The sequence below is a fragment of the Mus caroli genome, unplaced genomic scaffold, assembly GCF_978045245.1.
Source record: "Mus caroli unplaced genomic scaffold, Mus_caroli_1 scaffold_3, whole genome shotgun sequence".
NCBI lineage: Eukaryota > Metazoa > Chordata > Mammalia > Rodentia > Muridae > Mus > Mus caroli.
In genome coordinates, this window is record NW_028227258.1 from 65,552,228 (window position 1) to 65,695,150 (window position 142,923).

General features: G+C 42.8%; 5 protein-coding genes and 1 pseudogene across 10 annotated transcripts in view; all 6 read right to left on the minus strand.

Annotated features, from left to right (window-relative positions):
* Window positions 1–9,557: 9,557 nt before the first annotated feature.
* Mcl1 (MCL1 apoptosis regulator, BCL2 family member) lies at window positions 9,558–14,037 on the minus strand. Of its 2 annotated transcripts, XM_021158406.3 has the most exons (4): window positions 13,257–14,037; window positions 12,736–12,983; window positions 12,457–12,514; window positions 11,912–12,047 (listed from the first exon to the last, which is right to left on the minus strand). In XM_021158406.3, the coding sequence occupies exons 1-3, from the start codon at window positions 13,888–13,890 to the stop codon at window positions 12,461–12,463; spliced, it is 936 nt and encodes a 311-aa protein (XP_021014065.1). In that variant the 5' UTR covers window positions 13,891–14,037; the 3' UTR covers window positions 11,912–12,047; window positions 12,457–12,460. The 2 variants fall into 2 exon arrangements, with proteins under 2 accessions (XP_021014064.1, XP_021014065.1); XM_021158405.3 differs by lacking the exon at window positions 12,457–12,514 and having other exon boundaries at window positions 9,558–12,047; window positions 13,257–14,033.
* Window positions 14,038–16,768: 2,731 nt separating this feature from the next.
* Window positions 16,769–17,090, minus strand: LOC110291984 (small ribosomal subunit protein eS28 pseudogene; annotated as a pseudogene).
* A 22,255-nt stretch (window positions 17,091–39,345) lies between these two features.
* On the minus strand, window positions 39,346–47,979 carry Ensa (endosulfine alpha). 2 transcript variants are annotated; one of them, XM_021158732.3, is made up of 4 exons: window positions 47,779–47,979; window positions 46,070–46,195; window positions 44,077–44,243; window positions 39,346–41,353 (listed from the first exon to the last, which is right to left on the minus strand). In XM_021158732.3, the coding sequence occupies exons 1-4, from the start codon at window positions 47,833–47,835 to the stop codon at window positions 41,338–41,340; spliced, it is 366 nt and encodes a 121-aa protein (XP_021014391.1). In that variant the 5' UTR covers window positions 47,836–47,979; the 3' UTR covers window positions 39,346–41,337. The 2 variants fall into 2 exon arrangements, with proteins under 2 accessions (XP_021014391.1, XP_085691791.1); XM_085835665.1 differs by lacking the exon at window positions 39,346–41,353 and having other exon boundaries at window positions 42,290–44,243.
* Window positions 47,980–51,085: 3,106 nt separating this feature from the next.
* Golph3l (golgi phosphoprotein 3 like) lies at window positions 51,086–80,876 on the minus strand. 2 transcript variants are annotated; one of them, XM_021158133.3, is made up of 5 exons: window positions 80,692–80,876; window positions 77,737–77,925; window positions 60,991–61,122; window positions 59,153–59,267; window positions 51,086–53,304 (listed from the first exon to the last, which is right to left on the minus strand). In XM_021158133.3, the coding sequence occupies exons 2-5, from the start codon at window positions 77,917–77,919 to the stop codon at window positions 52,877–52,879; spliced, it is 858 nt and encodes a 285-aa protein (XP_021013792.1). In that variant the 5' UTR covers window positions 77,920–77,925; window positions 80,692–80,876; the 3' UTR covers window positions 51,086–52,876. The 2 variants fall into 2 exon arrangements, with proteins under 2 accessions (XP_021013792.1, XP_085691792.1); XM_085835666.1 differs by lacking the exon at window positions 80,692–80,876 and adding an exon at window positions 62,021–62,126 and having other exon boundaries at window positions 77,737–77,874.
* A 952-nt stretch (window positions 80,877–81,828) lies between these two features.
* Window positions 81,829–111,226, minus strand: Hormad1 (HORMA domain containing 1). 3 transcript variants are annotated; one of them, XM_021158160.2, is made up of 15 exons: window positions 111,160–111,226; window positions 109,666–109,718; window positions 108,329–108,473; window positions 104,416–104,479; window positions 103,581–103,617; window positions 100,827–100,847; window positions 100,557–100,583; window positions 95,924–95,991; window positions 94,896–95,047; window positions 92,811–93,058; window positions 90,879–90,945; window positions 90,711–90,787; window positions 89,383–89,466; window positions 84,364–84,438; window positions 81,829–82,265 (listed from the first exon to the last, which is right to left on the minus strand). In XM_021158160.2, the coding sequence occupies exons 2-15, from the start codon at window positions 109,699–109,701 to the stop codon at window positions 82,188–82,190; spliced, it is 1,179 nt and encodes a 392-aa protein (XP_021013819.1). In that variant the 5' UTR covers window positions 109,702–109,718; window positions 111,160–111,226; the 3' UTR covers window positions 81,829–82,187. The 3 variants fall into 3 exon arrangements, with proteins under 3 accessions (XP_021013819.1, XP_021013821.1, XP_021013818.1); XM_021158162.2 differs by having other exon boundaries at window positions 109,666–109,714; window positions 111,151–111,223; XM_021158159.2 differs by having other exon boundaries at window positions 111,151–111,223.
* Window positions 111,227–114,228: 3,002 nt separating this feature from the next.
* The window catches only part of Ctss (cathepsin S), a 29,398-nt gene continuing 703 nt past the window's right edge, over window positions 114,229–142,923 (minus strand). The window contains exons 2-8 of the mRNA XM_021157901.2: window positions 140,730–140,853; window positions 131,273–131,395; window positions 126,953–127,102; window positions 124,575–124,805; window positions 123,158–123,323; window positions 120,367–120,469; window positions 114,229–114,546 (exon numbers count right to left, since the gene is read on the minus strand). Of these exons, the coding sequence (XP_021013560.1) occupies window positions 114,447–114,546; window positions 120,367–120,469; window positions 123,158–123,323; window positions 124,575–124,805; window positions 126,953–127,102; window positions 131,273–131,395; window positions 140,730–140,853 (997 nt within the window). The 3' untranslated portion in view covers window positions 114,229–114,446. The remainder of the gene's footprint in view (window positions 114,547–120,366; window positions 120,470–123,157; window positions 123,324–124,574; window positions 124,806–126,952; window positions 127,103–131,272; window positions 131,396–140,729; window positions 140,854–142,923) is intronic.

The window sequence follows — 142,923 nt, forward strand, 5'->3', positions numbered from 1 at the left end:
ATTAAAGAGTGCTCTACCATCTGGAGAGATGGTACAATGGTTAAGAGCATTGATTGCTCTTCCAGAGGTTCTAAGTTCAATTCCTGGCAAGCACGTGTCAGAACCATCTGAAATGAGATTTGATGCACTCTTCTGGTATGTCTGAGGACAGCTACAGTGTTCTCCCCATCATAAAGTAAATAAAATCTCGGGCAAGGAAGTAAAGGGTGTGCCACCAAGCCTAGCAGTTCCCCTGTTTTCTGTTGTTCTTAAATGGTTTTTATGTTATGTGCACTGGTGTCTCTGAGAGGTATTCCAGTTCCCTGGACTGAGCTGTACACAGTTGTGAGCTTCCACACGGGTGTTGGAATTGGACTCTGGAAGAGCAGTCAGAGCTTATAAGACCTGAGCCATTTCTCCAGCCCCTGTGGTTCTGTGTGTGTTGTAGAACAAGAGTGACAGAAGAGTGACAGGAACGAATGGGCAAAGCTGTGCTCCCACCAAGATTTATGACGCTGAAACCTTTAATTTCATATTTCAATACATCACAAAATACTTTTCAGATTTTTATTAACTATTTTAGAACACAAGCCAGGCTGTCAAGCTAGCTGAATTAAGGCACTGGGCACCAAGACTGAGTGCCCTGACATGGATCCTGGGACTAACACGTCCAAGTGATCTTCCGACCTCACACCTGTGCCTCTCCCATACTCCCCTGTTCCTGGCCAGGTGGTTCGATGAGTGAAGGTGCTAGTTGCCAGGCAACGACCACTGGCACTTGATTCCTGGACCTCACAGGGTAGGAGAGAGCAGTCTCCTGAAGGCTGACCTCTGCTGTGGCACACAGGTGTTCTCATAGATACAGACAAAGTAAATGGAATGATATTTTTAATGCAACAAAATTAAAAAATGGGGGCTGTTGAGATGGCTCAGTGGGTAAGAGCACCCGACTGCTCTTCCAAAGGTCCGGAGATCAAATCCCAGCAACCACATGGTGGCTCACAACCATCCGTAACGAGATCTGACTCCCTCTTCTGGTGTGTCTGAAGACAGCTACAGTGTACTTACATATAATCAATAAATAAATCTTTTTTAAAAAAAATTAAAGGGCTGGTGAGATGGCTCAGTGGGTAAGAGCACCCGACTGCTCTTCCGAAGGTCCGGAGATCAAATCCCAGCAACCACATGGTGGCTCACAGCCATCTGTAATGAGATCTGATGCCCTCTTCTGGTGCATCTGAAGACAGCTACAGTGTACTTAAATATAATAATAAATAAATCTTTAAAAAAAAAAATTAAAAAATGAAGCCAGGTGGTGCACGCCTTTAATCCCAGCACTAAGGAGGCAGAGGCAGGCAGATCTCTGAGAGTTCAAGAGCAGCCTGGTCTACAGAGTTCCAAGACAGTGAAAGCTACACAGAGAAACCCTGTCTCAAAAAAACAAAAAATAAAACTTAAATAAATAATGCAAGCCAGGTGTTTGCTTGTGGTACATGCCTGTGGTTCGAGGGCTTCGGAGATGGGGGCAGGCTAAATATCAGAATTCAAGGTTATTGTAAGAGTCAGGGAATCCACTCTTACTCTCTCTTACTCTCGCCTCCCTCTCTCCATGTGGTCATAACTGGCCTCTACTGCTCTGCCTCTACTACCCTCTTAACTCCCCTCCCAATGCCCTGAATAAACTCTATTCTATACAACAAAAAAATAAATTAGGGAGTCCAATTTTTCCCAGAATAAATTTGACTTTGTGAGTTATCTCAGTGTGCTCTTTTAAGAGCTATAAAATAGCTTTTTCCCCTCCCCAGGACAGGGGTTTCTGTGTAGCCCTGACACGCTCAAACTCAGAGCTGCGCCAGTGCTGGACTAAGGCATGGTGTGCGCAGCCACTGGTGGCTATTCTTGTCAAAGTCTTCTTTAAAAAAAAAAAAAAAAAATTAGCCGGGCGTGGTGGCGCACGTCTTTAATCCCAGAACTCGGGAGGCAGAGGCAGGTGGATTTCTGAGTTCAAGGCCAGCCTGGTCTACAAAGTGAGTTCCAGGACAGCCAGCGCTATACAGAGAAACCCTGTCTCGAAAAACCCCCAAAATAAATAAATAAATAAATAAAATTTAAAAATAAAAAAATAATTAATTTATTTATGTATATGAGTCACTGTAGCTGTTTTCAGACACACCAGCAGAGGGCATCCGATCCCATTACAGATGGCTGTGAGCCACCATGTGGTTGCAGAGAATTGAACTCAGGACCTGTGCAAGAACAGTCAGTGCCCTTAACCACTGAGTGACCCTTTTTGTCAAATTCTTATGCCATAAGTTTTTCTTTCCCTTGGCATCGATACATTCTCTTTTAACTCTCTAAGCAGTTTCTTTTTTTAAATTTATTTATGTTTATATGTATATGTTCATGCACATGTGTATACACAGGTGTCTGCAAAGGCCAGAAGAGAGCTTTGTGTCCCCGAAGCTGGAGCTACAGCCAGTTGTAAGCCACTCTGCATGGGTGCTCGGAACTGAACTATGCTCCTCTGCAAAAACATGCAACAATCTTTTTTTGTTGTTGTTTTTCCAAGGCAGGGTTTCTCTGTGCAGTCCTGGCTGTCCTGGAACTCACTCTGTAGACCAGGCTGTCCTCGAACTCAGAAATCTGCCTGCCTCTGCCTCCTAAGTGCTGGGATTAAAGGTGTGCGCCACCACTGCCTGGCAACATCTAACATTCTTAACTCTTAACCAACTCTCTAGCCTCTGCACCCCAATTCTTTAAGGTGCACTTGTGTTTTGTCTCTGTGTGTGTCTGTGTAAAGGTAATGGACCCATGGAGTTATAGACAATGTGGGCTGCCATGTAGTACTGGGAATTGAATCTGGGTCCTTTGGAAGAGCTCTTAACCACTGAGCCCACTCCAGCCCAAAATCTTTTCTTTTTTTAAGGCAGGGTCTCTCTGTAGACCAGGCTGGCCTCCAAGTCAGAGCTCCACTTGCCTCTGCCTCCCAAGCACCAGCACTTGTGGCTTATTTCTCTCACATAGGCTGACACCACCATAGCCAGCTTCTGCTCTGTATAGATCACAACAGAAAGGAAGAGCGAGAGCAGGTTTCAACCACCAAATGTGGAGGGAAGCTGACAAGCAAGAAGGGCTCCCTAAAATTCAGCATTACCAAGGTGTTCCTCAGAGTAGCTGTTGGGAGAGTTGGTCTTTAGCGTGCCCAAGGGCCCCAAGTGGATGCCCAGGACAAAACAAAATTCAAACCAATCCACATCACTCACACACACACACACACACACCCTCATTTCAACACAGTTGTTTCCCTGTTTCTGTTTCACTGCTTCATGAGGGATTTCTGAGAAATGAGAACACGTCACTTCCCACAGCCTCTGTGTGTTTGTTCGTTGTTTTAAATTTTGTTTTATCTTATTTTCTTTTCAGGCCCAGGCTGGCCTGAAACTGGAGGCAATCCTTTTGTGTCTGTCTCTCATGTGTTTAAATTACTAGCATAGTTTATGGTGATCTGTTTTTGGTTTGAATGAAGAGATGGGAGCGGAAAGGCAGGAGGAGGTCTCAAGCTCACACTAAGTAATCCAGAATGTTCCCCACTAGGAGAAACACCACTCTGTACAGCAGTCACCTGCAGGCTGCGTCTGGGCTCAGACCTGGGCTTCTCTGGGTCAAAAGGAAGTAAACAAGACTACGATCCTCAGGAAATGTGTACAAACCTAACAGCTGCTTCTCTGCAGCAGCCCAGCTGGCTCTCCCTCCCATCAAGGCTTCCAGGGCAGAGACTGCTCCAGGCACACTAGGGGATGGAGCTGGGAGATGAGCAGAGAAGACATATGCACAGGAGTACCAGGCACGCTGGCCCATGCTTATAATCCTAGCAAGCTAAGGCAGGAGACTGCTGCAAGTTTGAGGCCCACCTAGTACACACAGCAAATCATGTTCTTTTTTTTCAAGACAGGGTTTCTCTGTGTAGCCCTGGCTGTCCTGGAACTCCTGCCTCTGCCTCCCAAATTCTGGGATTAAAGGCGTGCACCACCACTGCCCGGCCACCATGTTCTTTAAAAAAAAAAAAAACTGCAGCCGGGCAGTGGTGGCACAGACCTTTAATCCCAGCACTTGGGAGGCAGAGGCAGGCAGATTTCTGAGTTCGAGGCCAACCTGATCTACAGAGTGAGTTCCAGGACAGTCAGGGCTACACAGAGAAACCCTGTCTGGAAAAACCAAACCAAACCAAACCAAAAAAAAAACAAAAAACAACAACAACAAAAAAACAAGCCACAGCTTCTCCAACCCAGTTAGCAGCTTTCTCCTGGACTGTTTTCTTGCTCTCTTGCCCAGCACACCTTGTCCCAGGCTAACTTGAATAAACAAACACACACATGTGACCACAGGAGGGCTGGGGTGAGATTCTGAATGGAATGCTGCCCCAGCCAGTTAGGGGACCAGGAGCAGAGATCTCCCCAACAGGCTTGGTGGATTAATACCAGCAAAGCAGCCAAAACAATGAGCTCATGGGCAAGAGAAATGCAGTCCGTGGGGGAAGTCTGGGCAGCCAGAGCAAACTGGTTTTCTGAATCGGGATGGGAAGAGCAGTAATTGAGTCTCCCACGGGAACAAAACGAAGACTAGAAGCCACCAGGAATTTAGTCGCTTTCGGGGGTTGTTCCTACTGAATTTTGTTTTGCAGAGTGGAGCTCTTGGTCCTATGCTCAAAACCCTGCTTGCTTTCCCTGGCTGTGAGAGTCTGGACAGCGAAGGACCAAGCAGCTGTGAGGATCCAGCTCTACTCTCACAGGCTATACATACAGAAACTTAGGTAAGGACATAGCAGTAATCCCAGCATTTACAAGACTCAGTCCATGGAACAAGAATGTCTCAAGTAAGACAAGGCACTCAATACAGCTAGTCAATGTTACTATCACAGCCCCACAGTACATTGTGGGGGCTGTGACACTGACTGTGGGGGTCATGTCAGTTGTTCCCCGTCTGACATATAGAGCTGACAGGGAGCTAGGTCGAAGCTGATGTGTAGCCAAATGCTGGAATATATAGCACTATTTGTCATGGTCCCAGGAGAAAAAGTAAAACTCCAGACTAGACTTTTGGGTAGGTGAGGACCCAGCAGTTAAGAAACATATGGTGCTCTTTACAGAAACCAGTTTGTGTCCCAGCATGTGTAGTACACAGCTCACAAATACCTGTGATTTCAGCTCCTCAGGATCAACCCACTCACACCCACATTCACTCTCTCTCACATCCTGGTAATTAAAAATAAATAAAGCCATGAACCTTTAATCTCAGCATTTGGGAGAGAGATCCTGGGAGTTCAAAACCAGCATGATCTACTGGTCTATATAGTGACTTTCTTCTTTTTGTTTTTTGTTTTTTTGAGACCTCTGTATAGCCCTGGCTGTCCTGGAACTCACTTTGTAGACGAGGCTGGCCTAGAACTCAGAAATGTGCCTGCCTCTGCCTCCCAAGTGCCAGGATTAGAGGCGTGCGCCACCACTGTCAGGCTATATATAGTAACTTTCAAGCAAACTAAGGCTATGTATTGAGACCCTGTCCCAAAAATAAAGACAGAAGGGTGTGGTGACACATGCCATAAATCCTAACACCTAGGAGGCAGGGCAGGTAGAACCCTTTGAGTCTGAGGCCAGCCTGGGTTACATAACAAGAGCTTCATAGTGAAGCCTGCCTCAAAAACTAAAATAAGAGGGACTCCAAGACATTTCCCAGCTGTTGGGAACTATTATTATTTTGTAGAAACTCACAGGAGTCAATGGTAGGAAAGAAAGACGGCTACAAGTCTGAGGCCAGTTTGGTCTATACACAGATTTGTAAGCCAGTCAATACGACTTTAAAGAAAGCCAGGACAACACAACTCCCTTACAAAGCCTTTCTCTCTTACCTCAGAACTATTAGTGTATAGCCTGGTGGAGTAGCAAAGGTCTTTAATTTCAGCATGTCAGAGGTGAAGGCAGAAAGGTCAGAAGTTCAAGAGTAACCTTGACCAGGCTATCCTGTGTCAAATCATTAGTAAAGAATTACTGGGGCTGGAGAGATGGCTCAGCGGTTAAGAGCACTGACTGCTCTTCCAGGGGTCCTGATTCCCAGCAATCACATAGTGGCTCACAACCATCTGTAATGGGATCCGATGCCCTCTTCTAGTGTGTGTCTGAAGACTGCTGTAGTGTACTCACATAAATAAAAAAAAGGCTGATCCAGAGCCAGCTCCTTCTCCCTTGACTCAGGTAAGAGTCAATGGAGTCCAGGTTTTGCCTGGGCAACCCAGTGACACTTGGAAACAAAACACTCAATTCTCAGCATCCTTTGACTCACCAGTCTCCCTGCGGATGCCCCTCCCCCTTTCAGATGCTTCGAATAACTGAGATAAGCTAAGCTAACACTGTAACTACTGTGAACTAAGAGAACTAAGTTTTCAAATCTCTAGAGAAGCCTTTGAAGAGGGGGTGGGGGAGGTTCATGAAGGCAGCATTCTGAAATCACTGAGCAAGTGAAGCCCTGAAACACTAGAATATTCTACAGATCCTTCAGCTCCAGCTTTGAGCATCTGGCTAAAGCTATGGGACTTCTTTTTTTTTTTTTTTTTGGTTTTTTTTCGAGACAGGGTTTCTCTGTGTAGCTCTGGCTGTCCTGGAACTCACTTTGTAGACCAGGCTGGCCTCAAACTCAGAAATCTGCCTGCCTCTGCCTCCCGAGTGCTGGGATTAAAGGCGTGCGCCACCACGCCCGGCGCTATGGGACTTCTTAAATGCTCATGTTTATAAAATTCTCCAGTTATCAAACCTTGTTCTAGAATTTTTAAGCTGGCTTTGTGGCTACCTCATGCTAGGATGTGAGGCAGAGGCAAGACTTCCATCCCATGTTTGATCTCAGCCTGGGCTGGAGTGCCTATGTATCTCAAGAAAAGGGGAAAAGGCTGGAGGTGGGGGGCAGGATGGTAGTGCGGATGCAGGAGACTGGACGCGGGACCTTGCAAAGGTTAAATATACACCCTTCATGGGTGACACTGTCACCTTGGAAAAGATTCTCCAGTAACAGCATGACCTAGAGTGAGTTACCTAGAGTGGACCAGACAAGCAGGTGTAGCTTAGCCGAACAATATTCGAGGCTGTGGTTTAAACTCCAGTACTTCCTATCAACAGCTCAGAAAAATATAAAAATCACAGGACAAGGACAAAGAAAACAAACCAGCTAGATGACTGGCTGCTTGCTATCATTCAGAAGGCTCTGGGTTGACCCCAGAACAAGCTGCCTGAACATTGGTTTATGTCAAGCACGGTGTGTGTGTGTCAGTCATTACTGAGGCCTCTAGTGACTCAGGCTACTCTTTGAGTAAAAGTCCTTGTTGGCTTTAAACTCCTCCCAAGCAGTGGTAAAATTAAGATATGCACCACCACACTCATTTCTTACTTTCCCCCAAAACCTTCAGGCAGCCTAAGCCAGTGTCAAAATCCCCAAGTGGCAAAGGCCTCCTCCAGTCCCTGGGATTCCCAGGCGTGCATCACCACTCGATGCCTCACATTTACTCCATGTCATGAAGGATCAATGGGGCCCATCAAGCAGGGCGTGGTGGTGCAAGCCTTTAATCCCAGCACTTGGGAGGCAGAGGCAGGTGGATTTCTGAGTTCGAGGCCAGCCTGGTCTACTAAGTGAGTTCCAGGACAGCCAGGCTATACAGAGAAACCCTGTCTCAAAAAACAAAAACAGAAACAATAAAATAAAGGGGGGGGGGGCATCATGGTGGCATACAAGGTTAAGGCGTTAAGGCAGAAGTGTCCAAAATTCAATGCAAGCCTAGCTCTGTATCAAAAGTACAACCCCTCTCCCCTTAACAACAGTACTGGGCAGAACTTAAGCTAGGTCAAGATTTGGGCATTTGTTGGGGTCTTGTCACATAGCACAGGCTTACCTTGAATCTGATGTAATCCTTTTGCTGGGAGTACAGGTATATGCCAAGCAAGACTTAAGAGTAAGTCTAACTTTTCCTTGGGTGCCACTGTCCCAACTTGCCTCTGCTAAGGGTATACACTTGTACACAGCTCTGCTTTTTCAATCCTATGAATCAAACTTGTGCTTGTGTCCAACCACTGAACCACCCTCCCAACATGTGAATCATTCCTTTCACTTTCATGTCTGTTGAGAATTTGTGAACAGAGATCAAGGTAGAAGAGGCCACCCCATTTCCTGCAGCTTTAATCAGGTCTTTTGGGTTGCCTTACACAGATGTTGCGAACTTAACTCAGAGCCGACTCTTGAGTGCTCCACTCCAACTCCGACTTTTAGAGCACAGCTCATGTTAGCCTTGAACTCCAGTAGCTACTTCTGACTCAGCCCAAGTGATGGGGTTACGATGAGCCAGTCAATATGCCTACCACAAAGCAGCTTTACAATCAAGTTACTGTCATCTAATAAAACCCACGGGGCTGGTGAGATGGCTCAGTGGGTAAGAGCACCTGACTGCTCCAAAGGTCCGGAGTTCAAATCCCAGCACATGGTGGCTCACAACCATCCGTAAGGAGATCTGACTCCCTCTTCTGGAGTGTCTGAAGAGAGCTACAGTGTACTTACATATAATAAATCAATCTTAAAAAAAACATGGAAGAAGGGACAGATGTTAAAGCAGACAGGATTAAGTACAAGGTGCAGATCCTGTTTGCATGATTAGTATTTGTGGCTGAAAACCAGTTATGCAAACCTCAAATTTGCACATTTCCATGGTGATTCACCCCTGCCCTTTCAAGGGATGTGACAAAGGCAGGATAGTTCTTCTAATCAGCGTATTCTTACCTCCTTGGAAGAAGGGGCACTGAAAACCAAGGTGTGTGTCATTGCTCTGCTAACCTTTTTAGATTATAAAAACAAAACAAAGCCAGGCAATGGTGGCACAGGCCTTTAATCCCAGCACTTGGAAGGCAGAGGCAGGTGGATTTCTAAATTCCAGGCCAGCCTGATTTATAGGGTGAGTTCCAGAATAGCTAGGGCTACATAGAGAAACCGTTTCTAAAAACCAAAACCACACACAAGATAGGGCTGTTGAGATGGCTGACTGGAGTCTTATCTCCTAGGTGCCACCACGGGAGAAGAGAACCTTGATTACAAGGTGAACCATTGTAATACAACTGCTATTGTTTTCATGCACACTGATACTTGGTTAACTCCCAAGGGGAGCCTGCACTTGGCTGGTGGGGAGCAAAGAATTTCTCCAGGTACACTGCCTGCAGAGGCAGGGATAACCCACCCAAGATCCCAGCTTTAGCACAGCAGGATCACCATAGATGTTCAAGGTCAACCTTGACTAATGAATTTAAGATACAAGAAACTTGTCAATGAGAAAGCCAGGTGTGGTGCTAAGCATTCTCCCCCCAACCCAAAAACCGTACAGAACTAGTTTAAAACAGGAATACATTAAACAAATTTAAATTACAGGTACTATATTCTTTACCATAAGGCAAATCAACATTCAATTTTGCTTTTATTTCACTTCTATTTGCTCAACCGACTTCCCTAAAAGGCTTGCACAAGAGAGGAAGGCGATAAGAAAAGACCCATACCACACCTTACTTTGGGGGGGAAAAAGGTTTATTTTCTCTTCAGAAGAAACAGAAGTTAGGGGAACATTTATAACCCACATTAACTTGCAGTTGGTCCTAACCCTTTCGGGAACAGCTGTTAAAAGTGTTAGGTGCTCTACCAGAATGAAGGTGTTCACCCAGACAGAATGTACATGGAAGATGCTTGAAGACTGCATGTTTTTTCCCTGAGAGACGTGTAAGACAAACAGATTTTGCTGAGAGCCATCTTTCCTAGCAGCCCCTCCCTCTTCTCTGAAGGATGTGCCTCAAGTATTCATCTAGTCAGCACTCAGACCACATGCTTCTTCCCTCCAAATCAACCCCTTTCCCAGCCACTGCGCTCTCCAAGTCTTCATGGCCCTGGACCTAAAATACCTACTAGGATCCTGTCTGTACTTCAGCTTTCATTTCACCCTTTGCGAGCTGGGGAGTCAGGCTCCTAGTAAAGAAAACTTCCATGGCTGGGTTATGAGAGGCTAACCTTTTAGTCACCTCAACCTATAGGGTTTATTCAACTACATAAAGTGCTCTGAAGTCCGAAGAGTTAAACATAAATAAGCAAACTATGATCAAGGATAAATACACAGGTACAAGTCACTCCCGCAAGCTGGCAGGCAGGGCACTTCTTCCCCATTACATTCTTAGTCATTTGATTCCTGCCTATTTTTATCTGCAGCCCTGACTAAAGGTCACATTCTGAGGCTGAAGCTTTCAAATGACCCTAGCTTAAATACCTTCAGTTACCAGTGGCTTTTGTTAACTGGGTTTAGCAAAACCCAGTGTTTCTCTAAACTTAAGTGAACAGTCATACATGGAGCAAACTAATAAAAGTATAAATGTAGAATTTCCAACTTTTGAAATTCCCAAGGGGACCTTTGATGTTTTTCTTACCAAAATAGGACAAAGTAACAATGGAAAGCATGCCAATCCAAGAATGCCAATCCTGGTCACTGTTGGTCACAGGGCTCAAAGAGGAAGCATTACTATCCTCTAACAGGAAAGCTGTGCTGACTCTGATTAGGATGGGGGAGGGATTACTTAGGTTCAAAGTTTGGGGGGGGGGGTTTGGGGTGAGAGTTCTAATGCAGATAACTAAAATGGCCAGTGAAGAGCACAGGGAGGAAGTGTAGTATCTATAGGGGAACCAGGAGCATAACACGCCAACAGTAAAGGAAGTAAAGGCTACACCTAGAGACCAATACAGAAATTCAAAACAAAGCTTGGCAATCCTTAGTAGACAAGAAATACATATTTGTTTTATTGACACTAGGTATAAACTTGTGTTAAACAAGTAAACCCAGTGAATAGCACCATGGTTAAGACTCTAACCTGCTTTACCTGTTACAATTTAGTAAATCAACAGGGGATCAAATGTCTTACATCTATCTACCTGTGATCCTTAAATACAAAAAAAAAAAAAGATTGGATAACCCTGCATAGTTATAAATCTGATTTGTTCTACTACAACCAGTCCACACACACAACAGGTTCTGCATATACACTAGAACGGATGACAAAGTCTTAAAAAGCTGTAAGAAATACATTTCTAACTAGAGAAGCTGCAAATTTCAAAAGGGTATGGAAAAAAACTAAATCCAAGACTTCCCTCTTATGTTCAAAGAAATAGACTTTCTGTAAAAATATATACAATTTTTACAGACAAATACATTTCATAAATTTTCTTAAAAATCGAGGCTGTTCAGTTTTGTAACTAATTAGTGAACCTTAAGTCAAGTACTTTTTGGCCATCACTAGGCTAATAAACTTAAGAATCATCCAAACCAAGCCAAAATAGACAGGGCTAAAAGCCCCGAGCACTTAGACTTTGTCAAGCACACCTGGACTGCTCAGAGGGCGCCCTTCACATTCCTGTACAGCACTGCAGCTTCTAGTCATCGTTTGCTGACTTGTAGATTACAAATCCATTTTACACAAGTCACTTATGTGGTTAATTAGGGCTTCTTTCTCTCAACACTCTGGGCAGAGTAATAGATATTTATTGAGCTGTGACTAGCCTGATGACTGGCCCCTCTTCCATCTCTAGATAGGAAATCAAACCTTTCCATCCACCCCTTTCATTCATTCTAGAAGTCCTTCTCCACGGCCTCTCAGTGTTTGCTGAGGGGGAACTTTGCTTCATTCAGACAGTGACTCTTCCAGAGGGAGCACTTTTCCCATGTATTTATTCTTGTTAGCCACAATCCTGTAGCCACTTTCTTTTTGCTATGTTGCTACAGTAGAACTGGACTGTTAAAATCCTGGGCAGCTTCAAGTCCACCTTCATAAATACACATGTTTTCACAGACGCATGTAGTTTGGTGGCTGGAGCTTTAAGAGTCCCCTATTGCACTCATAAGGCTATCTTATTAGATATGCCAGACCAGCCCCTACTCCAGCAACACCCGCAAAAGCCAGCAGCACATTTCTGATGCCGCCTTCTAGGTCCTGTACGTGGAAGAACTCCACAAACCCATCCTAGAAAACAAAAAAGAAAAGCACATTTTCAAGTATGGGTTTCTGCTGTTGTAACACTACATACAGAGAAAGGGTGAATTAAAATATCCCCCAAACAATGACGAACCAAATTACCTACTTCTGGGATGCAAGAGACACTTCTGGAGTTCTTTCCAGTGAGTAATCACACAACAGTTACATTACAGCAGTTGTATTGCACCTCAATTATTTTTGCACAGACTGAGCAGGGCCCATAACCAACCACTCTTTGGATCCATCCCCATGTAGTATTTCTCCCATGGGTATTTCCTAATGAGTGCACCTTACACCAGAGCTCTTTGGGCATTAACTTCTAAAATGCAGGCTCTACCCCTTATCCATTTGATTAAAATGAGGGGAATGTAATTTAGTCATCACAGGTGACTCTTACTTCTTCACGGTTTGAATCCACTGCTCTGAAGATTATCCAACTGAATTAGAAGTACAACCTACAGAATACAAGACCTTTTGGTACAATTCAAGACCGTCATATTCAGTTTTTCTCTGGACCTACCACCTACAACGACCAACATCATGCAACAAGAGATACATAAATTATACCTGAAGCCGGAGAGAAGCTTTGTAAAAACCCTCTAGGTGCCTTCTCCTTGACAAAATCCTGCACCCCATTTCCACTCCACGGTCCCTTTATATCACAAGTCGAACTTACCCAGCCTCTTTGTTTGACAAGCCAGTCCCGTTTCGTCCTTACAAGAACATCTGTGATAGTTTCTGCTAATGGTTCGATGCAGCTTTCTTGGTTTATGCTCTTTAAGTGTTTGGCCACAAAGGCCCCGAAAGAAAGAAGAGTCACAATCCTGCCCCAGTTTGTTACGCCATCTTTGAAAACATGGACCATTACTCGAGAAAAAGATTTAACATCGCCTTCCTTTTTAATGTCCAGTTTCCGGAGCATGCCTGAGAAGAAAAGCAAGAAACCTCATGGCCTCCTTTGTCTGCAGCCGGGCACTACCCTCCTGCCCACCCACGACGAGGGGACCGGGCTCTCCTGGCTCTAGAGCAGTCAGGCAGACCCCACGCCGACAGTGACATCCCACCCTTTCCGGCCTTTGAACCCAACAGCCAGATGGGCGGAAACAATGACTCACAGCCAGAAAATTCTGGTTGCAGAGCCAGGCTCCGGCTCTTCCCTCTTCCCGCACGGCCCGGCCCGCCCGGGGCGCCGCTTACCCTGGAAGGCCGTCTCGTGGTTGCGCTGCACGCCGTCGCCCACGCGCCGCAGGGTCTCCAGCGCCCTCCGGCCCACCGCGCCCGCCTCGCCCAGAGGCTTCGAGTCCTTGGAGCCGGTCGCCTGCTCCCGCAAGTAGCGCGAGATGATCTCCAGCGACTGGCGGTATAGCTCGTCCTCTTCCTCCTCGGGCGGCGGCGGCGTGGAGGGCAGCGAGCCGTCGGCCCCGGAGCTCTTGGCCGCCTCGCTCACGCGCTCCAGGAGGGGCAGCACGACCGGGCGCTTGCCGATCGCCTCCGGCTCGCAGCCGTCCAGCTCCTCCTCGGGAGACACGATGGCGGCGGCGGCGGTCGACGAGGCCATCTCCTCGGGCGGCACGGCGAGGAGGCCGGGCGACTTATGCAGCCGCCTTTCGGCCGACGCGGTGACGTCGGGGTCCTCGGCGCCCACGGGCGGCGGCCGGGCGACCACCCGCGCGCCGGGCAGCAGGGCGGCTTCCCCTCCCCCCTCGCGCCGCGCCTTGGCCTCCTCGGCCACCAGGCGCGCCCCTGCCGGAGAACCGCCGCCCGCGCCGAGGCTGGCGCCGCCGCAGTACAGGTTCAAGCCGATGACCGCGTTTCTCCGCAGGCCAAACATGGTCGGACGCCGCAGGCTGAGGGGAAGGAGCGGGGAAGGCCGCGACTCCAGACCGGAGGCAGGCGGAAGTCAGGAGTGAGGAAGGCCGTTCCCTGCCGCCGCCTTAGGGCCGTGCTGACGCAGGCGAGGACTTCCCGTAAAAGGGGAAAGGGGCGGGCGTTTCCGGAGGGCTGGCCGGCCACTCCGCGCCTCTTCCGGCCTGAGCGCTCTCGCGGCTTTCGCGGCTACCGTTGGCGGAGCGCGGTCCCTGGCCTTGGCTCGCGGACGGATTGTGCTTTTATGTCCGGTACAACTCTCAGCCCGCCTGGCCAAGTGCTTGGCTTCCCGGGGAATGGTCCCTGCTCCGGAACGCCTGGTGATCTGTGTCGGTTTTTGAATTTCAGGCTGCCCTGGAACTCTGCGTAGCCCAGGCTGGTCCTAACGTTAGGCAGTCCTGCCTTAGCCTTTCTCGTTACACTACCTGCTGCGTTTTTATAACATACCAGTCTTAAACACTTTTTTGTTTGTGTGTATTTCTGGTTGTGTGCCTGCCTCCACGTGGGCAGAGCAAACCAGGGAGGGCATCTCCAGTCTCATGCTCCATAGCACTCTTTTTTTTTTTTTTTTTTTTTTCGAGACAGGGTTTCTCTGTGTAGCCCTGGCTGTCCTGGGACTCACTTTGTAGACCAGGCTGGCCTCGAACTCAGAAATCTGCCTGCCTCTGCCTCCCAAGTGCTGGGATTAAAGGCATGCTCGACGCCCGGCCCCACACCATAGCACTCTTAACCTTAACCATTGATTTGCTTAGAAATTAGGGGGAGTCCTTCTCTGTCATTTTTCTACTGTGAGCCCCCACTCCCTGTGTTCCAAAATGACTTTCTGTTCCTTTTCTTTTTTTGGTTTTTCGAGACAGGGTTTCTCTGTGTAGCCCTGGCTGTCCTGGAACTCACTCTGTAGACCAGGCTGGCATCAAACTCAGAAATCCTCCTGCCTCTGCCTCCCAAGTGCTGGAATTAACGGCATGCCCCACCACTGCCTGGCCAAAATGACTTTTCATGGACAGCTATTAAGGGGTTATTTACGTGGAGCCTGTGAAAGATTCAACTGGTGAAAGGCTCCTGCCACTGAAACCCAGCCCTAAAGACCTGAGTTCAATACACAGAACCCACCTAACAGTGAAGGAGAGAGTTGACCTCTGGCTGCTAGAAGAGCCCAGCTACCTACCCTACCCCCAAACACAGTAAAAGTCTAAAATATGAGCCATTTATGGTGGCTAGGCCTATAGCTCAATTGGCAGAAGTGCTTGCTCAGGCCTGGGAAGGCCGAGGCAGGAGACTCAATTTAAAAATCATTTTTGAGCCGGGCAGTGGTGGTGCATGCCTTTAATCCCAGCACTTGGGAGGCAGAGGCAGGCGGATTTCTGAGTTCGAGGCCAGCCTGGGCTGGTCTACAGAGTGAGTTCCAGGACAGCCAGGGCTACACAGAGAAACCCTGTCTCGAAAAAAAACAACAACAACAAAAAAAAATAATAAAATAATAAAAATCATTTTTGGCTACATGATGAGCCTGCTGTCTAAAATGATCAAACGATGGTTATGGGCATAACTCAGTTGGTAGAGAATTTGCCTACCCTTGTGGAAGTCCTGGGTTGATCCCCAGCACCGTATAATACGGTGAAGATCTTTGGTGGACTGGTTAGACTTAATGTCAACTTGACACAAGCTGGAATTCCATGGGCTGGTGGTCCTGGGTTCTATAAGAAAACAGGCTGAGCAAGCCATGGGAAGCAAGCCAGTTAGCAGCTCCTGCCCATGGCCTCTGCCTCTAGGTTCCTGCCCTGTTTGAGTTCCTGTCCTGATGTCCTTCAGTGATGAACAGTAATGTGGAAGCAAGCATAAGCCTAGTGAACCCTCTTCTCCCATGCTGCTTCTGGTTGTGGTGCTTTGCCGTAGCAATAGAGACCCAGACTAAGACCCTTGGTCTACATAGGAAGCGCCCATCAGCCAGGGTTAAATGGTTGAGACCCTGTCTCAAACCAAATAAATAGATAGATAGATAGATGGATAGATCGATAGATGATAGATAGATAGATAGATAAGTAAATGGCAAGCTGGAAATGTGGCTTACTTGGTAGAATGCTTGCCTAACATAAAACCTTGGGTTTAAAACCCTGTAAATTGGCTGCACACCTTCAGTTCCAGAACTTGGGAGGCTCAAGACAAAAGGCATGGGGAGATAGATGATGGTCCAGCGAGTAAAGACAATCGCTGCCAAACCCTGGAACCTATGTGCTGGAAGGGAAACAAACGGACTCCTAACCACTGTTTTTGACATCTACATACACTTTAAATCTATACATTTTTGTTTCAGTTTTTAGAGACAGGGTTACTCTGTGTAGCCCCAGCTGCTCTGTAGATCAGGCTGGCTCTGTAGATCAGGCTGGCCTTGAACTCACAGAGATCTGCCTGTTTCTGCCTCCCAAGTGTTAGGATTAAAGGCACGCACCACCACTGCCTGATATAAATAGATAAACATTAAATTATAGTAAGTAAGGAGACAAGGAACCATATGATTATTTGTAGGAGAAGACCTAAAATCCTAGTTTTATAGGATGTGGCAGGGAGTATGGAGAGAAGCATTTTGCAGTTGTAGTGATTAAAATATTTCTGTAAGGAACTTTTAATCCCAAACAACAAGTAACCATAATCTGAGATGGGAGATGTATATATATATATATATATATATATATATATATATATGAATGACATGTTGTAACCGAGCAGCGGAATTCATTTGTGTTCATTGACCTATAGGAAAGCTTTATGGAAGAGAAAGGTTTGCCCAAGTTGGTCCCCAATTGGAAGCCATCTTCCTGCCTCGGCCTGCTGCATTCTTTTTTTTTTTAATATAAATGCTTTATTTAACAGTTGCAGATCATTCCGTGGGCTAAGTAGTGGATATCCAGAACCCCACCAGCTGCAAGATCAACGCAACCTTCGAGCTTCTCTTTCTGACTCCAATAGGGTGAGCACGTCACCTTCTAGAACAGGGCCTTTGACATTGCGGATGATAGAGTGGCTGGTGTCATCCATAAATTCCACTCGCACCTGCGTGCACTGTCCCTGCGAACCGGTCCTGCCCAGCACTTTGGTTACCCTAGCCAGCTTGATGGGCTGCACGCGACTCGTGTCCATGATGGTGGGGATCTGGCGGAGGCCTGCTGTATTCTTATAGTCAGGATACCAGCTGGCAGATTCAGCATAGACTTAAAAAAAAAATCACTTTAAATTATGTGCATGTGTACAGATGCATGTGGAAGTCAGAGTCCTGTGAGGCAGCCAACTTAGGTGCTGGAAAGTGAACTTGGCTTCTCTGGAAAAGCAGCCTGCTAGCTTGACCCCTGAACCATCTGGCCACCCCTTCTAATGCTTTGAGAGACAGGATCACATGTAGCCTTGGCTGGTCTTGAACTTGCTGTGTAGCTGAGCTAATTAATTCTCCTGCTTCTTCCAAGGTTGCCCCACAGACCTCGTATGGCTTTGGACTCACGTAAGCAGTTGGGAAACAGGACACTGAGCACCATGATGTACGTTCTAATTCAGTTTCATTACTAATTGTGGGGTTAGGATGACTCAACAGAGGGGACTAGAGACAAAGGAATAGCTGAGTCTCCTGCAGTATGGTAGTCAAGTCATGTTCTTGATGGCTGAGTGTGCATAGCTGTAAGCACAGCATACGGAAGACCCGAGATTCAACATCCAAAGCTAGCCTACGCCACGGTGAGAGTCTCTGTCTCTCAGAAACAAAAACAAAACAAAAACAAATGCTGGTGCTAGGAGGGGTGACTTATCCCTGGACTCCGCCAGTGCTTGTTAGGAAGCAGGGCAGGAGTCCAAGGTCATGTTCCCTCACTATTACATAATGACTCTGAGGCCAGCCTGGGCTACCATGAGTTTCTGTCTCAAAAAAACAAAATAGCCAAACACATTAAAACCAAACCAAACTCAGAAAGAGAGAGACCTCTCATGAGCAGCGGGAGTGGAAAGAAACCTTTAGAGACATGGGCTTAGGGGAGGCTTAGGGGAAAAGTGCCTGCCTGCCAACTGGCTTGACAATCTCAATCAGATCCCAGGACCCAGGGGACAGGGAGAGAATGGAGTGCCTCAGGGTCCCATGGCATATACCTCCCAGACTTTGAGGGTACATTTTACAGGCCAAGCCATCAAATTGAAGAAGAGAGTCTTATGTACTTTTAGGGTGGAGGTGTGTGACCTTTAAGATTGTAAGGGTTGGGCTGGGAGCAGTTGATGGGGTGGTGGCTGCTCACCTAGCATCCCGAGAGCGAGCCCTGGGGTTGGCCTGTGGCACCCCATAGTTGATGTGGAGGTAAGTGTATGTTTGTAATCCCAGACTGTTGAGATGAAGACATCAAGCTTAGAGGCTGGAACTCACCCACTTCCTGGCCAGCTTAGCCTATAACAGGACCCCGTTAATCAAAAGCAGACATCTCCACTCACCACCCAAGAAAGAGAATACAAAAAAAAGTTTTTTTTGTTTGTTTTTTCTAAAAACTTCCATGAATGTCACAAGAATCCTGCAGTGGTAACTGTAACAGCCTGCTAGGCCAGGCAGCCAGCCTCTCCAGTAGGGTTTGCACAGTATAAAAGCCCGAACCTAGAAGAATGTCTGTTGCTCCCTTCATCCCTTACATAGATTAAGCAAGTATTTTTGTTTGTTTATTTGTTTTGGTTTTTTGAGATAGGGTTTCTCTGTGTAGCCCTGGCTGTCCTGGAACTCTCTTTATAGAACAGGCTGGCCTTGAACTCAGAAATCTGCCTGCCTCTGCCTCCCGAGTGCTGGGATTATAATGGGTCACTACTCCCAGCTTTCAAGTGTTGTTTTTAAATTAGCATGTAAAGTAATGGACCTCATATTTCCATATATTTATGTCATTATACTTTGCTGTTATTCCTCTCCCTCCCCTAAACCCCCAGTAATTCCGGTTGGTTAACTGATCTCGCATGGGTAAAGAGGTAGCTCAGATCCAGCCCGGGGAGGCAGGAGTGAAAGTACAAACAGGAGAAAAGCAGGCACAGAAATGTAGCGAATTCAGAGGTAAAGTAAGTCCAAGCTAAGAGCAACACTGCTATGCAGCCCAGTCCGGGCTCCAGTGTGTATGTAGACCATCTCCATAGCAACCGTCTGCTTCCTGTCTTCCTATGACTTCATAGCTTGAATTGCTTAAGTGTGGCTAAGGACTCCAGTAAGTGCAGGCCAAGGGAAGTAAGTGGTCTGCCAAATAAGGAAGACAGTACAGGAAAAAAAACAACAGTGTTTTCTTTCTCCTCCGGGCTAGGTCTCCTGGCACCTCTCCTCCACTCCTAACCCCTAAACTTGGACCTTTATTAACATACCCTGCAGGGGCCCTCCAGGGTGCCGCTCACCCTTAATCCTAATACTCCGGAGATGGGCAAGTAGGTGTGGCAACCCATCATCTCAAAAAGAAAAAAAAAACTATGTCTCCTTGTAAGCTCCCATCAAAGGCACTCTTCCTAATTTACCCTGTCCTTACTTCCTCTCACGGTAAGAAAAGGGATTTTGGGGGGCTTGAAAGACACTGCTCTTCCAGAGATCCTGAGTTCAGTTCCCAGCAACCACATGGTGCCTCACAACCATCCGTAACGGGATCCGATGCCCTCTTCTGGTGTGTCTGAAGACAGCTACCGTGTATTCATATACATAAAATAAATCTTAAAGAAAAAAAGAAACGGGGTTTTGTTTGTTTTTTGTTGAGACAGGGTTTCTCTGTTTAACACAACCCTGGCAGTCCTAGAACTTGTTCTGTAGACCATGCTGGCCTCTGACTCGCAGAGCTCACCTGCCCCTCCTCCTCCTGTGCTGGAATTTAAGGCATGCACCACTACTGCTAGGCAAGAAAAGGCTTTGTTAATTTGCTGGTTCTGAGGATCAAACTCAGGACGTGAAGCCGACACTCTTCCATTTTGTATTTTTTAGGGAGTGGGGGAGGAGAGACGGCACGTAGTATACTTGAACTCTTGACCCTTCTTTGTTAGTGTCCTCAAAGCTGGGACCATAGGGCGGCTCTAGATTTAGGCAAGCTCTGTTTGCTGACCTATAACCTCTGTGCATCAGCCTAGAAGGGGCTCAAGGTCCCGACCTTACTCACAGGTAAAGCTAAGTTTGCAAATATTTTGTGATATTTTTACCAATTATGTAAACTTTTATCCAATTGGGGGATCCCCTTCGTGAGCAAGAGGAAGGGCAGAGGCTGTGGCTTCCCATTTTCACCCCAGGTGGCACTTTCGAGGCCACCCACTGAGGTGAAAAGAGGGGAGACTCCCATCTTTTTTGTGTGTGCATGTGTGTGAGTGCTTGCTTGCTTGTGTGTGTGTGTGTGTGTGTGTGTGTGTGTGTGTGTGTGTGTGTGTAAGGGTGTTTTGTCTGGATGCATATCTGGAAGTGTGTGCTTCAGCAGCTAGAAAAGGAGATTGGGTCCCCTGGGACTGGAGTCACAGACCTGAGCAGTCACGTGGGTGCTAGGGATTGAATCCTGACCCTCTAGCAGGACATTTAGTCTTTTAACCAGGAAGCCATTTCCTAAGCCCTAGGAGTCCCACCTGATGCTGTGGTAGGCCCTGAGGAACCCAGGAGGAGAGGCACAGAGGTGAGGCCAGGCTCTCCCTCTACCAGCAGCTCCAGAATTCTCACTAGGAAACTCCAGGGGGCATTTGGCAATGGTAGTGTTTGTGGGTCTCTCTTCTTGATACAGGCTCTTGTCCTGTAGCCCTGGCTGGCTTGGTACTATGTAGTCCAAGCTAACCTCAAACTGAGTGGTCCTCCTGCCTCTGCCTCTTGGGTTCTGGGGTTACAGGTGTGAGCCGTCATGCTTGGCTAGCGATGTTAGTAAACACCTTGAAAGGCAGAAGGCAGCCCTCAGAGCAAAAGTTATGTTGCTCAAAACTCTGCCGAACCTCACCTCAGCTGGGCTAAGGAAGCTGCTGGCTTAGGTGGTTTCTTTCTTTCCTCTTTTTTTTTTTTTTTTTGAGATAGAGCTTCATGACATAGCCCAGGTTGACCTCAAACTTGTGATCCTCCTGCCTCAGCACTTTGAGAGTGTATAGTTTGGTTCTAACAAAAGTAGTCAACATTGGAGCCTGGGGTACAGCTTGTGATCCAGTGAGGACCCCCTGGAATCAATTCCCAGCACAGAATAATCTATCCAGAGTTCACCCTTGCCTTGAATCAGTTCGTCAGAGCAGGTGCTATGGTGAACACTTGTGATTCCAGAGCCCAGAGGCTGAGTGAGGCTGAGGCAGGAACCCAGTTTCGAGGCCAGGGCAGTATAGCAAGACCGTGTCTCAAAAAACAAAACCAAACTAGCTACATCAGTCAGTCTCGGGTTAGAGAGAGCACTCAGTGGTTGAGAACTTCCCACTCTTTCCAGGGGACTTGAGTTTGATTTCCAGCACCAAGGTTGCCTGTTTCCCTACCGCCTGCAACTCAAGGTCACGGGGGTTAGCGTCGTCCTCTGGCCTTCAAGGGCACCCGGACTCAAGTGTGTCTGCCTCAGTCCAGTCACAAATACAAAAAGTCACCTGTCCTGGTGAGAGACTCAGGATTTAGGAGAAGCTACGTGACAGAGGCCATGAAGCCACGAAAATGGGTTTCTCAACCTTGTTTACATCACTTGTCTTGACTGAACAGAGCCCAGGAGCTCTGAGGACCCACTAGTTCCCATATTCTCAAAAACCTGCACTTGTATTCTTTTTTTCTCTTGTTTTATTTTATCTGAGCTAGCGTCTCCATAGTTCAGGGTGGCCTAGAACTCACTATATAGCTAAACTTCAGCCACCTCCACCTTCTGAGAGATGAAACTATAGTCATGTGACAGCACCTCCAGTGTGGTGCAGGAACCTAAACCTAGGGCTTTCTGTGCGACTGGCAGAGCTGTGTCCCCAGCACACCCTGTGGTCTTGGGGATCAAGCCTAAGGATTCTCGGATGTCAGACAAGCACTGTTACCAAGCTATGGTATTTCCACCTCTCCTGTCTTCTCTGCTCTCCTCTCCTTCCCTTCCCTGGCCTCTTCCCAGATCGCACTGTGCTTCCCCGGGGAAAACTTAGACGCCTGGGCTCAAATCATTCCCCTGCCTCCAGCTTCTAAGTAACTGGGCTTGCAGGCATGTTCTGCCACACCCATCCTGGGTATTTCTTGTACTTTAGGGCCAATAGAAGAGGAAGTGATGCAGAAATCCAATAGAGGAAGCTGGGGAATGACTCAGACTTTCCTAAGCATAAAAAGCATTTTGAAATGACCTTCAATGTCAAAGCAAGACTCATGACAACTGAATGATGCCAGGACTTTCCTTTGTAAGGGGGAGTTAGGATTCACATGGGGTAGCTTTAGTCACAGTACATTGTCCCTGCCAAAAAAAAAAAACCAAAAAACAAAAAACAACACCCTCCCTCATAGGTCTGTTGATTGTTTGAGTCTCAGACTCTCCCCCTCCCTCTCTCTCTCCAGGGTTTCACGCAGCCCCACTTGCTTCAGACTCCCCAGAGCTGTAGCCAAAGACAGCTGTGAACCCTTGAGCTTCCGGCTTACACCTCCACAGTGCAGGACCACAGCCCACTCTGGTGTTTGAAATCCTGTTAGTTGAATTTTGGTTCTAGTTAAAAACAAGCATAGGTTAAAACAGCTCAGGGTAAGTCACTTCCCTCCAAGCTTGAAGATCTGAGTTCCATCTCTGGGACTCCCATGGTGGAAGGAGAGAACTGACTTCCCAAAGCTGTCCTCTGTTCATGTACACACAACTGTGCTTGCTTGCCCCATGCACACACCCCACAAATGTAATACATTTTTCTTATTTTCTTTCCAGCCCAAAGATTTATTTATTATTATACATAAGTACACTGTAGCTGACTCCAGACGCACCAGAAGAGGGCGTCAGATCTCATTACGGATGGTTGTGAGCCACCATGTGGTTGCTGGGATTTGAACTCAGGACCTTCAGAAGAGCAGTCCTCTCGCCAACTCGCCAGCCCTATTTTATTATTATTATTTTGGGACTGGAGAGGTGGCTCAGCAGAGGGCACAATTCCAGTCCCTAGCACCTCTCTCAGGTTAACTTAGATCAGCCTGTACCTGGCCCTCTTCCAGCTTCTGCACGCACTTCCCTGTCCCTATCCCCACCCCCACCTCTGGCCCCCCAGACAAATACTTGAAGATGAACAATAATTTTAATGTAGTTTTGAAAAGACTACTGCATGCTGTCTAGCGATGCACTGATGTGACCCTCCCAGCACTTAGGGGGCTGAGGTGGGAGGACAGGTAAGTTCCAGGCCAGCCTGAGCTGATGTTGAGATTGTTTCTAACACAGGAAAGGACTGAGTGTGTGATCCAAGGAGGAAATCCAGGGATGATCTGAGAAAACTTGATGTTATGGAAATTCTATTCAGTCTTTCCTATCTGAACCTTCTGACAGATTTAATAAGGCGTCACAGAGACTGTGGATCTAGCTTGGGCAGAGTGCTTGCCTAGCAGGCACAGACCCTGCGTTTGTGCCCACCCGCCACCCCTCAGTACCATTCACACGGGATATGGTGGTATACACCGTAATCCTAGCCCTTGGGAAGTAGAGGCAGGTGGACCAGGAGTTTAAGGTCATCCTTGGCTACAAAGTGAGTTCTAGGCCAGACTAGGATACATGAGTTCCTGCCTCAAAAGAAAAAAAACAAAACAAAACAGTCCATTTTTTCTTTCTAATATACGATTAATGTATTCATTGCTCAAACAAGAGGCTCATTATGGGATTTCCATATATGTACATTGTTTTTGTTGTTTTGTTTTCTTTTTTTTTTTTTTTGAGATAGGGTTTCTCTGTGTAGCCCTGGCTGTGCTGGAACTCACTCTGTAGTCCAGGCTGACCTCGAACTCAGAAACCCATCTGCCTCTGCCTCATACATATATGCTGGGCATATATGTATATTACACATGTATTTTGCACATATTCCCTCCCCTACTGACCCTTTTCCTCTTCTAAAATAGTCCCCTTCTACTTTCAAGTCGAATATGTATGTGCAGTCTAGATTTTTCTAACAAGAGAAAACATTTGTCTTTCTGGCATGATTTCTTTCATTCTTGTTTATGGCTGAGTCAACTGCACTCTATGTATACATCCTTCATTTTCTATATGTATTCATCTGTCTCTCCGACCCCTGGCTGCCATAACTAGAGCCACGGTAGTGGCTAAGCAGGTGTCTGTGGACAGCAGCTTGGGTTCCTTGGAGTGGACGGACACTCAGAGCTTGCAGCTGGACCACACAAGCATTCATTCCTATGGACAGTCAAGCATCATCCCCTTTCACGCTCCCAGAAGAAACTCTGGCATCTGGTCTTTGCTTGAAGGCAGCACAGAGCCACCACAGTGTGGTTCCAGCATCTTCTCAAAAGCTCACACTGGTCACTGGAGGACTTCAAAGGCAAGGGAGCCACAAGGTGCATTTCTACAACTAATGGCCTTAGCTTAGACCCGGAGACCTTGTGGAAGGCTGCTGTTTCCGGCTAGAAACAGTTATTCATTGGCCTTCAGGTTTTTTTTTTTTTTTTTAGATTTATTTATTTATTATACATAAGTACACTGTAGCTGTCTTCAGACACACCAGAAGAGGGAGTCAGATCTCAAAACGGATGGTTGTGAGCCACCATGTGGTTGCTGGGATTTGAACTCAAGTCCTTTAGAAGAGCAGTCGGAGCTCTTAACCACTGAGCCATCTCTCCAGTCCCCTTCAGGTCTTTTTAAAAATACATTTTTATTAGCATTAGCATATGCCAGCTTCTGGGGGAAAAAATCAACAGCCTGAAACTGCTCTGTAGATTCACGTCTCTGAACCCATAGATACACATGCTGCTCTCAGACCTCACCAGAGACCTGTATGTAGCAGGCAGCAGGTAATGCGATCAAGAGGGTGGGTGACTCTTTGAGTCAGTGACTACAGTTCTCAGCCACAGATGGGCCATCCACATCACCCCTCCCCAAGGCATAGGGAAAGACTGGATGAGCCACAGGTCAGGCAGGCAGGACCAGAGGAAAAGGTTGTATTGCGGACGTGACAAGAACACTGCACTCATGAATGTACAATAGCTTGTGGATGCCAGGCATGGTGGCGCATGCCTTCAATCCCAATTCTTGGGAGGTAGAGGTAGGAGGATTTCTGAGTTCGAGGCCAGCCTGGTCTACAAAGTGAGTTCTAGGACAGCCAGGGCTATACAGAGAAACCCTGTCTCGAAAAAACAAACAAACAAACAAACAAACAAACAAGTAGCTTGTGGTTACTCCTAAGATCAAGCCAGTATGTCCTCCAGCGGTGGTGCACACCTTTGATTCCAGCACTTGGAGAACATGTCAGCCAGCCCAAAACAAATGGAAGAGAATCTTTATTCACCTAACTAACAAATATTAAATTCCTTTTTAAATTTAATTTTTCAATTATATTTACTGATTTTATGTGTATGAGTGTTGCCTGCAGGTGCCTATGTGCACTACATTTGTGTGTGCCTAGAGGTCAGAAGAATCAGGTTGTGATATACCATATGGATGCTGGGCATCAAACCTGTGTCCTCTCTCAATAGCAAGACATGCTTTTAACAACCAAGCCATCTCTCAAGTCCCAAACACTAAATCCTTTTTTGTTTGTTTTAATGACTTATTTATTCTTTTTTTTAAAAAAGATTATATATATATATGAGTACACTGTAGCTGTCTTCAGATACCAGAAGAGGGCATCGGATCCCATTATAGACGGTTGCAAGCTACCATGTAGGTGCTGGGAATTGAACCTGGGTCCTCTGGAAGAGCAGTCTGTGCTCTTAACTGCTGAGCCATCTCTCCAGCCCCCAAACACTAAATTCTTAATACCAATCATTAAACTATTTTGTGTGGCTTTGAGAGTCCTTATAATTATATTTTCTTCTTTCCTTAGGCGTCTGTCTGAATACTAACATGCAATTTTGTTGTCTCAAATGATTGTTTTATATTTTTGGTGGCTTTTGGGTTTTGAGATAGGTTCTCATATAGCTACACTGGCCTACATTTTCTAGGTAGCTAACTATGACCTTGAACTCCTGAAGTTAAAACAGGAGCCTGCCAGTCAGTGGTGGTGCACACCTTTAATCCCAGCACTTTGGAGGCAGAGGCAGGCAGATAGTTCTGAGTTCGAGGCCAGCCTCATCTACAAAGTGAGTTCCAGGATAGCCAGGGATACCCAGAGAAACCCTGTCTCCAAAAAAAAAAAAAAAACAAAAAACAAAAAACAAAACAAAAAAAATAAAATAGGAGCCTGCTCCTTGAGGCCATCCCACAGTCTGAATCATGCCATGTTTCCCTACAGCTTTCCGGGGTGCAGGGAACAGAGAATTAAGAAAGCAGTCTGTCAAAGGATATGGAAGAGCCAGGTAGCATAAATCAAGAGCTGGCCCTTTGACATATTTGCTACACTGAACTAATTCACATGAAGTAGAACGTCTTACCCAACCATACAAGGTTTAAACACTCAGGTCTTTACCTTGTCCTGGGGATTTTGGTCTGGAGATTCTTCCAGGGGAATTTTGCTTAGGAACCTAGGCCTGGAACTTGCTATGTAGAGCAGGCTGGCCTATGTAGATCTACTGACCTCTGCTTCCCTAGTGCTTGGCTTAAAATCACAGACCACCTTTCTAAGTCTCCATTCTCACTTTCCTTAATCAATTCTTTGAGAATTTCACATAGTGTATTTCAGTCATGTTTACCCTAGCTCCTCCCAAGTCCATCTCCCCTGACTTTGTGTCCTGGTGGGTTATTTTGTGTTTATGTGTTTTGTTTGTATGTATGTCTGTGCACATGTGGGTACCTAGTGCCCACAGAAGCCAGATCCCCTAGTACTGGAGTTACATGTGGGCACTGGGAATCAAACCCAGATCCTCTGGAAGAGCGGCCAGAGCTCTTAGCACTGAGCCATCTCTCCAGCCTCTTATCACTGTTAGAAACCTGTGAGCTCTGCTTTGTGCTCTACCCAAAGGAGCACAGCCAGCCTTAAAACTGGAGCGCCCTCCCCAGAAGCCATCAAATGTCCATATAGCTCTTTATTTAGGGGTGAGGCCTATAAACCCCTCCCACTTCTCATTAGATTAATAAGTGGCTTTTACTTTTATTTTTTTGGAAACAAGGTTTCTTTGTGTAGCCCTGGCTGTCCTGGAACTCACTCTGTAGGACAGGCTGGCCTCGAACTCAGAAATCCACCTGCCTCTGCCTCCCAAGTGCTGGGTTTAGAGGTGTGCGCCACCACTGCCCAGCTCAGAAGTAGGACTTAACACTCAGCACTTTGAGAAGCAAGCACCATGGACTCCTTGGCTAGTACTAAAATGACTTTTATGGAGCAGTGGTCAGGTGTCCACCCCCAATCCTCATCTCAACCTTTGTAGTAGCTGGGATTAGTCACATGTTCCACAGCACCCAACTGAGAGCTTATCACATGTACAATACGTGCCAATGCTAAGGGTGGCAAACGCTGGGAGGTCTAGACATTTCCATGTGGGCGTGGCCGAGGTCACCAGCGCCTCGGGCAGGAGGAAGTTGCCCCTTCCCTCCCTGGGGTTTCTCACTTCCTCCCAGGGCCAGCTATTTTGCTACTCTTTCTGAGTAAAAGCAGACTTACGAATTTGGGAAATTTTAGACTAAATTTGTTCTGCTCAATTTGTTCCCATCCTGTAAGTAGATATAGTTTCCTAGTCACTTGATTTCCATCTGTTTTTGTTTGTTTGTTTGTGTTTTTGTTTAGATTTTTTTTATTAGATATTTTATTTACATTTCAAATGTTATCCCCTTTCCTGGTTTCCCCTCTGAAAACCACCTATCCCCTCCCCTCCCCCTGCTCCCCAACCCACCCACTCCCACTTCCTGGCCCTGGCATTCCCCTACACTGGGGCATAGAACCTTCACAGGACCAAGGGCCTCTCCTCCCATTGATAGCCGACTAGGCCATCCTCTGCTACAGATGCAGCTATGTTTGTTTTTTTTTTTTTTTTTTTTTTTTTGGTTTTTCGAGACAGGGTTTCTCTGTGTAGCCCCGGCTGTCCTGGAACTCACTTTGTAGACCAGGCTGGCCTCGAACTCAGAAATCCACCTGCCTCTGCCTCCCGAGTGCTGGGATTAAAGGCGTGCGCCACCACGCCCGGCTCTATGTTTGTTTTTAAGATGGGCTCTCATAGCCCAGGCTGACCCAAACCTGCCTTAAGGCTAAAGATGACCTTGAACGGCTACCTCTTCTATCCCCATGCCCTGGTTTAAGTGCCTCTGGGGTTAAGAAGCTGCCACAGGGTAGCTCATCCATCAGACTTTTATTTATTGAAGCCCTGGAGCTTGAACCAGGGCCTTCCGAGGTAAAGGTTCTGCTGAGGTGGCTCTCAGCATCTGGCCCTTCCTGCTGCAGATTCGATTCCATCAGCCTAAACGCTTGCTTCTTCCTGTTCTTTTTCCTACACTAGGACAGACCCTAATGTCTTCCGTATCTCTCCAGCAATTCTGCATCCATTTAAATATTTCACCAACTCAATTCTCCAAGTTTCTTAGTTCTTTTCTGAATTAGATAATTTAATTTTTCTTTTGCAACAAGTACATTTGGGTTGGGGTAGACTTAGCATGCAGCCCAGGTTCAAGGTTATGACACTTGACAGGTAGAGAGAGACAGCAGACCAGGATCGTCCTCAGCCACACAGTGAGTTCAAGACCAGCCTGAAGAGCCAGGCGTGGGGGCGCACGCCTTTAGTCCCAGCACTCGGGAGGCAGAGGCAGGCGGATTTCTGAGTTCGAGGCCAGCCTGGTCTACAGAGTGAGTTCCAGGACAGCCAGGGCTACACAGAGAAACCCTGTCTTGAAAAACAAAAACAAGAAAGGCATTTCTAATTAAAATTCGCTGGGATCAGTGGGAGGGATGGGAGGCGACGGGTGGGAATATAATACAAATGCAAATGTACATATGTATAAAGTATCATAACAAGTGTATCTTCAGTAAACGCTAACAGAAGCGTTCCGATCCAGTGACAAGGTGAGTTTCCTCCGGAGGTCAGCCATTACCAGGCATATGTTCTCTTTTTTCTTTTTTAAACGTATCTGGACATTTAAGTTTAAAACAATATTTTATGTGTATGAGTATTTGCACGCACCTCAAGTGTGCCTGGTGCCTGTAGAGGCTGGAGTTTATACATGGGTTATCCTAGAACTGGAGTTTATACGTGGTTGTAAGCTGCCGCATGAGTGCTGGGAATTGAACCTGGGTTCTCTGCATGAGCCATCTCTCAGGCCATTAACTCTTCTTTTTAAAATTGTGTGTTAATAAGCTTGGGGAGCTACCACCATCAAAACTGCTGTGGCTGGAAGCCTGTCTCAGCAGTGTAGGGAGGAGAGGGCAGGGGCTCAAGGTTAAATACCTATTTAAGGAGGTGCAGGCCAGCCTGGGCTTCAGGCAGGACACCCCTTTTCAAAACAAACAAAATCCCAACTTCCAAAAATAACAGAGCAAACCTCAGATATATGAGTCCTCAACTTCATAGCCTAACGTGCTAAGTCCCTTAGTAACTGAACCACCCCGACTCTCACATCTTACACCCTACGCACCCAACTCAGTCTGACTCCCAAGTTTCAAATTCCAACAGCATCCCAGTGACACTGTCAGGAGAGGAGCTTCCCAGTTAGTCACTTCTGCCACAGCTGAATCATCCACTTTTTCACTCTGTAACGATTTTTGTTGAACTGTTTCCCGTGACTTCCTAGGCTTATCTAACTAGAACAGGTGGAGTCTTCAGATTGTCTGTCACCAGGACCTTTGCCCCTTTGCTCTCTTGCTTGTGTCTATAAACCATGACCCAGAACAACACAGTTGTGTCTTTGCTCACATACCCACGCAGCTGAGTACTAAAGAGTTCCTGGTCCTCGTTTTTTTTCCTTAACCTTTGGTTTATTTGAGATGCTCTCCACACGTGGTCTTGGCTGCCTCTGGAATACCGATTGATTCCACGGTTGTATACCATCCATCCTGGCTTCCTTTTTGCCTATTATTTTTGGGCTGGATTTCTTCTGTTCCCTTCTTTTTTAGTCCTCGACCTCACCTCTTTTTCCCTGAGACAGGGTTTCTCGGTGTAGCCCTGGCTGTCTTTGAACTTGTAGATCCATTTGCCTCTCTGCATCCCAAGTGCTGAGATTAAAGTTGTGCTTCACTGCTCCGCTCATCTTCTCTTCTGCATCCTTTCCTGGCTGCTCTTTTAAAGATTCATTTACTTATTTATTTTATGTATGTGAGTACATTGTAGCTGTACAGATGGTTGTGAGCCTTCATGTGGTTGCTGGGAATTGAATTTTTAGGACCTCTGCTCACTCCAGTGGGTTTGGCCCGATTGCTCCGGCCCAAAGATTTATTGATTTATTATACATAAGTACACTGTAGCTGACTTCAGACGCACCAGAAGAGGGTGTCAGATCTCATTAGGGGTGGTTGTGAGCCACCATGTTGGGATTTGAACTCAGGACCTTGGAAAGAGCAGTCAGTGCCCTTATCCACTGAGCCATCTTGCCAGCCCCTGGTGGTTCTTTTAAAACTCCCAACCCAACTTCCACCTCAATTCAACAAGTAACTTTGACATTTGAGTTCACAGGGCTGGGAGAGTAGTTCAGTGGTGAAGCACTTGCCCAGATAGACATGTGAGACTCTGGGCTCAGTCTACAGCCTTCTCAATAAAGAACAAGGTAGTGGCCAGAGAAGGCAGCCACCGGTTGCCTAGCCCCAACCATAAACTGCTGTGAGTCCAGACAGGACAAGGAAAACGCCCTTATAACTAATTTCTTACTCAGATTCCCACCCAGAAGAAATAGAGCATCCAGGATAGGCTGGCACATAGTGGGAGCTCAATAAATGTGCACTGACTGAGGCTGTTATATAACGGATCCACCTGCACCTGGGCTTGCCTGCCCATATTCGCTCTTCCTCCGAGAGCCCGGGTTTAGTTACTACCATTGTGGAATGAGCTTCAAGGTCTACTTAGCCTTTCTACTCAGTCCTTCAAATGTGTCTACTGCCCCCTCACCTTTCCTAGGCTGCAAATTTCCTAAGTAGGTTCAGATTGGCTTAGAGTTTGTGATCTTTCTGCTTCAGGCTCCTGGGATTGAGAGTAACACCCACCAGGTCTAGCTGCTTAAACGATTCTTCTTTTAACTACCGAACAGTCCCAGAGCATCCCATTCTACATGCAGGACTTCACCTCTACTGATCTATTGAAACCCGTTTTAGAAAGGCTAGAAGTTACAAATCAAGTAGATATTCAGTCCTCTTTTTCTTAAAGACACTTTATGATTTTATTTTCAGAATTAAAATCTCCTATTAGTACATCCCCACTGTCAAAATCTTGAAAATTATACAAGTTATAACCCTGCAGTTGTCCATGATGTGAGAACATTTTTGTGCCCTGTAGTTTTAAATTTTAAAAAATTACATCAACTAGAAAGGTGACTCTGGTTAAAAGCAGCAGATGTCCTTCAGAGAATCCAGGTTTGGTTCTTGCCTCCACATGATGGGCTCACAGTCATTTGCAACTTCAGTTCCAAGGTATCCAACATCCTTTTCTGGCCAAGGGTGCCAGGTGTACACATAGTGAACAGACACACCCATAGGCAAAAGACCAATCCATATACACGAAAACACCTCATTTAGTCATGGTATGTGTGCCCAAGCTATGACACATGTATGGAAAGTCAGAGGACACTTACATGGGCTCTCACCTCAATGATTTTCCCTTCTGTCTTCTACTTTGAGGGTTTTGGGGATCAAACTCAAGGGTCACACAGCAGCAAAGCTCCTTTACAACGGAGGCATCCTGCTTTTTTGCACATTCCTCCCTCTCTTTCTCTCTCTCTCGGTTCTCTCTCTCTCTCTCAATCCTTTTGATTGTGAGCCTAACCTTTAAGGACTGAGCCATCTCTCTCTAACCCTTTAGTTTTTGTGCAGGCCTTTGGTGGCCCAGAACTCCCTGAGTGCTAGAATTAAAGGTGTGTGTCACCACAGTGGCTCCAGCTCTTCTCTCCTCCCTCCTCTTCCTCCCCTTTATTCTTCCCTTCCTCTCCTCCTCTTCTTTTAGACAGAATCTCCCATGTCTCAGCCTGACCTCAAACTTACTCTGCCGCAGCAGATGGCCTTGCATTTCTGATCTACAGGCATGTACTTCTGCACCACCGCTGGCTTTATTCAGTGCTAGTGATTGAATGCAGGGTTTCATGTACGGCAGGCAAACATTCTACCCACTGGGCTACACTTCCTGTGGTACACTAGCTCAGATTCTCACGCTTGCCTGCCATGGTGTGCATGTATAGGTCAGAGGACAACCTCTGTTGTAGGTTCTTGCCTTCCATCTTGTTTCTGAGGCAGGATTTCTCTATTTCTAGATATGAAAGTTTCCAATGAATGCTGCTACCTCTGCCTCCCATCTCACTGGGATTACAGATCCCAGTCATCAAATTTGGGCTCTTGTTTTTGGAGACAGGGGTTCTCTGTGTAGCATTGACTATCCTGGAACTTGGAACTCACTCTGTAGACCAGCTGGCCTCAAACTCAGAGATCCGCTTGCCTCTGCCTCCTGAGTGCAGGAGTAAAGGTTGGGTGTGGGATTAAAGATATCACATGCCACCCCAGCCTGGTGACTCCAGGGTCAGGCTGAGCTTTAGCGCTGCTGAGCCTTCTTCCTAGCCCAGACTCTCCCAATTTGTTCTTTTCTTGATTTGATATGGGTTCCAGTCCCCTCTTTCTGTTACCACTGTATAGTTTTACCAGTATTTCTTTTTTTTTTTTTTAAGGATTTATTTATTTATATATATATAAAAGTAGCTGTCTCCAGACCCACCAGAAGAGGGCATCAGATCCCACTACAGATGGCTGTGATCCATCATGTGGTTGCTGGGAATTGAACTCAGGATCTCTTGGAAGAGCAGTCAGTGAGTGCTCTTAACCGCTGAGCCATCTCTCCAGCCCTTACCAGTATGCCTTAAACCCACAAAAGCAGTGCCTCCTACCCTGCCGCACCCTCTTCTATCACACCCTCTCCTCTCCCAGTTTTATTTTCTTTGGGTTATGGTATTATCAGTTACCCAGTAATTCAGAACAGAAATATGTTTTTTATTTTTATTTTTTATTTCCATCTTTTCCCAAATCCTGTATTTCAAAATAATTCTTTCCTTCTGGTGTTTGAGACAGGATTTCTCTGTGTAGTCCTGGCTGACTGGAACTCAACTGTAGATCAGGCTGGGATTACAAAAGTATGTCACCATACTAGCCTGCATGTAGACCTTTTAAAGAAACTCACTATTTTGGCATTTTCTAGAGTTTTGAGGAGTATCATATAAAACTAGAAATCTGTGTATATACACTTGAGGGGTCAGACCCAGGCGGCTGGTGCATTAGGCGAGTGTTCACTAGTGAGTTACACTCTAACCTCCTTGCTATGTAGCCCAGGATAACCTTTTAACTCTATATTATTCTATTTTAGCTTTGAAAGTGCTGGGATTCCACATGTGTGCCACCATGCCTAGGAGCTACAATTTTTTTTTTTAATTTTTTTATTTTTGAGACAGGCCTTGTATCCCGGGCCTGCTTGAATTTATTATGTAACCTTGAACTTCTGACCCTCTGACTCCATTTCCCAAATGCTGGGGTTATAGGTATGTAGCACACAGGGATTTAAAGTGTTCTAGAGACCAAGGCTTTGTGGATTCTAGGACACATACTTTTACCAAGTAAGCTCTATCTTCACGTTTTACTATGTAGCCCAGGCTGGCCTTTTTTTGTTTGTTCTGGTTTTAGTTTTTCAAGACAGGGTTTCTCTGTGTAGCCCTGGCTGCACTGGAACTCACTTTGTAGACCAGGCTGGCCTTTGGAGTGCTGGGATTAAAGGAGTGCACTACCTTGACTAGTGGGGTTGGCCTCTTTAAAACAACATCAAGTTTTAAGACTTGTGTGTCTGCTTGTGGGTGTGCACACAAGTGCAGGGAGGTCAGAGAAACCCCACTCTGGGAGCTGGCGTTATAGGCACTGTGAGCCACTGCCTGGCATGGGTGCTAGGAACCACACTTAGGTCTTCTGCGAGAACAGCCAAAGCCTTTCCACTGAGCATCTCCCCAGCTCCAGCACATGACCCTCCCCACCCTTCCCTTCCATGCCCATTTCAGATTTGTTTATTTTTGGTTTTTGAGAGAAGGTCTCTCAACCCCAGGCTGGCCTGCAACTCAATGTCTAGTGAAGGCTGCCTTGAATATGCAGCGCTCCTCCCAACGTGCTCACTTACATAGGTTCTCACTGCCTCCAGGAAAAAGGTCACGGGCCCTTTATGACCTGTCTCTCGCTTCCTTCTCATTTCTGGCTTTGCCTATTGTATGACTCACTCTTAAGAGTTTCCAGAAAGAGTACCTCTGAATCATTTTACATATGTCCTTTCTCCCGATGACGGCTCTCCAGTCAGTGTCTATGTAAACTCTACTCCTCCACCTTCACATCTCACTTTAGAAAGATGTTTTGAAAAGAGGGGTCTCAAGTAGTCGAAGCCTGCCTTGGCTGTGTAGCCAAGGGGGAACTGCACCTTCTGAGATCAGGGCCCATGCTAAGCAAGTACTTTATACACAGAGTGACATCCACAGCCTACACTAGACCTTATGAGAGTATTCCCTGAGCCAGAAGTGGTGGTGAACATCTGTAATCTCAGGACCAGAAGGCAGAGATAGCAAGATGATTAGGAGCTCTGGGACAGCCTAGGGTAAGGAGACGGTCACATTTTGACATACATACCCCTCTGTGCTGTCCTCCTGACTAATCTCACGTCCTACTATGTGCTGACATAGAGATTCCCTCCAAGTGTGACATTTGCTTACAACCTCAATGGCATTCCTTCTCACCTATCTTCCTAGAAGCCTCTACCAGGCTGGTGTGAGGTGGGTCCTCCCAGTCAGCAGCCCTAGTCTACTTGGCTCATGACAAGCAGTCACCATAGGCAGACGGAATCGTCACTGCCTCAGCTATCCAGTCACTGGAGTGCAAGTTCCTGGCCTATACATGGTATGTACTTGAAAGCTCAGCACTTGGAAGGCTGAGTCCAGCCTGAAACATTTAAGGACCTGTCTCCCCTAGCCTTTTCCGACTGAGGATCCCTGTCCCTGCACGAGCCCAGAGCAAGCTGCTTTACTGGAGGGTTAGCAGGTATTTAATACGGTATTATCCTGTATATACTTGTGTACACATGGACACACAGAGGCAGAGCAGACACTGGCTGACTTCCTCTATTGATCTCTGCCTTACCGGGCTCACATGGGGTCTCTCACTGAAACGGTGAATTGCATTTCTGCTTAGCTGGCTGGCCAGACAGTGAGCTCTTGGAGACTGCCAATTTCAGACCTCCAATGCTGAGACATAGCCATGAGGCACTCAGGTATTGGGAGATTCAAACTTAGGTTCTCATGCTTGCATAACAAGTGCCCTTAACCACTGAGCATCTCCTCAGTCCAGGGTCCTTGTATTTATTCTACATATCTTCTTACTTACTAGGAACTGAACCTGGGGCTTTGTGTATGCTAGATTAATGCTTTACCACTGAGCTATACCCAAAGCTCAGATCTGTCTTTACTACATTCTCATAGTCAGTGAACCCTGTGAGGACATGAACCACATTTGTACACTGATGTGGTCCCTGAAGGATCTTAGCTGCTTTGTCTTGTATGTAATTACTCATACTCTGTATGGCACACACCACATCTCTATAAACAAATTGAGGGAGAATTTAAGAAACTTGCTTAGTTTAACATAAAACAACAACAACAAACCCTGAAATTGGCCAGCGAATTGTTAAAGAACCTTGTCACTGCCCTAAGTCCAATCCCTGGAATCCACACGGTAGAGGGAGAGAACCCGCTCCTGAAGGCTGTTTCCTGCGCTCCACACACGTGCAGTGGTACCAACTCACTCTAACCCCAATTTCAGGGAACCTGATACCCTTTTCTGACCTCCCAAGACATCAGGTATAAAGGTGGTGCACATATATACATGTAGGTAAAACATATATAGAAAAATAATCTAAAATTGTTTTTAAGTACCAAAATCCAGATGTGCACATGGTTCGTTAAGTGTTTGCTTGAGGAGCTGAGTTCAGATCCCGGTGACCATGTGAATGCTGGGTGTGGTGGCATGTGTCTCAGGGACAGGGGATGATACCTGAAGTTGACCTCTGGCCTCCATATGCACGCCTGCAAACACAATCACACATCACCGTCCTCGTCCCCAAATCCAAATACCAATGCCAGGATCTGAAACTAAGCAGACACCCTGCCATTCAATCCACTTGGCCAGGCAGGGAGGAACAAGCCTGTTGATTCTAGCACTTGGGAGGCAAGAGGACCTAGAAAGTTCAAGGCCAACCTGTTGTATAGAGCAAATTCCAGGGCCAGCTAAGCAGAAAGGGAACAACTTCCCACAGGCTGACCTCTGCTAGAGCACTGTGGCACTTGCCTCTCCTGTCACTCCACCCCCCACTAAATAAATAAAATGTAGTAAAAAAAAATCTAACTAGCTGATATAAACAAAATTGATCTCTGCCCTCCACATGTACACAAACAGGCGAGTACACCACACACATGTGAGTGCATCTCCAACAACCAAACAAAAAAATCAATTCTGGCTGCATACAATTTGGCACTGACCAATCTAAAACAGACCTGAGCAGATGCCTGTTTAAAATCCCCTTGGCTCCTACACATCTTATCCTCCGAGCTGACTCCTCCTTTTGTGCCCTGGTCTGGTCCCAAGACAGTTTTCAGTCACTTGACTTGTTCATGCTGGTGTGCCATTCTAGTGTTGTCTGTTCCTCTACCAAAATGCCTTTCTCCTGTCTGTCCTGAAGCTGTAGTCTTTCCATCAGGACTTCCTCATGAAATTTCTGCTTCTGCCTCTGCTGTCAACTGAGTTCATTCTCCGTCTGTTCTCAGACCCACATGACTGGAGTTCATGCACATTTCCTGTCACGCTGAGTCCCCCTCACCGATACCCCCCCCCCAACTCCCGCCCTGAGACATATGTAAACCAAGCTGATTTCAAATTTGTGATCCTCCTGCATCTGTGTGCTAGGATACATACATTTGCCTCCACATGTGGTTCATTTTCTGAGACCGTCTTGCTATGGTGTAGCTTGTTTGGAATTTTCAATCCTCCTGCCTGAGCCTCCCAATTGCTGAGATTACAAGTATGTATCACAATGCCTGTATCCCCATCCCTTTTTATGTGTTTTCCCTGTACACATGCATGTGCACTGTTTTGTTTTGCACTGTATTTGTGTTCAATCCCTAGGGAAGCCAGAAGATGGTGTAGGATCCCCTGGAATTGCAGTTACAGAGCAGGACACAGGAGACTCCCCAAAGCAACGGAGGATTAAGTAAGATGATCCTAATTATCTGCTAGGCCTGGTGCGTTACAACACTTCTCAAACCGATTTGGGAATTATCCTTTGTTTCTATCCCCTGCAGATGGACCACCACTGCTCAACGAAACACTATCATGTCAATTTATTCCCTTGTAGTTTCCCCACCAGTGTCATCTCACTGAGAGCACCTATGTTTTAGCACAGTGCCTGGCATATTCTGAGCACCTAGTAAATGGCCATCGATCAGGACCACTGAAGCCTTCCCTCCCCTTCAAGGCTCAGGCTTGTATGTAGCACGTGTGTTCCGTAGTTCTCATGACTGTAATGCTTAATTCTGTCTGGCCTTACATACAGGGCTCCCCAAGTTTTATCCCCATTGTTTATTCCCATAAGCACGGCAGGCCCCACTTTCTATCACACAGCATTCTTTTGAGAGACCTTCCCTTCACTTTCTGGTTTTCTCCCAGGCATTGTAAGAGCTGCTTGAACAGGTGCGGCTTGCTATGTAGACCATTCTCTTACCTCTGCCTTTGAGAACTGGGATTACTGGCATGTGGCTGGCCTTGAATTTCTGATTTTCCTATCTCTACCTCCTCAGTACTAAGATCACAATCATTACTTTTTTTTTGGAGACAGTTTCACTATGTAACCCAGGCTAGCCTTGAACTCACAGCAAACCTCTTGCCAGTCTTGAGAGGTAGGTTACAGGTGTCTGCCCCCTTGCCTGGCTTCTGTCTTTTCTATGTATAGGCTACACTAGCTAAAGTGAGGACCAGTGGACTAGTGACTCGACTCCAGCTACGCTGTGCAGGCCACGGCTCAGCTGACAGGTTTGTCATCACAGTCACAGCCCACCTGTGTTAGAGCAGCTGGACAACTCCTCACCCACTTCTTTCAGAGAATACCTGGCTGAAGTTCTCAGCAGAGCCAATTGTGTCCATTTAGTGTGTCTTTAACCAGCACACAGGACAGGGAGACAGGAGTCATGTTTGGGGCCAGCCTAGGTTACCTAAGAATGTATTTAAACAAAAAACAACAAAAAGGAAGGCTGGGTTATTGAATCTGTTTGCCTTAGTTGCTTGGGTCTGTTGTATGAATAAAGAATAAATGGCAGTAATTAATTTATGACTGAGTCTCACTGTGTAGCCTTGGCTGTCCTGGAACTATGTGCCCCAGGTTGCCCTTGAACTCAGAGGTCTACCTGCCTCAGCCTCCAAACTCCAGGCCCTTATTTATTTATAAACAAGATCTCACTATGTAGCTCTTGGGGAGCCTGAACTCAATGACAAAGACCAGGTTGGCCTCAACCCCTAAGAGATCCACCTGCCTCTGCTTTCCAAGTGCTGAGATTAAAGGTGTGTGCTACCATGCCACAGTCCAGCCGTCATTTAAAACATAATTTTATTACATGTGTGTGCCTGCCACTCTGAGGAGCCAGCTCTGTGTTTCCACTGCTATGAGGGTTCTGAGGTGGACCAGGTTCTCAGGCCCGTACAGCAAGTGTATCACCTGCTGAGCTCTCTCCAACCCCAAATACTGGTGGTATACAGGCATCCAAAGGCCTTTCACGGTTACAGCCCAACTAAGAAACGGGGACTCCAGAACAGCTAGGAGTTTATGTCACCATGGGTTAGACAGTACACAAGCTTTTCCTTGGCCTGTTTTCTTTTTTTTTTTTTTAGTTTTTTGAGACAGGGTTTCACAGTATAGCTATGGCTGTCCTCCAACTCAGAAATCCACCTGCCTCTGCCCCCCAAATGCTGGGATTAAAGGCGTGCTGTTTTCTAAGCATCTACTTTCCATACCCCACTTCCTCACTTGTATGGAAATAAGCTTGGACTACCTGGAAGCTCTGACAGACAGCTTCCCCACTACCCAGCCATGTGCATTTGATGGGCTTGAGAAGCCTCAGGGACTCCACGTAGGTCCAGCAGTGCTCCCACAGGCATCAACAGCTTTGGGTTTATTCCTGTCAAAGCACTGACCTTTTTCTTTTCTTTTCTTTTTTTTTTTAAAGATTTATTTATTTATTATATGTAAGTACACTGTAGCTGTCTTCAGACACTCCAGAAGAGGGCACCAGATCTCGGTACAGATGGTTGTGAGCCACCATGTGGTTGCTGGGATTTGAACTCTGGACCTTCGGAAGAGTAGTCGGGTGCTCTTACCCACTGAGCCATCTCACCAGCCCAGCACTGACCTTTTTCAAGTATTATTCTTTCAGCTACATAGTAAACTTTTCTTTCTTTTTTTCTTTTTTTGGGGGGGCATGTGTTGGTGTTGTTGGGTGTACACATGTCACTGTGCGTGTGACAGTGCCCTCTACTGGGTACTAAGAGTAAGTTCTATTCCATTGTTGTGGGTCCCAGGAATCAAACTCAGGCTTCTTTTCAAGTGCCCTTAACCAACCATTTTTTGTTTTGTTTTGTTTTGAGATGGAGCCTTGAAATTCTCTGCCTCTATTTCTGAAGTTCAGGGATGAGGAGCAAGCACTACCCTACCTTGGGTTTCATGTTTATGCAGCTGATGACCTTCAACTCCTGCTCCCCTGCTTCCACTTCCCAAGGCATGTCGGCTCACCCAGCCCAGCACTCTTTTTAATGGGCTCTCAGCCCACTGGGCTCACTGCTCAGCAGGACAAACTATTGAGATGTATCACAAGTCCCTGGCTAAGTGAGAAGAGAGAAAGTCAGAAACATCTCAAACAGTTATAAATTATCCTGGGACGCTTTTGACTAAGACACCGAGAGCAGACTTCTTCTCTATATAGAGCTGACCCCACCCCAGAATACTGGACATTTCAGTCAGCTCTGTCTCCTGCACTTCCCTCTAAACGGTCTTCAGAGGCAGGGGTGTCAGGAAGACAGGGGAGGATATGACGTGGGGCCAGGAACAGAAAGGCCAGCTCCTTTTGCTTATTACTAACAACTCACACTCCTCCCACACAAACAGAACTTAGGAATAGAAACTGAAGGGAAAAAGAACGAAAAGGGGCCCCATTCTTGCTGAGTCTGGACTAAGCTTTGGGGGTTAGCATACCATTTAACCAAGTTCCCAAACCTCTCATTTTATATAAGGTGACACATCTTTTGAATTAGCTACGAAGGACAGGCAGAAGCCAGCAAAGGCCACAAGTCATCTGTGTCCACCATTCCCTCTCCCAATGTGATGAGCCTTGTCAGAGCCCCTTTCAAACTCAGGGGCCCACACCAACCTTCCCTCAATCACACCTTCAGTATCGCTCGTCACCTCCCAAATCCCAAGAAAACACACCAACTGCTTCACAACAGGTCTAGTTTTGGTTTTTTCCGTGGGTATTTTTTGTTGTTGTTTTATTTTAAATACTGAAAAAAATTCCCCAGGACTCTGTGGGGCTCCCCATTCACTGCCCTTCTCCACACAGCAAACCTATTTCAAGGACAGCATTTTTTTAAAGGAACAATTTATACTGAATCCTCACCTTGTTCTGCAGAACCAGAGAGACCTCGTCTGCTTTGAAGGACATAACTCCTCTTCTCTGACACTAGGTCACTAGCACATTCAAAGAGCGCCTCTCTCTTCAGAGCTGAACCTGAACCCCTTCCCATGGTCCACTGTCAATCCCTCACCTTACAGTCATCCGCAGCAACCCAGTGGTTGAGGAGAACGGCAGGAAACTTCTTTTTTATCAGTCATAAATCCTCACTCACTCCCCCACATCTTCACTCCACCCTTTCAACCCCACCCTTGGGATCTCAATGAGTTTTCTTCCAACAGTTATTTGGAAAAAAAGGTAAAACAAAACAAAAAAAAGTTCAAGGTCTTGGTGCTCAGCCCAAGGGGCTCCATGTGCTGGGACACCAGTGGGCAGGTTCTCTGCCTCTCTAGCCTGCACCCGGGCCACCTCCTGACCCCTGGCTACAAAAGCAGGGAGGGGCAGGAGCCAGCACAGGACCCGAGTGGGCAGCGTCTCACGATCTGGTGGAGCCCCAGGAAGCATCACTCAACTTGGCCACTGTGGACAAACAAGGAAGAAACAAAAAACAAACAAACAAACAAACAAAAAAACCAGTCAAGTAAAAGGGGAAAGCTCGGAAACTCCATCCCAGTCTTGACCCCATGGTTTCTCCAAATATTTCACTAGACTACCTTGCATATGCCTGAATATTAAGTATTAAGGAGGCAGGAAAATAAAAAGAAAGTTTTAGTCTTTCCCTATCCATAATCAGAACGTTTTCTGCCTTTTTTATATACTCATGGTAAACAGGAAGACAATTCTTGAGACATCAAATAACCGGAGGTTTCCTAGTGAAGGCTCACAGGAGCCACACAGTGCACAGCCACTGGCAGCAGTGAAGAGGAACCTCAGCACTGAGGAGCTGACTGGCAGAGGCCAGGGTCAAACCACATACTTGTTTGGAGTAAACTAAGTAGCCTGGATTTAATCAAATGCACTTAGATTTTTAAATGATGCTTCCATGCTAAGAAGCAAGCCTGAGAAGTGCAACTTGTTCCTTGGCATCCAAGAGTGACACTATTTGATTTTGATTTCCTTTCCCCTTTCTCATCCCTATCTCCAGCCCACTGTGTCTATGTGTACTCACTAACTACTATGTGTACTACTGGAGGTTGAAACTAGGGTCTTCTGAATGTTAGGAAAGTATTCTACATACGAACTACATCCCTAGCCCTATCTTTGCTTTTTATTTTGAGACAGGGTCTCACTAAATTCCCAAGGCCAGCTGTGAACTCACTCTGTAACCAGGCCACTAGCCTGCCTCAGTTTGTTGAACAGCTGGGATGACAAGCCAGCTTGATTTCCCTATTTCTCCTGTCCTTTTCTAAAAACCAGACTCATTGTGAACATCAGCTCTGAAGACACAAATCTAACCAATAGATAAGGCAGCTCAGACAGGGAAGAAAAAGGTACAGAATTCGAGAATATCGGAGATGAAGAAAACGTACAAAATTATATATATATTTATATATATAATAACATGACATATCTATGTACAACATGGTTGGGACATTGAAGAAACTATACAGTGATGTTCAGTTTTGTCCCCTTCCCACATGGACTTCTGATTAAAGATGACAGCATGAGAAAATGGAGCAAAAAACACAAAATTATATACAATTACAAATGAGAGTCAAAGAGTTTGGGGGCCAGGGAGACCAGGGGTCCTGCTCTCTCCATTCCTTCCTCACCAATCTATTTCTACCCAATCTGAATGATGGCCAGAGACCTGGGCAGTGGCCAATCAGGAGAAGGGCATATTTACATGTCTTTCCCCTAACACACACATCCACAAACTTGCCAGACATCCTAAGGGCACACTGCAATCTGGAAAGGGGAGAGAGACTGCACCATCTTGCTCTTTTGAGCAGTTCTCACTCTGGCCCTCTGTCGATGATGAGCAGGTGGCATTTAGTAAGATCCAGGCCAAACTAGTGATGACACAGCAAGACAGGCTGCTGCCTCCCTCCCTGCACCCTCTTTCCATCCTCCACCAGTGAATCATCTGCTAAGGAGCAGCTGCTCCAGCTGGCAGTAGCTCTAAGCTCTGGGGACCAGCTCCCTTCATCCCTTCTTCCTCCATGTCTAACATACATCTGAAGCAAGATGCCACGTTAATGAGCCTGTCTCCTCAGGCCCATCCAGTCTGCTGCCAGAGCAGGTTTGTAGCAGCTAGGGTCAAGAGCAGACCCAGGAAAATGGGCAGAGTCAAGACACATCCAGGGACAGCCTTTTCAGGTCTGTTCTCTTTCTCTCTCAAAAAGGCTATGATACCTATGAGACTGTTGTTGGAAGCTATGGCCCTTAAATCTCAAACTCTCTCTTGTCCCATGTAGCACTTCTGGCTTTACAGAGCTGAGGCTCAGCCATGGGCCTGCCTCAATTTTCGTTTTCTGATGACCAGAAGGGTATGGCAGGTGTAGGACTTTAGAGTCAGAGCTAGCCTACACGTGTTTCGTCTGTTTACAGACGAGGAACAGAATCAATTCAGAGAGGCTACAGACCTGGCCAAACTCACACATCAGTGCTGTTGAGCTTGACAAAAACTACAGCCCAAGTATTTCAACTCCTAAACTCTTTCCATTATCCATAATACTTTCAAAAAGCAACATGCTGGAAGAGAAAAGATACCATTTTCTTTTTCATAAGTAGCTAACGTCTGTTAAAACTTTACACTCCTTGAGAAGCAGGGCAGCTGTTGGAGGAACACAGCAGAGGGGTTAGGTGGGCCCTGTAATTTTAAGCAAGCAAATCTCCTCTCCTCTGAAGGTCCCCTAAACACCCACGATGGGAACACAGAGCACAGAGGCCTAAGGGACAGCACACTTAGAAGCACAGAGAGCATCTCCTTCATTCTACCTTTCTCAGCATGTCAATTCAGCCTTGGGACACTGAACCTGTCACACTGCTCCACGATAGCCCGTCTAAGGACTTGCTCCTCCAGCAGGAGAACTTGCATCTTCCACATTCTCACCACAGGAAAAGCTGCAGCACTCTGCACTCCTAGTCTTTCCTACTCTTGGGTCTCTACTGGGCTATCATGAGGGTGTACACGTTTCAATTTACCCAAAGAAATGAACTCAGAGCCCCTCTTCAACCTAAGCCTCCAGCAGAATGTCTCCCCTGGATGGCAAGCTGAGCTCTGACTAGGTGCCCATTCCCTGCCTACAATATATAACAGTCCAGTGGGTGAGGAAGGGGAAGAGAGGGGCCCAGGTTACCCCGCAAGCTTGCTGGTGACGAGCGAGGACTTTCTCTGGGGCAGGTCCTGTGGGGTGGGGATGTGGTCACCGGTCACCAGGTTCTTGTCTGCTCCTGCACACGGCAGCTGCTTGTTCTTCATCTTGGCTTTGGCCATGTTGTAGTCTCCTGAGTCGAAGTACTTTTGCTAAGAGACAGGAGCGGAGTTAGATGAACGTGCAGCCTCGGTGTTCTCCAAAAGCAGAGACTCACTGCCACTGCCAGCATGAGCTCCCACCTGCCTCAGCTGTCTAAGTGTCCCCATGCACACAGGCCACATTACTCACTTGTACCTTCATTTCCCAGCATGCTCTGACCTTGTCAGAATATAAGCACATTACTAGCAGAAACATGTACCTTTGTTGCTTAAGGGGCAGTTGTGTCCCTGAACCTAGGTGACAACTCCTGTATCTTTTGTACCTTACTGAGTACTAGAAGGTTCAATTACAATGACTTCATTCGTAACAGCTAGGTGGCAAAGCAATACCTTGGTGCTGGGGAAATGCATGAATAAGACTCAAGAAGGGTCAATCTGGGTCTACCAGCAGCTAGAGACCAACCCAGAAACTGACTATCAGAGTTAGAAAATATTCTCAGAGCAGGATTAGGCACTGGGCTTGCTCGTGAGGCAGTGAGCTTTCCAGACTCCCACCACTCCCACACATGTTCCATGGTGAGACTGTCTGCCTACGCCTGGCTCGCCTCAGGCGAGAGGAGCTGCAATTCAGCATCACACCGTCATCTGTGACTAAGACTGAGCACCTGGGATTCTCCACAGGAGGCTGCTTCTCTCTCCATCTCATCCTTACACTGCAGCTTTGTCCTTATAATCAATCTGCTGTCAGCTCATGGTAGGGAGAAACCTGACCACAAAGGAGATGGCTGTGAAGGCAGCCCTCCACTGCTAAGGAAGGCCATTCTAGCTGCTGTTTGTTTCTTCACTTTTGTGGCCTTATAGGTTAAACCCAGGCTAGACAAGTGCTTTCCCATGAGCACTTCTACATCCTCTATCATTCTGTACAGGACAAAGAATTGTCTCTGTGTTACTATTTTTTTTTTTTTTTTTTTGGAGACAGGTCTCAAAAACCCCTGGAACTCACTATGCAGACCAGGCTGGCCTTAATCTCAAGAGATCTACCTGCTTCTGCCTCCCCAGTGCTGGGATTAAAGGCATGCACTTTTCGTTTGTTTTTCAAGACAGGGTTTCTCTGTGCAGCCCTGGCTGTCCTGGAACTCACTCTGTAGACCAGGCTGGCTTCGAACTCAGAAATCCACCTGCCTCTGCCTCCCGAGTGCTGGGATTAAAGGTATGTGCCACCACTGCCCGGCGGCATGCACTTTTTTAATTTTTAAAGATAATTACAAAATCCTTTAAAAGAATTATGTTTGTATATGTGTCCATGGAAGCCAGACAACCTCCTGGAGCTGGAGTCCCAGCTGCCTGATATGGGTGCTGGGAACCAAATGCTGCCTTTCTGGACACAGCAGCCCAGCTCTCTCAACTTCTGGTCCGTCTCTCAAGCCTAGCCTTGGCTATTCTAAAACTTACTATGTAGCCTAAGCTGTTCTTGCATGTGTGGTTATCCCCCTGCTTCAGCTCAGGAGCTGAGATCACAGATGCAAGCAAGCACACTCAGCTATAACAGTCTCTTGAGGAGCATGGTTAGTGTGTGATGCCAGCTTTTAACAGACTAAAGAACCCTACTGCAAGTTGAACTATTTTGGGTGTTCTGTCTCTAATATCCTTCCTTCAGTCCCCATCTGCCACCTACCCAAATGCCCACCATTAAGCCTTCATTTCCTATAGTTAGAAGGGAAGTAGCATCATTGCAGAGATTCACAGTAATTTGTTTTTCTCTTTCCAAGTTTCTAATGTATCTTTACTACTGCTAAATAACCAAACCTACAGAAAAACATGCAGTAGAATGTCTACGGACTTCATCCAAGGTGCCACAGTATAAGGGTGTCCCATACCCCTTTCTGGAGTCTCTTCATGAGGAAGTCGGAGCCTCCAGGCTTTTGTCCTAGGCTTGGATATTTGGCCTTTAGCTTTGCCTCCTCAGCTTTCTCAGGGAGAATCCCTTCTTTCTCCTGTGTATCCTGAAGAAAACACGCCAAGTGAAATTAATGGCTGAAAAACAATGACTTCTAATTTCTGATAACCTTTGTATTATCAAACTTTCTTAGAGGTCTACCTGTTTGTAAATATGCTATCTACACTCTGTTCTGTTTAGTGTGTGTATTATTTAAGGATTTATTTACTTTATGTGCATGTATTCTGCAGACACGTATGGCTGTGTACCACATGGATGCCAGGTGCCCTGAGTTTAGTCTAGGAAACCAGGCATCAGGTTTCCTAGAACTGAACTGTATATGGTTGTGAGCTACCATGGGCTGGGAACTAAACCCAGGTGCTCTGCAATGAGTGTTCCTAACCACTGGGCCATCTTTCCTGCTCCTCTACTCTTAAAAGCTAACCTTTGTTCAAATCCCTAAGCTCAAGATAACTGAATCAAGCAAAGAAAAACAAGTTAGTTCTTATATTACACCCAAGGAATCATCCCAGTGACCTGTGAACACTAGGCTAAAGGTAGTCTCTGAACATGATACTTGAATCATAGAGCAAGCCATAGCTCACTCAGGAAAGATAAAAAAGGAACTGCGAGAGTTCCTGGCTGTCCTACAGGTCAGGGGAGCTTTGGCTGCTGAGAGGCTCTCTCCTCATTCACACTCTTAAGAAGCAATATGGTCTCACTGTGGAGGACGCATGTGGCCTATTCTAAAAGATATCTATCAGAGTAATATAGTTTCATAAATGCAGACAGGCAAGAGGTAAACAGAAATCAACATGCCATTAGTTTTTCTTTTTTTCTTTTTATTTTCTGAGAGAGGGGTTCTTTGTGTATGTTAGGTTGGACTTGAACTCAAGAGATCTGCCTGCCTCTGTCTTCCAAGTGCTGGCGTGCGCCACCATCTCCTGGCTAGTGTATTTTCACTTGACAAACAGGGTCAGAGAGAACGCTAAGTGTATTTAATGAGTCCCTGAGCTCAGTGTTAAGTAACTCAAATATGGTGTTGGAGAAGGGGTTTGGCACTAGTGTTTTCATAATGCGATGGTGGGTGGACCACATCCCACTGCGGAGAAATTCGAGCGGATCTATAAGTCACTGACGGTGAACAACAAACCATCCCTACCAAACAGGTCTGAGGAAGTTGCCACCTGAACCTACCCCATGGTAATAATTACTCTTTTTCCCCTCCCCCAATGCTGGTTCATTTTAAATGTCTTCACTTTGACCTCTATCTAGCTGTGGATGAAGGATGAGCTCCAGTCTGGTAGTTATCTTTACTAATCAAACATCTCATTTACAGCTCTGGACCACCATCCAGCCCCCTTTCATTCGCCTCATCTTTCCAAACACCCGCCCACGCCAGAGCTCGCCCAATTATAGAACGGCTTCCATGAACTGAATAGAGGCCTACTGGCCAATAAGAAAGGGGAGCCCACAGATTGACAATCGGCTTGACTAATCGACATCAGGTCACTAGGCCGCGCCGAAATGCAGCCTGCGCGACATTAGTAGTGGCCAACCCCTGTACAGCCTGAGGCAGAGGCGGCCAATCAGCGGCAGCGGGGGCGTATTCCGCCCGCGCGGCCACCCCCGGTCCCCCCTTCTCCTCACCTGCTTCTCCTCGCCGGTCTCCTCCGCAGGGTTTTCTTCTTCTTGTTTCTGGGACATGGCAGAACCGGGACTGTGTAATGCAGGGCCCGGGAAGTCAGCCGGAAAAGGGAAGGGGGAGGGGAAACGGGGACAACCTGAGCTGCTGCTCCGGCTCCTGTCACTATGGTTGCTCAGTCAAAATGGCGGCTCAAGCCCGTGACGTTGAGACCGCCCCCTCCTATGGGAGCCAATGAGAGTGGGCTTGACGGGGCAATGACGTAACGACACACCAATAAGCGTTGGCCGGAGGTGGGCGGACTCTTTAGAGCGACAGGCAAGCTAGAACACCAACCGGGAAAGAGAGTTAAAAGAGAACCAATTAAAAGCCTGCATGGACCTTAGGGGCAGGACAGCAAGCTCTGGTATTTTTGCTTCTTGGGTGGGCTGAAGCTGTGTTCAGTTTTATTAGCCAGATCCTGTGCAAGTCGCTGAATGTTGCATCTGAGCCGGGTTAACATAGAAATCCTTTATTCTCTGGTGCAAAGGCTCAAGCCTTGAGCGGTGTTAGAACAAGTTACCCACGACCAAAAATTAAAATTGAAAGACAAACTGATAGTCAGCAGTTTTCCAGGACTCAATGCTAGCTTGTAGGAGACTTGAGTTTTCTTGTAAGGTTTTCATTCACACTTTAGTCCTTATGTAGGCAATTATAACTGTTAATGATGTGTTTATAAAAAGACAAAGAGGGCTGGAGAGATGGCTCAGTGGTTAAGAGCACCGACTGCTCTTCCGAAGGTCCTGAGTTCAATCCCCAGCAACCACATGGTGGCTCACAACCATCTGTAATGAGATCTGACTTCTGGTGCATCTGAGGACAGCTACAGTGTACTTAGATATAATAATAAATGATAATAAATGAATCTTAAAAAAAAAGATAAAGAAAAGGGAGATATGTTCTATGGAGGTGTGGTGAGTGTTGTGATTATAGAAAGATAGAGAAATATAAGGTTATGTTCTATGGGGGTGTGGTGAGGTATGGGGTAAGGGGGTGCCTCAGGCCCATGCCAAGGCATCCCTGCCCCCTGAGGGACCAGCCACATGACGGTATAGTATAGAATAGAGTTTATTCAGGTATAGGGAGGGGAGTTAAGAGAGAGGGTAGTAGTGAACCGGTGGACAGGGCTGGCTTTGAACCCCTAGAGATCCACCTGCCTCTCTGCCTCTCCCTCTAAGTGCTGGAATTCAAGGGACAGGCAATAATGGTTTTGGGTAACTTTTTGTGTCAGACAGGATTGGGGGCTGTTGCAGGATTTTCCCTGTCCTATTACATTACTGCAGAGGGGGTCTATGATTGGACAGGGAAAAGGGGGCAGAGCTAAGAGTTGCAGAGAATGGGAGTGCCCCAGAGGGTAGGGAGAAGAACCAAGATGGCTTTGGACATGTACCTGTGTGGCATTTACCAGTCACAAGTAGCTATGATTTCACAAGGTTAGAAATATTGGGATAAAGCTTTTATCATTATCAATTGGCTCTGAAATTATTGCATTGGCATCTTGTAAATTGTGATATTGATACATAAATCTGATTGATTAATTGAGCTTTAAGAGTCATGATTCTTGGTAGGCAGAGGCAGGCAGATTTCTGAGTTCGAGACCAGCCTGGTCTACAATGTGATTACATGAGTTTATGGATGAGGAAGAACTAGCAGCGCAGGGACAAGCACAGCAGGAGCTAGGTGGGAGAGAGTAGCTTGGTGTCAAGAATACGCTGGAGCAGGACCCCGCAGGGACATAGTGTTGTGGCTCACTAGTTCCGGTACTAGAGGGGAAACATGGCCTGGCAGGGCAGGTGAGTTGGCGGGATCAAAAGAAAAAAGTGGTCCTGACAAAGGTCATTTAGAAATACCCCAGGACAAATCAGAGAAAAGTTTTCTTCGGCTAGTGAGCAGCAGAACTGACCTTCAGGAAGGTTAATTTGATGGTGATGAACACAGATGTTCAGAAACAGGCACAAAGGTGGACAGCCTAAGCCAAATCTAGAGCAAGCTTTAGGTAAGAGATAATTAAGATTAACCTAAAAATGTGGTAGTTGAGCAACGCATGTGCAGTTTAGTGGTAGAGCCCTTGTCTAGCATACATAACGCCTTGAGTTCAGTCTCCAGAACTGCTGGCAGCAGTAGGTGAATGTGATGGTGGGGGAGTGTGTGTGTGTCTATAATGAGGAGAAAAAGAAAGAGAAGTTAAGGAAGGCAAGAAAACATAAGATTAAACCTAATTAACAGTATGTGAGGTGGACCTAGTTGGGTAGGCCTATCATGTCAGCAACTCAGGAGGCCAGCCTGGGAAACTTATACTGAATACATAAACAAACAAACAAATGGAAGAGAGGCCTGGCGGCATGGCTCAATAGTCTTGCAGAACAGATTAAGTTCTCAGTACCGACAAGACTCACAACCATCTGTAAGTCCAATTTCAGGGGACTCGGAGGCCCTCTTCTGGTTTCCACTAGCATTCCATTCATGTGGTACACAGACTCACATGTAGGCAAAACATCCATATGTATAAAATATTTCTTTTAAAAAAGATTTTAAAATAAAGGGGATCATAGCTGTGTGTGATTAGACTGGTAGCAGATTGAATACAAGGGATGAGAAAGCTATGTTCCTCCAAATGATGATATGTAGAACAGGGACCAGAGAGATGGCATAGTAGGTAAAAATATTTCCTGCCAAACCCAATGCTCAGAGTTCAGTCCACAAGGTCTTAGGAGAGAATCAGTTCTCACTCACATGCTTTATTTTACATAGCAAAGTATAACCAGTCTGAATAAAGACATTTCCTCCTGTTCCTTGTTCTGTAAGACATTCTAAAGGAGAGAAGAAGTCAATCATAAGTTTTATATTTTTATTAGCTAGTGGTTAGAGCTGGTGCATTGGCCATCAAGGGCATTATTAGGTTCATTTCTTAGATAAAGTCAAGTGTCATTTGCAAGGTATTCACAGGAAAAGCCATTCTCGTTCTATTGAATGCTAATATTGTATTATTGGGTAATTTATTTTGAGATGGAGACCCTACTGGGATGTTAGCTGGTGCCCAGGTCAACATTGCTTGCCCTGTCAATAAATACTACAACTAATAAAGATGTAATAAAAACCATGTACAAGCCGGGAAGTGGTGTCGCACGCCTTTAATTCCAGCACTTAGGAGGCAGAGGCAGGCAGATTTCTGAGTTCGAGGCCAGCCTGGTCTACAGAGTGAGTTCCAGGACGGCCAGGGCTACACAGAGAAACCCTGTCTCAAAAAACCAAAAAACCAAAACAAAAACCATGTACAGAGAGAACAGAGGCACAATTATTGATCTTTATTATACAGAAATGTGAAGGCAATATACACTAAATGAGTGTTTGGCAGTGAACATTACACAGATTAGAAGTGAAGACATTCTCATTGTATGGACATATAAAAATAAACATTGAGAGTTGCAAGAAAGAATTCAACTTCTATTCCCCAAACAAGCTAAAGCTTTCAAAGGAAAATCTGGTTTCAATTCACTATGAATTGTTCTAATGGGAAGATAATATGAGCTGCTAGATTATACATGGCCTGGCTTTTGCCCTTCTAGAAAGCCAGACTAAGGCTCTGCTTAGCTTCTCAAATGACAGCTTTTATCTCTACTCATCTAAGAGTCAGATGAAATGAAAACAATAACAATGAGCTGGAGAACTTTCACAGACCTAGGGAGGTTCAGGGGAACGATGAGGTTATACTAATTTATTTCTGATTAGGAGGATTTGGTGTTAGTCCAAGTCATCTGTGGTGGCTGTGTGAAAAGCCGGTCTCTCCCCAGTGGTCAACAGGGTGCTTGAACTCTGCACAACACAGTGCTGGCCTCTTCACAACCCATGAGCTTAGGCTTTGCATCTGCTGCTGGTGACACTCAACTGGCCATCTAAATAGGATCTCTCCATCCTCTTCACCCTCTCTACTGAAGCAAAAACATTTTAAGGGATTTGGCCAGGATGGCTGTGTTGAAAGAAGACACAATTTAGAGGGTGTCAATAGATTAAATATAGATAGAATTACTGCCAAAGCCCTTAAATACAGGGAAAATTTATCCATTTATGTAGGAAATAAAAACAGAGACTATGCAAATATGGAGATTGGCTACATTGTCGGAACTCAATGCTGTAATTTGGGACTTGAAACTTAATTCCCTTAATTTTATCAGAGTAGAGATATTTAAAGTAGTCTAGAGCAAACAGAACAGTCACATACTGAAGGATATGTGAAAAGTCTTTAATTTTTGAATGCGAGATGGTCTCATACAGCCAAGGCTAGCCCTGAATCTAGCTGCCACTCTCTCTTCAGTGCTCGGATGACACTTGGTTTCACGGATGTGAAGTATCATGTTGCCCCCTTCTCTACAGGTCCTAATGCTGGCTGTAAGGAGGAGGTGACTGAGGCACACTGCTTTTTCAATTCAGAATCTTAATGAGTGTGGGAGCCAGACAGTGCTAAAGAGGAGTGTAGAATACATTTCTGCTTTGAGAACTAAGGGATTCGGGTCATCAAACTTGGAGTGTTTTCATTATATGAAGATGAGAAAATCACAGGTGGGAAGTATAATCTCAGGAACCATTTGCTTCAAAAATTAGTCTTTTTTCCTCTGCCTCTCAAAGAGTCAGTGATTTCAGGAAGTGTTACTGTTTAACAGAGTGGAGAAACAAAGCCTGAGAAAACATGAATAAAGGAGAAAAAAATGAAATATGGTTTACTCTTCATTTCCTTCACATTTTGTTGCTGGAAAACTCTAATCCCCACACAGGAACTCCTGTTTATCCAGAACCACACTGGTTAAAACTAAACCCAGAAATGGGAGTTGTTTATTAGATGTGTGTAGGTTCACCCCTTTCATTCAGACAGAGTGGAAGTGAGGAGAAACAGTCTGCTTAGAAGGTCATGGCCGACGTACAGAGAGGCCCTGAAGTTTTCCTCCTCAAGTCAGGAGTCTGATTGAAAAAGAGGGGAAATGATGATAGTATCTTATTACACTGAACTCAGTGATGGGGTCTCTGACAGTCACCAGCCAGCAGGGAAAAGGAGACACCTGCCTGCTGGCTTTAGGATTTGTTGAAGGCTGCCAGCACAGCCCAGATCATCTCTGTAGCATTGTGCTTTGTCCCCTCCACTTCAGGATCCAGTTCTACTAGGTCCTTGGTTCGATTCATTGCCACATCATACTTATCATCTGTTAGACAAGAGAAGACATTCTCCAGCACATCGGAAGAGTGGGCCAGTACCAGGAGGGCCAGTGTTCGCCTGTCCATGCGCTGAGGGTCATTTACCCACCGTTCCAGCACACTGTCTTGAAGCTTTTTCATTAGTCGCTGTTTCTCTGTCGTATTGGTCACTGGATGAGTGGTCATGTCGAACAGCAGGAAATTCTGCTTCTCTGTGGTTAGAATGCCCTTTTCCACCAGGTTCTTGGCAATTCGTTCTCGTACATTTCTCAGCTGGTACTGTAATTTGAAAGGGTTCCATGTCTCACCTGTTGGGAAACAGTGGAAAACAAAAATTAAAAAGCCAGTTTGTTATTTGAGCCTCGTTTAAAAATTTTTTTAAAAAGATTTATTTATTTTATTTATATGAGTGCAATGTAGCTGACTTCAAACACACCAGAAGAGGGCATCAGATCTCATTTATGGGTGGCTGTGAGCCACCATGTGGTTGCTGGGAATTGAACTCAAGACCTCTGGAAGAACAGCCAGTGCTCTTAAGTGCTGAGCCATCTCTTCAGCCCACCTTGTTTAAAATTTTAAAAGCACAATCTCCATCCATGGAGGAACATGTCAACTCACTCTTTGATCCATACTTTGTGCTTTCTGTGTTGGGTTTTGTTTTTTTTTTTGGTTTTTTGAGACAGGGTTTCTCTGTGTAGCCCTGGCTGTCCTGGAACTCAGTCTGTAGACCAGGCTGTCCTAGAACTCAGAAATCTGCCTGCCTCTGCCACCCAAGTGCTGGGATTAAAGGCGTGCGCCACCATCGCAGAGGTCTAAAGTCCCTTTCTTCTACTTATTGGATGGAAGGCCTATCCAGAAGTGGTGACCTGACAATATGGATCAAGCTGCCCCATTCTAGCTTCTTTGAAGAGGTTCTAGACTAGAAAAGAAATGACAAGAAAGAGGATAAAAGGCTGCCTGCCATTCCACTACCCATAGTGCAAGAGTACCGGTATCACACTAGGAGAAATGGGCTAAAAGCCTGCAGGAAGAGTTTCATAGCTGAACCTGAGAAGTTCATTTGGTTGAGTGTAGAGAATTTTAAGTCAAAAGGTGTTGCTGAAAACCATGGAAAAGTTGGTAAAGAACAATTAACAGGATTCTGAGAGCAAACATCAATTGACAAAGCCTCCTAGAATTTAACAGTTACCAGAGAAAATGCAGCAAAACCCTGTTGGGATCATGGCTACCTCTGGTGGGTGCAAGGGTGTGCGCTTACACTAGATGCACACACTCAGGTGCAATCAGAACAGGGTTTGGAGCTTGATTAAAGGATGTCACAGATACCAGGGGTTTAAGCATAACCTGTGACCGAACATGGAACAGTAAGGTACCATCCACCCCACCCCATCTACTTTCCTTTCTGAGACAGTGTCTGAACATATACAAAGTGGCTTAGATTTCCTTATGTCTGGCCTCAAACTGGTGATCCTTCTGCCTCAGGTGTGCATTCCCCTGCCCAGATAATAAGCAGCTATAACTCTAATAAGTTAGGCTTGAATATGCATCTCTGGTAGACTTTCAGGTTTTCCTGGAATTCTGGTTTTCTTTTGGTTTCTTCTTTCTTCTTTCTTTTCTTCTCTCTTCTCTCTTCTCCTCCTCCTCCTCCTCCTTCTTTTTTCTTCTTCATCTGTTTTATTTTATTTTTTTCGAGACAGGATTTCTGGCTGTCCTGGAACTCACTTTGTAGACCAGGCTGGCCCCAAACTCAGAAATCTGCCTGCCTCTGCCTCCCAAGTGCTGGGATTAAAGGTGTGCGCCACCATGCCCGGCTGAATTCTAGTTTTCTATATTGCAGAAGCTCTATTTGACTTGGTAAAGCTGAGAAGACTGAGGTGTCTAGAAGGATTAGCTGAGAAGGAAATCCCCATCTTAGACACTGGATGAGTAAAAGAAGACAAAGGGAAGCCTTGAACATCAGCAGTCACCTCTCTGCTTCCTGACTGTGGGCAGATGTGAGCAGCTGCCTCCCACGCCCAATGCTATGCCTTTCCTGCTGAGATGGACAGTATTTTGTCAAAACTTGAACCAAAATAAAGCCTCTCTTTCAGGCAAAATAAATTCTCCCCTTGATTAACAAGTGGCTTATGGTAACCAGGCGATTTAATGAGAATGAGAGAGAGAGTGAGAGAGAGAGAGAGAGAGAGAGAGAGATGCTTTAGCAGTTGAGATGCATACTGCTCTTGTAGAGGATCCAAGTTAAGAGTCCCAGCACTCATGTGATGTGTGTGACTTATGACTGACTGTAAGGTCAGCTATACTAGGGTCTCACACACTCTTTTGGCCTTTGCAGGCCAAATATCTCTACACACACACACACACACACACACACACACACACACACACACACAGAGACATAATTAAAATAAAAATTAGAAAAATTGAAGAGATCTCAGAAGCTATATAATCATGTGCAAATTCTAGAATTTGAGAGAAAAACAACAAAATAGAAATTTTGTTTAGAGGTTAACGACAAGTCGGGCGGGGTGGCTCATGCCTTTAATCCCAGCTCTTGGGAGGCAGAGGCAGGCGGATTTCTGAGTTTGAGGCCAGCCTGGTCTACAAAGTGAGTTCCAGGACAGCCAGGGCTACACAGAGAAACCCTGTCTCGGAAAAAACCAACCCCCCCCCCAAAAAAAGAGGTTAACAAGCAATTTGAGTTAGCCAAAGAATCAGCAGTCTTTGAGATTAATAAAGGTTATACAATTTGAGCTGGGCACTGTGATGAATGCCTACAATTCCAGCTAATGGCAGGAGAATCAAGGGTTTATCTCCTGTTACCAAGTGAATCTGAGGCCATCCAAGGCTACCTGAAGCCCTGTTTTACCACACAAAATGAGATTATGTAGTCTATAGAGAGCCTCAGAGAAATGTGGGATGTCCTCAGGACTGACACATTTGTAAACATACAGAAAGTGAGAGAAGACAGGAAGAAAGGGAGAGAACATTAAAAAAAAAAATTAAAAAAAAAAGGGCAGGATTACAAAATCATTTGCCTACACATTTTGAGCTCAACAGAACCCACACAGGATACATATAGAGAGAATCATATGTAATGCCAGGGATACTAAGAGGCAGTCTTGGAAGGTGGCCTGAGAAAAATGATTTCTCATATCAGAGCTGCAGTAAGACCAACAGCTGACTTGGAGTCAGAAAAAACGGAGGCCAGAAAAGTTAAAAGTCAAAGCATTGACTGACACTGTCAGGTAAGAGCCCCTTTTCCTCTTTTCTTTTCTTTTCTTTTCTTTTCTTTTCTTTTCTTTTCTTTTCTTTTCTTTTCTTTTCTTTTTTCTATTCTCTTTTCTCATCCTCTCCTTTCCTTTCCTTTCCTTCTCCTTTTTTTCTCGTTTCCCCCCCTTTCCCTTCCTCTCTCCTCCACGCCTCTCTGTCTCCTCTTTCTCTTTAGAAGGGTCTCTCTATATAGACCTGGCTGTCCTAAAACTCCCAGAGATTCACCTGCCTCTGCTTCTTGAATGCTGGGATTAAAAGTGCACCAGCACAGCAGGCATCACTTAATTTTTTTTTATTTTGAGACAAAGTCTTACAAGGTTGTCCACAAATGGGGACAGTGAGATGGCTCAATAGGTAAAGGCACTTGCCAACCAAACCTGACTACTTTAGTTCAATTCCTGGACCCAGATTGTAAAAGAGGAGAACTGGGCTGGAGAGATGGCCCAGTGGTTAAGAGCACTGACTGTTCTTCTTAAGGTTCTGAGTTCAAATCCCACTACATGGTAGCTCACAACCATCCATAATGAGATCTGATGCCCTCTTCTGGGGTGCATGTCTTTAATCCCAGCACTCGGGAACTCAGGAGGCAGAGACAGGCGGATTTCTGAGTTCGAGGCCAGCCTGGTCTACAAAGTGAGTTCGAGGACAGCCAGGGCTTTACAGAGAAACCCTGTCTCAGAAAAAAAAAAAAAAAAAAAAAAAAAAAGAGAGAGGAGAACCAATTCCTCAAAGTTGTCTTCCACATGTGCACTATGGTATCAGGGGTTGGGGGATGGGCACACACAAGCATAAACAACATAGTAAGACATTTTAAAAAGATGGTTCACCAATGCCTTGGTTCCAATAGCTAAAAGTAGAAAAATTCAAATAGCCATCAACACAAATGTATCCATCAACACAAATCCATCAAAACAAATGAAGTGTATAAATTCAACTATTTTAGCAGTCAGCTAAAAATGGGAGATGAAAGAAAAAGATGTTGTACCTATGTCAATATCCTAGTTGTTACCTCAATAAATACTAGTATTATTATTTGAGATAGGGTTTTATTGAACCCCAGGCACACACACACACACACACACACACACACACACACTCCCAAATGGGCCAGAGAGGGCAGGCATCAGATTTTTTGGAGCTAGAGTTACAACATTTGCAAACTGCCAGACATGGGTTCAGGAATTGTACCTGCATCCTTTACTAGAACAATGTTTTTCTTTTTTTTTTTTTTAAAGATTTATTTATTTATGCTGGGCGTGGTGGCGCACGCCTTTACTCCCAGCACTTGGAAGGCAGAGGCAGGTGAATCTTTGAGTTCGAGGCCAGCCTGGTCTACACAATGAGTTCCAGGACATCCAGTGCTACACAAAGAAACGCTGTCTCGAAAAAACCAAAAAAAAAAAAAAAAAAAAAAAAAAAGGATTTATTTATTTATTATCTGTAAGTACACTGTGACTGTCTTCGCAGACTCCAGAGAGGGCATCAGATCTCGTTACTGATGGTTGTGAGCCACCATGTGGTTGCTGGGATTTGAACTCAAGACCTTCAGAAGAGCAGTCAGTGCTCTTAACCATCTCACCAGCTCCAAGCAGTACTTATTCTTAACCATGGAACCATCTCTCCAGCCCCCCATTTTTATTTTAGTTTTTTTTTTTTTTTTTTGTGTTTTCGAGACAGTGTATCCAAATGCAGCCCAGATTGGCCTTGAACTATTAGTAACTCGGCTTCAGCCTCACAAGTGGTAGGATTACTCCTGGATAATAAAGGTTTAAAAAAAAGTTTAATAAGAATTAATAAAAGATTATTTTAAAAAAGGAAGGGCTAGTGAAATAGTCTGGTAGATAAAAACCTTACCACGGAGTCTAATGATTCAATACTGGGAGACCACATAGGTAGAAGGAGAGAACCAACTCTACAAAGTTGTCCTCTGATCCTGCACGTGCACTCCCACGTCAGTACACACATGTACAATGCAAAATACAGAAACAAAGTGTCTTGGGAAGGTCTGGGGATGAAATGCAGATGGTTAAGTGCTTTGCTAGCATGAAGCCCAGGGTGAAATCCTTAGCACCACACCAGCTAGAGTGATGATGGCTCATGCCTATAACCCCTGCACTTGGGAGGTGAAAGCAAAAGGATTAAAAACCTCAAGATCGTCCTTGGCTATACACCAAGTCTGATGCCAATCTGGGACGCAGGAGATGCTGCTTCAAAAACAAAACAAAACAAAACAAAACAAAATGAGTAAGTAAGTAAATAAGTAAATAAATAGTCCCTTGACTGGATATGGTGGTACACACCTTTAATCCCAGTACTTGGGAGACAGAAACAGGCAGATCTTTGAGTTTGGGGCCCACAAGTTCCTAGCTAGCCACTGCTACATGGTGAGATCTGTCTCAAACAAACAAACAACAAAATGAAGTCCCAGTAAAGAACACTCTTAATCTGGATACGGTGTTGTCTACCTGCAATTTCAGTACTAGGGAGACAGAGGCAGAAGGACTGGGAATTCTAGGTCACCTCAGTTTACACAGTGAAATGTCTCAAAAAGCCCAACAAAATAAAACTGCTCTCATGGGCTGAATGGGGTGGCACATTCTTGTCCCAGTACTTGAGGTATGGAGAGATGAGGGTCGGGATTTCTGGGTCACCCTCGGATGCACAGCAAGTCCAGGGCTAGCCTGGGCTACGAGATCCTGTCAGAAAACAAAACAACCTTGCAGAGTAGGATTGTGGAGATAAGTGGAAGTGTTTGGGATCCTTAGGTGCTGGCTAATCACACCACCTTCCCTAGCATGCAGTGCTTCTATACTCTTCCCTCTAACCTTACGAGCAGGCCAAAGATAACCAAATATGCAGCTTGTGAGCTATTTTCAGTCATCTCACCAGTGAGTAGCTCGATCCACGTCTGCACAGTTTCGGTTGGCTCAGTTGCTTTAATGTGTTTGAGCGTTTCATCCAGCAAAACATCACCTGTTGGGCTGTCTGACTTCAGCAGGACCTTAAAGAAAGAAACAGAGTGCACTGCTTCAGTCAGCTGAAGGCCCTTCCATGCACAATACCCACAATCACGATGCTGGTTAGGAGGTGTGAGGAAGCAGAATATACTGCCTATGACATGCAAGACCTTAGTGCAGTATGCCTTTGTAGTAGGAAGACAAAATTATATTTGAAGTGGGACCTAGTTACAAATGCTACAAATAAAGTGGACAAAAGATTCCATAGTGTCTTTCAGAGTTTGGAAACTACTAACAAACTTCCTGACGGCAGGAAGGTCAGAAAAGAAAGTTAATTTAGGGGAACACTGTCAAGCCTGGCTTTTGAATGCTGCAAGATAGCTGAGTTGAAATGTGTAGCCAATAGTTGATACGGTCCTGGAAGCTAAAGGTAAAAAAAAATGTTTGCACACTTGGAAATGAATTTCCTGGAAGTAATGTAAAGCTGAAAAGCTGAATGGCATTTCCAAAAGGCTAGAAAAATCACCAAACAGGATAAAAACTGATAAGATATTAGGGAATGGAGAAGTAGGAAAGTAGGATACAGTCACAGAAAAAACATAATCTGAAAAAGGCCACAAATGTCAAGTAGGGAAGTGGTAAGAAGATGCCAAATGCACTGGGCAGTGATGCACAACTTTAATTTTAGACTTGGGAGGCAGAGGCAAGTAGATCTCTGAGGGTTGGGACTAGCTTGGTCTGCATAGTGAATTCCAGGACAGTTACATACTGAGAGCCTTCCAGGAGTGCCAAACCAGGCCATGGTGGTGAACACCTTTAATCCCAGTACTCAGGAGGCAGAGGCAGGTGGATCTCTAAGCTTGAGGCCAGCCTGGTCTACAGAGCAAGTTCCAGGACAGCCAGGGCTTCATAGAGAAAGCCTGTTCCAACAACAACAACAAAAAAAAACCAAAGGGGGAAAAAGTGCCAAATATATGTACTTTAAGACCAAAAAAAAAAAAAAAAATCCAAAGACAGTTCTATCTAACAATGTGTTTCAGCAGAATTCTTGGAATGACAGGCATTGTAAATGTAAAAAAAAATGACTAAGCCAATGTGTATCTAAGAGACAGTTCCTCCATTGCAGGGATTTTCAGTAAATGTAACACTGAATGATTCTCAGAGAATACCTTGGGATGACTAAGATAGGCCTGGCTCATGATTTCCTCTATCTACACAATATTTTATTTCATACATCTAGAGGGAAAGATAATCAACAGCATTTCAAAGGTGATAGACTTTTTTTGTGTTAAAACAAAACAAAACAAAACCAAGCTTCTATGAGTCCCCCTCTACTCCCCCAAGACAGGGTCTCACTGTGTAGCCCTGGCTGTCCTGGAACTTGCGCTGTAGACCAGGCTGACCTTAAACTTCTATGACTCTATATAAGATAATTAAACCAAGTAGAGGATGGGACAGCTGAACCAGTGTTACCTTGTCTAGCACTCTAATTTTCTTTTATGTATGTGAGTGTTTTGCTTGTATGTATGTACTCTGTGCATCACATGTGTGCAATGCCTGAGGAAGCCAGAACAGAGTCAGAACCCTGGGACTGGAGTTATAGACAGCTGTTAACCACCATGTGGGCACTGGGAACCAAATCTGGATCCTCTGCAAGAACAACTAGTGGTTTTAACTGCTGAACCATCTCTTCAGCCCTCAAATGCTCTTATTTTCTCAAAATGTACTGTTGGTATCTGACTTTCTAAAATTCAGAGGATACTGTACCTTTCTGTCTAGGAGTCGCTTCTTACGCATGGTGGGAGGTTCCAGATAGATTCGACCCCGCATGGCCAGCTCTATCAGAATGCCTCCTCGCAGTCCAGATGATATACAGTCATTCCAGAAAGATGTGTAGCCCTAGGAGAGGGGGGAAGAAAACAAAGAACATTCTGAAAGGAGTACTGAATTCCAGCCAGAGCCTGAAAAATAAGCTGTGATATTTTTGTGATTATTTTATATCACACTACATGAACTCAAAACAAGGGACAGAGTGAGATGGGGGTGTGTTGTGTTGTTGTTCAAGCAGTGCTTGGGGCTAAATATCGGGCCTTGAACATACTAGGAAGTGCTGCTCTACTACTGAGCCCCATCCCTCACCCAATAGAGTATTTCATTAGTTACTGCAATTTAATTTTTATTTATTTTTTTGTTGTTGTTTATTCTATATTAGTGCCACTGCATGCCTAGGGAGGTCATAGGACAATTTGGGAGTTAGTTTTTGCCTTCCACCTGTGGGCTTTGTGGACTGAACTCAGGTCATTAGGCTTGGCAGCCAGTACCTTTCCCTGCTGAACCATTTCATTTGCTCTAATTGCCTTAATCTAAACACCAAAATACTAGTTTCTATCTGATTTTTGAGTTATCTAGTGAATTTCTATGAATTTTCACTGATTGTTTAGTTGACAACTCGCATGTCAGATCCTTGATTCCAAGTGAGAAGAGTTGTGGTTTGAGACAATTTTTTTTTTTTTTTTTTTTGCATTTATCTATTTGTGTGTTGAGGTAGGGACACGAAAAGGTCAAAGGACAACAAACAGGAGTCGGTTCTTTCCTTCCACTATGTGAGTCTTGGGGAATCAATGGCTTGGCACTAAGTGCCTTCACACAGAGCCTTGGTTTGATAAGAATTGCAAGATGCTCTAAATCACAGAGCAGTGCACTGGTAACTAGGTTTATCATTTGTTGTGAGGGCTTAATAAAATGAACTACATGAGGAAGGGTTGGGGACAGGGCATGGACTACAGAAAGTACTTACATGTTAGTTCATCTTCTCTAGGAGACTCAGGGGATACACAAAGATGTAAGACAGCCACTATTTAAAGGAGCCAAGAATCTAGCTGGAAACTGAAATAAAAGCTGAACTGAAAGAGTAGAAAAGATAGGCTTACACAGCTGATAAAAGTTAAGTCTGGATGACAGTTCTTCAAATTATAAGTCACATAGGTGTTAGATCATGGAGAGACCTCCAAGGCCGAGGTTGAGGGGTTGGAAAGATGAGCCAAATTTGTACAGAGGGTTCTCAAGAAGAAAACAATCCAACTTCTAGTGATTCTTCAAGATGCCGCTATTATCTATAAATACCACACATCTCATATATGCTCATGGAGACCACGTTCAGCACTTTGTTTCTGTTGTTGCTGCTCTATACTGAGATGAGCTTTATGTAAACAGAGGCTAGCTTTGAACTCAATCTTATTTCCATCTCCTGGTGTTGGACTTATTTAACTCAAAAGTTTTTTTTTTAAAGATTTATTTATTATATGTAAGTACACTGTAGCTATCTTTAGACACCCCAGAAGAAGGCATCAGATCTCATTACAGATGGTAGTGAGCTACTATGTGGTTGCTGGGATTTGAACTCAGGACCTTCGGAAGGGCAGTCAGTGCTCTTAACCGCTGAGCCATCTCTCCAGCCCTTAACTCAAAGTTTTAAAGAAAAATCCCGAGATCCAAACTGGGTAGGATCAGGCTCTGAATTTCCAAATGAAAGGCTTGCATGAAGGCTTTACGTGAGGAGTTATGGTTAACACAGGAGCAGCTCAACGGGCTGGCAAGGGGCCAGATGACTTGAATTCCAGCCCCATGACCCATGTGGTGGAAGGAAACTCAACTCCCAAAGTTGTCCTCGACTATTGTACCTCCTACCCCAAAGTAAATGTAAAATAAAAGTAACTCTGGGTTTGTGTCTGTGTGTACATATGCAATAATGCCTGTGACGAGGACAACTCTCAGAATAACCTCTCTCCTCCATGTGGGAATCTAGAGAGATGGAAGGAGTCAAATTCAGGCCTTTACCTGTTATCTGCTGATCTTCATTTTAAAACTTTTAAAGCTGCTCAGGATGGCTCATAACTATGACCCCAGCACTTGGAAAGTGAAAGCATGAAGATCAGCATTCAATGTCATTTCAGGTATATGCAAGTTTGAGGCTTGCATGGGTTCCTGAAACACTGCCCCCATGAAGTAGCTTTCAATGCTCCACTCAGCTTTCAGGATTGGGTCTAAACGGCTTACCACAGCATTCATGACAAGAAGCTGCTTGCTAGTCTCTTCTTTAGACTCCATTTAAATGCCTTTTAAAAAAAGACTTATTTTATTTACAGCTAAGGACACCGTAGCTGTCTTCAGACACACCAGAAGAGGGCATCAGATCCCATTACAGATGGTTGTGAGCCATCATGTGGTTGCTGGGAATTGAACTCAGGACCTCTGGAAGAGCAGTCAATGCTCTTAACCACTGAACCATCTCTCCAGATCCTACCTTTTTTTTTTTTTAAAGGCTTTTTACTTTTTTATGTAAAAAGTTGTGGCGGATTCCTTTAATCCCAGCTTTCAGGAGGCAGAGGCAGGTGATCTCTGAGTCTACAGCTTGGTCCACAGAGCGAGTTGCAGGACACCAAGGGAAACCCTGTCTTGTGAAAATGAAAACCATCAAAAAAAGGTTTACTCATGTATATTACTGTTTTGCTTGTTTGTATGTGTGTGTACTATGGGGGTGCCTAGAGAGGTCAGAAGAAGGTGTCAGACTTCCTAAAACTAGAGTTATGATGACTGTGAGCTACCATGGGGGTACTGAGAACCAAACCTGAGTCCTCTGTAAGAACAAGTAAGCCATCTCTCTAGCACCTATTTTAGTTATTCTTGAGATACAGTCTAATGTAGTCTAGGCTAACCTCAAACTGTTTAGCTTAAAAGTTTCTTCCTATACTGGGCATGATGAAGAAACTCTGTAGCTTTATGCAGTTTATATAGTCCTGAGGATCCAGTCGGAGCTTCACTCTTACCAACTGAACTATACAGAAAGGGACCAGCTGCTCTCAGCTCTCTCTCTTCTGGATCATTATTTTAGCTATCACCAACTACATTAAGTGCTCTTTGATTATATTTATTTATGTGTGTGAGTGTTTTGCCTGCATGTATGTATGTCTAGGGATCATGTGCATGCCTCCTCCAGAGGCCAGGAGAGGGTATTGGAACCCTGGAATTGAACAGCTGTGAATTACCACGTGGATGTTACAAACTGAACTGATCCTCCAGAAGAGCAGCCAGTGCTCGTAACTGGTGAGCTATCTCTCTAACCCTAACAACTTTATTTATATTGATTAACTGACTTTTTTTTTTTCTCTGAAAGGGTAGTGCTATGCAGACAAGGCTAGCCTTGAACTCACTTTGTAGCTCAGGTTAGCCTTGTCTCCTGCTGTCACCTCACAAGTGCCAGGACTGCATGCATTCAGAATGCAATATACCATACCTGGTATGCTGGTCTCAACTCACAGAGATCCACCTGCCTCTGCCTCCTGAGTGCTGGGATTAATGGAGTGGGGCACCAACACCTGGCTCCCACCCCACTTTTTATTAAGTACTCTAATAGGCTATGTTGTGCTGGAATTCAGTATTTAAGTGAGGATAACCTTGAATTTCCAGTCTCTGCCCAAGAGTGCTGGGATTACAAGCATGTCACCATGCTTGGTGTCCATGTGGCTGGGGACTGAATCCAAGAGGCTCACGCATGATCCGTAAGCACTCTAGAAACTAGGCTATATCCTTACCCTCTACCCCTTTTTGTTAAGTGCTCTAAATGCCTTTGTATACACAGAACCAATACCTGTTCCTCTTCCAACTTCTCTTTGTACTTAGGGACTGAGTGTAGGGATCACATTTTCTGGGTAACATTTTATAACATTGTTTCCCTTTCTACTCCACTCTCTGGGCTATGATCCTTACCTGAATGTGCTGATAAATACATACTCCTTTCCTATCCTCTGTTATAACATATCACAACTAACTTATTTGTTTTCACTATACCTTAACAATAGACTATTTTTCCCAGGCATGGTGATGTCTGCCTTTAATCCTAGCACCTAAGTGGATCTCTATGAGTACAAAGCCAATCCTGACTCAAAAAAGAAAGGAGGCTGATATTCTTTATAATACACATATATTATCTGCTCAATTATTGTTTCTTTCTGTAGTAGTAAGGATGAAATATAAAGCACAAACTTTCAATCATAAATTTATGCATTCAAGAAATGTTTGTTAGGGCTGGGCACATGCACTTTAAGAAGTAGGAAGATCAGGAATTGAAGGCCAGACTGGGTTACATGAGATGTCTTAAAAATCTAAAAGTAGGAAAAAGCAAATGTTAGCTTGGCAAACCTCAGCTTGAGTCATACACATTCATGACACATCTCTGTATTTTTTTTTTTTTTTTGCTTTTCCACCTCAATTTATTTTTTTTATTTTAATTTTTTTTGTTTTTGTTTTTTTTTAATTTTTAATATTTTTATTACATATTTTCCTCAATTACATTTCCAATGCTATCCCAAAAGTCCCCCATAGCGCCCCCCACTTCCCTACCCACCCATTCCCATTCTTTTGGCCCTGGCATTCCCCTATATTGGGGCATATAAAGTTTGCAAGTCCAATGGGCCTCTCTTTCCATTGATGGTCGACTAGGCCATCTTTCGATACATATGCAGCTAGAGACAAGAGCTCCGGGGTTCTGGTTAGTACATCATGTTGTTCCAACAATAGGGTTGCAGATCCCTTTAGCTCCTTGGGTACTTTCTCTAGCTTCTCCATTGGGAGCCCTGTGATACATCCAATGTGAACATCCACTCCTGTGTTTGCTAGGCACATCTCTGTATTTCATGAGGGCCGGATCTTTGACCCAAGGCAGGGGTTACTTTTCTCTCCCAACCAAGCCACTCCAGGGACACACACTTTATTCTTCTTTAAGGAAGGAAAACAGTATTTTTTCACTTTAATATTTGATTTTTATACAATTTAGCTACTCAATTAGATTGTTAAACCATAACTTCAAAACAGAGAGTTTATTCAGGCACAGCATATGTATTCTCAACAGGTGTGCAAACATTATGGCTGGATATAACTTCTTCATTTCTTCCTTGCCACTTGTAACTTCTGTTTCAAGGACAATTCAGATTGCCATCAGAATTATAGAAGAGTAGCACTGTAAATAAGGACAAAGTGGCAACCAGAATGTAGACAGGGTCTCTTATAGTTGTGCAGGTCAGCCTTGAACTCATTATATGTTGAGGGTGACTCTGAATGGACCCTACTACTACTTCTACCTCTGGAATGTTGGGTTATAGGTCTACACCACTATATCCTGGTAATGAACACTAAGCAAGGGTTCTACCAACTAAGTTATACTCCAGGCTCCTAGGAACTCTTTAAATATTACTCTTTCCCATCAGAGCATCTCAAAACATGTAAATTCTCCAAATGATTCATTAAACCTTTTATTAACATGCAGTAGAAAAACGTATAAAAACATACTTAGCTTAAAAATTAAAAGCACCTGTGGAACTATAACATCAATTTAGAAAAGATGAAGAGAGAAGGGGTAGGCATATGACCCATCTATGAAGACCACAGATGACAATACAGAATGCATTTTCAAGGAAAAATCTTAGAAGACAGCACATTGTATCATAATCAGATGTAAAGTAGCCTAGGGGAAAGGAAAATACTGTTCCTTACATTTCCAAGGTTCTTTTCTCTTCATATATATAGAGAGAGCTTGGTGAAATCTCAAACTACTCATACTTAGAGACTCTAAAAGGTCAATGCTTTGGTATGTCTGAGCAGGAAAAACTACCTACTACAAACAAAGTTCACTATTGAATCACTAAACTACATTACCAGAAGCTGCATATATGAAAAAGAGAAAAAGAAAAATTTTGGGGCTTGCGAAAAAGAGAGAACTGCACACCACCTCAGTGCAAGGGACAGCTATCCCACTACCGCTGCCTCCTGAGTGTTGACATTACAGTCATGTGACAAACTACCTGGTCAGGTTGAGATCTTTGGATAATAATTTTATTTTGTACAGATTATAAAAATTTCTACACTCTAAAATAAGTAATCTTTTAAAAAGAAAAAACCCACATGAAAACATGTAATTTAAAAAGTAAAAGCCTTGCCCGGTGTGCTGAGCACTCAGAAGGTAGAGGCAGGTAGATTTCTGAGTTCGAGACCAGCCTGGTCTACAAAGTGAGTTCTAGAACAGCCAGAGCTATAAAGAGAAACCCTGTCTCAAAAAACCAAAAAAAAAAAAAAAGAAGTAAAAGCCTAAAACAAGCATGGTCCACAACACTCAGAAGGCAGAGGCAGACAGATCTCTAAGTTTGAAGCCAGCCTGGTCTACTTGTGAGTTCCAAGTTAATCAGATAAGCCTGGTTATATAGAGAATCCCTGTCCTGGGTTATATAGAGAATCCCTGTCTTGAACCTCGAGCCCCCCCCCCCCCCCCCCCCCAGTAATTGCCTTCAGGTGACTATTATAAACAGTTTAATGGGTAATTTTCTAATTTAACATATATTTATTTATATACCAAAAAAGAAAAAAAGGAGGGCTAGACAGGTAGCCTAGTTGGTAGGGTACTTATAAAATGTGCAAGAAACCTGGATCCTAGCACTGTATAAAACAAAACAAAAACAAAAACAAACACAATTGGGTTAGTGGTTCTCGGCTGTAATTCTATTCTAGCACTGGGGAAGTAGAGGCAGAATGGAAAGTCAAAGTCCTCGACATTATGACATTGAGACCAGCCTGGTATAAATGAAAACCTGTCTGAAAAAAAAATGAAAAGAAAGGTAATATTCTTTGTCAGTGTATTTCTAAATAAACTCCTACGAGAAACATTTTTGTTAAAGATTACACATATTTATGATAATCTTGCTCCGATAAAAAGCCTGGGCAATAGGAGTTCATTACAAAGTCAACACTGAATTTCCAATTAGTCAAGTACTCAAAGTGCCCTTCCTTAGTCAAACATCCTGGAAGACACGCCATAAAACAATCATGAATGTTAAGTATTTTAGAGTTGGCAGCTGAGGGTGGCAAATGGAAACAAGGAAGGAAACAAAACAAACAACAAAAAAATTAAAGCATCTTTAAAAACCAGGTGTTCAGCTGGGAATGGTGATGTTGTTAATTTGTAACCCCAGCACAGGAGAAGGGGAGGCAGGAGGATTAGGAGTTCAAAGTCATCCATAGCTACAGAGATCAAGACCAGCCTAAGCTACAAGAGACCCTATCTTAAAAACAACTACCTCAAAACACAGGAGGCTACCCTGAGCTACGTGGCGATTTCAGATAGTGAAATCATTTGAAAGACCCCAAACCAACCAGGCCTGGAGAAATGGCTTAGCAGTTAAGAGTACAGTCTGTAACTCCAGTCCCTAGGGATCCAATACCCTTCTCTGGTCTCCACAGGCACTGCATACACTTGGTACACAGATGTAGTATGCATGCAAAACACCCATATACATAAACTAAAAATAAAGTATTTTTAACTCCCACCCCAAATCTTAGAAATGCTTATGATAAAGCAGAATTTAAAAATCAAAGAAAGCCGGCCTGCACTTAGGAGGCAGAGGCAGGTGGATCTCTGAGTTCGAGGCCAGCCTGGTTTACAAAATGAGTTCCAGGACAGCCAGGGCTATATAGAGAAACCCTGTCTCGAAAAACCAAAAAAGAAAAGAGGCTGGAGAGATGGCTCAGAGGTTAAAAGCACTGACTGCTCTTCCAGAGGTCCTGAGTTCAATTCCCAGCAACCACATGGTGGCTCACAAGCTTATGTAATGGGACCCGATGCCCTCTTCTGGTGTGCTGAAGTCAGCAACAGTGTGCTCGCATGCACAATATAAATAAATTTTAAAAAAAGAAAAAAAAATAAAGAAATGCTGAGAACGTAATTAAGTATTCAATACTAATACCCTCAACATTAAACTAGGATTTTTAAAAAAATACCTTTTTAGAGGGTTCTGCTATGTAACTCCTGGTTGGCCTGGACTCAACTATGTAGCCAGAAGCTGGAAAGAACCCAGATGCCCCTCAACAGAGGAATGGATACAGAAATTATGGTACATTTACACAATGGAGTACTACTCAGCTATTAAAAAGAATGAATTTATGAAATTCCTAGCCAAATGGATGGACCTGGAGGGCATCATCTTGAGTGAGGTAACACAATCACAAAGGAACTCACACAATATGTATTCACTGATAAGTGGATATTAGCCCAAAACTTAGGATACCCAAGATATAAGATACAATTTGCTAAACGCATGAAACTCAAGAAGAATGAAGACCAAAGTGTGGACAATATGCCCCTTCTTAGAATTGGGAACAAAACACCCATGGAAGGAGTTACAGAGACAAAGTTTGGAGCTCTGATGAAAGGATGGACCATCTAGAGACTGCCATATCCAGGGATCCATCCCATAATCAGCTTCCAAACGCTGACACCATTGCATACACTAGCAAGATTTTGCTGAAAGGACCCAAATATAGCTGTCTCTTGTGAGACTATGCCGGGGCCTAGCAAACACAGGAGTGGATGTTCACAGTCAGCTATTGGATGTATCACAGGGCTCCCAATGGAGAAGCTAGAGAAAGTACCCAAGGAGCTAAAGGGATCTGCAACCCTATAGTTGGAACAACATGATGAACTAACCAGTACCCCGGAGCTCTTGTCTCTAGCTGCATATGTATCGAAAGATGGCCTGGTCGGCCATCACTGGAAAGAGAGGCCCATTGGACTTGCAAACTTTATATGCCCCAATATAGGGGAATGCCAGGGCCAAAAGAATGGGAATGGGTGGGTAGGGAAGTGGGGGGGGGGTTACGGGGGACTTTTGGGATAGCATTGGAAATGTAATTGAGGAAAATATGTAATAAAAAATATTAAAAATTAAAAAAAAACCTCTGATAACAGAAAAAAAAAAGAAACTGGACTTGAAGATGCAAACAGCTGTGACTACAGGTCTGTGTCACTGAACTCTGCAGTCAGCTCCCTAATAAGGATGCTGAGAACAGAACTCAAATCACCCGAAAAGCATTAAGTGCTCTAAACTGCTAAGCCATTCCTCCATCCCAATGGTTAGTTTTAACTGTCAACTTGATATAATCTAGAATCTCCTGGGAAAGGCTACCCACATGAGTAGTACTATTAGGAAAGAAAATTCTGAACAATCAGGTAGAGAAGAGAAAGGGAGCCAAACACTAGAATGCATGCATTAACTCTTTTCTGCTCTTGACTGAACAAGTGATGTAACAAGTTGCTTCAAGTCTGTACCCTTGACAGAATGGACTGTAACCTTGAATTGTGAAACAAATAAACTGTTACCTTGCTAGTTACCTTGTTTTTTTGTTTATGTTTTTTGTCTTTTTGTTATTTTGACTTTTTTGTTTGTTTGTTTCCAGAGCTGAGGACTGAACCCAGGGCCTTGCACTTGCTAGGCAAGCACTCTACCACTGAGCTAAACCCCCAACCCCAGACTGTTTCTTCTTCTCTTTCTTTCTTTCTTTCTTTCTTTCTTTCTTTCTTTCTTTCTTTCTTTCTTTCTTTCTTTCTCTCTCTCTCCCTCTTTCTCTCTCTCCTTCTCTCTCTCTTTTTTCTTCCTCTTCCTCTTCTTTATTTCATGTATGTGAGTACACTGCCACTGTCTTCGGACACACCAGAAGAAGGCATCAGATCCCATTACAGATGGTTGTGAGCCACCATGTGGTTGCTGGGAATTGAACTCTCAGGACCTTTGGAAGAGCAGTCAGTGCTCTTAACCACTGAGCCATCTCTCCAGCCCTATTTTCTTCTTTAAGGTAATTTTGTTGGTATTTTATCACAGCAACAGGAAAAGAAGCTAAATCATTTTAACAGCAATAATTCCAGGGCAAAACTACTGCCCCTCTTTCTATTCTGAAGATTCAACATTACAATTATTTCACATACTAACTATATTTTCTTTAAAAAGTTAAAATTTTTTGTGAATGTACATGATGTACATGTGTAGGCACTCATAGCATGGTGCACGTAGAGAGGCAAAAGGTCAATCTTATGGAGTCAGTTCTCTCTTTTTATGTGACTCAGCAGTTAGGAGCATTGGCTGCTCTTCCAGAGAGCTGTATTTGACTCCCAGCACCCACATGCAGCTGATCACCTGTAACTCTAGTTTTGGGGATTCAATGCCTTCTTCTGGCCTCTGTACATACTGTACTGCACACATATGGTGATATACATACATGCAGGCACGCTCATAAATCTCTAAAAATTTATGTGTTTGTGTGTTGTTGTTGATTTTCAAGCTCATTTTTAACCTCAGAGTAATGTAAACTCTTATCAATAAACTCCCAGATAATCACTTTGCTTCAACCCTCATAAAAAGAATGCTCCCTGCCTTGAGTCTTTAGAAAGGAAAGGTACCAAAGTGTTTTAAAAACTCTCAAGCTAATGAAACTATGAAGGAGACAAAGGTCCACAGAAGGTTTAAGTTGCTAAGTGACTTTATCTTATTTTGGTATTATATCTTTTAAAACAGTGTGCATTTTAGAATCGGGAGGAACCAGGAAAGGCTTCAAGGAAGCACCTTAAGCTTTATTCTCCTACTCTCCAAATAGGACTTTGATCTCTAGCTCATTTCTTTGAGTTTTAAAGCTGGATATAATAATGAACAAGACAAAGTTCTTTTTTAATAGCCTGTGTAAAGTACGCACATAAAACAAAGGCAAATGAGACCTTTTAATATATTTGCACTATTCATAATGAGCAATAACTACTGTTAGTAGTTCATTTTGCACAATCAGGAAACTAAAAGGAAAATCCAGGTAGTGGCCTAATCTGTTTTAAAATTCATTTTATTTATTTAACTTATTCACTTTACATCGTGCTTACTATAAATTAGACTTTCAATCTTTTAAAAAAAAAAGTTTTTTGAGACAGGTTCTCATGTAGCTTATGCTGACCTCAGATCTCCCATGGAGACCAAGATAACCCTAAACTTCTGAACCTCCTCACTCCACTTTTTTTTTTTTTTTTCTATTTTTTTTTTTTTTTTCCGAGACAGGGTTTCTCTGTGTAGCCCTGGCTGTTCTGGAACTCACTTTGTAGACCAGGCTGGCCTCGAACTCAGAAATCCGCCTGCCTCTGCCTCCCGAGTGCTGGGATTAAAGGCGTGCGCCACCACTCCTGGCCTTACTCCACTTCTTGAGTGCTGGGATTGCAGTATTTATGGTCAAACCAAAGGCTTCCTGCATACCAAGCAGGCATTCTGTCAACTAAGCTGCATTCCTACCTCAAATTTTGGCTAACCAAATGGGATCTTGCTATGTAGCCAGCCCAGCCTGGCCATGAATTTAGGATAATCTTCCTGCCTTAGCCTCCCAAGTGCTGAGGTTACAGGTGTAACATCCACGCCTGACTCTAAAAAGTTAAGTTTAAAAAACTGTCACCAGTTATTAGCACTCATTATTTATGAGAATATTTATATCAAAATTCAACTATAAACAGGTTCCTGATTTCCACAAGAAATAAATATATTTAATTTTCTTATAATTTAAATTTGTTTTTTAAAATTTTGTGGGCATTGGAGTTTTCCTTGTATATATGTAAGGTTTTCAGATCCCCTGAAACTAGAGCTACAGATAGTTGTGAGCTGCCCTGTGGTTGTTGGGAATTGAACCTAGTTCCTCTGGAAGAGCAGCCAATGTTCTTAACCAGTGAGCCACCTCTCCAGCCTCCATCTTAATAGTTCTAATAATTAAGTTTGTCTACCCTTCTTCCTTCCAGAAAGGTAGCCACTAGTCTAACAACTATATGAATACTTTCTTTTATTAAGATTTATTTATTTTATGCATATGAGTACACTGTCACTGTCTTCAGACACACCAGAAGCGTGTATTGGATTCCATTACAGTTGGTTGTAAGCCATCGTGTGGTTGTTGGGAATTGAACTCAGGACCTTTGGAAGAGCAGTCAGTGCTCTTAACCTCTGAGCCATCTCCAGCCCCTTTGGTTTTCTTTATATTTTTACTACCTAAATATACAACCTTAAACGCATTTTGTTTTTCAAATTTTATAGTAAGTGGAATCATATGATATATATTCCTGGCTTTTGTTAAGAAACATTATTTGAGAAATACACATATAGAATAATAATATTCATTTGAATTTGCATATAAAACATTTAAAGGGAGGAGCTCATAAGATTCCATCCCATGCCTCATCAGGAGCTACAAGTAGTTAACGACTGCTATGAGAGGGGAGTCATGTTCCTTGGTGGTGTAGCCACTGGCAGGTTATCCTTATTCAAGTAAATAAGTCCCACCCATAGTTATCCAGGTAGCTTTAATTAAACATAATAAGCTACAAAACAAACGAATATGAAAGCAAGAAGACAGCTTGCTTGGAAGAAGAGTTTTGGTGGGAGGAGAAAGAGTCTTGACAAGAGAAGGTAATAAGGGAGAATATGATTAAAGTACATTTATAAATATGCATATAAAGTTGTGAAAGAATAAGTTTAATATTATAACAACAGAGATTAAAAACATTTATATCCATTTAAATCAATGGATTTTTTTTTTTTTTTTTTTTTCCGAGACAGGGTTTCTCTGTATAGCCCTGGTTGTCCTGGAACTCACTCTGTAGACCAGGCTGGCCTCGAACTCAGAAATCCGCCTGCCTCTGCCTCCCAAGTGCTGGGATTAAAGGTGTGCGCCACCACCGCCCGGCCATAGAAAAAGTTGGATTTTGTATTTTGAAATAGGGTCTAGCTGTGTAACTTAGGCTAACCTGAAGCTTGTAATCCTCTTGTTTCAGCAAGCCTCTAGAGCAGTGGTTCTCAACCTACCCAATACTGCAACCTTTTAATATAGTTCCTCATGTTGGGATGACTCCAACCATAAAAATATTCTTGTTGCTTTATAAGTATAATTTGCTACTATTGTGATCATAATGTAAATATCTGTGCTTTCTTAGGAACACCTATGAAAGGTCATTCGGCCAACCAAAGGTGTTGTGACCCACAGGTTGAGAACCACTGCTCTAGTCAGGCCAGTCTGTGTTGTACTACCATGCCCAGTTAGGTCAGTCATTCCTATCTGTCATGCTGCTGCTGAGTATTGATGTTACCTAAGTTTTAAAAGCATGTTTTTTGGAGATAGGTTCTTAGTATGTAGCCTTGGCTAACCTGGAACTTGGCATTTAGACTAGGTGGGCCTCAAACTCACAGATCCTCCTGTCTTTGCCTCCCAGGTGTTGGAATTAAAGGGTATGCACCACAATGCCCAGCATCTAATATTTTTATGTTTTGACTCATGTTCTCTAGCCCAGACTGGCCTTCAAATTCCCTATTTAGCCAAGGATGATCTTTTATATTTCTGCTACTCTCACCTCTATCTCCCAAGTACTGGGATTATAGGTACATAAGCCTTTAAGCATGAAGACCTCCTAGAACTGACATCTTTAAAAAAGTACAGAGGCTGTATGTATGTAAGAACCCTTGGCATGAAGACCCAATTCACAACATCTACATAACAAGCTGGACATAACAATGGGTGCCTGTAACCTCAGAGTGATGGGAGGTAGAAACAGGAAAATCATTAGAGCATGTTAGCTGTCAGCCTAGCTCCAAGGTTAACTAGAGATTCTGTTTCAAGGAAATAAAGCAAAGAATGGTAGAACTCCTAGGGCATCCAACCTATTTTGGTCTTCATGAGCCACAGCACTACATACACACACATACACACACCAAAAACATTTTCAAAAAATAAAATGGGTAGCTTATATGAAGTTTACCTTGATATTTTTATAGAATTACAAGACGGAAAATAGACATATTAAATAAATAAATTCTACAAAGTTTAAGATGTAAAGGCATTCTCAAGTCAAACAATTAAGGAGGGAGAGATGTTACTAGATGTATATAATCAAATAACTTCTTTAAATTAAATTTTTATGTACATGGATGCTTCTTCTCCATATTTGTTGGGGCCATGAGCATGCCTGGGGACTACACCAGGCCAGAAAAGTGCATAGGATCCTATGGATCTGATGGCTGTGAACTTCCATGTGGGTGCTAGGAATTCAACTCAAGAATTCTCAGTGCTCTTAAATGCTAAGACATCTCTTTAGCCCGGCCAAGTAACTTCTAAGGACAATTATCAAAGCCAAAGTCAACATTTTGTTGATATAAAATAACATCTAATAACATTTAAGTTTTCAAAAGTAAAGCTAATAATAACACCTCTATTTTTGGCATTTGTTTAAGGTCCTCTTGGACAGGAAGCTGGTTGTTTAGTAATTATATCCAGAGCCAGCAAGATGGCTCAGTGGGTAAAGGCACTTGCTGCCAAGCCTGACAACCTGGGTTTGGTCCTCAGAACCCTCAGGGTAGAGAGAATCACTTTTACAAATTGTCCTCTGACATCCACATGAATATGTGTACCATGACAGATACTCTCTCTGTCTCTCTCTCTGCCTCTTACACCCACACCACACACACACACACATACACACAACCTCTGCACAAACAAGAACAAACACACCTACAAACATACACAGAAAAAAAAAGTTAAGTTATAATAGAAGGATAGTGTACCTTACTGCTAGAAAAGCCATGAAAATACGTGGTAATTAATTCCACAAGACTATCTCAAGACCAATTCTACTATAAAATAAATGCTCTCTAGGAAGAAACAAGACGGTTGCTGTGGATTTGGTCTACCTAGTTAGTTCCAGGACAGTTAAGCAAAACTCTGTCTACAACAACAACAACAACAAAACAATAAAAAAAATAGTTGGGCTGGGGAATGTCATTTCTTCGATAAGGTACTTGTCTAACACGTATGAAGTCCTAGGGTCAATCCCCAGCATTATATAAACCAGGTACAGTAGCACATGCCTTAATCCCAGAACTGGAGGTGAAGACAGGAGGATTATCAAGGCTATCCTCTCTATATAATGAGTCTTCAGAAAGTCTTGGCTACATGAGACTCAAGTAAAAATAACAATTAAAAAAAAATTGTTCTTTTTTTCATTTGAAAAAAAGTCTCACCATGTAATCCACTGTCCTTAAACTTGCTATGTAGCCCAGGTTGACGCTGAACCCTTGATTATATAGACTAATGATTCCTGAATGACAGAACTGCACTATGACACTTTGGCCTAAATTCTCTACAAGTAAGGAGACATTTAGAAATAAAAAAAAATGAGGCCTGGAAAGATGGTTCAGTGTTAAAGATCACTGACTACTCTTTCTGAGGTCCTGAGTTTAATTCCTAGCAACCATATGGTGGCCCACAACCATCTGTAATGGGACCCTATGCCTTCTTCTGGTGCGTCTGAAGACAATGACAGTGTACTCACATACATAAAATAAATAAATAATAACTTAAATTTAAAAAATAAAAAAAGGTGAAATTATTACTTTGTTTTACTTTTGAGACAGGGTCTTAGCATGTCATTGACGAAGCCTTGGACTTTCTAACTACCCTTAGCCTTCCAAGTGTTAGGGTACATAGGCATTAATGGGGGTTGCTGTTGAAAACAGATTAAAAAAAAAAAAGATTTATTTTATCTATATGAGTGCTCTATCTGCCTGTATAGCTGCATACCAGAATAGGGTAACAGATTACATTACAAATGGTTGTGAGCCACCATCTGGCTGCTGGGAATTGAACTCAGGATCTCTGGAAGAGCAGCCAGTGTTCTTATTGGTTGAGCCATCTCTACAGATATGTACATACAAATAAAAAATTACTTAAAAAATTGTTAAAGATCCACAGAAGAAAATGAAAAACAAAAAACTAAAAACCTATCATTCCCCCTGCCCCTTGTTTTGACAAGGTCTCTCTACTTAGCCCTGGCTGTCCTGGAATTCACTATGTACACGCATTAGGCTGGTCTAGAATTCTCAGAGAGCTGCCTGCTTCTGCCTTTGAGTGCTGGGGTTAAAGGAGTGCACCACCACAAATGGTATACCTGGCTCCCTTTTGGTTTTTTGAGATAGGGTTTCAAACTGCCAAGTACCTCAGGTTAGCTTTAAATTCAATATGTGAGTGAGATGACCTAGAACTCCTGATCCTCCTGCCTCCACCTCCCCAGTGCTGGAATCATAGATGTAAATCCACCAATCAAGGCTTGAAAAAAATTATTTATACTATAAGATACTCAGTTATTTGTTTCTGTAAAACAGAGATAGTCATGCATATTCCTTGTTTTTATTTGCTTGTTTTAAGACATAGCCCTGATTAGCCTATAACTCATTGGGTAGATCAGGTTGGCCTTGAACTCTTGGGGATGCTCTTGGTGTTGGGAATTCTGGCCTCACAAATGTGTGCCACCGTATCTGCTGTTGTTCTTGTCTTTTGAGACTTCTCTTCAAGGCTCAAGAAGACTTCACTATATGGGTCTCTTTCTTAGTTTAATAAAAGATCACTGCTCCACCATCAAACTAAGCTAGGAAATAGGTACTAACACAATGCTATCCATCTCTTTCATCTATAATTTTCCAATTAAATTATACTTCAAGTAAGTATATTCCTGGATTTTATCTTGTAGATATTCTCTTTCCCATGTTCCTCCAACTCCAATGTAGCTGGAGTCTACTTCCTAAAATATTCTAAGACTTGTGTGTCTGAATTGAACTAGCAAACCTAAGTCATTACCTCTTTATCTTTTAGTCCCAGGAGCAATACTTCTTCCATAAGAGTGAGGCGGATATCCTTAGAGTCTCCAGGGTCTTCATTATCTGGACTCCTTTCTTGATTAGTGTCTTCCTCACTTTCTATTTTCTTTTCAGAGCTCTTACTTACTTCAGTTCGACGGGTTCTATGAGTTAATGTTGTCATTCTTACCTGTTGGTAAAGAGATGTGAAAAATATCTGTGTGCTTTAGTAAATAAACAAATACAGGTTCACAGAAGACCTACACACATAAACACACCACATACATGGGAAAATATGTAAGTGTAAATACAGAAAGAGATAGTATACAGAAACATTGAACATGATTCTCTTTTTCAAAGTACAGCAAGCTTAAATTCCAAAGAAAGCAACAAAAGTGATGACCAGCAATTTAAAAGTCCACTAGAAAGACCGTATTTTATCATACTTATTTCTTGGGCATTGCCTACAACCCAGAAGTGAATTTGTATCACCATGAAATGGGTCCCCAAATTAAATAAGATGGGTTAGCAAAACTTCATGAGCATGTGGCTCCTTGAGTTACATATAACTTATAATTTTTGTAACGTTAAACACATTTTAATATTTTAAAATTATTGTGTATTCACGTACATAATGTTTATGGGTGCTTGTGCCATGTGCACATGAGAAGGTCAGAGAACAACTTGTTGTAGTTCACTTTCTCTTACCTTTCAGCAAGTTCTGAGCATTAAAATCAGGTTGCTTAGCCTGTATAGCAATTGGCTTTACCCACCCATTAAACCATCTCTCCATGTCTATGTTTTAATATTTTTTCCTTTTAATTTATGTTGTGGGCTGGAGAAATGGCTCAGTGGTTATGAGCACTGACTGTTCTTCCAGAGGTCTTGAGTTCAAATTCCAGCAACCACATGGTGGCTCACAACCATCTCTAATGGGATCTGATGCCCTCTTCCGGTGTGTTGGAAGACAGCTATAGTGTACTCATATAAATAAAAAAAAAAAAATTATGTTGTGTACATGAGTTTTTTGCCTGCATGTGTGTCTGTGTACCCACATGTCGTGCTTGGTGCCTGAGCAAGTGTGAGTTTCCATGTGGGTGCTGGGAATCAAATCCAGGTCCTTTGCATAAACAAGTGCTATTAACCACTGAGCCAACCCTCCAGACCAGTATTTTCTTTCTTTCTTTTATTTTGTTACCATAACAACTCATTTCCAAGTATAGCAACTTAGCATTCTATCTGGTTATTTTGTGAAAACACAAATAACTTCAATAACAACAAAAACCCAGCAAGAATGTTAAAAGATTATCAAATTCGCAAAAGAAAATGGGGCTAGGGCTGGAGAGATGGCTCAGCAGTTAAGAGCACTGACTGCTCTTCCAGAAGTCCTGAGTTCAATTCCCAGCAACCACATGGTGGCTGACAACCATCTGTAATGGGATCTGATGCCCTCTTCTGGTGTGACTCTTCAGACAGTGTACTCATATACATGAAATAAATAAAATGTCTTTTTTTTTTAAGTATAGAATAGGGTTTATTAAGGGCATGGGAGGGGAGTTAAGAGGGTAGTAGAGGCATAGAAAGAGAGTAGAGAAGTAGAGGAGTCATAAGCACATGGAGAGAGAGGTGGGAAGGGGATGGGGAGAGAAAGGGGAAGGGAAGCAGGGAAAGAGCAAGGGAGGAGCAAGAGACCAAGAGGGCAAGAACTAAAATAAGTCTTTTTAAAGAAAGAATTCATTCAAAAAAGAAAGAAAGAAAAGAAAAAGGGCTAGAATATGGCTCAGTGTTACAGTTACAGCATAGTGTTAGTTATGCATATATAAGGTCCTAAGTACCATTCCCATAAATGGGGGGAAAAAAATCAGCACACACCCTTTTATACTAAGCATTACATTTGTCTAAGTCATCTGTGATAAAGCTTAAAGTTAGCACAGTTTATACAAATGTAAATGTATTTTGTTTTATTTTTCATTTGTTTAGAGACAGGGTTGCTCTGTGTAAATGTCCTAGCTATCTTGGAATTCATTATGTAGACCAGGCTGGCCTTGAATTTAAGAGATCCACCTGTCTCTGCTCCCCAAGTGCTGGGATTAAAGGTGTGTGTCACCACCGCCAGGTGTAAATGTCAATTTTTATGATTAAAAGCAAGTCAAAAAATATCAGCAATTTTATATCTTTGAAGTCAAAAGAATAATATTTAAAATGCGCTATGGTTGTGCCTAGTTCAACAATTTTATCTTGCTTTCTTTCTGCCTCTGATCCTTGTGATTTGGAGTTTTTTTCCTTTTCCTTTCCTCCCTAAATACTGTCCAGTCTTTGAAGGCCTACTAAAGACAAGTGAGGCCTTAAGGTGAAGTCTATCTCTCCATTATGCATATATTAAACACTTAGAAATGGATTTTTCTTCAGTTGTACGTTAACAGAAATTTATACTTAAACCCTTTAAAATGTTTATTATAGTCCCTCTTTTGTTATGGCTGTCTGTTATGTTAAACTTCTCGAGGGCTGAAATATTGTCATCTTTGAATTTTTATATTCTCCATAGCAACTAGCACAATATCTTTAACGTTTTAACTGCTCAAATAAATATATACTCATTAAACAGCATCAGAAATACACACCAAGAGTCTTACAAACAATTCTTCATACAAGCGTATATTTCAAATATAATTTTCGGGGGAAGTAAGAAGATTGAAGGAACAGAACACAGAACAATGCCTTAGGGTGCCAATTCCATTTGGCATTATTTCCAAACCCAATCCAAGAAACTTTAACACCCCGGGGAGAATGGAGGCAATTTTCTTTGAGGAATTCATCATTTCCCCGTAGCCACTTATTAGTTAAAATACCCTATAAACATGATGACCAACAACAAATAAGTAAAAACCACCCTTTCTCTCTAAAGTAAAATACTGACCAGCTCTGTTGGCTGTTAAGAAGTGTTATATTTGCTCACCTGACGTTGCTCCTGAGCTGCAGTGGGACGTAGGCTGCAGTTCGCGCTCTAGTTTTGGAGGACACCTGTTTCCCGTACCCTAAACGGGTTCCAGTAGGTGAAAAACTTCTCAGCCACACAGAGAGTACAAACTTCCTGATCCTTCGTTGCAGAGAGGGAATAACACATCAGCTTCCTCAGGATCACTAGGCAACCTACCTTGGTGTTTCTTCATTGGGCCAATCAGAAGCCCCCAAGTTTGACTCTAGCCAATCGGAGCTTACGAGGGGAGGTCCTCCGGGCTATTGTGTTGCGATCCAGACAAACATCACCAAAAGGAGGCAGGTTTGGGTTCAACCTGACAGCTGGTCTGTCCAATGAAGGAACCTCGGTGGCAGCGAGGAAAAGGCTGCATCCCACCCCGATGAAATTACCCAATCAAAGTATTCTGTGAGATAGCACAGTGCTGCCAATCACGAAAGGATTCTGTTGGCCAATTTCAGTGTAGCAGGTGTGTTTCTGTAGCTGTCTGTATTGGCACTGCTGGATAAGAAATGTTGGCATCCAAGCAATAAGGCTAAGAGTAAACTCCGAGCTTAACTTTGCCTCTAGAAAAACGTAATCTGACTCAGTTTGTACTGTTTATACTGAACAGCATGGGTACATTCCTACTATTACACATATAACATCTCTATAGAGGGATGTTATCCCACTTTGATAATCCTGTAGCTACTGTACATTTTGGAATATGGCTGCTAAAATTACAAGACAGAAACAGATCAAGGTTTTAGTTCTTGCTTTTCTGAAGCAAAGGAAGCAAATAGCTTGGGTGGGGCTAGGTTCCAGGTCTCTCAGCAAAACAATTGTTCACACTACCACTCAAAAGTTCTAAAATGTGTCCACCTCGTGAAAGATATAATTACCTAAATTCTCTCAAAATTAATAGCTGAACACTTTCTGTTAATTAAATAACAACTAGAAGCCCTGAAAGACCCTGCACACTGAGCATCTTAATCATGGTAGTAAGATGCCAGTCTTTTTTTTTTATTGGACATTGCTTTTTATCATCTTTTTGCTCTAAGTACACATTTAAAAGTTGTTAATAACACACTATATCAAAATAGCAAACATTGTTTTAATAGCACCAAGTAAATGGTACAGTTTTAACATAAGTAAAAAGTGAATCCTTTCAGAATTTTAAAGTCAGAATAAACACTTAAGAAATGGTTTTAGAGGGCCTTAAAACTTAACACATTTCAAAAAAAGCTTTCTTTAAAATGGAAAGCAGGTTGTATTCAGTGGATATGAGCAGAATCAAAGACATTTGTATTTTTGTTTAGTCAAAAGTTCCCTTGGATTTATCTCAGGTAAACAAAATATAATAGCTAAAACTTTTATTAGTTTAATAACTATGAACTACAAAATAAGTTTCAGAGGTACAGAAGGCACACCTTCAAATAATACAGCATGTTAGTTTAAACGTTGAAAACTGCAAATTTGCATAAGAAAAATAATTTTTAGGTATGTTCCTTCGGGTCACTAACTCTCCTTTTCTTCAGCACTGATTCTTGACTAGATTCCAAGACGTGAGGGACCTGTTAAAAGAAAACAACTACGTAAGAGACTTTAATTTTGGGGGTGGGGCTCGAGACAGGGTTTCTCTGTGTAGCCCTGGCTGTCCTGGAACTCACTTTGTAGACCAGGCTGGCCTTGAACTCAGAAATCTGCCTGCCTCTGCCTCCTGAGTGCTGGGATTAAAGGCATGTACCACCACCACGCCTGGCGAGACTTTAATTTTTTTACAGTTTAAAATTTAAAAAAAAAATGTGTGTATATGTTTGTTTCTCTGTGTGTGGGTAGAGTACATGAATGCAGGTTCCCTTAGATGCCAGAGTGTGGCACTGGATCCTCTAAAGCTGGGATAGAAGGGAGTTGTGAGCTGCCAGATGAGTGTGCTGGGAACAAAACTCTAGTCCTCTGTTAGAGCAGTAGGTGGTCCTAATAACATCTCTCCAGGCCCCCAATTACAAATTTCTTAATATTTATTTGTGGTGTGTGTGTGTGTGTGTGTGCGTATGAAAATACAAGTATGCAGGTCAGGGGACAACTTATAGTAGTTGGTTCTCTCCTCTTGTTATGTGGGGTCCTGTAGATCAAATTTAGGTACCAGAGGGCAAAGTGCTTTTAATGCTGGAGTATCTCACTGGCCAAAGATTTTCCAGTTTAAATATCTCTTAACTGAGGGTCCTCCCCCTGCTCACAATAAAAATAGTATGCTACAGTAAATTTTCTTTGTTTTTGAGACAGAGTCTCACATGGTCTAGGATGGCTTCCTATGCACTCTGTATAGCAAAGGTTGGCTTTGAACTTCTCATCTCTCATTGTACACTCAGTACTGGGATCATGGGAATGTGCTCCTACATATGGTTTGGTGTGGTGGTGAAAGTCTAGTAACACAGGGTTCTATGCATGCTAAGCAGGCACTCTACTGACTGAATGACATCTCCAGCCCAGCATAGGTATCTTCTACTAAGATATGCTACCTGGGATAATTTTATTTGTTTGTTTGTTTGTTTGTTTGTTTTGGAGACAGGGTTTCTCTGTGTAGCCCTGGCTATCCTGGAACTCACTCTGTAGACCAGGCTGACCTCGAACTCAGAAATCTGCCTGGGATAATTTTAAAGTAGAGTATAACTTATTGTTGACATACAACTTATCTAAAAATATATCCTCATAAAAGGTAAGATATTTGAGTTGTTTTAGATAGAAGAAAAATAATTGTAAGATTATATCACTGAAATAGTAAAATAAAAATTGGAGAAATGAAAAGGAAATAAAGATTTTAATCAAAAACAGGAAAACATTTTACTTTGGGCCGTGTGAGATTTAAATCTATTTTAAGGTAGGGTAGCTCATGCCTATACTTGCAGCAATTTGGTAGTCAGAAGCATTAAGATAACAAGTTCATGCAGCTCGGCTACATGATCCCACTAATGCACAAGCTCCATCATGTCTTGATAAACCTTAGGCATCCAGTGTATCCATTTTGTTGTGTTCTTTTCCTTTTGTAGTGCTGAAGATGAAAACCTAAGTCCTTACAAATTAAAGGTAAGAACAATACCTTCATCTCCAGCAGATACATTTGAATATATGCAAAAATGAATTAGAGAACTCCCAACAAAATTCCTTTAATGAACTTTCATTTTCTGGAAAAAAATTAAAAGTATAAATGACAAACTAGACTGTGGTTCCTAAGAAAGTGTCAGTGTTTAAAACATTAAGAAAAATTTAAGCCTGGAGAGGGCTCAGTGGTTGAGAGGATGAACTGCTCCTTTAGACCCTATGTTCCATTCCCAGCACCCGCCAGGTGTCTCACAAATCATATTTAACTCCAAGTCCAGGGCATCTTGTTTGTCACCTACACTCAGGTGCAGAGACACAAACACATAAACATTCTTTTTTCTCTCTTTCTTCCTTCCTTTCTTCCTTCCTTTCTTTCTTTCTTTCTTTCTTTCTTTTTTTTTTTTTTTTTTTTTTTGAGAAAGTGTCTCTCTACACTGCCCTGGCTATTCTGGAATGTTGACCACAGCTTTGAGGTATGTTCAAGTATATCAAAGTTGTTATCTTAATATACAGTAATGACATTCAGATATTTGCCACTTTATTTAACCCATTCAGTATCATTAGACTTACTGTTTTCCCAAATTGACGAAGACTTCTCTTCCGATTTTCTTTAGACGTTTGTCCTTGCTGATTATTTCCATTTACCTTCACAAAGACAGAAAATTACTATTTCATTATTTCTCAAACAGACAACAGTTGATTTCTTTAGCCTCATGATATTATATGAAGTTAAAAAGTTACACTGACACATAATTCAGATGCTACATAATTTACCTATTTTAAATACACAGTTGTGTAATTTTAATGTATTCAGAGTTTTATAATTGACCACTATGCTCAGTATTAGAATACTTTCATCTCTCTGGAAGTCCTGTAGAAGGTCCATCTTCTTCAGCTATCAATCTCCTATCCCCCAATCTCCTGCCATTTCCAATATTTTCTGTTTCAATCACAAATGTTTCCTTGTATTTTAAGATAGTCCTGGCTTTCCTGAAACTCACAGAGATCTGCCTGACTCTGCTCCCTTTTACTTATTTATTATTATTTATACTAGAACACTGTAACTGTCTTCAGACACACCAGAAGAGGGCATCAGATCCCATTACAGATGATTTGTGAGCCACAATATGGTTGCTGGGAATTGAACTCAAGACCTTTCAGAAGAGCAGTCAGTGCTCTTAACCGCTGAGCCATCTCTCCAGCCCCTGACTCTGCCTCCTTAGTACTGGGACTAAATACTGGATGGGGCTTAGTACTGGAAGTCATGAAATCCAGTCCCAAATTCTGACTCTCACATGAACAGAATCTTGGTATATGGTCTCTGTGGTTTGGATTCTTCCAGTTTAGTTGTTGTATGTGTATTGATGTTTTACTCATTTTATGGCTGAATAATTCTACTGTATGGCTATAATTTTTTGTCCAATTATTTGTTGGTAGACATTTTTAACTTCTTGATGACAGTGATTAATAACAGTCATTAAATATTATAATGTAGAAAATTATACATAGTTGTTAAATATTTAATGTAGAAAATTGTCACATTACTTTCTCTAAAAGGACTTTTTTTTTGCTTTACATTATTTAACAGAAGTTTTTCAAAAAGATTTTTGAGATAGTGTCTTACTATGTAGATACAAACTTGACATGTAGCCCAGGCTGGCTGAACATTTACAATCTTTTTGCTTATGCTTCCTGAGTGTTACAGGTGTCTGGCACCATCCTGATACATCTTTTCTTATGCTTGAAATTGCCTTTTCAGCTGGAGGTATGGCTCAGTGTTTTGCATGTGTAAGGCCCTGGATTTCTAACAGGGAATAGCTGAAATCTTTATTTATTTATTTATTTATTTATTTATTTATTTATTTTTGTTTTGTTTTGTTTTTCAAGACAAGGTTTCTCTGTGTAGCCCTGGCTGTCCTGGAACTCACTCTGTAGACCAGGCTGGCCTCCAACTCAGAAATCTGCCTGCCTCTGCCTCCCAAGTGTTGGGATTAAAGGCGTGCGCCACCACGCCAGGCTTTTTTTTTAATTTAATTTAAAATTTTCATTCATGTAAATAGGTGTATGCCATGTGTGCTCAGGTATCAGACAGTTATGAGCTACCCATGGTTGTTGAGAACTGAACTCAGGCCCTCTGGAAGAACAGCAAACAACTCTTAACCACTGAGCCATCTCTCTAGTCCCTCAAATATCCTTAATATTATTGAGTATTTTTATTTCTTGCCCTTGTCAAGCCATAATTATGTTTTAATTTGAAGCATCAGAAATACTCTTCCTATGAGCTGATACTAAAAGTTTCCAACTTGGGCCATTAAGATAACCCATTGATTAAAGGTTCTTGCCAAGCATGACATCCAGAGTTTGATTTCTAGCACTCACATGGTGGAAAGGATTGACTGCTGTAACTCCTCCCCTAACTTCTACATGCATGCCATGGCACATGTGTATCCACACACATACATGTATAAATGAAATTTTTAAAAATTAAAAACATGCAAAATATTAATATATCCTCAAAACATTTTAGTAGTACATTACAAGGATATTTTTTATAAATAGTTTTATTGGCAGGCATGTTGGTGCACACTTTTAATCCTGGTACTAAGGAAAGAGAGGCAGGTGGATCTTAGTGAGGTTGAAAGCAGTCTGGTCTACAGCATTGTGCTACCTAGTGAGATTTTTGTCTAAAAGAAAAAATTAGATTTATTCATCCTAAGGTAATTTCAAGCATAAGAAAAGATGTATCAGGATGGTGCCAGACACCTGTAATCTCAGCACTCAGGAAGCATAGGCAAAAAGATTATAAATGATCAGCCAGCCTGGGCTACATGTCAAGTTTGTGTCTACATAGTAAGACTGTCTTTCTTTCTTCTTTCTTTTTTTTTTTTTTTTTTTTTTTTTTGGTTTTTCGAGACAGGGTTTCTCTGTGTAGCTCTGGCTGTCCTGGAACTCACTCTGTAGACCAGGCTGGCCTCGAACTCAGAGATCCGCCTGCCTCTGCCTCTCGAGTGCTGGGATTAAAGGCGTGTACCACCACACCCGACTTTTTTTTTTTTTTTTTGAAGACTGTCTTAAAAATCTTTTTGAAAGATATTCATCCTAAGTTGAAGCTAGCTAGAAAGAACATTTTGCTGCTAGAAGTAATAATTCTTGGCATTTTAAATTTGTGTATCTCCTCCTTTCCCCACCCATTTTAGTAGAGTTTTACCCTGAAGCTCATGCTGGCCAGCATTTCACCATGTAGTCCGAGTTGGCCTCAAACTCATAGCTGTCTTCTACATCTACTTCTCAAGTGCTGAGATTAACAGGTGTGTACCACTATACCCCACTTATATCTTTGTTTCTTGCTTTCATCAGCATACTAGCTTAATATTGCCTTTTGCTAATTCTAATTTCCTACTGAGAATGTGGGGAAACAAAAGACAAATAAACCAGGTAGTATTATCACTGCTACTCCAGGAGATATTTTACAATCAGCCCCATGGGATAAATCCTGAGGCATTTGTTAATTTCCATGCTATGAATATTTGTAATGTCCAATGTCAAGCTGCCATTAGGAATTCACTGAATAAGTCCTTAGAAAGCTATGTTCTAGCATAGCACCAACAAAGTAAGCTCTTTCTTCCCTAACTTTGCATATATTTTATAGAAATTTCTTCTTCACTCCTGAATCTTTAAGAGTAACTTAAAGGTCTAAAAATATGAGCTAGGCATGGAATATGCAGCTATAGACACTGGTACACTGAAGGCAGAAATGTAAGGAGCAAGAATTTAAGGCCATTCTCAGCTACATAGTGACTTCAACACCAGTTTGGGTCATCTGAGAGCTTTTCTTGAAAAATCAAATCAAATATGAACTTCTATTCAGTAAAATTAGTTAAGGAAACAAAAACTGTTGGGGTTTTTTGTTGTTATTTATTTTAAGCAAGATATCTATAAAAGATCATTTATAATGTCAAGATAGTCAACTTCCAAAACAGAACATGTGGGTTTTCTGGTATCCTAGAAAATATCCTTAGGAGTCTAGATAATATTTCTCAGAACTTTATCAGATTCTTCATTCTAATGTATCTTGACTAAAATGCCCACTCTTTCCTTTGCACTTTCATGTAATCTATTATGACTTCTCTATTCGGGATAGCACTTAAAATGTAAATGAAGAAAATATCTAATAAAAATTGTTATAAAAAAAAGACTTCTATAATGACTTTATATCACTGTTTCCATTCAGTTACCACATGTTTAGTTAGGATCCAGAACAATGTGATTGAGCGATCTATTTATGTATCTAACTATCTAAATGTGTGTGTTCTGTCTGTCTGTCTTCCAGTCTGTACCTGACACACAATAGCTGTTTAAGAAATTCTTGAAAATACTGGGTTGGAGAGATGAATCAACTATTAAGAGCTTTGGCTGCTCTTCCAGAGGATCCAGGTTTAATTTCCAGCACCTACATGGAAGCTCACAACTGTTTGTAACTCCATTCCAGAGGACCTCAAATCTTCACATAGATATACCAATTTAAGACAAATTACCAATGCACATAAGAAAATCATTAAAAAGAAATGCTGGAAAATAGGGAAGTGTGGGCCATTGGGCTATGCAAAGACAGTCTGATCTCCAGTCTAGCTGAGGTGGAACCCGGGGACTGGTGGTGATAGTTCACTTACATGGGACGGAGGCTCCTGTCAAAGTTACTGCCCCCTCAGGCCCCACAAGAGAAGCATGGATAGTAGTCATGTGGACAAAGTCCCAAGCTTCAGACCTTCAGACTAAACTCCTCCCCAGTTACCTAGCACAGTAAAGATAACCCACACCATAAGAGGGGCTGCTTGACCCCTCCTCATTCTCTCACTCTCTTGCTCTTTTGCTCTTACTCCCCTATCACTCTTCTCTCCTCTCTTCTCTCCTCTCACTCTCTTCCTCTCTCTCCCTCTTACTCTCTAGCCTTTCTTCTCTCTCTCTTTCCCCCTTCTCTCCTCTTGGCCATGGCTGGTCTCTCTTTCCACCTTCTCTCTTTCCCCCTGCCTTTCTACAATAAAGCTCTAAAACCATAAACTGTCTCTGTTCATCAAGGCCTGCTGCGCAGACTCTTTCTTGCCTGTGTGGGAACCTCTTTTCCCCCATAACCCTGGGGCACAGGGTGTTGCCCTGGGATCCCTTGGTTTCAGGGGCTGCCCCTTGTTCACCCCCCACCCCTCCGGTCCAGTGGGGTCAGAGGCTTAGATGCCCACCCAGGGCAGAGTGGAAAGCGTCTGGCAGCCTCCCACATCTGCCTGCCCAGAGCATAGGGGGAACTCTGGCCGGCGTGGGCTATCCTCCCTCCCCGCTCCTTCCCCAGCCCCCCTTTTTAGTTCCCACAGGGTAGCATAGTGGTGAATGAATTTAACTCCAGCACTCAGGATGAAGAGGCAGGTAGATCTCTGTGAGATCCAGCTTGGTATACATCATGAGTTCCAGAATAGCCAGGGCTATATATAAAAGGAGAGAGACAGAGAGAGAGAGACCGAGAGACCCTGTCTCAAAACCAAATCACAACAAACAAAAAAAGAAATACACACATGAAGGGGTAGTTACAAAATTATTTACCATTTTACTCTGAAAGATTTTTCCACTTCTTGTTTTGCTTTCAGACACATCAAGTTCAGATGTTTTACTGACTAACTGTTCAACCTAGAAAAGACATTTTACAAAACTTTATTACATACCATAATTAAACTCAAAATAAGTGGGGTCCAAACTATTAACTACATAATTTTTTAGTTTATTTTGGATATAGTGCCTCACACTTTAATCTCAGCATTCAAGCAGCAGTTAAGAAGGAGGACTGACATAAATTTGGGGTCAGTCTCATTTAGTGAGTTCCAGGCTAGCTAAGGTTACATAATAGGACCCTCTTTTGACCCCTCAAACAAACAAACAAACAAAAATATGTAAGATTTTATTTAGCTCTGAAGTTCTTAGAGTCTATGAATATTGCTTTTTTTTTAACACTTATTTACTAGGGAGAGAAGCACGTAAACCATTTTGTGTATGTTAGAGATTAGAGGACATCTTGAAGGAATTGGTGTTTTCCTTCCATCATGTGAGTCCTAGGAATCAGATTGAGGTCATCAGGTCTGGTAGCAAGACCTTAGACCTGCTGAGCTATCCTACTAGCCCTCTACAAGCATCATAAGATTTATTATTAAATAAGCTCACAATGATATACTAAAAAACTTTTTAATGTATAGTAATTTTATCTATAATAATTTATTTAGGGCTGGAAAGATGGCTCAGTGGTTAAGAGCACTGCTCTTCCGAAGGTGCAGAATTCAAATTCCAGCAACTACATGGTGGTTCACAACCACCTGCAATGTGATCAGATGCCCTCTTCTGATGTGTCTGAACAGTGTCAGTGTGCTCGTATACATAAAATAAATAAATATTTAAAAATAATTTATTTAAATGCATACTTTTATTCAATAACACTAAGAAAATCTGAGGAATAATAAGATAAGTATACAAGCAACCATCTTTAAATAAAAGCTAGTGCAGGGGCTAGACAGATGGCTCAATGGTAAAGAGCCAAAGGTCCTTGCACTTACATGGTGGCTTACAACTGGCTGTAACTAGGGGATCTGATGTTCTCTTCTAGCCTCTATAAGCAACACACACACACACACACACACACACACACAAATTACTCAAACACAAAAAATAAATCTAAATATAATTTAAGGCCTGATGGTTCACATCTATAATTCTAGCACTCAAGAAGAAGTAGAAATACGGCTACAAGTTTGAGTCCAGCTTCCACTACATAATGAATTCCAGGCTAAACAGGGGTACCTTGTAAGACCCAGGCTCAAACAAACAAGTAAAGTAAAACAGAACAAAATAAAATTGAAAGTCAGATGGAATGACCAAGTTTATACCTGACAATGAGAAATTGAAGGACTTTGGCTCTTTTTGAATTGCATAGTTTCTTCTTCCTTACAATCTAAATTTGGTTCTGTAAAAAAAAAAAATAAGAAGAAAGAGAAGAAAGTTAAATGGTACGAAATTGAATTAGTAGTTAATAAACATTTTTGTTAGCTTCTTACCTTCGATTTCAGAAGCTCCAGAGTTTTCATTCTGTTCGTTCATTTTAGTTTTAATGTCAAAATTATTCTATATAAATATGAAAAATTGAACATACTTTAACAATAAATGAAAACAATTAAGTAGTAATATTAATGAACACATTTGCTTTATGTAAATGATAAATACAACTATCTTATGCTTGTTAGAAATACAAATGGTGCTAGAATTACTACCAAAAAGGCTTTTTTTCTTCTTTTTTTTTGAGGGTTTCTCTGTGTAACAGCTTTGGCTATTCTGGAACTTGCTTTGTAGACCAGTCTGGTGTCACATCTGCCTAATTCTGCTCCTAATTAAAGGCATGCACAACCATACCCAACCCACAAATTTTATTCAAACAAAATATAAACTCTACTTTTTAGGGTTGTTTTAAGGGTAACAAAAAAGCATATTTTTCAAAATTATGTGCTTATTCTAAATCCTTAGATCTTATTGTTTGAGAGCATTGAATTAAGTAGGTTTACACAGCTACACATATAACTGAACATGTCAACTCTTCAGAAAGTCACTGGAGGATGAACATATGGTATGATAGAAATAACTGGCTTAAGGTCTAAATTATTGTTCCCTTTGTGAAATGTATAAGAGAAACTCAAATATTTTGTGTATGCATCTATATAAATGCATGTATGCACATGTGTAGGAATTAGGATGTAGAGGCCAGAGGTTAATGTAGGTTGTTATCTTGTATCATTCCTTATCTGTTTGTTAATGAGACAGGGTCTCACTGTTTCCCTGACTGGTCTGGAATTTACTATATAGTCCAGGCTGGCCTTGATCTCACAGTTATCTGACTGCCCATGCCTCCTGAGTGTTGGGATTTAAAGGTGTACATCACCTTGCCAGAATTATTTATATATTTTTGAGACAGAATCTATAATTGACTGAACCTGAAGCTGAATGTTTTGGTTAGCAAGTTCCTGGAGTCCTCCTATTTCTAGCCCCGACTCTCCCAGTGTAAGGATTACAGATTTACACATCACAATCATATGCAGTTTTTTTTTAATCTTTTTTTTTAAAGATTTATTTAATTTATTATATTATAAGTACACTGTAGGTGTCCTCAGACACTCCAGAAGAGGGCGCCAGATCTCGTTACGGATGGTTGTGAGCCACCATGTGGTTGCTGGGATTTGAACTCTGGACCTCTGGAAGAGCAGTCGGGTGCTCTTACCCACTGAGCCATCTCACCAGCCCCTCATATGCAGTTTTTACACGGGTTCTGAGAAACTGATTACACACATCTTCATGCTTGTGCAACAAAAACCTTACCCATAGAACCATTTCTTTCAGCCTAAGACTGAAATATTTTTAAAAGATTTTATTATATATATATAATGTATGACGAGTACCCTGTAGCTGTCTTCAGATACACCAGAAGAGGGCATCGGATCCCGTTACAGATGGTTGTAAGACACCATGTGGTTGCTGGGAATTGAACTTAGGATCTTTGGAAGAGCAGTCAGTGCTCTTAAACACTGAGCCATGTCTCCAGCCCGAGACTGAAATATTTTAAAGAATGCTACAAAAACCCTAGCTGGCATGGTGGTTCATACCTATAATCTCAACACTCAGGAGGTGAAGGCAGGAGAACTAGGAGTTCAACAATAGCCTCAGCTACAAAGCAAGTTAACAGCTGGACTAAATTTTTTTAAAAACAAGAGCCTGTGAGATGATGCAGCAGGTAAAGTACTCAATGCACAGGCCTAGCAATCAGAGGTTGATCCACAGTACGGCCAGCCATTCAATTCAGTCTCAAAATAAAATAAAGTTCTTCCAACTTACTACAGTACTTTATTACAGTATTTCTAGAAACATTAAAATCGATCAAACTCCTCAAAATCAACGTTTGCTACTATTGTACCTTATAACTCTTCAAATATGTTCACACTTACATGATTTTCATCTTCTACATCATCTTTGTCCATTAGAATTTTTTGAAATTGTGTTTTTGATTCTTTTGGTTTTAGTATGGTTGAATCAATATTTTCCATTCGTTCCTTCTCAGTGGTCACTTTTAATCTGAAGGTGTGAAAAGGTGTTGGGACTTCTCCCACATTTAAGTATGTAGGGTCCCCATCAAATATTACTCCTTCACAATCACCATCCTTAAAACCTGGTGGTTGGTAATCTGGGGGTGTAACTGCAAAAAAGGAAGTATGAATTACTGTTTTTAAAACTGAAGAAGCGGCCGGGCGTGGTGGCGCACGCCTTTAATCCCAGCACTTGGGAGGCAGAGGCAGGCGGATCTCTGAGTTCGAGGCCAGCCTGGTCTACAAAGTGAGTTCCAGGACAGCTGGGCTACACAGAGAAACCCTGTCTCGAAAAACCAAAATAAATAAATAAATAAATAAAAATTAAAAAAAAAAAAAGAATTCGGTATTTAATTTAAAAAAAAAAAAAAAACTGAAGAAGCTGAACTACTCATAAAAACACAATAAGATTGAATTCAGATGGAAAAACCTAAGCTGAAATATAGAGATGCTCCTCCTGGCACAGTCCTCATTCCTTAATTTGAATTTCTTATATTGAAAATATTATGCATATAATAGGAATTTTTCATGTTTGTATATGTTCTAGGAAATAATATCCTAAATATCTTTTAAAAAATATTTATTTACTTTATGTATTTTATGTACACTGTAGCTGTCTTCAGACACACCAGAGGAGGGCATCCATTACAGATGGCTGTGAGCCACCATGTGGTTGCTGGGAATCAAACTCAGGACTTCTGGAAGAGGAGTCAGTGCTCTTAACCACTGAGCTATCTCTCCAGCCCTTAAATATCCTTTAAAAATGCAGGAAGGTCTTCTTTTTTAGTACTCTGCAAGTGTAAGGGGCTGGTAGTAACAAGAGTTCTGCTGTAGCCCCTCTGTAATTTTAACAGTTCATATTGTATTTTTTTTATATGGTTGCAACATAATTTACTTATAAATCTCCAAGGAAGATACTCTACTCGTTTATACATTGTTCCTATTTTAGCTACAGCTATAATGAAAATTCTTATTAATATATAATCTTGAATATTTGTACAAGCTACTCTCAAAATATACTTTTTAAAGATTTATTTATTATTATATGTAAGTACACTGTAGCTGTCTTCAGACACACCAGAAGAGGGTGTCAGGTCTCATTATGGATAGTTGTGAGCCAGCATGTGGTTGCTGGGATTTGAGCTCAGGACCTTCGGAAGAACAGTCAGTGTTCTTAACTGCTAAGCCATCTCTCCAACCCCCAAAATATTTTCTAGTTATATAATTTATAAATTAAAATATTAAAATTTGAGGTGAGAGATTCAGCTTCATAGAATGCTTGCTTAGTTCACACCAAGCTTTAAGTTCAAGCCCCAGGATCACAGAGACAAAATTTTTGTGGTTTTCTTTGTTTAACCACCACAGAACCAAAATCTTTGTTGTTTTTTTAAAACCAGTTATGAAGTGTTTATTCATTGTATATACCTGAAGGAAACATTGGACATTTATATTTTCTTTTTTCCATAATAAAATTATAAAGAGTTGATATAAAATAGTTTTAACATTAAAACACAACTGGATTAGAAATGCATTTTAAATATTTAAATGCAAATAATTGTTTTCCAATATTTATTTTATTTTTTATTCATTTTGTGTGTGTGTGTGTGTGTGTCTGTCTGCCTGCCTGTCTGCCTGTTTGTCCACATGAATGCAGGTGCCTGGGAATGCCAGAAGAGGATATTGGATCACCCTGGACATGGAGTTACAGGCATGTCTGTTTATCCAACACAGTTGGTGCTGACACCCAAACTCCAGTCCTCTACAAGAACAGCAAATGCTCTGAACACGAGTCAGCTTGACAGATCCCAATGTTTCTTTTTCAAATACACATATTAAATCCAAGTTTTCTAATTTCAAAGACTCTAACAATTTAGGTGCCAAAACATTAAAAATGGAAAACAATTTTTGAAATAAAATTAAAACAAGACATATTGCAACAAATAGTACCTTCATCATAGTAAAAAAGTTTCATGGTCAGACAAACATCATTAGGTAATGGTCCTAGATTTTGCATTAAGACATAAATCTTCCGAATGAGGAGAATACTTGCTTTCTTGGTGTCAGCAGATGTTGTACTAGATTTATTGTTTTGATTTTTGCTAGAAAATAAGAAATAAATTTCTTTCATAAGATTTGTGACTTCTAACATTAGTTCACATTTTAACAATTTGAGATTATTCCTTCAAAAAAATAGTTACCAAGTTGAAAATTATCACAAAATATCTTAATGCCACTATTATAAAAACTCAGTATCACTATTAACATCATAATAAGCTAAATGTTTTACATACATAAAATAAACATTATTCATTTTATACAATGTATAAAGGAAATAAATGATGGATTTTAAATATATTTCTTTTTTTTTTTTTTTTTTTTTTTTTTAGGTTTTTCGAGACAGGGTTTCTCTGTGTAGCCCTGGCTGTCCTGGAACTCACTTTGTAGACCAGGCTGGCCTCAAACTCAGAAATCCGCCTGCCTCTGCCTCCCGAGTGCTGGGATTAAAGGCGAGCGCCACCACGCCCGGCTTTTTTTTTTTTTTTTTTAGGTAAATATATTTCTAACCACTCAAATACTTTTTTGTAAATAGTATATAATCAGCACTTAATCTTGTCTTGTGGCATTTTAAGTCTTGCTCCATTTTGAAAGCTTGTCTGGGGTTTCAAACCCTGAATGAAGAACATTCCCCCACTAGCTTCAACTGAGTGTAAAACATTGGGCGTAAATCACTGGGAGAGGTGATAAAGGAAGGGAGCACCAAGCTAGGCTGCCAGGTCAGCCAAATTAACACTGGGGATGAACAATGTTTGACAGATGTCACAGCCACATCAACCTCATATTCCACTACTCCATTTTGTGAAGTCAAATTGCTAACTGGGAGTTTGAGAAATTTCAGAAATAACCTTGAAGTCTAGCTAAATAGCATAATAATAAATGGCAACTGGTAATATAAAAGGAAAACTATAGAGTAATACCTTATAAAGTCCATGATTGGTCCATTTTTGGTGTACTTGAATTTAAACTGGTAACATTCTGAAATTGTCTTAAATAGAAAACATTAAAGTTATGTAACTGATACATAATTCTCACTGCCAAATGTACACATTGCTTTCAAACATCCAGTCAGTAGTTTCCTCTAATGTGTTAATTTCCTATTGGTCTACTGGAGTTTCAGGTGCTCATAGTTAATGCCGATGGTTGGGATTTGGTACTTCAGTTGTGGAGAAAGAGTCCCCGATTCACTGCAATGACTGTGATAGATACTAAATGGGAGAACTAGTCAAGTGGGGGAGGAGTCACACCTCAGCAGAGTGGGCAAGGGCTGTAGTTTGAATTGCCTGGAAAGTTTATGTATTGGAAACTTAAATCCCTAGTGCAATGATTTTAGGAATTTTTTTCCTGGTAGTGAAGAATTATGACTGTTTTCTCTGAAGTCATAATTCTTTTTTTTTTAAGTAACAATTCTTGATGACACTGATTTTTCACAGTATCTAGGATGCTTGTTTTGCAGAAAAGCAGTTGAAGCCAATTTGATCAACTAGTGCTAAACAAAAGCAAAAAGACTGCATTGGGTAGATACCCATCAAATCTATAGCATTTTTATTACTAACCTAAATGAGCCCACTCGACAGGACAATCAAATACGAAAGTTGGTACTTTGAGTTGACACTTTTAGATTACAATTGACTATTTAGAGGAAAGGAATGTGATTTTTTAAAAAGATTTATTTTATGTATACGAGTACACTGTAGTTGTCTTCAGACACACCAGAAGAGGGCATCAGATCCCATTACAGATGGTTGTGAGCCACCATGTGGTTGCTGGGAATTGAACTCAGGACCTCTGGAAGAGCAGTCAGTGCTCTTACCCACTGAGCCATTTCTCCAGCCCCAGGAATGTGATCTTAAAGAAGTAATTACATTAAGGCAGTGACTCTCAACCTTCCTAATGCTGTGACCTTTTAATACAGTTCTTCATGTTGTGGTGACCAGCAATCATAAAATTATTTTAATTGCTACTTCTTAACTGTAACTTTGCTACTCTTAGGAATTTTAATATAAATATCTGTGTTTTCCAATGGTCTTAGGTGGCCCAAGTGAAAGGATAGTTTGACACCCCCACTCCCCACCCCCTGCCAAAGGTGGTTGAGACTCACAAGTTGAGAATCATTGGGTTAAGGTGACCTTGCCCTCATGAATTAATTCAGTTGTCACAGAAGTAGGGGCTAATATGGTGTGAGTGTGTTCCTTATAAAAAAAAGTTTTGTGTATGTTTCTCTTCCACTGAATATGTGTGTGTGTGTGTGTGTGTGTGTGTGTGCGCGCGCGCGTGTGCGTGCACATGCGTGCATGTGACAGTGAGACAGAAATAGAGATAGGGAGAGAGAAGGCCATTACTAAATTTTTTTTACCCCTAGATGTTCAACTTCCCAAACTTTGCAGTTAGAAGAAATAAGTTCATAACTTAGATCCTAGCCTCCAGAATCATAAAATAAAATGAACCTTTATTTGTATAAATTACCAAGTGTCTGTAATAGAAAAGAAAGTAAGATAATTACTAAGAATAAGATTTTTTGTTATTATTATTTACATCATTATTATTTTGTCCTGAGTCTAAGTTTGCTTAAAACTCACTGTGTAGCTAAGTATTAACATTGAACTCTAGTTCCTCTTGTCTCCTCTTCCAAAGAGCGATAACAGCCAAGTACCACCATATCCAGCAAGAACAGATTTAAAAAAAACTTTAAAGACAGGGTCCCACTATGTAGTCCTGACTAGCCTGGAAGTGGATTAGTAGACCAAGATAGCTTTGAACTCACAGAGATATGACTCCCTTTGCCTCCTGAGTTCTGGGATCAAAAGTATGAGGATTGTGCTACCAAATCCAGGAGGTTTTAAAGTCTGGCTAGACTATAACCACATGTAAACCATTTAGGCTTTCTATTTCTGTAGCTGAGAAAGGAATTGAACATAGTACACATCTTATTAATTACAAATTATTATCAAATGGGTAATTTAACGAGCCTTTAACAAAGTTGTTAGCACACAATAAATATTTAATAAGTACAATTAGTGCACAGTAAGGCTGCTTACTTAATAATGAAGACAATGCATAACTATAAAAATGAAGTAATGAAGCTAGGCATCATAGCACATGCCTTTAATCCCAGCACTCAGGGAGGCAGAGGCAGGCAGATCTCTATGAGTTTGAGGCCAGCCTAGTATACATAGTAAGTTCTGTGGTAAGCAGAGCTATATATAGAGACCCTGTCTCAAGAAAAAGAAGAAAGAACAACCCAGTAATGAATATTTTCTGAATAGTTAACTTAATCACAGCCTTTCCCTCAAAAGATCTACTTTGTCATTATGGATATATATTAAGCATTATGTGTTGGCAAGAGTTTCAAAGAAAAAACACATACCCCTTCTCAGCCTTGGACTATTTAGCTTATAAAATCCACTGAGTTTAATTACAGCCACTTGCACACACATGGGTATTATGTTAATGAATCATGGGCAACTTACAAATGGTTACTCCATTAAAGAGAGAGGACTCTCCTTTCCTCAGCAACCACGAACTGTCAATACTGCCTCAGCTGGTGATGGGGTAGTTTGCTTTCTTTGCATGCCAGTACACACTCAGGAGTAGAAGGTAAGGTTTCTTTAAAAAATGTTTCATTTGTTTATTTATAACAGAGTTTTACATATTACAGGTTGGTTTCAATCTCTTTATATAGTGGATAGAAAACCTTGAACTTCTGATCCTCTTGACAGCCAGTTCCCAAGTTCTGGGATTTGAGGTGTATGCCACTATATCTAGTTTACTAAGGGCTGTGTGTAGGTTAGACAAACTTTCTACCAACTGAGCCATATCCTAAGCTCTGATCAGTTCAAATACGCTTCCAGGACTAAGTCAAACATTACATTTTAATGGTTAAAGTCTCCACATGGTGAGCTGGTTTTCCTAGTTTAAATTCTGGTTTTATCTAATTTCCATACGACCTTAGGTAAGAAACCTTGAATCCAGAGAAATGGCTTAGCTGATAAAAGAGCTTGGTATACACACTTGAGTGACAGAACCCAAATTTCAAGAACCCATATAAAAACTGCTGAATGTGGTTGCATGCACTGGTAATCCTAACATTGTGAAGGAGCAGGACAGGAGGACCACTAGGGTTTGCAGGCTAACATCCTAGCTTCCAGTTCACTGAAAGAACCTATCTCAAAAGAAGGAGAGTGATAAAGCAGAACACCCAATTTGTGTGCACAATCTTTGTGTATCTGCACCACAGATTAAAAAAAACACATTATTAATCTGTAAGAGGGTGATAATTCTAATGAGGTTATGATGAATAAATGAAGAATAAAGCCTGTTATAGAATAAGTACACAAGTTCTTCCAAAGGCTTCGTAATGTGGTTTGTGGTAGAGAGCTTGCCTATCTGTTCTAGGCCCTAGGTTCAACCCCTAGTAAAACAATAAAATAAAAATAATGCAGAAATCCTCAAAATTCAGAGTGGTAGCCCATACCTGTAGCCCAGGAGGTGGAGGCAGGAGTATCTCTGTGAGTTTAAGAGGAGCCTGAGCTTCAGAGTGGGTTTCAAGGCAGTCTATGCTAAGAAAGAAGTCTCTGTCTTTGATAAAGATGGGGAAGGTGGAAGTAGATGTTGGTGGCACTCCAGAGGCAGAGGCAGAGGACAAGGCCAAGGCAGACAGATCTCTGTGAGTTTGAGGCCAGCCTGTTTTACAGGGCCAGTTCCAGGACAGCTAGGGCTACATGGGGAAATCCTGTCTAAAAAAAAGTGGAAGGTACTGAGTTTGTAACTCAGTGGTAGAGGGCTTGCCTACAATACAGGAAACCAGGTTTGGTAGCACCCATCTGTAAATACCAGGACAAAGGGTGTGAGGATCAGAAATTCAAGGTCATCTTCAGTTACATAGCAAGTTTGAAGCTATCCTAGCTTACATAGGTTGACCTTGTCTCAACATAAAAAGACTACTGTAAAGAGAGGCCCCTTGGTCTTGCAAACTTTATATGCCTCAGTACAGGGGAACGCCAGGGCCAAGAAGTGGGAGTGGGTGGGTAGGAGAGTGGGGGCATATGGGGGGGGGTTTGGGATAGCATTTGAAATGTAAATGAAGAAAATACCTAATTTTAAAAAAAAGGACTACTGTATGGAGTCAGATGTCAGCAACATAGGTTATTTCTAATAGTTTATTAGACTTGTGGGCTAAAATCAGTCACAAAGATCTCTCATAGTGAGTATATTTATCTTTTAAAATATAACAACACTAAACAAACCTCACCTCAGAAGTTTTACAAGGTTCAAACATGAAAAAATATGGAAGTATATTGATTAAAATATAAAAGCATGCTAGTGGTGACATACACCTTTGATCTCAGCATGGGGAGGTAGAGGCAAATGAATTTCTGTGAGTTCAAGGCCAGACTGGTCTACAGAGCTAGTTCCAGGACAGCCAGGGGTACACAGAGAAATCCTGTATCGAAAAAACAAACAAAACTCCCCTCACAAAAGCATAAACCATTAAAAGAGTTTGTGTTTAGATATTAGAAGCATTTCTAACATTTCTAACTCAAGCACACTTACCTGAGGATCTCCTGGATTGGTGTATACCTATGTAAAAATGAATTACAATTAAGTAAAGTCCTTACTTTGGACAAAACTATACATTAAAGTATTAAGTTGATTTAGTGAAATAAAACAAAAATCCAAAATTATCTTTCCAATAAAGTATACTTCCCCCCCCCCCCACAGGATACATCAGCTGATTGAATAAAGTGACAAAAATCATCTGATAGTTTCAATGCCATTTAATAAAGGGAAAATTTGACAGTGTTAAAAAATACAAGTACTTACAGCTAGAATGATCATCCTTAGCTGAAATACAACAGAGAACAAAATCTTAATTGTATTCTATAAAATGCATTTTCAAGATGGATCATAAAAATTCTTTGTACTAGTTCAGAGGCTCGGGAGTACAACTCAGCAGTAGAACATCCACTTAGCACATGCAAGATCTTGAGTTCCATCTTTGGTGCTTCCCCACCCCCAGAGAAGAATTTTTATTCTATCTTTTAAACATTTCTCTCTCTCTCTCTCTCTCTCTCTCTCTCTCTCTCTCTCTCTCTCTCTCTCTCTCTCTCTCTCTTTCTGGAGTGGGGTGAGGGCATGGTGCTTTATCAGAGTCTCACTAAGTATAAGTAGCCTTGGCTGTCCTAGAAATTGCTATGTAGTCCAGGTTGGCCTTGAACTTAAAAGAGATTCACTTGCTTTTGCCTACTGCCTGCTGGAATTAAAGGCCTATACCAGGACACCCAGCACTCAACATTTACTTCTGAAAACAAGTAACCACTGTGGAAAATACACTTCATGAGTATTCTCCCAAATAATTTCTTTTTGCTTGGCTTTCTGATGGCTGAAATTCATGTCAGCATTTTATTTCCCTCTGTTAAGAGACAGAGGCAGGAAGATCTTTGTGAGCTTGAGGTCAGCCTGGTTTATATAGTGAATTCCAGGTTGTCAGACCTACAAAGTGTGACCCTGGCTCAAAAAAGAAATAAATAGGGCTGGAGAGATGGCTCAGTGGTTAAGAGCACTGACTACTCTTCCAGAAGTCCTAAGGTCAATTCCCAGCAACTACATGCTGGCTAACAACCATCTGTAATGGGAATTGATGCCTTTTTCTGGTGTGTCTGAACAGTGTAGTCATATACATAAAATAAATCTTTTTAAAAAAGAAAGAATAATAAAAGTAATTCCAGTTCTCTATAGTTTTCCTAAAATGCTTAGTTATTTATCACTATTAGAAAATATTTATTTCTTTTTGTTGCTGTTGCTTTTTGAGACAGGGTTCCTCTGTGTAGCCTTAGCTCTCCTGCAAATCATTTTGTAGACCAGGCTGGTCTTGAACTCAGATATCCACCTTCCTCTTCCTTCACAGTGCAGGAATCAAATGGTTTTGTTCATCACTGCTAGCTTACTAATGTTCCGTGTGCCAGAATGTATATGGTGTTCTGTATTTACTATCTTAGTGGGAAGCTAGAGACTGGGGGTAAAAATTCACCTTCATAATTTTAGGATTGGACTCATCTGTACATACGACATAAAACAATACTATATAAAAAAGGTTTGTAGTCTATTGTAAAATCTTAATTAAAATTTCACTACTGCTAGGTAGTGATGGCACATGCCTTTTGATCCCAAAACACAGGAGGTAGAGTTTGAGGTAGAGTTCTGAGTTCGAGCCTGGTCTACAGAGTGAGTTCCTGAACAGCCAGGGCTACACAGAGAAATCCTGTGTTTCCTGAAAAAAAAAAACAAACAAAGAAACAAACTATCGATCCCACAAAACTTCAATATTTTCACATACTGACATGATTTCAAATCCAGGCTAGTCTCTATAATGAGTTCAGGCTAACAGTGGCACAGAGACCCTGACTTAAAAACTGAAACAAATATAAGTTTAACCATTTCATAATTTGTGTCAATTTAATTTGAACTACACAGGAAAATTTATTTTGCTGTGCTGAGAAATGAATTAAGGGCCTTGTATATGTAAGATAAATACTCTGTCACTGATATACTCAGCCCAAGGAAATTTATTTTTAGATTTTAATTAAGAAATAATTTATAGGTTAGGTATAGTGCTGCACACCCTTAATCCTAGCACTCTGGAAGCAGAAGTAGGCAGATCTCTCTAAGTTCAAGGTCATCCAAGGAAACACTGTAAGACCCTGTTTCACTTGATAATAATTATTATTACTTATTGCTAGCCATGATGGTACATGCCTACAACCTAGAACTTGGGAAGTAGAGATGAGAGGATCAGAAATTCCCAGCTGTTTTCAACTTTGTAGTCAATGCATGCCAGTCTGGGATACAATGAACTGTCTTTAAAAACTCATAAAATCAGAACAAACTACTAAAATACTAATTTAAGCATGGTTTAAGAATACATGTAAAACTAATACAATGTTTTAAAATGTTTAAATTCATTTTTATAAGTTAATATGTGATATTAATGTTAATGACTGAGTGCTAATTTGTTAAACCTAGTTGGCAGAATTTGTTTAGTATTAACTGCATTAGCTTAAATGAATTGAAGATTGGACTTTAAAATATTCAAATGCAGCCAGGTATGGTAACCCATTATCTTTAATACTAGCAGTGATACACTGGTCTCTACTGAATTCAAGGCCAATCATTTGCTACATAGCAAATTCTAGGCCAACTAGAACTACATAGTGAGATCCTATCTCAAAAATAAATAAATATAAATAAATAAATAAAATATTTAAATGTGGGGTGGTTAAGAGCAGTTAAGAGTACTTGCTGTTCTTGCAGAGTTTTGTTCCCAGTACCTATATTGGGTGGCTACAGCCACCTGTACCTCTAGTTCCATGAGATCCAATATAGACACCTTAAGACATGTGCACACACATGTATACATCCATATAAATAAATAAAAATAAATCTTTAAGACTACCCACATGTTCACATTTTTTAGTAATCAAGCCTGGTCTATATGAAGTTAGTTTAAATTACTGTCTTACTACATGATAACTACTGTTGTGTCAATAGAGAAGGGAAGAAGAGATGTGAAAGACTTACATATTTCTTCTGTAAAGCATCATAGCATCCTAGCATCCTAAAGAAAAAGCCAAATATATTCTTTTATACTTAATACATTTTCAGGAACTAGTTCTTTTCATAAATCTCTATATTTACCTTTAGAAAATAAAATAATTAAAGCATCTTTTTTATTAACTACCTTAAAACTAAACAAAATAAAACAAAGAAATGGGCTGGAGAGATGATGTAGTGGTTAACAGGGCTTACTGCTCTTGTAGAGGCCTTGGGTTTTTGTCCCCAGCACCTACAAGATAGCTCACAACTGCCTGTAACTACAGTTGTGGGGTCTTATACCTTCCTCTGCTTTTCTTGAGCATCTGCACACACATGGTATACTTACATGCACTAGGGCACATAGACTTAAACAATTTTTTAAAACTTTAAAAAAGAAAAACCATCCAGGCAGTGGTGGTGCAAGCTTTTAATCCCCTGCACTCAGGAGGCAGAGCCAAGGCAGATCTCTGAGAGTTCAAGGCCAGCCTGGTCTACAGAGTGAGTTTCAGGATAGCCAGGGCTATACAGAGAAACCCTGTCTCAAAAATAAAAAAATATTAAAAAAAGAAAAACAATAACAATGAAGTAGAAATATGGAGATGGGAGGACAGAAGGGAAACTATAAAATATCTGACAGCTATTTGTACAGTTATAATAAAAATGAATCCTATTTACATGGAGCATGAAATTTAAAAAATTAATTACCCAGGGTTAAAGGGTTAATCAATAAAATCTGGTTATATACTGAAAAGTATTCAACATATAAAGAGTATGATTAGAAAAATAGTGATTTTCTGCCTTTAGGTATTCTTTTACTTACCACTTCACTAGCTGTGAAGAACCTGGACAATTTTTATCTTCTTTCAGAATTTTGACACAGAGATCTTAATGAAAAATGAAATAACTACATAAGTAATTATAACTAGTTAATTAATTAATTATATTTGCTTTGTGTTCTATGTGTACGTGTGTGGATATACCATGTATGTGTGGCATATGTATGGCAGCCAGAGACTTTTGAGAGCTGGTTCTCTCCTTATACCATGTGGGTTGTGGGGAGTTAACTCAGATCATCAGGGTTGATTGCAAGTGCCTTTAACAGCTGAGCTATATTGTCAGCCACAACATTAAATTTTAAATTATATTTTCTTTTTATGAATTATAGGTATATTATTTTTGAGACAGAATCTCATTATGTAGCCTAGGTTGGTCTTGAACTCATAATCCCCCTGCCTTAACTTATCTAGTATTGGGATTACACAAGTGTGTACTACCCACCTGACTCATTATAGGCATATTATTAGTGGCAGCTTCCAAATAATTGGTACTCTTTACTATAAAATGCTATCATAGTGAGTAAGGATTTAAGTTGGTGGGTAGGAATTTTCCTATTTCAGTGGCTTAGTTGGTAAGTGCTTGCCTAACATTCACAGAGTCCTAGGCTGAATCTTGAGCACCAAGTAAACTGGGTGTAGAAGTACATGTCTATAATCTCAGCCCTCAGACAAGAGGCAATGGGAACCCAGAGTTCGAGACCAGCCTCAGCTATATAACCAGTGCAAGGCCAGACTGGACTACTTAATACTTTGTCTGAAAAAATGGGGGCGGGCAGAATAGTGCACAGTATTAAGTCTAATCTCCCAGAGGACCTAAGTTAGATTCCCAGTACTCAAGTGGCAGTTCACAGTAATTCTGGTTCCAGGGGATCTGATGCCCTTTCTGGTCTCCAAGAGCACCAGGCACACACAAGGTATACATACATACATGGAGGTAAAACAACAAAATAAAATAAATTTAAGAAAATTTGCATATAATTTTTTTCATTCAATGATTTTTCTGATAGTCTTAGAATGTTTGCTATAAACTCTTATTCTACTGAAATATTTTGTAACTAGACTAAAAGTTGACTCTCAGATAAGGACTGCAGAGGCACAACATGTAACACATTGAAAAGGACTGAAAGCACCACTGTCTCAGATTCTTTAGTTCATAAACAGGGTTAGCTATTTCATAAGACTGTAGTATGTTTGCTAGTTTGACACAAGATAGCATTATCCAAAAGAAGGGAACCTCAATTGAAAAAATGACTCCATAAGATCCCACTGTAAGACATTTTCTTAATTAGTGATTGTGGGAGGGGCCACCCTTGGGTTAGTGGTCCTGGATACTATAGGAAAACAGGCTGAACAAGCAACGAGGAGCAAGCCAGTATCCATCACTTGTCCATGGCCTCTGCACCAGCTCCTGCCTTCAGGTTCTGGCCCTGCTTGAGTTCTTGACCTGCCTTCCTTCAGTGATGGACTATGATATGGACGTGTAACCCATATAACTTCTTTCCTCTCCAACTTGCTTTTGGTTATGGTGTTTCAATCATAGCATTAGTAATCCTAATTAGGACATTTAGTATATGAGTTGATAAGATAGTAATCATAAGGGCTGGCAAGGTGGCTCATCGGGTAAGAACACTGACTGTTCTTCGAAGGTTCTGAGTTCAAATCCCAGCAACCACATGGTAGCTCACAGCCACCTGTAATGAGATCTGATGACTTCTTCTGGTGTATCTGAAGTCAGCTACAGTGTAATTATGTATATAAATAAACCTTTGGGCTGGAGCAAGCAGGGACTGAGCAAGCGGAATTGACCAGAGCGAGCAGAGGTCCTAAAAGATTCAATTCTGAACAACCAAATGAAGGCTCACAACAATCAGTACAGCTACAGTGTACTCACATAAATGAATAAATGAATGAATGAATAAATAAATACATCTTTAAAAAAAAGGTAGTAGCCAGGCGTGGTGATACACTCCTTTAATCCCAGCTCTCGGGAGGCAGAGGCAGGCAGATTTCTGAGTTCGAGGCCAGTCTGGTCTACAAAGTGAGTTCCAGGACAGCCAGGGCTATACAGGGAAACCCTGTCTCGAAAAACCAAAAAAAAAAAAAAAAGATAGTAATCATAACATAGTGGTTGGCATGTTGTCTAGCATATAGTTGGAGCTCAATTTTATATGCAAAGAAAGGAATTACTGTAGTATAAAGTAGATGTGTTTTATTTCCTTTTGGGAAGTTTTGTTGTTGTTATTGTTGTTGTTCTATTTTGTAGCCCTGACTACCCTAGAACTCTATATGTAGAACAAGCTGACTTCAAACTTAGACATTTGCCTGCCTCTGTCTCCCAAGTACTGAGATTAAAGACATGGGCCACCTCACCCAGCTTAGGACTTTAGTTTTTGACATAGGATTGAAGTATCTCAGGGTAGGCCTCCAACTTGCTATGAAGCTGAGGATGATCTTGAACTCTTAATCCTTCTAACTTTACCTCTCAAATGCTGGGGGCAATACATGTAGTGGTTTGAATAGGAATGGCTCCCATAGACCATGAGTTTGAATGCTTGGCCATAAGGAGTAGCACTATTAGGAGGTGTGGCCTTGTTGAAGGAAATAGGTCACTGTGGGGGTGGACTTTGTGGTCTCTACACCTAAGCTATGCCCAGTGTGGCACACAGTCTCCTGCTGCTGTCAAATGAAGATGTAGAACTCTCAGCTAGCTCTCCAGCACCATGTCTGCTTGCATGCTGCCATGCTCTCTGCCATGATGATAATGGACTAAACCTCTGAACAATAAGCCAGACCCATCTAAATGTTTTCCTTTACAAGAGTTGCCATGGTCATGATGCTCTCTTCACAGTACTGAAACTAACTAAGACACCATTCCTGGCTATATTTTGCTTCTTTAAAATTGCATAAACACACATGATGCCAGTATAAAAATTTTAAGCAACATTTAAATCTGTTTACTTCAATTGCTAAAGGTCCAATGTTAGGTAAAGTTATGTTACACTTGCAAAATTGAGGGAAAAATTACAACTAAGTGGTTTTGAAAGTATTTTATCAGTGGAAAGAGAGGCCCATTGGTCTTGCAAACTTTATATGCCTCACTACAGTGGAACGCCAGGGCCAAGAAGTGGGAGTGTGTGGGGGGGAGTTAGGGGGAGGGTTTGGGGGTAGCATTGGAAATGTAAATGAAGAAAATACCTAATTAATAAAAAAAAGTAAAAAAAAAAGGGGGGGGGGAATCCACATAAATGGAGATGCCCTTTAGAGGTGTAAATTTCTCTCATACAAAAGTATCTTTCCCATTGTTTCCAGAAAAAAATAAAGTATTTTATATCCCTAAAAAAATGTTTAAGTGCAGAAGATGTAGCTCAGCAAAAGAGCACATTTTTAGCATGTATAAGTCCCTGAGTTTGATCCCTAGAAAAAACAAACAACCCAACCTGCATTATGAATGTGGCTTTATACATTAAGAGCACAAAAAAGGAAACACCTAAGTTGATTTGTATGGCTGTACAATGGAATATTATTCATAGTGAAAAGGAATCAATTATTAATCCATGTTACAGTATTATGATTAAGTGAAAGAAGTCAGTAAGAAAGAACATACTGCATGATTCCTTTTAAGACAAATATCCAGAATAGGTATATTCACTGAAACAGAAAGCAGCTCTTAACCTCGTTAGGAAGAGAGAATGATTTATTGTGGATGTATCAGGGGAGGGGGCAGTGGTGAAATTTTCTAAAATTATGATGGTAATTGCATAATGCTATGAGCACTGTATCATTGAACTATATACTTTGGTGAATTATCAGGTTATGTGAATTACATCAATAAAATTACTACTAAAAATCACATTCTCTAAGTAAAGAACAAAGAAAGTCCTAAGTATTGTAGATTACCATCCAGATATCTTGTCCCATAAGCACGTTCTGGAAATATTCCTCTCAAATAGGTGATGCAAGATACTGAAACAGCTAGGAGCCTCTTCACAAACATCAAAGACTGATGCTCAGTTGATATCTTATTGGGAAATACCAATGCACTCTAAAATTCAAGGGAAATTAAAACATTTTATTGACATTTATTGAAAACAAAGCTTCCATGAGTTTAAAAGCAGAGTCTAGTTTTGCATAAGCACAGTACTTTCCTAAATAGTTCTCCAAAATCATCATCCCCAAAAAGTTACTGCAAATTATAAGGTGCCGGGGTGTGTTCAGGGTTAACGGCCCAAGAGTAAAGCAAAATGTGTTTAACAGAAATAAGCATCCTTGAGATTTCAGGGCATGGTGGTGCAGGCCTTTATTCCCAGCACTTAGGAGACAGAGGCAGTTGAATCTCGGTGAGTTTGAGGCCAGCCAGGTCTACAGAGCAAGTACCAGGACAGTCAGGACTACTCGGAGAAACCCTGTCTCGAAAAACAAACATTCAGAAAACCAAGAGAAAGAAATGCACTTGAGGGCTAGTCAGCAGTCAAGAGCATTGCCTGCTCTTGAGGAATCAGGTTTCATTCCTGGCACCCATACAGTGGCTAACAGAATTTTACTTTCGTTCCAGGGGATCTGACAGCACAGGTCCCACATAGTACACAGACATACATACATACAAGCAAACCACCAGTACAAAATAAATAGAAAAAAAAAAAAAAAAAGCAGCACTTTGAGCCATGGGTGGCAGCAAATGCTTGTAATCCCAACGCTCAGAAGGCAGAGGCAGGTGGATCTCTGTGAGCAGAGCCTGGTCTACATACAGAGTTCCAGTCCAGCCAGGGCTTCAGAGTGAGATGCTATCTAAAATAATAATAAATAATAACAACAACAATAATAAAGAGAAAAACAGTCTCAGATAGAATTTCCTCTCCTTAGTGGCACAGTTCTAAGTATTCACTCTCTTCACGAACAGCAGCTAAAAACCATTATTAGGAAAAGAACCCCCTAGAACAAAACACAATCACTGGGTTCATACATGGATTGCTGAGTGAAAACAAGCAGGACTCAACCTTACTTGCACTTTACAACTGTCACATTTGGCTGGTGAGAGCTCCAACGAAAGAGATGCCACTGAATGAACAACTTATGATACTATACTAAATGCTCAAAAGATTTCTACATTACTTATTTCCTTAAAGAATGTCCTAATACAATTAAAGCATCAAAATACTTGACTCTTATAAACAAAATATTTACAACTTCAAGAAACTCAGTTAAATTAATACATATTAAGTCATAAGAAATCATACCAGGGAAGCTGTCCTCTGCAACTGCATAGTGGCCATCTTCCAAGAAATACTTTCTTCAAACATGTAACACAAATATAAAATTTAATTTCAGATTTAATTTTTATCTCTAAAATTTTATCTTATTACATATAGGATTTTTATCTTAATAAATTTCAGAATTTTACTTAAAATGCAATCTTTAAAAAGTCAATGTAGCCAGACAGTGGTGGAACATGCCTTTAATCCCAGCACTAGGAAGGCAGAGGCAGGTGGATCTCTATGAGTTCGAAGCCAGCCTGGTCTACAGAAGGAGTTCTAGGACAGCAAAGGCTAAAAGTCAATGTATTGCTCCAGGGTGTGGTACATGCCTATAATCCTTACATCTAAGATGCTGAGGCAAGAGGATCAGTATTTCAAGTTTATCCTTGGCTGGTTAGAAAGTTGTAATCCAGGCAATACTGTCTGAGACCTTGTTTTTTGCTTTTCTGTTTTTTGTATTTTGGGGGTGGTGGTGGTGCCTGATAATTTAAAAATAATTATATCAAGAAAGTCAAATCAGATGACTCCTTTATCAGGCTCAGTATGCATTGTTGCTCTGAAACTATAAATGGGAAAGCCAGGAGGGCACAAGATGGTTGAGCTGGTAAAGGAGCTTGCCTCCGGGCTGATGATCTTAGCTGGTAGGAGCAACATGGCAGAAGGAGCAAATTGATTCCCATAAGCTGTCCTCTGACTTCTACACATGCCATGGCATGTTCACATATACTCCCCTCCCTGATATGTATTGAAAACATTTTTGAGGTCAGCAGAAAATACTATTTAAAAAAATTTTTTTTCTCATGTAGCCAAGAATGAATTTTCTTTCTTTCAAGGCAGGTCTCTCTACATAGCTCTGCTGTCTGGGAACTCTCTCTGTAGATTAGGCTGGCCTCCGAGACCCACCTGTCTCTGTCCCTGCCTTGCTGGTACTGGGACTAAAGGAGTGAGCCACCACACCGGGCTTTGTCTTGAACTTCTCATCCCTCGGCCTCCACCCCCCTCCCCCCAGTGCCATCATGCACCACTTATTCTCAAATCTTAATTTATATTTTGAGACAAGGTCTCACTATGTAGCTCTGGCTGGCCTGTGACTTACGCTATGTAGAGCACAGCGGCTGACACTCCACCCACCTTCTGATTCTTTTAATGACTGACTCTGAATTCCCAACTATCTTGGTAAACCGATTTAAATTTCCTTGCACCCTGGTCTCCATTTCGTCTGTTAACATGAGAATTCAAGTAGAAGTCCGCACAAAATAAGAGACCAGACACGGCTGGAAACCGTTAGTCCCATGGCGACTGCCAGCTGCTCTCTTCGCCCCCTCAGGACCCGCTTCGGACACAAGCACACAAAGTCTCCCAAATGTCTGCTGTTCGGACCGTAAGGAACCTCAGAGGGCGAAGGGCCACAGAAAAGTGACTAAGGGATGACAAAAATGAAGAGAACCAAGCCGAAAAGAAACATACTTTACGCACCGCCTGAGAGAAGCGTCCGGCAGCGACAGGCAAGAGTCTCGAAGTGCGGCGCTCCGGTCAGCACGTGCGCAGTGCGCATGCGCCTTAACTGTCACTGGCACGTGGCACACCCTTTGACCTCAGGCCAGACCACTATTCCCGCCAAAAGCTGCGCAAGGCCTGCCGGGAGCCAGGCTCGCAGCAGGGCTTCAGCGCCGTCCCCAGCAATTCCAAGGCCTGAGCGGGGTCAGGTCGCTGAAGGTACAAAGCCTGCTCGACACAGCTGGCTCCCCAGAGACCCGCGGTGTCCCCACACCCCGGTGTTGCTGTTTTCTGCTTTAGATTTTGTCACTTTTAGATGATTGTTAGATTTTCCGGTTGCTGTACAGTCTCCCCATCCAGTTAACGATGCCTTTGAGGAAATCAGTCGTCTACCAGTCTGCTTACTTAGGTTTTTATTTCTGTTTAATTGATTTCAAAGCTGAACCGTGGCGGTGCACACCTTTAATCCCAGCGCCCGGGAAGCAGAGGCAGGCAGATTTCTATGGTCAAGACCAGCCTGGTCTGCAAAGTGAGTTCCAGTACAGCTAGGGCTACACAGAGAAACCCTGACTCTGGGAAAAAACAAAACAAAACAAACCCAAACCAAAAGAACAAATAGTTCTTAATTCTTAGTGTGTGTGTGCCTTATTACATTCATTTGGAGGTTAGAGGACAGTACTTGGGCATGCTCATACCACAGCATAAGTGGGGGTCAAAGGATGACTTGAAGTTGGTTCTCTCTTCTACCATGGGGGTGGGTGTCTCAGGATCTAACGGAGCTGCCAGGTTTGGTAGCAATTACTTTTACCTGCTGAGCCTTCTCACCCGCCCTAATATTTTTATTTTTGAGAATTATTCTATATAGCCAAGGTTGGTCTTAAATGGTCATCCTGCCAACTTCTTGCTCCCATTCTCCAGATTACACTTACAGATGTGTGTGTGTGTATAATATATGCGTATATATATATATACACACACATATATATATCACATATATATATATGATACATACACACACACACACACACACACACACACACACACACACCTGGGGACGGTGAATAGCTTTGAGAGCAATTTGTCTCATTTAAAAACAAAAGTAAGTTTTATTTTTGAAATGGTGATTTTCAGTACTGGCCTTCAAGTTTGTGGGCGGTAGCTAAGCCAAGATGTTGTCAAACTGCTGATCCTTCATCAGGCTGTCCAAAGGACTACCAGCCCTGCTTCATACAAGTGTTTTGAAAACACTGAAAGGACCATCCAGAGACTGCCCCACCTGGGGACCCATCCCATATACAACCACCAAACCCAGACAGTATTGCAAGCAGTCTATGCCAGCAAGACTATGCTGTCAGGACCCTGATATAACTATCACTTATGAGGCTATGCCAGTGCCTGGCAAATACAGAAGTGGATGCTCACAGTCATCTATTGGATGGAACACAGGGACCCTAATGAAGAAGCTAGAGAAAGTACCCAAGGAGCTAAAGGGGTCTGCAACGCTATAGGAGGATTAACAATATGAACTAACCAGTACTCCCCAGAACTATGAGAAGCCCTGGTCTGGTCTTGCAAAGATCATATGCCCTAGTACAGCGAAATGCTAGGGCCAGGCAGCGGGAGTGGGTGGGTTGGGGAGCAGGGTTGGGGGGGGTATAGGGGACTCTCAGGATAGTATTTGAAATGTAAATGAAGAAAATATCTAAGAAAAAAAAAAGAAAAGAAAGGAAGAAAACACAGTTCCTAGGCTGTTGAAGTGACTCAGTGGGTAAAGGCAGTTTCTGCCAAGCAGGATAGACTGAGTTCTATTCCTGGAATCCTCAAGGTGACAGAAGAGAATCAATTCTGCAAACTGTCCCCTGCCCCCCCGACATGTGCACCCTGTCACGTGTACCCACACAGGCAAATGAATAAATAAATGTTAGGGAAGACAATGCAGTTCCAGAGGGAAAATGATGTTTGAGAAGGCTCGTGGAACCTGGTGCTGCCGTTAGTGATTTCAGAGTCCCCCACAATTCAGTAAGAAGAACAGTGAAGTGTAAAAGACTAGAGTCTTCTTTTCAGGATCAAAAATGGTAGAGATCTTGCTCTAGCATTTTCTCATGCAGTCTTCTCACATTTATAAATTTCCAAGAATTTTCTTTTTTTTTTTTTTAAGATTTATTATATATAAGTACACTGTAGCTGTCTTTTAGGCACACCAGAAGAGGGCATCAGATCTCATTATGGATGGTTGTGAGCCACCATGTGGTTGCTGGGATTTGAACTCAGGAACTTTGGAAGAGCAGTCAGTGCTCTTCCCCACTGAGCCATCTCTCCAGACCCTCCAAGAATTTTCAAATTCACTGTCTAGCATTCCATTGCTTTTATAAGAACCTTGTGAGAGAGACAGATACTACTCCCTCCTGTAGTCTCTCCTCCTCCTCTCCCCATGCTCTCCCCTCCTCCTTTTTCTGATCTTTTTTTTTGAAAATTTTTATTAGATGTTTTCTTTATTTACATTTCAAATGTTATCCCCTTTCCTAGTTTCCTCTCTGAAAATCCCCTATCCCCTCCCTCCTCGCCCTGCTCCCCACCATCCCCTCCTGCTTCCCGGACCTGGTATTCCCTTATACTGGGGCATAGAACCTTCACAAGACCAAGGGCCTCTCCTCCCATTGATGACCAACCACATCCTTTGCTACATATGCAGCTGGAGACACAAGTCCCACATGTGTTTCCTTTGCTTGGTGGTTTAAGCGTTGTTTTTTGTTTGCTTGCTTTGCTTCTGGTTTTTCAGGACAGGTTTTCTCTGTGTAACAGCCTTGCCTTTCTTGGAACTAACTTTGTAGACCAGGCTGGCTTTGAACTCCCAGAGATCTGCCTTCCTCTGCCTCCAGAGTGCTAGAATTATAAGCATGTCTCACTATGCCTGTCATTTTTCACAACTTTATAACAATGTTTTCTTCATCACAATAGCTACTGCTCATCACTAACATAGCCTTGTTCATGATAGGGTATAAATGTTATCTAAGAACGACTTGAAAAAAATCATTTGTGACAATAATAGATATTTGAAATGACAGATTTTATTAAGCACTTTGGGGCTATCATGTTACAAACGGTTATTAGAAAACATTAGACAACAGGGTGTAAAAATAGCTATAACCTAGTTAGTACAGTAACTACACATTGATCATGACACACTTGGTTCCTCTGGATATAGCAGGCAAATTAAGTTAGAGTATATTCCATCTTTGTGACTTGTTAGAAAAAGAAGAAATGGTTTAGATTTCTGGGTAAGAGCAATAACTAGCAATCCCGCAGTGATTTTTATTATTTCTTGCCATCCGAATATATCCTTGATCACCAAAGTTAAGGCCCCAACTATAAAAAGAGAAAAAACAGCAAAATTACAAAATAATATAATAAAACTATATTTTATCTCTTTGCTTCCCCTAAAACATTTACAGTTACATATGTTTAATCAATCAATCAATTTATTTATTTATTTTATTTTACCTGTATTGGTGATTTGCCTACATGTATGTCTGTGTCTGATTCCCTGAAACTGGAGTTATAAACAGTTGTGAGTCCCCATGTAGGTGCTGGGAATTGAACCCAGGCACTCTGGAAGAACAGCCAGTGCTCTTATCCACTGAACCATCTCTCTAGCTTTACATATATATATTATACAGGGTCTGACTATGTATCCCTGGCTGGCCTAGAACTTTGTATGTGGACCAGGCTAGGTCACAGAGATCCATCTGCCTCTATTTTCTAAGTGCTGGAATTAAAGGCTTCTTTTTAGCTTTTTGTTTTGGTTTTGAGTGTTTGTTTGTTTTTCATTTTGTTTAGACAAGCTCTTTTTATGTCACCCAGTCTGGCTGCAAGTTCAGCAGCTCTCCAGCCTTGACTTTCCAGGCCTGTGATTACAGGTGTGACCCAGCACACACACTAGTTCCATATTGTTGGACATACTTATATTTAAGGTCAATAATATAAGATCCATCTGTGCTTTCTAGGCATGTCTTCTGCAAGGAAAGAGTATATTATTTGTAACACTCCATCTCTAAATGGTTTTGCACAATAGGGTCAAAGGTAATGAAATTTTTTTTATTAGACAAGAGTTGCATGAAACCCAGGCTAGTCCTAAACTTTTTTTTTGTTTTTTGTTTGTTTTTTTGTGTTGTTGTTATTTTTTGTTTTTCGAGACAGGGTTTCTCTGTGTAGCCCTGGCTGTCCTGGAACTCACTCTGTAGACCAGGCTGGCCTAGAACTCAGAGATCTGCCTACCTCTGCCTCCAGGGTATCAAAGGAATGCACCACCATCATCTGGCTTCTAGAAACATCTGTCAAGAAGTACTTTTGAGCTGGGCGTGGTGGCACACATCTTTAATCCCAGCACTTGGGAGGCAGAGGCAGGCGGATTTCTGAGTTCGAGGCCAGCCTGATCTACAAAGTGAATTGCAGGACAGCCAGGGCAACACAGAGAAGCCCTGCCTCAAAAAACAAACAAACAAACAAACAAACAGAAGTACTTTTGAGTAACTACTATGAAAGTGTTACACAGCAATTAGCTCTGAATCAAATGATAAATAATACAGTTGTGAATTATCCAGATGGTGAATTATCCAGATGAGATAATTCTCCTATTTAAAGCTATGGGAAAGTAGAATATTCTACTTAGTGCAGAAATGAGCTGCCTGGGACTAAACATTTTCCAGCTTGTCATGTTAGCTGGCGTCTGTGTACTCAAGAAGCCATATAACTGGGCACACAGCATCACACGCTTAAAATCCTAACGGCATGGAGCCAGCTGGAAGCAGGAGGGACAGGAGCCTTTGTTCCTCTGTGGCTTAATGAACTTGGGGCCAGCCTGGGCTACATAAGAGCCTGGCCAAAAAAAAAAAAAAAGAGGAAGGAGGGAGGGAGCAAAAAAGATGGGTGTATGGGAAAAAAAAAACCTAAACAAATAAAAAAGAAGTCCAGTGAACAACAAGAGGCAACATGTCACACATGTCCACACCAAGGAGATCACTGCAGTGATGGCTTAAGCGTAAATCAACATTTGACATTTCCTCAGCTGCTTTCCCAGCATACATCACTGCTGTCTGTTAGCTCCTCACAGGGAATCTGAAGGCAGCCATGACTTACAGAGCCTGTGTTTCCAGGAAGCCTTGAGTACTCAGGGTTGGACTGTGACCTGCTCAAAGTTAGCACTGGAATTCTAATCTCAGGACCTCTAAAATGTGACTTTATTTGGAAGTAGGGGCACTGTAGATGCCATTAATTAGATGAATTAATTATTAGATTAATTATTAATTAGATTAAGATGAAGTCATTAGGTCAGCCTTAATCCAGTAGGACTGACGTCAGCACACACGGAGGCCTTGCGAGGATTGAGGGCAAGAGAGAGGGCTGTTTCTACAAGTCAAAGAATGGAAATCACACAGCTGCAAGCCTCAAAAGCTGGGGAGGTGCTCAACTCTTTCTTTCTTCCTTCCTTCCTTCCTTCCTTCCTTCCTTCCTTCCTTCCTTCCTTCCTTCCTTCCTCTCTCCTTCCCTCCCCCCTCTCTCTCTTTCTTTCTTTTCATTGTGGGTGTGTGTTTGTGTGTGTGTGTGTGTGATGTGTCCCAGGTTCAATGTGACCTTGAAATTGCTATGTACCAAAGGCTGATCTTGAACTCCTGACCCTCCTGCCTCCACTGTCCAATGTCAGGATTATAGGCGTGCACCACACTGGTCTCTTTTTATCACCATCAATCTTTTTTTTTTTTTAAAGATTTATTTATTTTTAAGTATGTGAGTACACTGTAGCTGTCTTCAGACACATCAGAAGAGTGCATGGGATCCCATCACAGATGATTGTGAGCCACCATGTGGTTTCTGGGAGTTGAATTCAGGATTTCTGGAAGAGCAGTCAGTGCTCTTAACTTCTGAGCTATCTCTCCAGCCCTTATTATTATATTTTTGAGACAGGGTTTTTCTGTATAACCCTGGCTGTCCTAGAGCTCGCTCTGTAGGCCAGGCTGGCCTCGATCTTACAGAGATCTCCTTGTCTCTGCCTCCATAGTGTTGGAATTATGGATGTTCAACACCACCACCTTGTAAAAACATTTTTTTTAAAGATTTGTTTTTATTTTATATGTATGGGTGTTTTGCCTGCATGTGTGTCTGTACATCATGTATGTGCAGTGCCTATGGCAGCCAGAAAACGGTGTGGGATCCTTCTGAAACTGGCTGTTGGTCAACCAGTAGTTATTTTATTTTATTTTCTTAAACTAAAATATGTTTAATTAGAAATTATCACTCCAGCAGTGGTGGCACATATATTTAATCCTGGGAGGCAGGGGCAGGTGAGTCTCTGAGTTTGAGGCCAGCCTGGTCTACAGAGTTCATACCAGGACAGCCAGGGCTACACGGAGAAACCTTGTCTTAAAACAAAGCAAAACAACAACAACAAAAAAAAGAAAGTATCATATATATACAAGTGCATATAGTACGTGTGTGTGCCACACATTCTGAGGCAAAGGAATAGAAGCAGTAAGTAAGACGTGGCTGTCATGTGAGAGAACTCCAGAACTGGCTTAGAGCTGACAGTCCGGACACTGTGTAGCATCTCCTCTGTTCCTGTCCTACCTGCTAGCCGCTACCAGACCATTCTACTCCTGTGAGTGTCACTTTCTCAGCTCCATGTCTATAAAGAGTTTCTTTCTCATAATCCCCCAAAAGTAGCTAAAGTCACAACATGTTCATTTCTGTCTTCTAGCCTCAAGAACCAGAAGACAAAACTTTCATCATTTTGACACCTCAGTCGTTAAGATTATATACTGTCTTTCCGGAGGACCGGAGTTTGAGTTCCAGCACCCATGTCAGGAGGCTCCCTACCACCTATAATGCAGCTCTAGAGGATCTGACACCTCTGGCCACCTTAGTCCCCTGCACTCTTATGCACATATTTATACACATAGACATAATTAAAAATAAAATAAACCTTTAAAAATATTTTTCAAATGATGTTTGTCTGTGTGTGCCTGTGTAAGTTTATGCACATGAGGGTGCTTGCAGAGGTCTTGCTAGAGCACAAAGGGCTCTTCACTCTCTAGCCTCTTCATCCCCCTTTCTCTCTAAAAGCTGTACTCATTTTGCTTATGAATCATGCAGAGGTCAGTTAAGTGGGTTACTGAGGGGCCACTGTATGCTAGAGTGGTTACACGCCAAGACTTGTTCTACTTAGTCACACCTGTTAGGCAACAACAGAAAAGATTCAAGAGTAAAATGAATGGACCTGGCAAGACGGGCCAGCCAGTGTAGCGGTTTGAAGGAGCCATTCCTATCCCCCATATTCTCTGACATCTGAATAAGTGTGGCCCCCTGTTGATGGCCCTGTTTGGGCAGGCTTGGGAGGCATGGCCTTGCTGGAGGAGCTGTGTCATTGAGGACTGGTTTTGAGAGCTTAAAGATGTGCACCATTTTGAGTTGGCTCCCATTGCTGCTTGCATGCAGTTCAAGATATGAGCTCTCAGCTGTTCCTGCTGCTGTGCCTGCTGCAGGCTGTGCACAGCTCCCTGCTGCACTGGTGATAGACTCTTATCCCTCAGGAACCATAAGCTCCAAATAAGCCCTCTCTTCTACAAGTTGTCTTAGCTATGGTGATTTATCACAGCAACTGAGAAGAAGTAACTCAGACAGTGGGTGAAAGCACTTGCTGGGAAGCCTGGTGGCCTGGGTCCAACCTCCAAAATCCAGATATATACACTCATACCCAATCCATACCTATACCCGCACCCACCCCATACGCACCTCCCACACACCATGCACTTTCACATACACAGATATAAAATATAAAGAGCATCGGTTTTCAGGCTCTCAAGGAATGGTCGAGGCAAGAGCTGTCTGAAATAGAGCCAGAAGACCTAGAAATGAGGCAGACTCCAAGACAGCTTTTGATGGAAATTCTGCTTGACTTGTAACTTAATTATCCCTGGGAAGGTCAGGAGGTTGGTATAGTGCATTGAGCCCTCAATACCATACTATCTGTTGGGTAACAATGTTATGTGATATGATTTACTGATATGAAAAATTCTGGAGGGAACAATATGGTGGAGAGAGAACGGAATTCCTTGGCTATACTGAGTTTGGAGAAAGTAAATTGTCAAAGTGACTAAGACCAGGTAAGTGTGAAGTTGTGGGCCAATGCTACAGGTAGTGGAAGAGATTTGAAGGCTTCCATCTTACAGGTTATGGTAAAATCATGACTAGAAGTCAGAAGTAACCGTTTGGGTCCCTGGGGCAGTAGGGAATACCAACATTCTGAGTCTGGCTATAGGAACAGTGTTCCTACGAGGGGCTGAAAGGGCTGCGGATGTGTGTCAGAGGAAGAGCTTAAGGAGCATGTGCGTGGCCCGGGGCTTCAGCCCTAACACTGGGGTCAAATGAAACTCATCACCATGACTGTTCTACAGAGCAAGCAAGGAATGGTGAGAAAAGCCCAGAGGGAAATGGCAGTGAACATCTGTAATTCCAACCCTTGGGAGACAGAGACAAAGGATGGTTGTAAGTTCAAGGCCAGCCTGGAACATATAGTCAATTCTGAGCCAGCTAGGAGTAATAGCAAGACCCTATCTCAAAACATCAATGATATGAAATAAAATAAAATAATAAGAAAGTTATTATAGAAGACAAATCGTGAAAACAAAGATGAAGATGGGTATCTTAGTCACTGTCCTATTGCTGTGAAGAGACACCATGGTCACAGACACTCTTATAAAGCACTGGCTTACAGCTCCAGTCCATCAGTCCGTTTTCAGCATGACAGGAAGCCCAGCAGTAAGCATAGGGCTGGAGCAATAGCTGAGGGCTACATCCTGGTCTGCAAGTGGCTGGGGGAAGGTCTGGGGAAGGGGACTGGTCTTGGCCTGGCTGTTTGAAAACCTTAAAGCCACCTCTCCTAATCATTTTAATCCTCCTCAATTAGTACCACTCCCTGATGACTAAGCATTCAAATTTATGAGTCTATGAGGGCCATTCTCATACAAACCGCTATAGTGGGGCAGTGAGTAATTTCCCATGGGGCTTTGTAAGAAGCTACAAATGTGCATCCTTGCTGCTATGGTGACCAGCGTCCTAACAGCAAGAGTATATTTGCTGAGGTGTCCTCCCCATCCTGACAATAAAACCAACACTCATGTGCTAATGTATTACCTGTTTTTCACAAGCCAGTAATCTTTGCCATCAAGAGTCCCATAGCCAACCACAAGAACACCATGATTCACATTGCCTGTACAGGAGGGGTCATCGTAGACACCTGAGAATAAAACACAGATGGGAAAGAGGCAAGTGTTTCAGGATAATAAAACATGCTTGGAGATATGACAAGGTGACTTAGACATTGTAATTCTTTGACATTGATACTCTGTCAGTTTCCCTGACAAGTTTGGGACTGATCCATAGATCTCTCAGACATTTATTATTATCTCTTTACCACGTCTTCCAATTCTCTTAACTTATGTACAACTGGTTGCATTTCTTTGTATAAATTCATAAATTGTCCATTCTGAGCTTTTTCTAAATTAAATGCTTCTCAGTGCGTATTGTAGCTTTCTGCTGTATATAATACAGAGTTCTGCATTTAGTGTGCACTGGGGGACTGTGTTACTGAGCTTCGTATGATGGCGTGCATGTGTGGTTTTAAGTGTTAATCTTAAAGAACTATTAAGTGCCCTCCCTTATGTCCTCACAGGCCAGGGTCTCACATAACCCACTTAGGATGTCCCCCAAACTTGATATGTTGCCAAAGATGACCCTGAGCTTCTGATCCTCCTGCCTCCACGTCCTAAGAGTTGAGATGACATGTTTAGTACTACCATGCTCAATATCTGTGTGCTGGGAATTGAACCCAGGTTTCCTGTCTGGGGGGCAAACATTTTACTAGCCAAGCCACACCTCCATTCCTGTAATTATATATATGTATATATATATATCCAAATAGTGCTCCTTGTTGTATATGTGCCATCTTTTCTTTATCCACTCAGAAGTTGATGGTCACTTAGGTTGTGGAAAATTATTCTGCAGTGAATTTGAGAGATGTCTTTTCAGTACATTGATTTAATTTCTTTGGAATATATTCCTGGTAGTGGAGTTTCTGGGTCAAATGGTAGTTCTATCTTTTACTTTTTGGGGGGAATTTCTATACCATTTCCCTTAAAAGCTGTACTAGTTGATAGTCTTACAATCAGCGTGAAAAGGTTCCCGTGTCACCAGCATTGAGTTATCTTCTACCTTTATGATCGTTTGAGACATGGTCTTGCTATGTAGCCCTGGCTGGTCGGGAATTCACTCACTATATACTCAAAGTCCTGGTGAGCTTCAGGTTGACTCGACACAGCTAGATTATTGAGAAGATACCTCCATCAGACTGGCCTTCGGGGCATTTTCTTGATTAATGATTGATGTGGCATAGATGGTGGTGGTGGGGTAGGATGGGGAATAAGAAAGCAAATGTAGCAAGCTGGTAAACAACATTGTTCCATGGTCTCAGCCTCAGTTCCTGATTGGCTTCCCTTGATGATGGACTATAAACTGCCCAACAAATAAACATTCCTTCCCAAGTTGTTTTTGGTCTGTGTTTTAACCTAATAAGGACAGCCAGGCTGGCTCCAAACTTGAGGTATAATCCTCCTGCCTCTACCTCCCAAGTCCTAGAATTACAAACAGGTGCCAACACGACTGGTTGCACTGCCATCTTCTCTTCAAGATTTATTTATTTATTTTATGTATATGAGTACACTGTCACTGTCTTCAGACAAACCAGAAGAGGGCTGTGAGTTCAGTCCAGTTCAGTTCAGATGGTTATGAGCCACCATGTGGTTGCTGGGAATTGAACACAGGACCTCTGGAAGAGCAGTCAGTGCTCTTAACTGTTGAGCTACACTCTGAACATACCCTGGCTGTGTTCTTTATGCAGGGAGTCACCATTCTGTGTTGCTGGTCTGTTTTAATGCTGACGCATGCTGTTGGGTTGCTGTCGCTCAGGAATGCACTCTCAGGTTAGACATTGTGATGCCTCTTTTCCTCATTTTGTTCAAACGGCTTTGGCTGTTGAGGGTTTCCATGGTTTTGTGCACTCTTTAGGATTAGTCTGCCGAGTTTTATGAAGAATCTTACCGACATTTGACTCTTCACTCTAAACAGAGGATAAAGCTAAGGCTTTCACCTCTGTGCACATATCACTTCGTGTCTCTCTAAGCACTGTTCTGCTCTCTGGGTAAATTTATTATTAGTTCTCCCCACAGTTGGAAGTGGAATTGCTTTCTTGATTTTTAGTTTGTATAATGCACTCTTCCTGGATTAAAATCAAACAAACATATCTGACTCTTTTTTCTTGTTTGTTTTGTTTTGGCTTTTTGATAGAGTAGCCTAGGCAGGCATCAACTTTCTCATCTCTTCTCTCCACCCCTACCTCTGCCTCCAGAATGCTAGGATTATAGACAGGACTATCGTACATAATGCTATGTGGATTTTGTAGCTGGTAACATGGTTTTCAATCTCATGGATTTAACCCTTGTCCCACCATTTTGGCTGAGTAACTTAGGCAAGTTAACTTTTTTTTTTCCCCTTTAATTTTGGTTTTAGATTTATCTTTATTATTTTATGTGAGGTAGTGTTTTGCCTGGATGTGCATCATAAGCCTGCCTGGTGCCTGAGGAGGTGGTGAGCCTCCATGTGGGAGCTGGGACTCAAACCTGGAACCTTTTCAACCACAAATGTTCTTAGCCACTGAGTCAGCTCTCCAGACCCAAGGCAGATTAACTTTTGCATGGAGGATTTGTGTGTAACTTAGTTACTGTGTGGATGAAAAGAGCTGGATATACAAGGAGCTTAATGTAGTCATGCTAATCAGTCTTGACCAGTGGAATTCACCAGTTAGAACACGGTTCCAGATGCTCAGCCTACATTAAGGGTAGCAAATAAGAGGCCGATGCCTCATCTTTACCGCTTTTGTAGAAGAAGAAGGAGGAATGGCTGGCGTCGATGCCCACAGAGACAGGCCCTTTAGTGGCCACTGCTTCTTTCAGGGCATCCTCATCGCCAAAGGGGAGCTGAATGTACCTTGAACACGTAGCAGCTCGATTTTTTGAGTTATAGTGACACTTTTCATCCTACAAAAAAATCCAACCATAAAGTCTACTTCAACTTCCTGGATTTCAAATATGATATCCCCATCCCTGTCCCTTCACCCCCAGGCCCCACCACTTCACCCCTTTCAACTGACTATGACTATGATGCCCCCTCCGCCCCCTGTCCTCTGTCGTGCCCCCCCTCCCCCGTTCTCTGTCCCTCTGTCCCTCTGTCCCAACCTGTCTTTCTTCTTTTGTTCTGGGTTTTACTGTTTGTAAACACTGACTCAAGCTGGACAAGGTGGCCTGGGTTTATAAGCCAAGCCCTGGGCCATCTGCAGCTGTGAGACAGCACCCAAGAGACAGCATGGGGAAGGCAGAGGCAGGTGAATCTCTGAGAGTTCAAGGTCAGTCTGATCTACAGAATGGTTCCAGGCCACCCACAGTTATACAGTGTGACTGTGTCTCAAAAGCAAAAGATAAAACAAACAAACCCGGAAGTTACAGATGGATATTTCTAACTGTGTTTCCTCCTACAAATCATAGCAGAAAAAGAAGCTGAAAGAAATAAACCAAAGCAAAACTGCTTAAGGTAGGTTGTTGTTGGGTGATAATTACTTAAAGTGTGAGTTTATTGCATTTACTCACATGAGTGTGGAGGTCAGAGGATGACTTACAGGACTTGGTACTCTCTCTGGGATGGGTGATTAAACTCAGGTCATCAAGCTTGACCACAAGTGCCCTTACCTACTGAGCCATCTTGTCAGCCCTTGTGTGATTTTTTTTTTTTTTTTTGCTTATGTTACTTAACAAAATTTGTTTAAAAAGAAAATAAGAAATCGGGTGGTAAAGGGGATAGCATTATTGAGCCTTTTAAGTGGGAGAATGAGCTAGTCAGTCACCTGGAAATATCACTGGGCATTGAGGTTTACGGTCTGAAAAGGTTTCTTTAAGCCTGTATTTAAAAATGAACGGCACGTGCTTGTTTGAAAATATTTTCTGTGTAGGGAGTGGTGACAAAACCCTATATAATTCAACATTTGGAAGGTAAGGCAGGAAGAACAGGACTTCAGAACCTCCTCAGCTACGTAGTGAGTTCGAGACCAGCCCAAGACTCTGTAACAAACAACAACAACCCTAAACCCCACGGGAAGATTAAGAGGGTCACTGTATTTCAAAGAGAATTCTTGACATGGAGGAGCAGCTGATGGGGCTCTAGAAGGGGTCAGTGCTTTGGTGGTGCCAGTGTAGCAGTGGGGAGGAACGAGGTCACAGGGGATAAACGTGACTCACCGTAGCTTTGTAGGGATAGGAAGTGTCTGCCTCTATGCCCCCATTATCAATGATGTACTGGAAAGCTTCGGTCATGTAGCCGCCCCCACAGCCTTTATTCCCGTATTTTTCTTCATTTGAGCAGTCCACCAGGTTCTGAGCACTGAGGGATACCAGCTTCCCCGTTTTCAGCTTCAGCTGCCCTTCAAGGGCCCCCACGGCACTGAAAGCCCAGCAGGCACCACAAGAACCCTAAAACAGAGAAGAATCTGTCCAGGATCAGAATGGCTTCCGCAGGGCAGAAGACAGCTCCAGCTCTGCCAGGAAGAGCTGCCTGCCCCACTGAGGGCTCCTTCTCTCTCAGACCATTGGAAGGCAGACATTTCTCCAGGCGAGGATGTGCCCTGGTGGGGATGGTGCACACTGAACATATACAAAGTCCCAACCACCTTCCCCTAAAGGGAAGATGCCAGAAGCAGCTTAGGGCCTCAAACAGCCAAGAGGTGTCTACTTAACATACCAAAGCGGGCCTGGCCACAAGGTTCTCCCAGCATCCCTCAGTCCCTATTCATTACAGGATATGGCTCACATACCCTGCCCCTACCCTAAACTTCCCCCAGCCCAGGCACTGGGCTGCCCTTCCCCAGTTGCCCTTCCTCTCTATATAATCCATTCATTTTGGTTACCTGTCCTTCACTCTCCTTTTCTCTCTCCTCTCCCCTCTCCTCACATGGGACCCCCTGAGCCATCTTGCCAGCCCTGGAAAGTGATTTTTGAGAGACAGAATAACTCAGGGCCAATTGAGCCAGACAGGAGGGACAGAATGGGGCACTTTCCTAGGCTGTGTTCTAAGGGCACATTGCACCTCATGTCAAAGAAAGGCACCTGTGCAAACAGATTGCAAAGAGCACAGCCGGGACACACTGTGAATGGTTTGCTGTTCAGAGTCAATGCTATGTGTACCAGGTGACACTGCATGAGGACCGCAAGGCTCAGTGGCCTGGAAAAGAGGCAAACCAGCTACCTGAGAGGTAACGAGGAGTGATGCTTAGGAGGCCTATCCCCCAAGTCTCACAGACAAGACTCATCACATGACCAGAGGCTTGTCAGTGTTTGATGTCTTTCATTTCCACTCCTTAGGAAGCCTGCTGCCTAGAGATGAGATGTAAGGCAGATTTCTAGAATGTTCATCCACTGCCTTCTCCAGCCATCACCTCTCAGAATACAATGCAGCTTAAATTAAGATTCCGTTCCTGTGGCTGGAGAGATGGATCAGAGTACTTGCTGTTCTTGCAGAGGACCAAGTTTTTATGCCCAGTATCCACTCGGTGGCTCACAACCTTCTGTAACTTCAGTTCTAAGATTCTGATGCCCTCTTCTGACCTCTGCAGGCATTGCATGCATGTGGTATAAGCTAGCAAACACACACACACACACACACACACACACACACACACACACACACACACGCACGCACATGCACTCGCGCGCGCGTACATACATTCACACAGCCAAAACACATGGATGCATAAAATAAATCTAAAAGTTTTAAAAAGATTTAATTCCTGTCTCTGCTCACTGACACTTGTGACAAGCACCCACAAACTCCAGTGTTATTATCTCAAAATGATGCCAGATGCAAAAAAGCTTTAGCCATAGGGTAACCATTTTTTCAGACATTATTATCATAGAATCTTTAAAAAGAAAGCTTTGTTTTATTATTATGTATTTATGTATCTGTATGTGTGCATGCATGTGCAGGCCAAAAGAGGGCGTTGGATTCCCTGAAGCTGGCATTACAGGCAGTTGTGGGTTCTTTGTTATGGGTGCTGGGAACCAAACTTAGGTTTTCTGGAGGAAGAACAGCGAGTGCTCTCAGTCAGCATGGCTGCAGCTCATGCCGTTAACCCCAACACCTGGGAGTCAGAGGTAGACAGATCTGGCCAGTCTGGTCTACAGAGTAAATTCCAGGCTACACAGAGAAACCCTGTCTTGAAAGAGAGAGAACAGGGGAGGAGAGAGAGAGAGAGAGAGAGAGAGAGAGAGAGAGAGAGAGAGAGAGAGAGAGAGAGAGAGGGAGAGAGAGAGAGAATTTTGCAGGCTAAGTATACAAATCACATATTTGACGAGAAGCTAAGATCCAAAATATGGAGGGAACTTAGTTTGGTTACATTGTGAATTTGAGGCCAGCCTGGGCTATGTATATAAGCCTAAATGAATCATAAGTAAAACTAAACAAAGACAAATAACAACAACCCCCTTAGGATGTAGTTGGCAGATGAGAATAACCAAACAGGCAGGAAGTCACAGCAAGACAGTGAGACTCACTTCCAGAGTGTGCAGTGAGACAGGGAGAGAGCGCTCAGCCAGCATGCAGAGGCTGGGCCGGTGACACTCACCTGGTATTTCACGTCAGTGACGCAGCCCTTCTCTCTCCAGTCCACAGTGTCAGGCAATGTCCTGTTAGAGTGTGACCTGAAAGTGACAGTCTTCGGAGACTGGCGGGGAATTCTCAGAGCACCCATCTGACACAAGATTTCTTCATTGGTCTAAAAAGCAAGTAAACAGCACATCTCACTTAGAGCCTTTCATTTTACATCCCTCCCTCCCTCCTTCCTCCCCTCCCTCCCTCCCTTCCTTCCTTCCTCTTTTTCTCCTTCCCTCCCTTCCTCCCTTTCTTGTGCATGTGTTTGTGACAGCCAGTGTACCATGGCTCCCATGTGGAAGTCAGGGAACACCTTGCTGGAATCAGTTCGCTCCTTCTATCATCTGGGTCACAGGGATTGAACTCAGGTTGTCAGGCTTGACAGCAAGTGCCTTTACATGGTGAGCTATATTGCTGGTTAGCCCCATCTATTTCTCTCTCTCTCTCTCTCTCTCTCTCTCTCTCTCTCTCTCTCTCTCTCTCTCTCAATCCCTCCCTAAGAATTATAAATGTGAATATATTTTAAAACTGAGAAAAATGAGTGGTAGTTGTACCCACTTGACTGGGAGGTGACCTGTCTGTGGGAGCTGACTGAGGTGACTGTGGGAGCTGACTGAGGTGACTGTGGGAGCTGTCTGAGGTGACTGGGTGTTGACTGAGGTGACTGTGGGGGCTATCTGAGGTGACTGGGTGTTGACTGAGGTGACTGTGGGAGCTGTCTGAGGTGACTGGGTGTTGACTGAGGTGACTGGGTGCTGACTGAGGTGACTCTGGGAGCTGTCTGAGGTGACTGGGTGCTGTCTGAGGTGACTGTGGGTGCTGACTGAGGTGAGCTCAGTATGTCTCTTTAATCTTGAACTTTTCATTGGCAACATAGTTTAAACAGAGGGAAGAAGAAATAGAAACATGGTAAAAACTAGAAGTTACAGAGTTGATTGAAAGAAAGGCATAATCTCACAAAGCAATGTTTTGTTTTGTTTTTTGTTTTTGTATTTTGGTTTTTTTGAGACAGGGTTTCTCTGTGTAGCCCTGGCTGTCCTGGAACTCACTCTGTAGACCAGGCTAGCCTCGAACTCAGAAATTCGCCTGCCTCTGCCTCCCGAGTGCTGGGATTAAAAGCTTGCGCCACCAACTGTGTTTTTGTTTGTTTGTTTGTTTTTTGAGACCGGGTTTCTCTGTACAAAGCAATGTGTAAAGCAAGAGGAGCTGCTTTCCCTCAGAACTACACAGGGCACTGTGACATTTAAGTAGAAGTTGGTTTCCAAGGATGTTCCCTTTCCAAACCCACTAGAATTGGTTTTTCCTTATAATTTTTATTTTTTGCCTCTGTGTATGTGTGTGTGTGTGTTTGCAGTGTAAACCTGGGTATATGGACCCTCCTATGTCAGTTTGAACTACACTGGGCTGCCAGCAAGCTGCCAGGATATCCCTGTCTCTACAGCCCTACTCAGCAAGCCTTAGCCAGTTCCCCATGCCTGGATTTTGTCTTTATTTCTAAAGTAATGTGATTCTTTCTTTCTTTTTTATTATTAGATATTTTCTTTATTTACATTTCAAATGTTATCCTCTTTTCCCCTATCCCCTCCCCCTCCCCCTGCTCACCAACCCACCCCCTTCCTGTTTCCTAGCCCTGGCATTCCCCTATACTGGGTCATGAAACCTTCACAGAACCAAGGGCCTTTCCTACCACTGATGACTGACTAGGCCATCCTCTACTACATATGCAGCTAGAGTCATGAGTCCCACCATGTGTTTTCTTTGATTGGTGGTTTAGTCCCAGGGAGTTCTGGGGGTACTGGTTGAAGGAATGACCATCCAGAGACTGCCCAGCCTGGGGATCCATCCCATAAACAACCACCAAAACCAGACACTATTGTGGGTGCCAACAAGAGCTTGCTGACAGGAGCCTGATATAGCTCTCTCCTGAGAGGCTCTGCCGGTGCCTGACAAATTACAGAAGTGGATATTCACAGCTATCCATTGGGTGAAGCACAGGGTCCCCAATGAAGGAGCTAGAGAAAGTACTCAAGGAGCTGAAGGGGTTTGCAGCCCCCTAGGAGGAACAACAATATGAACTAACCAGTTATGTGATTCTTAATTGGCTGCATTATACATTTTTGGTTGTGTAGACCAGAACCCAAAAACCACTGAGGAGGGCGGAGATGCAACTGGCAGAGAGCATTCAGTATGCAGAGGCCTTTCTGGGAACACACACAAAAGAAGAGTCCATGGCATCAAGTTCCCACTTGCTCCTAGTAAGAAAGGAGGCGGGCCTTATCCTCATCCCAATGCACACTTAGGCAAATATAGTTACTTACCATAAAGACTTAAAAAGTGCTTTCTAAAACTTATTGAGAACAATACTATTTTATAAGTTTAATCTCCAGAAAAGAGGGGATTTGGTAAGTGGGATATGATGGGCAGACCTGTGATCCCCAGCATTCTGGAGGTGGAGGTAGGAGAAAAAGGTCATTCTCAGTTACATGGACCGTTCCTGCCAGGGTGTATGAGACAGTGTCAGACAGGAAAGAGGGGGGAGGGGAGAAGGGGGAGAGGGGGGAGGGGGAGGAAGGGGGAGGGGAGAGGGGAGAGGGGATGGTTTTGGTTTTGGTTTTATGTTTTTTAAGAAATTGGCCAAAGTAGGACTAAATAAGAATTTCTTGGGCTAGAGAGATGGCTCAGTGGTTAAGAGCACTGACTATTCTTCCAAAGGCCCTGAGTTCAAATCCCAGCAACTATATGGTGGCTCAAAACCATCCATAATGAGATCTGATTCCCTCTTCTGGTGTGTCTGAAGACAGCTACGGTGTACTTACATATAATAAATAGATATATCTTAAAAAATATATTTTCTCACTATCTTTACTTATTTAACATGTGGGCATGCTCATACCACTGCACACATGGTGGTCAAAGAATACCTTGTGGAAATCCCTTCTTCTTGCATCACATGAGGCTAAGGGGGGCAGATTCAGGCCGCAGACTGATCCACATCTTCCCTTTCTTTTCTTTTCCTTTTAAAAATATTTATTTTTGTATATCGGTGTTTTGTCTGCACTTATAGCTGCATACCACCAAAGGATTCAATGGGATTATAGTTATAGGCAGTTGTGAGCTGCTATGTGGCTGCTGGGAACAGAACTCAGGACCTCTGTAAGAGCAGCCAGAGCTATAAGCCATCTTCCCAGGCTCCTTTCTTTCTCTAACCAAGGAATTTGCCTACTGATCCTTAGGCCCTGACGTCCATTGCTTTTTAGCTTTGTGGGCACGTGAGCACACTTACCTGTTTAAGGTGGAGGTGGTGCTAAGGATCAAGCCTAGGGCTCTGCATCATGGGAGATGTATACTATGCCCCTGCCCCATGTTCCAGCCCTGGCTGCACAGTTTCCTTTAGTTTTGTGGTTGACATCCCAATGTACCTTCAAATTACTTTTTTTTTTTTTTTTTTGGTTTTTCGAGACAGGGTTTCTCTGTGTAGCCCTGGCTGTCCTGGAACTCACTTTGTAGACCAGGCTGGCCTCGAACTCAGAAATCCGCCTGCCTCTGCCTCCCGAGTGCTGGGATTAAAGGCCTGCGCCACCACGACCGGCTTCAAATTACTTTTGATGAAACAAAAATTATACTTGCCTGTGGGGCAGTGGACTGTGCCACCAGACAGAAAACCTGGTAAGACCGAGCTGATTCAGGAACCCTGGCAAATCTCATAATTGAGAATGGTAGGCGTTTAAATCTACTCCTGACCATGACACCCATTGTGAGTACTGTGACAATCAGTCATGTAGGGACAACACCATAAGTCATTCTACATGCAAATGAGGCATCCCTGACATCTCAGACAAAGCCAATAGAAAGTATTTGCCTTTCAACCCACCTCAAAATGTTTATAAGGTCCTATCTATAAGGAGTAAAGCACATGAACCATTTTCACCAAAGATCGCCTGAGAGCGCCTGTGGGATCAGGCGGTAACACTCCAGGGAAGAGCATTTTCTCCTGAGGCTTCCCCCTGGACCTCGACCTGGCCCAACCAGTTGGATGCTTGAGCCTACCACAGCCACTTCCTGCTCCATTGCCCCGACCTTGGCCACTATCCACCTTCCAACACCAACTCCAGGACAGTAGTGACTGTGGACGAGGTCCAGCAATCTGCCTTGCTCTGGATTCCCCTTGGAGAGCGGCATCTCTTTGTCCACTCTGGCTGGACCAGAGCTCCACAGAGCCCAGAGGATAGTGCCCTACGTATGCAGCCTGGCACTTACCCACACTTGAAATAAGGATTGCTTGTGGTTTACCTACCATGTCTCCCATATCGTTCATGCCCACGTGGTAGGTATGCATTCCCATAGAATATTCCAGATTGTGAATCATTATAAACTTCAGATTCTTTTCCCAGATGAGACGCCGTACTTCTTCTTCATTCTGAAACAGAAGGAAAAGGAATGCAAGTGAACTTATTGTTCTTAATACCTGCCCCCCTCATATGTGTATGTGTGAGCATGTGAGCACAGAGGCTAGAAGAGGGCATCAGACCCCACGGAGCTAGGGAGAGTGGTTTGTGAGCCACCCAAAGAGTCTTTTGGAAGAGCGGAAGGTGCTATTAACTGCTGAACATCTCTAGTGCCCCAAATAGCATCCTACTGACTGTGGATCTGTCTAAAAACATATAGGCAAATGAATACATGCAAAACAACTGCTAAAATCACATTTTAATTCAAATTCTTGTTTTTAATTTTAGATACTTATTAAATATATGATATCCACAGTGAATTTCCTTCTTTTTTTTTCCTTTTTTCTTTTTTCTTTTGTTTTCTTTGTTGTAAATTTGATTCTTAGATCTCCAAATGTTAGATGCTTGTGTTTGAAGCATGCCCTTATAGGCAATAAGCTGTACTCTTTTCCTAGACTTCTCTCTCTCTCTCTCTCTCTCTCCTTCTTTCTTTCAAAGACATAGTCTTGTTATGTAGCCTTGGCTATCCTAATAACTCACACTGTAGCTCAGGCTGGCTTCAAACTCCTAGTAATCCCCCTGACTCAGCTCCTGCATACTCCTCACACCTTACTGTATAGATATCCATAAGATTCTTTCTCATTCCTGAAAATCAACTCAGCTAACTATACATTTCTGCTTCTCTGGCTGTTTGAGGTTGTTGTTGTTGTTGTTGTTTTAAATTTTCCTCTGATACTCATTTGTCCTCTTTTAGGGCATCTATTTCTAAGATGAAACACTATGACCAAAACAACCTGGGAAGGAAAGGGTTTATTTGATTTGAGCTTTCAGAGCACTGTCCATCACTGAAGGGAAAGTCAGGACAGGAACTCAAACAGGGCAGGAACCTGGAGGCAGGAGCTGGTGCAGAGGCCATGGAGGGATGTTGCTTACTTGCTTGCTCCTCGTGACTTGTTCTTATAGAGCCCAGAACTACAGTCCAGGGATGGCACCACCCACAGTGCACTAGCCCCTTCCTCCCAATCAATCACTAATTAAGAAAATGCACTATGTGCTTGACTGCAGTCTAATCTTATGGAGGCATTTTCTCAGCTGAGGCTCCCATCTCTCCAATGACTGTAGTTTGTGTCAACTTGACAGAAGACTAACCAGCACACCATTACTGCAAATCAGAATTTTAACTATAACACTTCAGACTTTTATTTTGATTTTGAGACAGATTCTCACATAGTTCGGGCTGCCCTTGAAGTTACGCTCCTTCCACTTCCCCCACCTGAGTGCTGATATGACAGACTGCACCTCGAAAGCCTCCTCCTCCTGCTGCTGCTGCCACTGCTGCTGCCACTGCTGCTGATCCCTTGTCTTGCCCCGGTTGTCCAGGTGGCCTCAGACTTGCTGTGTAGCTCAAGCTGGCAACTGTCTGTACCCTCTTATGCCTCCTACTGTGTGCTGGGATTATATGGCTATTTTACTGCACCAGGATCTGGTACCTCTGTTCTTAACTGTGCTCACGAGCTTTTGTAGATTTTTCTTTTTCTTTTTTTCTTAAAAGTCTTGCGGCTTCCTCATGTGTGTCTGGATATGGGTTTTTACATGTTTTTCCTTCAGTTTGATTTGATGACGAGGGAAGAGTTCTACAACTGAAAATTCCCAGCAGCATCTTTTGGTGTGTTAATTCTTCACCATTCCGTCTAACTTTATCCTTCACATGCTCTGGGCCACTTGGACTCCCAAGTCTCCAGCTTTTGTTTGCATAGAGTCTTCTCCATTTTATTTCTGTACGATGACTTCCGAGTGGATGTCTCGGTGCTATTTTCAAGATTGTTTGATTTAGGGCTGGAGGGTGGCTCAGTGGTTAAGAATGTCCCCAACTCTTACAGAGGGCTCCTAGTACCCACACGGTAGCTCACAACTGTTTGTGACTCTAGTCCCCAGGGATCCAGTGTCTCTTCTGACCTTCACAGGCTCCTGCATGCGAATGATGCAACACATTCAGGCACACAAACATACTTACAAACTTTTAAAAAAACCACTGTTGATTCAATGACTTTGTTGAGCAATTCCAATTTATTTTAGTTTACATTGGTATGGTTGCTTTTTCTTTCTCTTTTGTTTTAGTTTTTGGTTTTTAATTAATGAAAGGTTCCATGTAACTGGGGCTGGCCTTATATTTACTGTGGATGGCTCTCTCTTGTGCCTCTGCCTCTACCTGCCAAGTGTTAGTATTACAGCTGTGTGCTACCATGCCTGGCTGAAGACAATCATTTGGGCTCTGCTATTTTAATATTATGTAGAATTAATTATGATGCTGACTATTGATTTTCTTGTCCTCTCAGAGATCCACTTACACAGAATATAATATACACAATATACTCAGCGCCTCCATTAGTAGCTGAAACCTTTCAAGCTCAACAAAGCCAGACTGGATCAAAGGCCCAGTGAGCAGTCAGCAACATGTGCCCTCTTCAGTCTGGACAGAGCCCTGCTCCCTGTGCACAAGTTTTGTAATTTTCCTAGTGATGGATAGAGTGGGCCCACAATGAACACATCTCATACTCTAGAGGAAGAAAGTAGGATAAGAAAAAGTAAATCTAAGCTGGGCAGTGGTTGTGCACGCCTTTAATCTCAGCACTTGGGAGGAAGAGGCAGGCAGATTTCTGAGTTCGAGGCCAGCCTGGTCTACAGAGTGAGTTCCAGGACAGCCAGGGCTACACAGAGAAACCCTGTCTCGGAAAACCAAAAAAAGAAAAAAAAAAGTAAAAGAAAAAAGAAAAAAGAAATCTAAATAAACTGAAGGAAAGGAAAAATAAGTTAATTTAGAGGCTAGTTGTTAAGGTAGGATACTTGTTAAAAGTTGTGTTCATGAGCTGGGGAGATGGCTCAGTCACTAAATGCTTGTTGCTGAAGCAGGAGAGCCTAGCTTTATATTCACAGTACCCACTCACATGCATAAAAAAATACTTGAAAAAATAAATTTTGGGCTGGAGAGATGGCTCAGAGGTTAAGAGCACTGAATGCTTTTCCAGAGATCCTGAGTTCAATTCCCAGCAACCACATGGTGGCTCACAACTATCTGTAATGGGATCCGATGTCCTCTTCTGGTATGTGTGTGAAGACAGTGACAGTGTACTCATATACATAAAATAAATAAATCTTTAAAAAAGAAATTCCGTGGAGAAACTGAAGACTAAGGGCAACTGTCTGTGAGGAAACTGTGAGGGATTGGACCCCAGGTTTCCCAAGAATGCAAACATCCTTGGGTGCTCAAAATCCTTAAGTGCTATAAGCTGAATGTAATGGCTCACACTCAGGGGTGAAGCAGGAGGATGTCTGAGAGTTCACAGTCATCCTGGATTTCACAGTGAGTATTACACCAGCTTAAGATACACATTGAGGGGGCTGGGGAGATGGCTCAGTGGTTAAGAGCGCTGACTGATCTTCCAGAGGAACCAGGTTCTATTCCCAGTACCCACAACCATTTGTAACTCCAATTCTAGGGGATCCAATGCCCTCTTCTGGTCTCTCTGGGCACCACATGCACATTGTACAGAGCTATACATGCTAAAAACACTCATATGCATAAAATAAAAATAAAATAATTCACAAAAGATATACAGCAATGCCCTGTCTCCAGAAATCGACAAAAATTCAAGTATTTTTATATAATTTACCTACCTACATGCATAAATACACATACACTTTAATTTATTTTTAGACTATTCATATAATATAATATGCTTGCTATATTGTGTTGTGTAGGAGATGTTAACGGGGAAAAAATACCAGTCCAGTCTATGTGGCTAGAGAGAGAGAGAGAGAGAGCTCAGAGGTTAAAAGCAGCACATACTGCTCTCGCAGATGACGCATGCTCTGTGCCAGCACTGATGGGGCTGATGTGACTCTACACACCTCTAACACTGGCTCCAGGGGATTCCATGCCCTCTCCTCCCCTTCTCAGATGCCTGCATTCATGTACACCTATAGATATACACAGATACACTCAAATGCAATTGTTAAACATCTACTGTGTTTAGGTAAGCTGTGTTTGTTTTGTTTAATCTTTAGCATTTAGTGGTGTGTGCTTGTATACGTGTGTGTGTGTGTGCATGTGCGTGTGCGTACACATGTGTGTATGCCTATAGCACATGGGTGGAGGTCAGAGGATAACTCCGTGGAGTTGTTTCTCTCTTTCCACTATGAGATCTGGTGATCTAGCTCACACCATCAGGCCTGGTGGCAAGTGTCTTCACCTGCTGACCCATATTGCCAGGCCCCCTTTTTGAGACAGGGTCTGATGCTCCCTAGGTTTGCCTCAAACTCACTAACTCACTTCATAGCAAAGTATAATCTAGAACTCCTGATTCTTCTGTCCCTACCTCCTGAGTATTTGGGATTACAGGTTTGTGCTACTGTGCCCTGCTACAAAGAATATTTTCAATCCATCGCTTGTTGAATCCATAGACACAGAACGTGCAGGTCTGCAGAGGCAGCCATATGCTAAAAACTGTAAAACCGTGGCAAAAGGAATTCAGAGTCATATACTGCTTATATCCAGGGATTCGAAGAATTAGATCAGTGAAACAGCCAAACTACTCAAAAACAATCTAGAGTCTCAGTGTAATTCCTGTCAAAATTCCAATAGAGTTCTTCATGAACACAGAACAATCTGGAAAGTTTATGTGGAGCTACGAAAACCTCCAACTTCCAACAAGTCTTGAGCAATATAAACAAAAGCAAAGGTATCACACACCTCATCTCAAAAGGCACCACAGGCCTGAGAGTGTACAACGGAGAACCCAGAAACAAACAGACGTTTATGGCCAGTTGATTTTCAGCAAAGATGCCAAAAACACAGAAACAGAAAGAATAATCTCACTCTAACAAGTGTGGGAGTCTTGATTCATATGCAGAAGTATAACTGGGTCCTTACCCGGTACAAAATCGTCACTCACTCTTGACTGAAGAATTAAAAACAGGAGGTGACATGGCTCATTGGGCAAAGGTTTTTTTTTTTTTAGGGGAAAAAAAAAAAAAAAAAAAAGAAGAACCTGGGTTTGAAAGATGGCTCAGGAATTAAAAGCACGTACTGCTCTTTCAACGGGCCCAGTTTAGTTCCCAGCTGACACTGGGTGCTGGCTGCTGCTTATCGATGCACAAGATGCAATGCTCTCTTCTGGCCTCTGCTGGTACCCACATGTGCCTGTGCATACTCACACGCACATACACTGGCACACGCCACAAATACACGTAGGGGAGTTTTTCTGATGCTTTGATCGGGCATCTGTGTTACCGACACTGGAGGTCCTCGACCCCAATTGTTTTTTGCTCTATTAAAATAAAGATGTCAGTGCCAAAGACTAGGCAGAAAGAAAGAGACAGGACTTGCAGGTTCCCACAGGTGAGGAGAGAGGAAGAGGAGAATGGAGATACTGGTGGGGGGTTGGGGGGAAGCAGGACAGACGCACAGCTACAGGAGAAAATGTCGGCGGAAAGGGAAAGCAGTGCCCAACGGGCTTCACAGAAGGTAACTGAGCAACTAAACTGAGGGCAGATTTACAGGTGTTGAGCTGGGATTGAAGATAAGGGCACGATAGTCGTAGGAGGCTTAGAAGGCCCAGTGTTGAGCTAAAAAGCACATTTAAAATAAGCTAGTGTGTGTGTGTGTGTTTGATCCAGGGATCCAAAATAGCTCCTTGGAGGGTGTGTGTCTGTGTCCAGCTGGGAACACAAAGCGATATAGACAAAATTATACACAACATACACAAATAAAACAAATAAATAAATAAGAGGAATTGGTTTAGTGGTAGTCAGACACACACACACACACACACCCCACATGCACAGGCACGCACACACACATACACAGAATTCACAATCATAAACAAGCAAATACATGTAACACAGATAATTTAATCTGCTAAAACCAAACTTCCCATATGGTCTAGTGGCCCACCCATTCTGGATATACATCTAAATGAAACAAAGTCAAGACACGGGAGAGATTCCTGCTGTCCTGTGTTACTGCAGCCCCATGCCCAATGATGAAGATACAGAACCAACTGATGAGTCTTATGAGACAAAGAGACAAAGTATGGTATGTATACACAATCTAATGCCATTGAGCCTTTTAAAAGGAGATGTTCTGTCATACATAACAGGACAGGTGAACCTGACCGTATTACACTGAATAACCCAGGCATAGAAGGACGCTTAGCTGCAGGATTTCATTGATATTTTTACCAATATCCAATTCACCCAGGGTATAGCACACAGTTTCCATACACAGAGCCAATTAATAATTAATAGATTAAATAATAAAATACAAAAGCCACACTTGTAGACGTAGGCAGAGGCTGGAGGAAGAGTGAATGGAAGGTGGAGATAGGAGGGCGTGAGTCTCAGGCAGGAGTGAGCTGCAGTGGCCAGTCTGCTGTACACCATGGTACTTAGGACTAATGATAAGCTACTGTGTATTTGAATTTCATTTGTTAATTTGGAAAAAAATATTATATAGTTATAGGACCTACTGTTTGAAGTTATGATTAACGTTTCAAGATCAAGCAACAAGCATACTTTGAAATAAAGCCTCAGAACAAAGTCGAAAATGAGAACTAAGAAAGCCACCTACCCAGGCACGGTGCCCACACCTCTAGTCACAGCACTCAGGAGGCAGAGATGGGGAGCTCTGTGACTTTGAGGCCAGCCTGGTCTACAGGGATAGTTCCAGGACAGCCAGGGCTGTCATATAAAGAAACTCTGTCTGGAAAAAAAAATACAACCAACTAACCAAAAAACCAAAATCCTATCTTGAAGCACTTCTGTGGGCCAGAGACTGTACTGAGTTTTATAAATATTACTTATGCAAGTGGAGAGAAGGGTCAGTGGTTACAGCACTTGCTGTTCTATCAGAGGACACAAGTGTGGTCCCAGCTCCCAAATCAGTCAGCTCAGTACCACTGTCGTGGGCCTAGCCTCCAGGCCCCACACTCACATGCATGTACAGACACATGCTTAAAAATAAAATAAAATTTTATTTTTTATGGGGGCTGGAGAGTTTGACTCAGTGGTTGAGAGCACTTGTTGCTCTTGCAGAGGACCCAGGTTTGGTTCACAGCACCCACATGGTAGTTTACAACCACTCATAACTTCAGTCCTACGGGATCTAATGGCCTCTTCTGACCTCCAGGTGTGGGGTTGGAGGCCTGAGGGCATGTAGTGCACCGACGTACATGCAGGCAAATCACTAAAACACATAACAAAATGAATAAATGGGGAGCAGGGACTGGGCTGGAGGAATAGCTCAGAAGGTAAGAGCCCTGGTTGCTCTTACAGAGGATTCAGGTTTGATTCCCAGCGCGCACCCACTTGGCAGCTCAGCTGTCTGTAAGTCCAGTTCCAGGGGATCTGACACCCTCTTCTGTCATTAGAAGGTACTGCACACATGGTACACAGACATACATGTAGGTAAAACACTCATCCACATAACATTTTTTAAATGTCTATTTTTATTTCTCTCTCTGGTGTGCATGTGTGCATGTGTGTGTATGTGTATGCATGTGTGTGTATGTGTGTGCATGTGTGTGCATGTGTGTGTATGTGTGTGCATGTGTATGTATATGTGTGCATGTGTGTGCATGTGTGTATATGTGTGCATGTGTGTGTATGTGTGTGTATATGTGTGCATGTGTGTGCATATGTGTGCATGTGTGTGTATATGTGTGCATGTGTGTGCATGTGTGTGTATGTGTGTGCATGTGTGTGTATATGTGTGCATGTGTGTGCATGTGTGTGTATGTGTGTGCATGTGTATGTATGTGTATGCATGTGTGTGTATATGTGTGCATGTGTGTGCATGTGTGTGTATGTGTGTGTATATGTGTGCATGTGTGTGCATGTGTGTGCATGTGTGTGTATATGTGTGCATGTGTGTGCATGTGTGTGTATGTGTGTGTATGTGTGTGTATATGTGTGCATGTGTGTGCATGTGTGTGTATATGTGTGCATGTGTGTGCATGTGTGTGTATATGTGTGCATGTGTGTGCATGTGTGTGTATGTGTGTGCATGTGTATGTATGTGTATGCATGTGTGTGTATATGTGTGCATGTGTGTGCATATGTGTGCATGTGTGTGTATATGTGTGCATGTGTGTGCATGTGTGTGTATGTGTGTGCATGTGTGTGTATATGTGTGCATGTGTGTGCATGTGTGTGTATGTGTGTGCATGTGTATGTATGTGTATGCATGTGTGTGTATATGTGTGCATGTGTGTGCATGTGTGTGTATGTGTGTGTATATGTGTGCATGTGTGTGCATGTGTGTGCATGTGTGTGTATATGTGTGCATGTGTGTGCATGTGTGTGTATGTGTGTGCATGTGTATGTATGTGTATGCATGTGTGTGTATATGTGTGCATGTGTGTGCATGTGTGTGTATGTGAATTAGTGTGAATACTGATGTGAGCAGTGTTTAGGTGGAACTCCCTTCCACACTTTGAAATGCAATCTCTGTTTGGCCCTGCGTGTGCCAGGCTGGATGGCTCACATGGTTTCTCCACCTTAAGTTAGGAAGACATGCTACTGTACCCACATGGGCGTCAAAGGCCTGAGCTCAGTTCCTCGTATCTATGGCCAGTACTTTACCCACTATGCCTCCTCCACAGCTAAGAGTTTCTGTTCCTCAAATGTGCCTAATGTGGTCTTTCCTCAGTCCTGTATGTGTTCCTTGGCCCAGGACGGTCCCTCCCTTCCACCCATTTTGTTTATTGCCCTTTCTATCAGTCCTTGGCTCTAATGTTGCCTTATTTGCTGGCCTTTCCCTCGCCCTCCCACCACATCCTTGGTTTAGAAATTTTCTTTTTTTTTTTTAAGTTTTATGTGCATGGGTGTTTTGCCTGTGTGTGTGTGTGTGTGTGCACCAAATACATGCAGTGTCCATGGAAACTAGGAGAGAGAGCAACAACTTTCTCTGGAACCAAAGCCACAGAAAGTTGGTGGCTGCAGTATGAGGTCTGGGACTCAAACCCAGGTCCTCTGGAAGAGCAGCATCACCACTGTCTTCCAGGTCCCCACATCACCCATGTCTTGCTTTATCTGTTCTCCTTGTCCATCACCATCAGCACTGTAACACTGTCACTGTAACATGAGCTCCATAGCAACAAGAATGTGCCTTGTTTCTACTCAAAGCGATATCTGGCCAGAAATAAGTACACAATACATCTGGAAAATACCACTTTTTCAAATGTCATCTGGGGATGGGGCAAACAGGGCGCTGAGCAGAAGCACACTGCTCGGGTGGCAATCGTCTACCTTATCCTTGTACTCTTTCTCATGGGTTTTCTTCCAGAGATCCCAGTGGTAGTCCAGGGTAGGGTCTCTCTGCAGTTGCTCCATTACCACAGAGCACACCAGGGGCATCCAAAGCAGCCATCTTCTGCTTAAAGGAAGGGCACAGAAGAAGCATAACTATTAGCTGTGTGTATTTTGATCACATAGTTCTCTTTTGTTTGTTTTTATTTATAAAGATATGTCGCTCTGTAGCCCAGGCTGTTCTGGACCTCACCACACAGCCCAGGCTACCCTTGAACTTGTAGCAATCTGCCTGACTCCAAATCCCAAATGCTGAGATTACAGGTACAGGTGTGCACTTCTACCATGGATTTTGCAATGTGTCCTCAAAAGTCTTCGCAAAAGAAAGGAACAATGTCTATCAAAGGAACTGTAAGTTAGTGATACAGGTAACGTCCTGGAATGTCCAGGATGAAGAGGGAATCATGTCTAAAATACTATAGTAGTACTTTTAATACTTTAAGAAGGGCTCTTCAGCTGGGCAATAGCATATGCTTTTAATCCCAGAACTCAGGAGGCAGGTGGATCTCTGAGAGTTCACGGGCTAGACTGGTCTACATAGTGAGTTCCAGGACAACAGCTAGGGCTATGTAGACAGATGCTATCTGAATAATAATAATAATAATAATAATAATAATAATAATAATAATAATGATTTCCAGAAATTTTCCAAGTGGGGCTGGAGAGATGGCTCAGTGGTTAAGAGGCTGCTCTTCCAGAGGACCTGGGTTTGAGTCCCAGACCTCATACTGCAGCCACCAACTTTCTGTGGCTTTGGTTCCAGAGAAAGTTGTTGCTCTCTCTCCTAGTTTCCATGGACACTGCATGTATTTGGTGCACACACACACACACTGGCAAAACACCCATGCACATAAAACTTAAAAAAAAAAAAAGAAAATTTCTAAACAAACATAGTTACAAAGTTAAAATCAGGACTCTCCAGGATTTTCTCACGAATCGACTTAAGGAGACTTCTCCTTCCCTTTTCCTTCTTTCTTTTTTATTTATTTACTTACTTATTTTTATTTTATGTATATGAGTGCTCTATCTGTATGTACACCTGCATGACAGAAGAGGGCATCAGATCACATTATAGATGGTTGTGAGCCACTACATAGTCATTGGGGATTGAATTCAGGACCTCTGGAAGAGCAGACAGTGCTATTAACTGTTGAGCCATCTTTCCAGCCCCCCTTCCTCCTTTCTTAAAGAAACCCTTCTAATGAGGACATGTGTCTATCTTAAGTGGCCATTTCAATATTTAAATCACTGGCCGGGCAGTGGTGGCACATGCCTGAAATCCCATCACTTGGGAGGTAGAGGCAGGTGGATTTCTGAGTTCGAGGCCAGCCTGGTCTACAGAGTGAGCGCCAGGACAGCCAGGACTGCACAGAGAAACCCTGTCTCGAAAAACAAAACAAAACAAAACAAAACAACAACAACAACTGGGCGTGGTGGTGCACGCCTTTAATCCCAGCACTTGGGAGGCAGAGGCAGGCAGATTTCTGAGTTCGAGGCCAGCCTGGTCTACAAAGTGAGTTCTAGGACAGCAAGGGCTACACAGAGAACCCTGTCTCGAAAAACCAATAAATCACCACAACATAGTGTGGGGTCGGGGAGTGGGGGTGTGTGTATGGCAACACTACATAGCACCTCATTAATATGCATAGTTGCTCTCCTCTCTTAAATTGGTTAAAATTTAATTTCAAAACTAAGCCAGGTACAATGGTGGATACCTATAGTCCCATCTTCAGAAGCCAACGCAGGAGGACTGTGTCAACAGGGAGTTCCAGGCCTGTTCAGGCAGCACAGAGAGGGCTGGGGATGCAGCTCCAAGTCTGACACTCGTCTAGTATGGGTGAGACCCTTGGCCTGAGCGTGAACACCAAAGCAATACAAACAACCAAGCAGCTCAACCTTCTCTCTCAAATAAAGGTTCGCTCGCCTTTAGAGAAGCTAAAGGACAGCTCAGCTCTTAGATTTTTACACCCTTGGGTTATTTTCCTTTTTTGCATTTCTCCCCAACAAATCAAATATCTGTTTCAGAGGAGATACCCCAAAACAGTCTTCTCACCAGGTGTGGTGGCCCACGCTTGTGATCCCAGCACTTAGGAGGCAGAGGTGAGGCAGGAGGAGCATTGTAATTTTGAGGCCA

Excerpts from the sequence above, each read along its gene's own strand:
- Golph3l (XM_021158133.3), bottom strand. The coding sequence starts at position 77,919 with ATGACAACATTAACTCATAGAACCCGTCGAACTGAAGTAAGTAAGAGC. Across the intron at positions 59,268-60,990 it reads AGCGACTCCTAGACAGAAAG|GTCCTGCTGAAGTCAGACAG; the intron begins GTACAGTATCCT and ends TCTTTCTTTAAG. Across the intron at positions 53,305-59,152 it reads GTGGATCGAGCTACTCACTG|GTGAGACATGGAACCCTTTC; the intron begins GTGAGATGACTG and ends GTTTCCCAACAG.
- Ensa (XM_021158732.3), bottom strand. The coding sequence starts at position 47,835 with ATGTCCCAGAAACAAGAAGAAGAAAACCCTGCGGAGGAGACCGGCGAG. Across the intron at positions 46,196-47,778 it reads AGACCGGCGAGGAGAAGCAG|GATACACAGGAGAAAGAAGG; the intron begins GTGAGGAGAAGG and ends TGTTTTCTTCAG. Across the intron at positions 44,244-46,069 it reads TGAAGAGACTCCAGAAAGGG|CAAAAGTACTTCGACTCAGG; the intron begins GTATGGGACACC and ends CCTGTCTCTTAG.
- Hormad1 (XM_021158160.2), bottom strand. The coding sequence starts at position 109,701 with ATGGCCACTATGCAGTTGCAGAGGACAGCTTCCCTG. Across the intron at positions 103,618-104,415 it reads TCTTCACAGCTAGTGAAGTG|GATGCTAGGATGCTATGATG; the intron begins GTAAGTAAAAGA and ends CTTTTTCTTTAG. Across the intron at positions 100,848-103,580 it reads ATGCTTTACAGAAGAAATAT|CTAAGGATGATCATTCTAGC; the intron begins GTAAGTCTTTCA and ends GTTGTATTTCAG.
- Mcl1 (XM_021158405.3), bottom strand. The coding sequence starts at position 13,890 with ATGTTTGGCCTGCGGAGAAACGCGGTCATCGGCTTGAACCTGTACTGC. Across the intron at positions 12,984-13,256 it reads CCACGAGACGGCCTTCCAGG|GCATGCTCCGGAAACTGGAC; the intron begins GTAAGCGGCGCC and ends TTTTCTTCTCAG. Across the intron at positions 12,048-12,735 it reads TTGTCAAACAAAGAGGCTGG|GATGGGTTTGTGGAGTTCTT; the intron begins GTAAGTTCGACT and ends TTTGTTTTCTAG.